General features: G+C 43.4%; 4 protein-coding genes across 6 annotated transcripts; all 4 read right to left on the minus strand.

Annotated features, from left to right (window-relative positions):
• Positions 1-1815: 1815 nt before the first annotated feature.
• On the minus strand, positions 1816-33226 carry LOC132866465 (CMRF35-like molecule 3). Of its 2 annotated transcripts, XM_060899252.1 has the most exons (7): positions 33097-33226; positions 16173-16496; positions 13299-13412; positions 13166-13219; positions 8302-8406; positions 3107-3138; positions 1816-2621 (listed from the first exon to the last, which is right to left on the minus strand). In XM_060899252.1, exons 1-7 carry the CDS (start codon positions 33128-33130, stop codon positions 2217-2219), a joined length of 1068 nt encoding a protein of 355 aa, XP_060755235.1. In that variant the 5' UTR covers positions 33131-33226; the 3' UTR covers positions 1816-2216. The 2 variants fall into 2 exon arrangements, with proteins under 2 accessions (XP_060755235.1, XP_060755236.1); XM_060899253.1 differs by lacking the exon at positions 13299-13412.
• A 1263-nt stretch (positions 33227-34489) lies between these two features.
• Positions 34490-66363, minus strand: LOC132866463 (CMRF35-like molecule 5). Of its 2 annotated transcripts, XM_060899247.1 has the most exons (7): positions 66195-66363; positions 62624-62947; positions 62306-62401; positions 62176-62226; positions 50862-50984; positions 41472-41518; positions 34490-36483 (listed from the first exon to the last, which is right to left on the minus strand). In XM_060899247.1, the coding sequence occupies exons 1-7, from the start codon at positions 66232-66234 to the stop codon at positions 36082-36084; spliced, it is 1083 nt and encodes a 360-aa protein (XP_060755230.1). In that variant the 5' UTR covers positions 66235-66363; the 3' UTR covers positions 34490-36081. The 2 variants fall into 2 exon arrangements, with proteins under 2 accessions (XP_060755230.1, XP_060755231.1); XM_060899248.1 differs by lacking the exon at positions 62176-62226.
• Positions 66364-73005: 6642 nt separating this feature from the next.
• On the minus strand, positions 73006-83764 carry LOC132866473 (CMRF35-like molecule 3). Its single transcript, XM_060899263.1, has 4 exons — positions 83626-83764; positions 79992-80318; positions 73959-74009; positions 73006-73185 (listed from the first exon to the last, which is right to left on the minus strand). The coding sequence occupies exons 1-4, from the start codon at positions 83663-83665 to the stop codon at positions 73052-73054; spliced, it is 552 nt and encodes a 183-aa protein (XP_060755246.1). The 5' UTR covers positions 83666-83764; the 3' UTR covers positions 73006-73051.
• A 4287-nt stretch (positions 83765-88051) lies between these two features.
• Positions 88052-106292, minus strand: LOC132866471 (uncharacterized). The gene is made up of 3 exons (XM_060899261.1): positions 105914-106292; positions 90453-90508; positions 88052-89199 (listed from the first exon to the last, which is right to left on the minus strand). Exons 1-3 carry the CDS (start codon positions 106044-106046, stop codon positions 88645-88647), a joined length of 744 nt encoding a protein of 247 aa, XP_060755244.1. The 5' UTR covers positions 106047-106292; the 3' UTR covers positions 88052-88644.
• Between the last annotated feature and the right edge of the window lie 12253 nt (positions 106293-118545).

A 118545-nucleotide genomic window follows, 5' to 3' on the forward strand; every position in this document is an offset into this window, starting at 1 on the left:
TCACCCCGTGGGGTCAAAATGATCACAAGAACGGTGAGAAAAAATCCCAGAACCACACGGGGGGACCTAGTGAATGACCTGCAGAGAGCTGGGACCAAAGTAACAAAGGCTACCATCAGTAACACACTACGCCACCAGGGACTCAAATCCTGCAGTTCCAGACGTGTCCCCCTGCTTAAGCCAGTACATGTCCAGGCCCGTCTGAAGTTTGCTAGAGAGCATTTGGATGATCCAGAAGAGGATTCGGAGAATGTCATATGGTCAGATGAAACCAAAATAGAACTTTTTGGTAAAAACTCAACTTGTCCTGTTTGGAGGAGAAAGAATGCTGAGTTGCATCCAAAGAACACCATACCTACTGTGAAGCATGGGGGTGGAAACATCATGCTTTGGGGCTGTTTTTCTGCAAAGGGACCAGGATGACTGATCCGTGTAAAGGAAAGAATGAATGGGGCCATGTATCGTGAGATTTTGAGTGAAAACCTCCTTCCATCAGCAAGGGCATTGAAGATGAAACGTGGCTGGGTCTTTCAGCATGACAATGATCCCAAACACACCGCCCGGGCAACGAAGGAGTGGCTTCGTAAGAAGCATTTCAAGGTCCTGGAGTGGCCTAGCCAGTCTCCAGATCTCAGCCCCATAGAAAATCTTTGGAGGGAGTTGAAAGTCCGTGTTGCCCAGCGACAGCCCCAAAACATCACTGCTCGAGAGGAGATCTGCATGGAGGAATGGGCCAAAATACCAGCAACAGTGTGTGAAAACCTTGTGAAGACTTACAGAAAACGTTTGACCTCTGTCATTGCCAACAAAGGGTATATAACAAAGTATTGAGATGAACTTTTGTTATTGACCAAATACTTATTTTCCACCATAATTTGCAAATAAATTCTTTAAAAATCAGACAATGTGATTTTCTGTTTTTTTTTTTTTCATTTTGTCTCTCATAGTTGAAGTGTACCTCTGATGAAAATTACAGGCCTCTCTCATATTTTTAAGTGGGAGAACTTGCACAATTGGTGACTGACTAAATACTTTTTTGCCCCACTGTATCTACAGGGACATGGCCCCCAGAAGGTTACTGCTTTAAGGCCCCTGGAATGTTAGGCTTCTACCTTATGAGAGGAAGGACTGATTTTTATTATTTTGTCCATTAGGCTATTTACTTATTTGTTCAAAGTTCAGGTTTCACTGTTCAATGTTAAATCTTTAACAATAAAAAAGCCTAATTATGCACCAGGGTTTTATTGCTTTGCATGTCTTCCAAGCCTATGATAATGTGAGTGACAATTTTGCTGACACAAAAGAAATGGCAATTGCATATCACTTTCACCAACACAGGACACATAGCTAAGTACTTACCTTCCTATTAGTACATTAATTTTAATTCTACATTTCCATATTTTGGAAAGGACCGGGGGAAAAAAAATCATGCACTTGCTGCCCTTTTTCTGACTTTGAGCCCCTGCCCCTCTATAATCCTGTGCACGTCCCTGTGTCCATGCCACACCGCATTGATACAGTAATTCATGGTAAAGGAGCCCCAACCAAGTATTGAGTGTATAAATGAATATACTTTTCAGAAGTTGTACATTTCTGTATTGTAAATCCTTTTTTTGATTGATCTTAGGGAATATTCTAATAATTTGAGATACTGGATTTCTGATTTTCATGAGCTATAAGCCATAATCATCAAAATAAAAACAAAAAAGGCTTTAAATATTTCACTTTACATGCAATGAATATAGAATATATGAAAGTTTACCTTTTTGAATTAAATTATGAAAAAAGGAACTTTTTCATGGTATTCTAATTTTTTGAGATGCAATAGTATTTTATAAATATGTTGAAATTAGGAATATAATGCTGCATCTTAAATACAGTAGAAAAACAGGAGGTTTGTATAACCAGGAAGAAATAATCACTCTGTGTGTGTGTGTGTTCAGGGTGGTGTGAAGTGACGTTCCTGTTACCACCCCAACGTTGATTATTTATACGTAACAGAATGTTCCAAATGTTGTATTGTTCTCATCCCACAGCCATTTTCCAACATTTATAATATTGTATGTATTGAAATGGAAGATGACATACTATTTATCAGTTGCACTACTGTCAGTGCAGCTGTTATAAATATTATGAAGAAGAAGGTTCTGACCAATCCAAATTTGTGCTGCAAATTTAAAACAAGAGAAAATTATTAGTAATCTGATGTCAGCGAATTAGCCACAGAGAGTAATATTAACATTCGCGTAATCACACGAGTGGTTTTCATTTCTGGAGATCACCGCTGGAGCTGCACCAGCAGAACTGGTGTCAAATCTCAGAGTTGTGTACGTTGGACTTTCAGCAGGTTTCACAGCCGATGGTGGAGCAGCGCTGACTGATGAGTCAGAGAGAGTTGTGGGTAAGTTAGCTGTGGAGTAGTCGCCCTGATCAGCAGAATCGGATGGGTGTTGGACTGTAGAATAAAGGGGCTGTGGATATTCAGAGGGAGCTGTGGGTAATCCCGTGTTGGAGTAAATAGTTTGAGAGGAGGTGAGGGGGCTTGTGGGTAATCGAGGAGTGGAATAAACTGGGTGAGAAAGGCGTCTGATGTCTTCAGTCTCATCATTACTGACAGGAGCCTGAGAGCAAGAAAAAGGAAGAAAAAAACTGTGATCAAGGTGGCACATTAAAACAAGTATAAATGTGTTAAGTCTAAAGTCTTAAAAAAAAGTCCTAAGCAAATTAAAAAGTTGAATAAATACTTGTATTTACAATTCGTATGTACTTTCATTTGGTTCATGTAGCAGTCATGTGTGTGTACTGTATGCAATAACTATATACATGCACTTGAGCTCCAGAACAGACCACAGTAAGTGTGTGTGTGTGTGTGTGTGTGTGTGTCACATGAAAGAAAATGACATTATGTTATTATGGATATTAACAGGATTTGTTGTCATATGCTTATCTGAGTCTAGTGATTTATGTAGGTTTACAGTGATGTAAAATAGCAGATGTGACCAGCTGTGCTGTGGTTTTTGGTCAGCATCAGTTCCAGTGATGACCTGATTTTGAAGAAAAACAAACAAACAAACAAACAAACAAACAAACGAACAACACAACTCACCACATCGTTTGAGGACGCTTGTGGAGGTTTGGCTACAGACGAGAAGAAAATACATTTGAGAAAATTTAAAAAAAGATACACACTATTATGAAAGTTATTTATTTTAAATTCATATAAGCAGAGTACTGAATGGACAGTAGTTTGTACATGTTCTTTGACTGTACACTTTATGCAGCTCTATTTTTGTCCACTAGGGGGCAATGTTGCCCCGTCACTGTTATTCTCATTGGAGACTCAGGATTTAAAGAAAAAGAAAGAAAGCACGACTTTATTCATCACACACTTGTGAAACTTCCTCTCTGCATTTAACACACACACATGAGCAATGAGCACACACACCCAGAGCAGTGGGCAGCCATGCTAACAGCGCCCGGGGAGCAGTTAGGAGTTTGGTGCCTCGCTCAAGGGCACCTCAGCCCAAGGTCGTCCCATATTAACCTAACCTGCATGTCTTTGGACTGTGGGGGAAACCGGAGCACCCGGAGGAAACCCACGCAGACACAGGGAGAACATGCAAACTCCGCACAGAAAGGCTCTCGCCAGCCGCTGGGTTCGAACCCAGAACCTTCTTGCCGTGAGGCAACCGTGCTAACCACTACACCACCGTGCCACCCCACGGTGATTTAAACTCATATAGAATATAAAATTTGTAAAAATAAATAAATAAAAAATTATGAATTAAAAACAATTTACTATATGTGCTTTTAAGTAACAAAAATGCCGTAATTTATTACAAATGATTTTTAAATTAATAATTAATCCATAGCAAAGTTCTATTATTATTAAAGTAAATAAGCAAACTACCTTTAAAATAAAGTTCACTGACGCCAAAATGACGTCACTGCTCTCCTCACTCAGTATCCAATGAACACGCTCCATTTCAAATCGATGGCGGTTAAGAAGGCGAGCGCGCGCAGTTTCACTCCCTCACTCTGATGAGAAAGTCAGGAGCCTGAATTCACGTTTAATTCAACTTTTACTGACTGAATATCAACTTTTTAAACGAAAATTATCAATAATATGTTCACTGAGGGGCGGCATGGTGGTGTAGTGGTTAGCACTGTCACCTCACAGCAAGAAGGTCCGGGTTCGAGCCCCGTGGCCGGCGAGGGCCTTTCTGTGTGGAGTTTGCATGTTCTCCCCGTGTCCGCGTGGGTTTCCTCCGGGTGCTCCGGTTTCCCCCACAGTCCAAAGACATGCAGGTTAGGTTAACTGGTGGCTCTAAATTGAGCGTAGGTGTGAATGTGAGTGTGAATGGTTGTCTGTGTCTATGTGTCAGCCCTGTGATGACCTGGCGACTTGTCCAGGGTGTACCCCGCCTTTCGCCCGTAGTCAGCTGGGATAGGATCCAGCTTGCCTGCAACCCTGTAGAACAGGATAAAGCTGCTAGAGATAATGGATGGATGGATGGATGTTCACTGAGCAGATACCTGAGTTTATATAACCGCTGAATAGCTTTTAGAACCTTGTTTATTTCCTGAGTTAATTAGATTAAAATGGCTTTAAAATGTGAGAATTGAGTAAACAACAGGCTGTGAGTAAATTTCAGAGGTGAACAAAGAACCCAACTTCATTAGTTAAGTCAAAGTACAGATCCCGCTGGTCATATATTACTCTGATACGAGTGAAAGTTGGCCAGTCAAATTTTTACTGAACTTAAAGTACTAAAGTACTTACTTTTAAAAATACTTAAGTCTTAAAAGTACTTTTTCTGTCAACATGTTGTATTATTGCCACAACGCTTACAAAACCTAACGCCGTTCCCAAAGACAGAAATGTGAATTCACAAAACGAACACATGCTGTGCATCATGGCGGTTTAACGTTAAGCTAGCTAGTCAGTGAAGCTCCACCTGACATGCTAGCAAACTCTTTTCAAACTCGAAATCATATTGGGTAGCTAACGCTACTAGAAAAGAAAGATTTCTACATTCTGGTTATTTGGCAAGATTATGCTAAAACATATTTCTGAAAAGACTTCAGATACTGTAAGTTAACATTACTGATGTTAGCATAACTCTGTTTTTACATGCTAACTAACAGTGTCCAAGTTAACTAGCTGTGTGTTAACGTCAGCCGTGGACAAGGCTATGGGAACTTGGTGGGCAAATCCATAGAAAGTCATTTGATTAACCAGACCGCATAGCTATTGCAATGTTATCACGATCTCTAAAAGAACAGACAACTTCATTGCAAGCTTTCTCTTGGAATAAAACCTTTATATAACTCAATATGCTTCCGCAGTGATGCGGTTCATTTTTGGCAAACAAAGTAAACAAAACAAAACGAATCTTTAATCCATTCAGAAAACTGAAACATGGGTTCGAGGTAAAGCCATGAGTGCGTGTGTTCCCCAGAAGAACCGCCTCCTTCCATCGGCCATCAACTGATTGTGTTAAATAACGCTGCTGAGAAATCACTGAACTTGATTTTATCCAGTCTATGGACGTGACGTGAGCCTAGTGATTACTGATCGGCTCTCAGTGTCACCTGCGGAAAAACCAATCACGTTTTAGAAAAGAAAAAACATCCACTTTCAAAACCGCTTCATGGTAACGAGTAACAAGGACCTTGATAGAAATGTAGTGGAGTAAAAAGTACGATATTTGCTTTTCAAATGGAGTGAAGTTAAAGTCATACGGTACATTTCCAAAAAAATAATACTCAAGTAAAGTACAGATACTCAAAAAGTGTACTTAAGGACAGAACTCAAGTAAATGTACTTCGTTACTGTCCACCTCTGTTAAATTTGTTGGTACTCAGTTGAATATCAGTGGAGTTAGGACTTCTTCCTTTATCTAATATTCTAAAGAAGAAATTTCCTAAGAAATGGTTAAAAAGTCCCCATGCCATTATTTTCACTATAAACCTTATACTGAATTCCTATTTCAGTTAGTTTACGACAGTAATTCACCAGAAGTATGTCACATGGTAATTTATTCTCTTTCATTTATGACAAAATAGGAACATTCATGGGCAGTGGTTAGCACTGTCGCCTCACAGCAAGAAACTTCCGGTTCAAACCTCACAGCTGACGGGGGGCTCTCTGTGTGGAGTTGGTCTGTTCTCCTTGTGTCTGTGTGGGTTTCCTCTGGGTGCTCTGGTTTCCTCCAACAGTCCAAGCACATGCGGTTAGGTTAGGTGAACTGCCTACACTAAATTGCCCATGCAGAATGGTTGAGACGAGAAAACCTCGATAATAAGAGTAACATCCATTGACTCAGTCCATCCATCCATCCATCATCTCTAGCCGCTTTATCCTGTTCTACAGGGTCGCAGGTGAGCTGGATCCTATCCCAGCTGACTACGGGCGAAAGGCGGGGTACACCCTGGACAAGTCGCCAGGTCATCACAGGGCTGACACATAGACACAGACAACCATTCACACTCACATTCACACCTACGCTCAATTTAGAGTCACCAGTTAACCTAACCTGCACGTCTTTGGACTGTGGGGGAAACCGGAGCACCCGGAGGAAACCCACGCGGACACGGGGAGAACATGCAAACTCCGCACAGAAAGGCCCTCGCCGGCCACGGGGCTCAAACCCGGACCTTCTTGCTGTGAGGCGACAGCGCTAACCACTACACCACCGTGCCACCTGGAGAGACAATTATTTAAAAAAAAAAGTTAGCTTTGGAAAGACATTACTGATGCTGTGACCTTTTACCTGACCAAGGTTATAATACCCATCAAAATGGCCAAAAAATAAATGAAGATTAAAATTGACTTCTGCAAGTCCTGTTATAGCCGTTCCTCATCTGTACACAGGATGCTGAGAAAAGTGTAATAAACACCAAAAACAATGAAACACTTATTGTTACGTTCATCAACTTATCACTAAAAGTAGTCTAATTAGCAAACCAACTCAGCTAAGGTATTCAGTATTGAAATATATTTTAACACTCACTCACCTGTCAATCACCTCTCCATTCATTATACTTTTCAGTACTGTAGACATTAGTTGAGGTGACGTACGTTTTATCTGACATTTTTAAAAAATATGCTATCCATGCTTGATTATTTTCAATTTGAAAATAATTCTTTACATTTTGGGGCGGCACGGTGGTGTAGTGGTTAGTGCTGTCGCCTCACAGCAAGAAGGTCCGGGTTCGAGCCCCGTGGCCGGCGAGGGCCTTTCTGTGCGGAGTTTGCATGTTCTCCCCGTGTCCGCGTGGGTTTCCTCCGGGTGCTCCGGTTTCCCCCACAGTCCAAAGACATGCAGGTTAGGTTAACTGGTGACTCTAAATTGACCGTAGGTGTGAATGTGAGTGTGAATGGTTGTCTGTGTCTATGTGTCAGCCCTGTGATGACCTGGCGACTTGTCCAGGGTGAACCCCGCCTTTCGCCCGTAGTCAGCTGGGATAGGCTCCAGCTTGCCTGCGACCCTGTAGAACAGGATAAAGCGGCTAGAGATGATGAGATGAGATGAGATGTTTCCTTGTAGAGCTACCGTCATCATGATCAAACCATGGGCCGTGATTCAGTCTGAAAAATCATGATATGACACTGTGGCAGCAGGGGTGTGGCCAAGCGTGAGTTTGTGAATGGAGGGTGGGGCCAGGGAAGGTGATTAGCAAAGTCAGTACACCTGTTGTCGATTAATGTGGTGTGTGTGTTTTGCAGGGGATCTCTCCCAACCAGAGCACGTGTGTGTGTATGTGTTTGTGAACAAACGAGAATAGTAAGCTGAAAAGCAAGTACGATATTCGGAAATAAAGTCACTGTTAACATTAGTCCCCGCCTGCCGTGCTTCAGTATTCCACCCACATCAGGAACATATTACAGATACTTTTTCCAGATCACATGACCTGAGAAAATGACATCACTGAAGCTCGACAGGAGCAGTTGCCACAGGAATGCGCATCAAGCTGTTGCCAGGCTGAGGGCTGGGGACTTGGAGGTGGTGTGATAGTCTCAAATCCCCAAATTTTGTCAGAATGGGACTGAAATAATGCAGTCTACATTCAGCTTTAAAGATCACACATTATGCATAATGCCTCACTGATGCTAAACTTGTCCAGGCAGCGATGTAATTTTGTATATTACACCAATTCCCCCATGCTATTACTTAAAGTGCCTGCCGCCACCTTGATTTTAATATTTTCAGATGTTCTGCATTTCAACAGTTTTATAATAGATTAGGGTTTTGTTTTTTTTAAATTTGTGTGTTTGGGTTTTGTGTATTGCACTACCTTGGGTCTTCTTTTTCCTCTGTCGAGCTACCACGAATAAAAGAGCAATGAGAAGCAGCACGAGAACCACAGACACAGCAACGATGAGAGAGGAAGTTGGAAATTCTGGGAAGGAAATCAGAGTCATAATGTGAAAGTCAAATTTAAACCACATTCTAATCAATCAGACGTTCTGACTTTGTCTGAACAATTAAACACAGTGTGGATTAAATTGCAATATGTGTGTTGTGTGTAATTAAAGTAAAACTGAAAACGTACAGGATGTGGTTGATGTTCAGAACATGGAGCCAGTGGTAATAAATAACTGGATTTAAACATCTCATGTCTACTTTTCATTTCTCTTTCTGTTCATCAGAATAAATCTCCAGAGCAGGTGGCATTTTTACAACAGCAAAGCTTTGAACTTTAGCTCAGTTTGTACCTCATGGTTTAGTTTCGCATCTTGCGTGTACAAAAATGGTGTAGCCCAAAACGTCCGGCATGTTTTGGCTCCTGCACTTGAGTCAGTTCTAGGCATGTAATGATATATCATGTGATGATCAATCGCAAAAAAAAAAATTATGATGATTCAAATCAATTAAATAAAAAATGAAAAGTGATTATTATTATCATCATCAGGTACAATCGCAGGAATGCATGTGACGTCACCATAGACAGAAGTAACACAGGTCTAAAGCAGTAAACACACACACACGCAGATCTAAAATATGAAAGCGTTGTCACGTGATTAACTGTACAAATAGATTCAACAAGAAATTGGACCTCTCTTTCTTTTTACAGACTGTGGAAAGATAAAGAAAAGAGAAGCAAATGGAGGCAGAACAAATGTACATAAAGGTTTATTAAGAAAAGGAATATTTGTTATTAACTTTTTTCATTTTTAATAAAAGGAATATTTTAGTTAATAAACTATTATTGGGCGGCACGGTGGTGTAGTGGTTAGCACGGTCGCCTCACAGAAAGAAGGTTCGGGTTCGAGCCCCGTGGCTGGTGAGAGCCTTTCTGTGCGGAGTTTGCATGTTCTCCCCATGTCTGCGTGGGTTTCCTCCGGGTGCTCCGGTTTCCCCCACAGTCCAAAGACATGCAGTTAGGTTGACGTGGGGCGGCCTTGGGCTGAGGTGCCCTTGAGCGAGGTACTGAACCCCTGAGTGCTCCCCGGGCGCTCTGGTGTAGCTGCCCACTGCTCTGAGTGTGTGCGTGTGTTCACTGCTTCAGATGGGTTAAATGCAGAGGATGAATTTCACTGTGCTTGAAATGTGCATGTGACAAATAAAGTTTTTTTTTTCTTCTTCTATTATGTTTTACTCCAAGCTTTACAAATGTGGGTAAATAATTATTGTTGGTAATTCAGAAAATGAAAAAAAAAATATATTTATTTATTTTTTATTTAACAAAAAGAATATTTAAGTCAATAAAGTACAGGAAAATAAATGTTGCTTTTTTGTCAGTAAAATTTCTTCATTTAATTTTTTTTCAAAAATATCACAGGAAAATCAAATCGTGACAGTTCTGGAACAGCCTTCCAAGTAGTGTTCAGGACTCAGACACAGTCTCAGTGTTTAAGTCTCGGCTGAAAACAGATCTGTGTAGCCAAGCCTTTTGTTAATGGTGTTTATGAGGTAAAGGAGTAGATCTGGAGGATCCTCAGACAGAGTGTTTTGGTAAACTGGGATGTATGGATGCGGTCAGTCCCCACTCGCTTGCTCACTCGAGTTTGTTGACGGTGTAGTGGCTGCTGCTTTATGTCCCGGGGCTCCCTCATGCCTGTGCTACCTTCTGGCTCTCCCCTTTCAGTTATGCTGTCATAGTTAGTCCCTGCTTGCACTCAGTGCACAATGTATCCTGTTCTTACTCATTAGGGGACATTGGGCATACCTAACAACCTGTGTTGCCCCCTCCCCTGTCTCTTCCCTCTCTCTCTCTGTTGAGTTACATGTTGATCCTGATATCGAGATGCTGAAACTCTTCTGCTCCTCGGACCTGCCTGATCCATCCTGATGCCCTACATCTGGCTGGAGTCTCATCACATCGCTCCTGTGGAGGACGGCCCCATATGGACAGTTGAAAGTCACACTTGGAAGACGCTCTGGACTCTTACAGTAATGCTTTTATGGCTGAGGACTACAGTTGACATGATAACCTTTGGACTGCGGTTGTCATAAACAGTTTTGCAGTCAAGTCTCCATCAATGCACAGTTAATAATTTCAACAAAACAGACTTCCTGTTAAACTACAACCCCGATTCCAAAAAAGTTGGGACAAAGTACAAATTGTAAATAAAAATGGAATGCAATAATTTACAAATCTCAAAAACTGATATTGTATTCACAATAGAACATAGACAACATATCAAATGTCGAAAGTGAGACATTTTGAAATTTCATGCCAAATATTGGCTCATTTGAAATTTCATGACAGCAACACATCTCAAAAAAGTTGGGACAGGGGCAATAAGAGGCTGGAAAAGTTAAAGGTACAAAAAAGGAACAGCTGGAGGACCAAATTGCAACTCATTAGGTCAATTGGCAATAGGTCATTAACATGACTGGGTATAAAAAGAGCATCTTGGAGTGGCAGCGGCTCTCAGAAGTAAAGATGGGAAGAGGATCACCAATCCCCCTAATTCTGCGCCGACAAATAGTGGAGCAATATCAGAAAGGAGTTCGACAGTGTAAAATTGCAAAGAGTTTGAACATATCATCATCTACAGTGCATAATATCATCAAAAGATTCAGAGAATCTGGAAGAATCTCTGTGCGTAAGGGTCAAGGCCGGAAAACCATACTGGGTGCCCGTGATCTTCGGGCCCTTAGACGGCACTGCATCACATACAGGCATGCTTCTGTATTGGAAATCACAAAATGGGCTCAGGAATATTTCCAGAAAACATTATCTGTGAACACAATTCACCGTGCCATCCGCCGTTGCCAGCTAAAACTCTATAGTTCAAAGAAGAAGCCGTATCTAAACATGATCCAGAAGTGCAGACGTCTTCTGTGGGCCAAGGCTCATTTAAAATGGACTGTGGCAAAGTGGAAAACTGTTCTGTGGTCAGACGAATCAAAATTTGAAGTTCTTTATGGAAATCAGGGACGCCGTGTCATTCAGACTAAAGAGGAGAAGGACGACCCAAGTTGTTATCAGCGCTCAGTTCAGAAGCCTGCATCTCTGATGGTATGGGGTTGCATTAGTGCATGTGGCATGGGCAGCTTACACATCTGGAAAGACACCATCAATGCTGAAAGGTATATCCAGGTTCTAGAGCAACATATGCTCCCATCCAGACGACGTCTCTTTCAGGGAAGACCTTGCATTTTCCAACATGACAATGCCAAACCACATACTGCATCAATTACAGCATCATGGCTGCGTAGAAGAAGGGTCCGGGTACTGAACTGGCCAGCCTGCAGTCCAGATCTTTCACCCATAGAAAACATTTGGCACATCATAAAACGGAAGATACGACAAAAAAGACCTAAGAGAGTTGAGCAACTAGAATCCTACATTAGACAAGAATGGGTTAACATTCCTATCCCTAAACTTGAGCAACTTGTCTCCTCAGTCCCCAGACGTTTACAGACTGCTGTAAAGAGAAAAGGGGATGTCTCACAGTGGGAAACATGGCCTTGTCCCAACTTTTTTGAGATGTGGTGTTGTCATGAAATTTAAAATCACCTAATTTTTCTCTTTAAATGATACATTTTCTCAGTTTAAACATTTGATATGTCATCTATGTTCTATTCTGAATAAAATATGGAATTTTGAAACTTCCACATCATTGCATTCCGTTTTTATTTACAATTTGTACTTTGTCCCAACTTTTTTGGAATCGGGGTTGTATAATGAATCATGTTGTCTGTTATCACCCAAATGAGGATGGGTTGCCTTTTGAATCTGGTTCCTCTCGAGGTTTCTTCTTCATGTTGTCTGAGGGAATTTTTCCTCACCACCGTCGCCACAGGCTTCATCATCAGGGATAAATTAGGGATAAAATTATATCAGGTTTAAAGTCTTTAATTTTCTGTAAACCTGCTTTGCGACAATGTCTGTTGTTAAAAGCACTATATAATAAACTTGACTTGACCCCGACATTGTCAATCGAATTGAATCATGAATTGGGTGAATAGTGACATGCCTAGTCGATTTAGAATCACACCGAGGCACAGAACAACAAGGTTCCAATCGAACAGACTAAACACTGCATGTGTAAAAGCACCGTGAGTTTACGGTGCGTGTTTTCAGGCCCCAGTTTGCAACTGGAAATGTAAAAGTCACACCTGCTTAAAAAAAAACACGCAGAGGAGGAAATGCACCAGACATTAACTTAAACAGAATAAAAAGCACATGTGGAAGCACACTAATAGGAAGGAGTGCCAATGTGGCTGCAGCTTTAAGTTTCACAAGCAGTCTGGCATTGCTGAAGTGGTTTCAACTTCCTTCAACAGACTGAGCACCAGGACAGAGATCCTGAGCATGTACAGGCACAGTACAGTTGTAGAAAATGATATTCTGCATCTTTATCATTTTGCAAAATGTCTGGTTTTGGCATAAATTAAGCGGCAACAGTTTGCTCGCAGTAATACAGGTATTTTATAACTAATACATGTTATGGCACACTATGAGACGGCGCTGTGGTACAATGGATAAAAAAAGGGGAAAAAACATTCAATAGGCAGTTGTTATTTGTTTGCATGGTTCAAGAAACTTCCTGTTACTCAGTGAACCAGAGAGCAGAGAAATGTGATCAAAACCTTCTCATAACCACAGCTGGTTTGATCTGTCCTGCAGTGATTTGATCTGTGTTCTCTTTCTCATCGAGAAGAAACTCAATAAAACCTCAAATGACACATAATATTATTCTTACCCTGAGGTGAAGAAGGAGGACTAACTGGGTGGGCCGCATTATTTAGTGCAGTACCTAAAGGGGAAAAAAAAGGATTCACGATGAATTCTATGATGAAACAAAAAGAATAAGAGTTCAGGCGTAGAGTTCATACCTGCTGTTGACTCTGTGGTCTCAGCATGCACTGATGAACTGGAGTGTGTTGAAGCAGCGTGTGTGGTGTGTGTAGTGTGTGTGGTGTGTGAGACTGTATTGACGGCAGGATCATCTGAGAGAATAGAAACAGGATCAAGCTAAAATCCTTTTTAAATGTTCTAAAGGTTCACATTTTCTATATTCAAGACCCATACACTGAGCCTCATTTCGCAACACGGAAATACAAATTTCTGCCCGATAAGGGTTTTGCTGATTTTTTTCATACCTGAGTGTGTATCTTGATAAATGGCCAAGTTTATTCACAGCACAACTGATTTACATTTAAGAATGATGCTGAAATTACCTAAAACAGTCACAGAGAGCTAAAAAAAAAAAATCACAAAATGACTCCTAAATGGTAAAAGAGCGCCTTCGAAGCACAGCACACATCGAACCTTCCAATAACGCAGCTCGGCCACTGCAGCATTTCAGCTACTATAGATGCAAACTATTTATATCCATTAGGGTGCATCAGTTGCCCTCACTTTCATAAACTCTGATGCATTTTTGTTTGGGTGTTCCTTTTCACCAATAAAGACATCCTGTAAAATTTTTTGACCATATTCAGAAGTCTAATGGTGGCACCATGAGGTTCATTTTTTGCCAAAAAATGCTTATTTTATGTTTTCGCGTAAGGTTTGAATCACAATGTTGGACTCTATTTATTGATTTCTTGTGAGCCAGAGATCATGTTAAGAACCTTTGCAAGGGATTGAGAAGCATTAATGAGATTCATAATACATTTGTATTGTTTAAAAGTAGTTGAACAATGATTCAATGAACAGCTAAAACTCAAACTGTGCTTGATAATATATTTAGAATATGGACTAAAAATGTGTATCTAAGATATTTGGTATACTCTATAAGGTGCCATAATGTTTCATGAAAAGTGATCGAAATTTTGTCATAAAAGTCATAAAATAGCAGCTTTTTCCATAACTTTGAGCTCCTGGAGCCACCATTAAACTTTTGAATTTTGTCAAAATATTTCACCCAGTGTGTTTTCTTACCAAAAGGAACATAAAAACAAAAATGCATCATGATCGGAGGAACTTTTCATTTGTAGGGGGCGACTGATGCACCCTAATATCCATCCATTATCTGTAGCCGCTTTATCCTGTTCTACAGGGTCGCAGGCAAGCTGGAGCCTATCCCAGCTGACTACGGGCGAGAGGTGGGGTACACCCTGGACAAGTCGCCAGGTCATCACAGGGCTGACACATAGACACACAAACGTTCAGCAAACTATTTATAGATCACTGTAATTTTGCTCTAATTCAACCATTAATCTTATTTATCTTAATATTCAGTGTTCTAACTAGACCAAAATATCAGCGTAGTGGCACCAGTTATAACGGCTGGGGGTTCGGGGCCGCCTTAGACCCCCAAAAGCTCACGGGTTCTACATGCTCGGAGATGCATTCTAGTGCATTTCCTGGCACTTGCAGGCCTCCCTGAAAGTCACTCTTTTTTGCTAATATTAATGAGATTTTGTTTGTGATTCTGTAATATCTCACAAAATATCAGGCCATTGTGTGGCTGGGAAGTTATTTAATTTGAGGGGATTAAAGCAAATAATGTGCATGAAATCGCTCGCTTGGCGCAGTCAAGCAGACAGAGGAAGTCCGTGTGCGCATGCGCAGGTTTACCTTCTTCTTCTTCTTTTGGGTTTTACGGCAGCTGGCATCCACAGTGTTGCATTACTGCCATCTACAGGTTTCCCTTTGAGCGTGCACTGACAGTTCCATCATTCTGTCGCTAAACGAACAGCTGATCACACCGAGGTGCTCGCTGAGCGCCCATATTTATTAGTTTGGTCCTGCGTTTCCTTTCCTTCGTATAGAACATAACGTCTTTTCTTCTCGCTTTCTTTCCGTTACTGTAGTCGCTCTTTCACGTTTCATTCGCACACTCACGTCCTCCATTTTTCTCTCCTGTTTCAAATTTGTATCCCACAATGCCTTGCGTGAACAGGGAAAGCCCACCACGTGATGCATGACGTAGTATCTTGAATTGGGTCATGGTGAAGCAGGAAAAAATAGTGGAGAATTTAGGGCCATGTGGAGATAAATTAATCAATTGTTCTATGAGAAAAAAAACTAATAATATTGGAAGTCTGTGATTCGAATTCAGTAGCTTTCAGTCACTAAACAAAAATAACTGGGTGTTGGGAAAATTCTTTTTATGACCTGAACTTGAAAAATCTGAAAGGCAGTACAGCTTTGAACAAAAGACCACATTTTCAAGATTGGCAAGTCTTTTTATTAGTGTAACGGCAACTTTTACAGGCATGTCGGCAATATTGTGGATGTAACGGTCAGGAAACATTGTGTATCGGCCTGATACGCTGAAAAGGCCTAGTTAGAACCTTAATATATGGATTTGTTTTGCAATAATTAACATGAAGCAGTTGATTTTCACAAAGTATTTATTGAATAGGACTGTAATTAAAATAAATAAGTGATTTAAACATGACCGTCGTGTAATCTGTATATAAAATTGCAACAACTCATCATCTGTTATACTATTTGAAGCCATTTAGTCGAGGTTTACATTCATGAGTTTCCTTATGCATAAATTTACACGCCCTCAAGAGTGAAATGTAGTATACAAATGTTTTTACAACTAACTGGATCTTAATGAATGCCATGAATGAATTTCCTGTATAAGTTGTGCTGTGAAAAATTTACATATGAAGTTGTTCTTATCCAATTTGCTCAGTGATGTGCACTCAACACTGGACATGGTGCTTTAATCATCTGCTTCACTCAATGTGTTTGTAATCAGTGAATTAATGTGTGAGGGTTTTTAGTCTCCTCTGTGTCACACTCACCTGTTTTAACCAGCAGTAGAAGCTCTGTATAAATATTTGTCCCTGGCTGCTCTATTGCACACCAGTAAGTGCCTTTATCCTCTGGTCTCAGATCAGTGATGGTGACGGTGAAGATTTTGGCTGTTGTGTTGTCATACAGAGAGAATCTGGGGTCTTTAGCAGGAGATCCAGACTCAACAGGAATGTCATTATACCCCACATAGGGACATTTACCTCTGCAGAGATACTTTTTGTACTTTTCATATCCAGGTTCATAGGGGCATTGAATCTGAACTGATCTTCCTCTGTATCCAGTTATTGTAGTTACAGCATCAGTATCATCAGCTGGAGAGAAAATAATTGTATGTAATAAAGCACAACAAAAGGCTTACTTGTTTATACCACATGTGATTTACTAGTATACCTGGGTGTTTAAAATTCAGGTAACAAGCAATTTGGTTTTCTTTGGTATTACGGTACACCTGGCCCTGACTTGGTTTCTTGTCATCGTTTCTTGTATTCGCCCCTTTCACATATCCCGCAATCCACTGTGTGGTTGGGAACTTCCAGTGGCCACACCCTGGCTGCTGGTAATGGTACAAAAACCAATACTGGGCTATATAATCAGTTTTAGAAAATTGATCAAGTATATGGGACCGAAAACACTTAATACCTTACCTGGAGAAGCAAAGTTAGAAAGATCATTAACTGGCTTCAAAAGGAGAATTAAGAACATTTTATAGTAAAATTTTTTAATACTTTTTTGAGTAAAAATTATTTGATTGGTTTAATTTTTTTATTTTAGCTGTTATTCTTAGTTGTTGTAATTTGCTTTTTAATTTGTAAGCTATTTTTATTGTAATAATTCAATGCAGGACCCCCAGTGATAGCAGACACTGTCTGAAGGGGTTTATCCTGTTGAAATATTGGTTAATAAATAAATAAATAAATAAATTCAATGTTCAGATATCAGATGTTCAGATATTATTACAGGTTTACATGGTCTTGCAGATTGTTTTCAAGATTAATACTGCTCAAAATGATTGCACATTTACAATTAGTCATCAGTGTAAATTTGTCATCAGTTTCTATGTTCAAATATCGGGTACAAGCTGAAATGTGATGTTGTTATTAGACTGCTTTTATATGTCTAGTTACTGGTTCCATGGTATTTTCTGTCAGCACAGAAGTTTTTAATCGGTCATCCTTATATTATCGCCCATCCAGCCGTTTCACTTTCATTCTCTGCATTGTTTACATGAAATACATGTTCCAACTCCTCAGCACTATAACTCTGGCCAACAACATTTACAGTGTACATTTACACTGATGACAAACTGTAAATGTGCAATCATTTCGAGCAGTATTAATCTTCGAAAAATCTATGAGACCATGTAAACCTGGAACAAGAGTGCTCTGAGAGCACAATATCCCCCGCTGGCAACTCTGCCATAACTCTGGTAAAATGCAACTGAATTGAACAAAATTGCAATATGTTTATTACCCTATCTGGGATGGATGGATGAACATCACCACGACATAATCCCCCTTCGAGCCTTTTGGCCAGCAGGGCATAATATTTGAACACCTAACATTTGAACATAATAATTTTATTTATGGTGGCACGGTGGTGTAGTGGTTAGCGCTGTCGCCTCACAGCAAGAAGGTCTGGGTTCGAGCCCCGTGGCCGGCGAGGGCCTTTCTGTGCGGAGTTTGCATGTTCTCCCCGTGTCCGCGTGGGTTTCCTCCGGGTGCTCCGGTTTCCCCCACAGTCCAAAGACATGCAGGTTAGGTTAACTGGTGACTCTAAATTGAGCGTAGGTGTGAATGTGAGTGTGAATGGTTGTCTGTGTCTATGTGTCAGCCCTGTGATGACCTGGTGACTTGTCCAGGGTGAACCCTGCCTTTCGCCCGTAGTCAGCTGGGATAGGCTCCAGCTCGCCTGCAACCCTGTAGAACAGGATAAAGCGGCTACAGATAATGAGATGAGATAATGAGAATGAGAATTTTATTTATTTTTTATTTATTTTGCCTTTATTTTTCCAGGAAGGTCCCATTGACAGGGAGTCCTGGCCACGATAGGCGGCAAATAAAAGTTACAGTAAATACAAAGACCATAACAAAAGACGCACACTACAATAAAACATTCAGTTAAAAGAAAACAAAGAATAAAAAAAAGATGTAGAGGAGGGTACAGTTAAGATGTGTTAAGAAACCAGAGAAGCTCGGTTAGAAACAACGACATTGTTCTGTAATAGTTGTTTTTAAAAGGTTTTTAAATACATTGAGAGACGGTAATAACTCAAGATTTAGTTTGTTCTGAAGTTCATTCCAGGCAGATGGTGCAAATGAGCTATAGGCAGTTTTGCCCAACACTGTTCGTGTTGTTGGGATGTTCAAGATTATTTTATTTAATGACCAGAGTCTATTTTGTTTAATGAACTGCACACATTGAGATGGACAAATTGTAATGTGTTGCTGTTTTTGACATCAACTGGAGTTTCGAGCTGTGTCAGTTCAGGGCCTGGGTTGGGGTGGATATTAAGCCTCACTCACAACCCGCCGTAAGTGTTTTGGACACACATGGGTCACAGGGTTTGTTAGCTCGCAGCCGTGCCGCAGGGTCACGGTGAACCTGGGGGAAAGTTTGGGGGAGGAGTCCGGGCAAAGTACTTGTCAAGTACAGGTTGCACACCTGACTTCCTCGAGGCGTGGGAAAAATTGCGCCGTTAGCCTGTGGAAAGCGTATATCTGACGCACGTGATCAGTGCGTGTTCAGTGAGTGTGGAGTGTGTGAGACTTGCATTTTACCAGTTTCTTGTGCTACAAGTTCGGGCCGCACTTGTGAAGTGTGTGTGACGCATGTGATTAGCACGTGACAATCACTCATAACTTGTGTGTGACACAAGCCAGGAGTGGGTATAAAACCAGCGTGTCTGCAGCATTCTGCATCTGTCTTTCGACTGAAGAACATTGGATACTTTTTGGGAAAAAGAAAAAAAATTTCAGTGTAAAGTTTAGAAAATGGGACCCAAGAAGATGCGAGCAAAAGTGAAGTGACCCAGCCTGAAACAGCAGAGGGGGAGGAGGAGGAAGAGTTTGATGATGATGGTAGCAGCACCGGCGAGCCCTGCACGGACAGGGAGAAGTTTGCCTTCAAGCCGGCAGAAGACACAGCCGCCCGCCAGAGGTATTTTCACAGGTAAATACACATGCTTTAAACATTCATTGCAGTATCTATATGCTTATGTGATGAATATTATATATGCTGATTTTCATGTACAGTATGTTTCAGCTAACGACGCCCAGAAGTGAGGACACTGCAATCCCATCATTGCTGTCAGGCCATTGTGCCATGCTCAGTGATGAGGACAAGGACATCCCGACACCCCGTCCCACCACTTAGCAGGAGCAGGACATCAGCTCGGAGTCAGAGTGTCTTTCAGTTCTCAAACTGTTGGGCTATTTAGTTGTTTTTTTTTTTACAATGTAATAAAATGCATTATTCCCTGATACTCGTGTTTTATTATTTGACGTTTGCATGGTAAATTAAACATATACTCAAATAAAAACAGCAAATGAGGTGGTCTTCTTCCTTTCTACAATGCTACACACTATATGATCGGTTCCTTGGCTCCTCCCCAATACAGTGGGGCAAAAAAGTATTTAGTCAGTCACCAATTGTGCAAGTTCTCCCACTTAAAAAGATGAGAGAGGCCTGTAATTTTCATCATAGGTATACCTCAACTATGAGAGACATGAGAAAAAAAATCCAGAAAATCACATTGTCTGATTTTTAAAGAATTTATTTGCAAATTATGGTGGAAAATAAGTATTTGGTCAATAACAAAAGTTCATCTCAATACTTTGTTATATACCCTTTGTTGGCAATGACAGAGGTCAAACGTTTTCTGTAAGTCTTCACAAGGTTTTCACACACTGTTGCTGGTATTTTGGCCCATTCCTCCATCCAGATCTCCTCTAGAGCAGTGATGTTTTGGGGCTGTCGCTGGGCAACACGGACTTTCAACTCCCTCCAAAGATTTTCTATGGGGTTGAGATCTGGAGACTGGCTAGGCCACTCCAGGACCTTCAAATGCTTCTTACGAAGCCACTCCTTCATTGCCCGGGCGGTGTGTTTGGGATCATTGTCATGCTGAAAGACCCAGCCACGTTTCATCTTCAATGCCCTTGCTGATGGAAGGAGGTTTTCACTCAAAATCTCACGATACATGGCCCCATTCATTCCTTCCTTTACACGTCCTGGTCCCTTTGCAGAAGAACAGCCCCAAAGCATGATGTTTCCACCCCCATGCTTCACAGTAGGTATGGTGTTATTTGGATGCAACTCAGCATTCTTTCTCCTCCAAACACGACAAGTTGAGTTTTTACCAAAAAGTTTTATTTTAGTTTCATCTGACCATATGACATTCCCCCAATCCTCTTCTGGATCATCCAAATGCTCTCTCGCAAACTTCAGATGGGCCTGGACATGTACTGGCTTAAGCAGGGGGACACGTCTGGCACTGCAGGATTTGAGTCCCTGGCGGCGTAGTGTGTTACTGATGGTAGCCTTTGTTACTTTGGTCCAAGCTCTCTGCAGGTCATTCACTAGGTCCCCCTGTGTGGTTCTGGGATTTTTGCTCATCGTTCTTGTGATCATTTTGACCCCACACGGTGAGATCTTGCATGGAGCTCCAGATTGAGGGAGATTATCAGTGGTCTTGTATGTCTTCCATTTTCTAATAATTGCTCCCACAGTTGATTTCTTCACACCAAGCTGCTTACCTATTGCAGATTCAGTCTTCCCAGCCTGGTACAGGTCTACAATTTTGTTTCTGGTGTCCTTTGACAGCTCTTTGGTCTTGGTCATAGTGGAGTTTGGAGTGTGACTGTTTCAGGTTGTGGACAGGTGTCTTTTATACTGATAACGAGTTCAAACAGGTGCCATTAATACAGGTAATGAGTGGAGGACAGAGGAGCCTCTTAAAGAAGAAGTTACAGGTCTGTGAGAGCCGGAAATCTTGCTTGTTTGTAGGCGACCAAATACTTATTTTACTGAGGAATTTACCAATTAATTCATTAAAAATCCTACAATGTGATTTCCTGGATTCTTTCCCCCCATTCTGTGTCTCATAGTTGAAGTGTACCTATGATGAAAATTACAGGCCTCTCTCATCTTTTTAAGTGGGAGAACTTGCACAATTGGTGGCTGACTAAATACTTTTTTGCCCCATATACACACCCAGAGTGTTGCCCCTCGTGTCATGTGTGGATCGCGTGCATACTGCGTGCAGGTTGCTTGTGCTGCGTGCATGCCACACATAGGGGTAGAAAGTGAGATGTATTTCTGTCTTGCGGGCTGCACAAATAGCAAGTGTGGAATACTTGTGTGGTACTTCTGAGGCACGTCACTCATACAATGACCGTACGTCACTCATGTGTCTTACTGTCAAAAGCCCCTACTAGCCACGCTGCTGACTTGGTTCAGGTGTACAAAAGGAGTACGGGTCCCGTATGTAGTGTATGCGTTCTTGATTTGTCGCAAGACCCGTAGAATTTGCATGAGCAGGACCAAAAGTCTCCACGGGCAGTCTGCGACCTATGGCGCTGAACACACGCAAGTGTTGGGCAAGTCTCAAGCATGGTTTTGCCAATTTTTTTTTTACCATAGACCGCCCATAGCAGCACGTACAGCGGGTTGTGAGTGAGGCTTTACCTGATAGCAGTAGCAGGAGAACCATCCAGACAGTTCTAGTTGTTCTCCGCTAGTGTCCGCAAACAGCTGAGCCAGAACAAGTTGTACACAACCCCGAAAACCGCTGCTGTGCCTGTGGTAAATACAGGCCCTCACAATCACACAACCCAGCGGCGCACTCTGCCATAATCCATTGGGAAAATGGTGTTATGTCCGGATACAACATAGTTACAGTGCAGGGGCAAATAATCCAAAGGGAAGTATCCAAACCATCACCATGTCCTGATCTCTCCATGACAGGGACTGACAGTGCCAGGCTGCCCAGCAGATATAGCCATCCGACTGGCCACATACTGTTGTCCTTTTGTTGCTGTAACGTAATTTGGCTATGTCAGTTGTTTCTTGTTAATAGTGCAAGTTATTAACCCCGCCGACAGTAGTCGGAGGGGTTATTATTTTCACCTGCGTCAGTCTGTGTGTGTGTGTATCTGTCTGTCTGTCTGTCTGTCTGTCTGTCTGTCTGTCTGTGTGTCTGCAAGATATCTCAAGAACCAATGGATCGATTTGGACCAAATTTTGTACATGTGTTGCCAATCACCCAGGAAGGAAACCATTAAATTTTGGAGGTCAAAGGTCAAAGGTCAAGGTCATGGCAGAACTTCGAAATTTTCGCCCAATGTATTTTAATAGGGAAAAGGCGGGGTTTGCACTCGTTAGAGTGTCCCTGTCTAGTGTTGTAATTAGAGTTAGAAAACTTTTAAAACAAGGATGCAGATGTGTAAAAAAAACAAACACAGGTAGGACAGATACAAGCTAAAACACCTGTGCCACCATCTTGGAATGTAATAATATTTGAATATCCAATATTTGAACATTTAAATCTGATTATATAGCCCAATGTTGTTTTTTGTACTGTTATCAGCAGCCTGGGCATGGCCGCCAGAAGTTCCCAACTATGCAGTGGATTGTGGGATATGTGAAAGGGGTGAATGCATCCATTCATCCATCCATCCATTATCTGTAACTACTTATCCTGTGCAAGGTTGCAGGCAAGCTGGAGCCTATCCCAGCTGACTATGGGTGAAAGGCAGGGTACACCCTGGACAAGTCGCCAGGTCATCACAGGGCTGACACATAGACACAGACAACCATTCACACTCACATTTACACCTACGCTCAATTTAGAGTCACCAGTTAACCTAACCTGCATGTCTTTGGACTGTGGGGGAAACCGGAGCACCCGGAGGAAACCCACGCGGACACGGGGAGAACATGCAAACTCCACACAGAATGGCCCTCGCCGGCCACGGGGCTCGAACCCAGAACCTTCTTACTGTGAGGCAACAGTGCAAAACACTACACCACCGTGCCAGGGTGAACGCAATAATAATCTTATTTCTGCATATTATAATAAACTCGCAAGGTAACTAGCAGTTCACATAGCAGGAGTATGTTTGTCAGATACTAATTTTTTGCACATATCATCCATTTCCTTCACTAAGATCTTGTTTTTTATTTAGTGAATGACCTCCAATGCTAATGCACATAAGGAACATGATAATAATATTTGGTGAGAATATAATGTAGGATAATATCTTTAATTACTCCTAAAACAGTAAATACTATACTAGGAGAGCTAAAAGAAATATATATATATATATATATATATATATATATATATATATATATATATATAAACACACACCTACACACACACACACACATATATACAACCCCAATTCCAAAAAAGTTGGGACAAAGTACAAATTGTAAATAAAAATGGAATGCAATGATGTGGAAGTTTCAAAATTCCATATTTTATTCAGAATAGAACATAGATGACATATCAAATGTTTAAACTGAGAAAATGTATCATTTAAAGAGAAAAATTAGGTGATTTTAAATTTCATGACAACAACACATCTCAAAAAAGTTGGGACAAGGCCATGTTTACCACTGTGAGACATCCCCTTTTCTCTTTACAACAGTCTGTAAACGTCTGGGGACTGAGGAGACAAGTTGCTCAAGTTTAGGGATAGGAATGTTAACCCATTCTTGTCTAATGTAGGATTCTAGTTGCTCAACTGTCTTAGGTCTTTTTTGTCGTATCTTCCGTTTTATGATGCGCCAAATGTTTTCTATGGGTGAAAGATCTGGACTGCAGGCTGGCCAGTTCAGTACCCGGACCCTTCTTCTACGCAGCCATGATGCTGTAATTGATACAGTATGTGGTTTGGCATTGTCATGTTGGAAAATGCAAGGTCTTCCCTGAAAGAGACGTCGTCTGGATGGGAGCATATGTTGCTCTAGAACCTGGATATACCTTTCAGCATTGATGGTGTCTTTCCAGATGTGTAAGCTGCCCATGCCACACGCACTAATGCAACCCCATACCATCAGAGATGCAGGCTTCTGAACTGAGCGCTGATAACTCGGGTCGTCCTTCTCCTCTTTAGTCCGAATGACACGGCGTCCCTGATTTCCATAAAGAACTTCACATTTTGATTCGTCTGACCACAGAACAGTTTTCCACTTTGCCACAGTCCATTTTAAATGAGCCTTGGCCCAGAGAAGACGTCTGCACTTCTGGATCATGTTTAGATACGGCTTCTTCTTTGAACTATAGAGTTTTAGCTGGCGACGGCGGATGGCACGGTGAATTGTGTTCACAGATAATGTTCTCTGGTAATATTCCTGAGCCCATTTTGTGATTTCCAATACAGAAGCATGCCTGTATGTGATGCAGTGCCGTCTAAGGGCCCGAAGATCACGGGCACCCAGTATGGTTTTCCGGCCTTGACCCTTACGCACAGAGATTCTTCCAGATTCTCTGAATCTTTTGATGATATTATGCACTGTAGATGATGATATGTTCAAACTCTTTGCAATTTTACACTGTCGAACTCCTTTCTGATATTGCTCCACTATTTGTCGGCGCAGAATTAGGGGGATTGGTGATCCTCTTCCCATCTTTACTTCTGAGAGCCGCTGCCACTCCAAGATGCTCTTTTTATACCCAGTCATGTTAATGGCCTATTGCCAATTGACCTAATGAGTTGCAATTTGGTCCTCCAGCTGTTCCTTTTTTGTACCTTTAACTTTTCCAGCCTCTTATTGCCCCTGTCCCAACTTTTTTGAGATGTGTTGCTGTCATGAAATTTCAAATGAGCCAATATTTGGCATGAAATTTCAAAATGTCTCACTTTCAACATTTCCTATGTTGTCTATGTTCTATTGTGAATACAATACCAGTTTTTGGGATTTGTAAATTATTGCATTCTGTTTTTATTTACAATTTGTACTTTGCCCCAACTTTTTTGGAATCAGGGTTGTATATAAATACAAAATAAATACAATATAAACACTCATTTCAATTAATTCAGCAATCTGCAAGCCCGAAGGGCGAGGACAAAGGGGCCATGGATAGCAAGGGACCCTTAACAAGGGACCCATGCATCCATGATCCCCCCCGACCCACCCCAACGGTCCACGGATGACTAACCCCACCGAAACGAGTGCATTCAATAAATAGTAAACATATAAATACATGGATAAAAATACAAAAAATATAATTATATATGAAAATAAATAATACATTTGTGAATGAAATACATGCATGCAAAACCAACCTAGGAATAAAAATGAAATTTAGAACTATAAGATCTAAAAATATAAAAAATGTATAATAGTGGTAGAGACTAATCCATATCAAGTATATAAGGGGCTCAAAAGCAGCAGCAGCTCATGACCACAGATTTTGGTGTGGCAGAACATGAACAATGGCATAGCCTTGAATACAATTAAGTCTTGAGTCTATCATACCCATGTGAAAGACTACTATCTAGAAATCCAGTAATAGGCAACTGGGAATCGACAACATGCAGTCATCCAGCATATAGAGTAGCAGCCTGCTGAGTGATTTTTATTTTTTTAGATGTACGTTTTTTAACTGTGTTTGAGGAAATTCATTCACCAATGTTAACAGTTTTAAGCAACATTTCCATCTAAAAAAAATAGCCTCAGTGAGGTTGGAGCTCATATCGGCCAAGATGCCCATAAAATCGTAAATATGACATGTGGCGCCACCATCTTAACAACTTTTATGCATACCCACCTGGGGAACACTGTATGTGAGTTTGATCGAAATCTGATCGATCCTGTAGGAGGAGTCGCGATTTTTGTAAATTGTGGACAGACAGACAACAGATGACACGTGATCACATAAACTAATCTGGCCTCACCTGCAGCCAAATGAGCTAAAAACCACAGAAAAGACCTGAAGCTAGCCAAAAGAGATGCTGGCACTGAAATGTTCAGGCAGCTTTTTTTCTTTTACTCAGCCTTTGCACAGGGAAACAAGTGTTTCATAATCACAGTATTTCTGATGGCAGCACGGTGGTGTAGTGGTTAGCGCTGTCGCCTCACAGCAAGATGGTCTGGGTTCGAGCCCTGTGGCTGCCGAGGGCCTTTCTGTGTGGAGTTTGCATGTTCTCCCCGTGTCCGCGTGGGTTTCCTCCGGGTGCTCCGGTTTCCCCCACAGTCCAAAGACATGCAGGTTAGGTTAACTGGTGACTCTAAATTGAGCGTAGGTGTGAATGTGAGTGTGAATGGTTGTCTGTGTCTATGTGTCAGCCCTGTGATGACCTGGCGACTTGTCCAGGGTGTACCCCGCCTTTCGCCCGTAGTCAGCTGGGATAGGCTCCGGCTTGCCCGCGACCCTGTAGAACAGGATAATGCGGCTAGAGATAATGAGATGCCAGAGTGCAAATCATTAGCTGTTTATTATGTAAATGAATTATTTTAAATCCAACTGTTAATATGTATGTTACTAAAGGAAGGCTGTCTGTCTCTCTGTCTGTTCACCTGTACAAATTGGCATGGCTGGACACAGAGACTCCATAACCTACTTTGCACATGGATTGGTGTAACCCGAGAGGGGCCCAAGACAACATTTCCGATTTTCCAAAACCTGAGATTAGTGCTAATCCAACACACTATTCATTTCCCATAGGCTACATGCTCATGCTAACACACTGCGCTCAGCCTTGGTGGGGAATCCCCTCCCCCACTGGCCTGAGAGTTTCGATTGTATGGGACCTTGCAATCAGCGCTCCTCACCGGAGACTTCCGCTGGGGCCGAGTCTATGTCTCCTCAGTGATGGGCAATAACTGCTAGCTGTGACTATGTGAGCTAGTATGTTGCCAAATATTTGCCAGAAACAACTAATTAATTGGTGATATTATATTCGTTCATAGGGCCAAAAATGTCTCATGGCTCCCTGTAGCATGGTCCTGTAGCTCATACAAATCAATGCGACCCAAATGCAAATAAGTTCAATGCACAGCATTTTATTCAAGCTGCAATGCTAAAACAACGCGGTGTTATTCTGTTTCCGCCGTGTACATTTAAAAAAAATAAACTAATCCCTTTGACCCATTACAGTAACAGGACGGATGTTGATTCACAACTGATTAAAAGGGGAAGCCATGGCCTAAGCAGCTTTAGGACCAAAAGGTTGCCAGTTTGGTTCCCTGCTGGTCAAGGGATGGGTGAAGTGCCCTTGAGCAAGGCACCTAACCCCAAACTGCTCTCCGGGCTACTCTGGGTATGTTGTATGCCGCTCTGGATAACAGCATCTGCTAAATGATTTGTAATATGAAAGAAAAGGGAACAGAAGTGCACTGACTTTGCATCACTGAATATTAGCTGGAGTAAAGCTGCCTACTATCAGAACTGTTTAACACACTGTTCCACCAAGAACTATAAATAAAGTAAAATAATAATCAACAATCATAACATAGAACTAAGAATAAAATGTAAAATTATTGGTCACAAAAGGTTTAGAACACTCCCACTGTGTCTTTTTATGTCTCTCATTCTGTCATAAGCACATACACGTCATCACTCAAATACATGTAACCACACACACACACACGCTAAGCAACGGAAACACAGAGGAAACAAGGTGCATCCTGCTGCACAGGCTGCTTGAGTGACGGAGACGTCTATACACACACACACTCAAATATGAAGTTAAAACATGGTAGCCGGGTGGCACGGTGGTGTAGTGGTTAGCGCTGTCGCCTCACAGCAAGAAGGTCTGGGTTCGAGCCCCGTGGCCGGCGAGGGCCTTTCTGTGTGGAGTTCGCATGTTCTCCCCGTGTCCGCGTGGGTTTCCTCCGGGTGCTCCGGTTTCCCCCACAGTCCAAAGACATGCAGGTTAGGTTAACTGGTGACTCTAAATTGACCCTAGGTGTGAATGTGAGTGTGAATGGTTGTCTGTGTCTATGTGTCAGCCCTGTGATGACCTGGCGACTTGTCCAGGGTGTACCCTGCCTTTCGCCCGTAGTCAGCTGGGATAGGCTCCAGCTTGCCTGCGACCCTGTAGAACAGGATAAAGCGGCTACAGATAATGAGATGAGATGAGATGAGATGAACATGGTAGCAAGACAGATATCAGGTTGAGAAGTCCTGTGTGAGTGCCACACACAAATAAGTAAGGCCAACTATGTTCTCACACACATCTGTTCAAACACATACACACCCACACACAACAGACAAATGCACTGTCATGCAGATACACAAACCCACACGCACACGATATTTGCCATCGTTCACACTTGGGGGCCGCCCCACAACACCGGCTAAACTTGCCAGCTCTCCAAAAATGTACCATTACCCATTTTTACATGTATACTGTTGCAATGTGCATTTGGGCTGATTTTTTTTTTTAGTTCTGCAGAGGTACGTTGTAGCTCAGCATGCTAATGTCAGACAGTTCACTGATGGAAGATGCCACAGAAATCACCTCAGACATATCACGTGCATGTCACGCCTTGCTTCAATTCAACAACATCAAACTCTCACTGATTTGAATATCTCATCTCATCTCATCTCATTATCTCTAGCCGCTTTATCCTGTTCTACAGGGTCGCAGGCGAGCTGGAGCCTATCCCAGCTGACTACGGGCGAAAGGCGGGGTACACCCTGGACAAGTCGCCAGGTCATCACAGGGCTGACACATAGACACAGACAACCATTCACACTCACATTCACACCTACGCTCAATTTAGAGTCACCAGTTAACCTAACCTGCATGTCTTTGGACTGTGGGGGAAACCGGAGCACCCGGAGGAAACCCACGCGGACACGGGGAGAACATGCAAACTCCACACAGAAAGACCCTCGCCGGCCCTGGGGCTCGAACCCAGGACCTTCTTGCTGTGAGGCGACAGCGCTAACCACTACACCACCGTGCCGCCTGATTTGAATATTTTGCCTTAATTTTATATTTTAGAAAAGAGAGTAGGGACAATAGTCTGGAAATGGAAATAATTTTCCATAATGTATTTTCCTTTTTGCATACTTATCCAGAGCACCGCGAGCTGGCCTGGTGATTAGCATGTCTGCTTCTTGATCGGGAGATAGTGAGTTCTAGTTGTGGTCCGGTCATACCAAAGACCATCATAAAAATGGTACCTACTGCTGCCTGATGAGGCACTGCAATACAGATCTGAGTGGTGAGTCAAAGTCTAGTGGTTACCAGAGGACCCGCCCTCCACTGTAACCATAGGTGAGAGGCTGAGGGCTATAGAAGCGGAGGTCGGCGCCACCCTATGCACCTTAAAGGCCTGGTTAGTAGTGGGATGGGAGGCTGCCTGAGAAGACCAGATCCTGGCACAGGAGTGACTTTGACTTTGATACCGGTACTTATCCAGACTTGGAAATTACTAAAATCAAATTCCATACTGTGTAGGAACCAGGCTTGTAGTACTCGAGTCGGACTCGTGATTTGACCTGGAATTGAGCACTGATGACTCAGACTCATGCATTAACTGCATTCGGACATGTAAATTGGAGATGAGGACTCGGATTTTTTCTTTATTTTTTGTAACATGCCATAATAATTTGACATAAGATATTTATCTCATCTCATCATCTCTAGCCACTTTATCCTGTTCTACAGGGTCGCAGGCAAGCTGGAGCCTATCCCAGCTGACTCCGGGTGAAAGGCGGGGTACACCCTGGACAAGTCACCAGGTCATCACAGGGCTGACACATAGACACAGACAACCATTCACACTCACATTCACACCTACGCTCAATTTAGAGTCACCAGTTAACCTAACCTGCATGTCTTTGGACTGTGGGGGAAACCGGAGCACCCGGAGTAAACCCACACGGACACGGGGAGAACATGCAAACTCCACACAGAAAGGCCCTCGCCGGCCACGGGGCTCGAACCCAGACCTTCTTGCTGTGAGGCGACAGTGCTAACCACTACACCACCGTGCCACCCTATTTATATTTATATCTACATTAATTTTATGCTAATTTTGTGCAAAAGAATGCACATTCACCTGTTCATATGTCATGTTCAGGAAAGTTAATGGCGCTAAAATGCCTGGAGACATGCCCCTAGGATTGTTCGCTTTGCTTATACAGACTTCTCATGCAGTGGGAAAAAAAGGCACTGCTGTGTGTTCCATATGTAGAAGAACTATCGAGGAGACGATGGGGACAACCTTGAACTTTCACCGTCATTTGGTAAGACTCCACCCAGAGAAGGAAGTGACATGCTATGTTCATTGCTCTGGTGATAGTGAGGTTTGCTGAGCGATAAACAAGCTTTTTATCTGTAGCCAATTAACTAAAATGTGGCAGTGGAGCAGGAACGTTAGTCCAACACAGTAGCAGAGACGCTTTCACATAAAGGCAGCAACAGCCACCATCAAATGGTTCAGTTGGAGTCTTGTTCTCAGACTCGACTTGGATCAACAGTGGACTCGACTCAACTTGAAATTTTCTTTAATGACTTGGACTTGACTCAGACTTGAACACTAGGGACTCGGACTTGAGGTTCAGTGACTAGACTACAACACTGTTAGGAACCCTGATTAGTGCTTGTTGTTGTAGTTCCCATTTTTGACCACTAGGTCCAAAAATAATTCTATGGAGATCAACGGAGCGGTGAGTAGAATAGAATAGAATCGAATAGAATACCTTTATTGTCACTATACACATGTACAATGAGATTAAAGCATCTCCAATAACAGTGCAAACAGCGGACACGGGGAGAGAGAGAGAGAGAGAGAGAGAGGAAAAAAGTGTACTGCTCCTTGATTGTGCAACATCTAGAAAAGTGAAAGATGAGTCAGATCTTTCAAATAGTGACTTTTTTACATCATTGGTCACTCAAAAGAGGTCATTTGTATTTAAATGAATTTCAAAAGTTAACAGCAAGACATGCTGGAAATTCCCACTTCAGCTGTCATGTGTCATTCAAATGTCAACCTCTCTTAGCACATACTAAGCCTCTATCTGCAAGTTTCCATGTTTCCTGTTTTCTGGTCTTGACTCTTGCTCTTGTTTTCAGTTTTCTGTTACAGATTATCCCTGCTTATTTTTGCCTGCAGACTGTATGTTCTGACTCATGCTACAGACTTTAATTATGATTTTTGGATTTCCTCAATAAAAGTCACAATGAGTTTTGTTTATGTATACGTGTACACTCAGGAACATCTGTACACCTGCTCGTTTATACAATTATCTTATCAGCCAGTCATGTGGCAGCAGTGCAGTGCATAAAATCATGCAGATACAGAATATGGGAATATGCAGATAATGTTCACATCAACCACCAGAATGGGGGAAAATGCGATATCAGTGATTTTGACCATGAGCGGTCAATAGAGAATGGCCAGAGATGACAGAAAGGCTACAGGAACTCAGATAACCTTATCTCATCTCATTATCTCTAGTCGCTTTATCCTGTTCTACAGGGTCGCAGGCGAGCTGGAGCCTATCCCAGCTGACTACGGGCGAAAGGCGGGGTTCACCCTGGACAAGTCGCCAGGTCATCACAGGGCTGACACATAGACACAGACAACCATTCACACTCACATTCACACCTACGCTCAATTTAGAGTCACCAGTTAACCTAACCTGCATGTCTTTGGACTGTGGGGGAAACCGGAGCACCCGGAGGAAACCCACGCGGCCACGGGGAGAACATGCAAACTCCGCACAGAAAGGCCCTCGCCGGCCACGGGGCTCGAACCCAGGACCTTCTTGCTGTGAGGCGACAGCGCTAACCACTACACCACCGTGCCGCCACTCAGATAACTATTCTGTACAATTGTGGTGAGCAGAAAAGCATCACAATGTGCACAACTTGTTAATCGTTGAGGCGGATGAGCTACAACAGCAGAAGACAACATTGGGTTCCACTTCTCTCAGCCAAGAACAGAAAGCTGAGTCCACAATGGGCTCAGACTCACCAAAACTGGACAGTAGAAGATTGAAAAAAAAAAAAGTAATCTGGGCTGAAGCATCTCAATTTCTGCCGAGAAGCACAGATAGTAGTGTCAGAATTTGGCACTGAGAGCATGAACTCATGGATCCAACCTGCCTTGAGTCAACATTCCAGGCTGTTGGAGGTGGCGTAATGGTATTGGAATGTTTTCTTGGAACACTTTGGGCCATTAATACCAATTAATGATCGCTTGAATGCCACAAACTATTTGAGTATTTTCTGTGAATATTCTCATTAATCCAGGTTATAGTTATCTCAAGGAAATTAAATCGAATGCAACTGGACTTGGTTTTAAGTCTTTGAAGACGTTTCACCTCTCATCCAACAGGCTTCATCAGTTCACATCATCAGCTTGTCTGACTAAACTGGGCTAGTCTGACCAGCTAGTGTGAGTACCCAGGTGTTTAACCTCTTCAGGCCAAGACTCTGCTGTCTATTTACACCTAAAGGAGAAGGCACATTCCTTTGAGGACAGCAATGTACACATTTTAGACAGGGAGGACAGATGGTTTGAAAGAGGAGTGAACATGAAACTGGGAAAAAAAAACATCCATCAATAGAGGAGGTCTGTGACAACACCTATCTCTGTGGGTGGTAAAAGAGAGCAACTGGACTTGCTTGGAAATTCCTGAAGACGTTTCACCTCTCATCCGAAAGGCTTCTTCAGTTCTGTCTGACTAATAGGGAGTATCAGGTATTTATCCTCTCATGGATGAAAAGCAATCCTAAGGTGTCTTCACTAAGGTGTAGTGTCTAATGCAGTACAGGAAGTGCTACCTGAACTCCGAGCATCCCTAAGAACCTACACTACTTTGAAAACTGGGCTTGATCTATAAAGGTTCTGTGCTTAATTTAAATCAATGCAAAGCTTTAATATGAAACTGACACCGAATGCTGATACTGATGATTATTTTGAAGACCATGTCCTTACCTAAAACCAGGCAGAAGATAAGTAGGATCTTCATTTTCCAATCTCAGAAACTCCACTTCAGAAAATAGTAATAAAAATGTTCCGTCAGTTATCTTACAGTCCCTCACCGTCTCCGTCTCTGTGCCGTGTCTTCATGTGTGGTGTAAATAGAGCGACATCGTCATGTCCACTTCCACTTTTGAGCTGGCTTGAGAAACAAACTGTGAACTCAGGAAGTGAAGATGTGAAATGTGCTTGGAGGGACTGAAAAATGTGAACTCCTTGAAAAAATGCTTGCATATTTCTGACATTAAAGTGACGTGTCCTGCAATGTAATCAATGCAAAGCTTTGTTTTTGCAACGCTTGGCGAGTTAGAGAGCGTATCAAATATTTTCCTGCTTAGCAAGTGGACTAGGTTTTAATATTAGTGTTCTGCATTGAAAATATAGTTTTATATGGACTACATACTGTCTACTCCAGGATTACCTGGAATATTAGTGAGAAGTTGTGTTATCATGTGATAATTTTGATTAACAACTTCTTGTCAGGGGCGGCACGGTGGTGTAGTGGTTAGCGCTGTCGCCTCACAGCAAGAAGGTCCTGGGTTCGAGCCCCGTGGCCGGCGAGGGCCTTTCTGTGTGGAGTTTGCATGTTCTCCCCGTGTCTGCGTGGGTTTCCTCCGGGTGCTCCGGGTGCTCCGGTTTCCCCCACAGTCCAAAGACATGCAGGTTAGGTTAACTGGTGACTCTAAATTGACCGTTGGTGTGAATGTGAGTGTGAATGGTTGTCTGTGTCTATGTGTCAGCCCTGTGATGACCTGGCGACTTGTCCAGGGTGTACCCCGCCTTTCGCCCGTAGTCAGCTGGGATAGGATCCAGCTTGCCTGTGACCCTGTAGAACAGGGTAAGGTGGCTAGAGATAATGAGATGAGATGAGATTCACACCGACTGGCAACTTAGACCAAATCCACATGTGTTTGGACTGTGGGAGGAAACTGGAGCACCCGGAGAACATGCAAACTCCACACAGAAAGGCATCGGTCAGCTGTAAGGTTTGAACCCAGACCCTTCTTGCAGTGAGGAGACAGTGTTAACCACTGCACACATGTTGCGTGAATTTAGCCATTAAATCAGGTTGTGCTTTTGATTACTTTCCACTGGTCTCTGAGTGAAGACAGCCTGTCAGCAAAGTGACATGAACCACAGCAAGTTCATTTTTAGAAACTCCCCAAAGCTGGACCGTTTTCTTCATAATTGTTCAAAATGTTGTATTTTTTTTTTCATGATTGCACCCACAGCTTCATAATATAATAAAAGGAATCACACCCTTTATCAAAGCTGATATTATATTAAAATAGTAAATCTTACTTTATTGTTTGTGATACAAAGCAAAATAAAATGCTTAGAAGCGTTTGGACATTTCCTAAATTATATCTAATACAGCACAGATTTATTGGTGGTTCAGTTGCAACAAATGTAGATAACAAATCTCATAAATTGCATTTTTCCACTTCCAAAATATCCTGATTTATAATATTTGACCTACCGTTCACACAAAATTTTGCTCAATGAACTAAAAGAAGCCATACACACCAGTGTTGTAGTCGAGTCACTAAACCTTGAGTCCGAGTCCAGTCTTGAGTCCCCAGTGTTCAAGTCCAAGTCAGTAAAGAAAATTTCAAGTCCGAGTCGAGAACAAAACTCCAACCGCACCATGTGACGGTGTCTGTCGCTGCCTTTATGTGAAAGCGTCTCTGCTACTGTGTTGGACTAACGTTCCTGCTCCACTGTCCCATTTTAGTTAACAGGCTACAGATAAAAAGCTTGTTCATCGGTTAGCAAGCCCCGCTCACTATCGCTAGGGCAAATAACATTAGAGAGGGTTAACACTAGCTAGTTCATCGCTCAGCAAGCCCCGCCCACTATCAACAGAGCAATGAACATAGCGTGTCACTTCCTTCTCTGGATGGAGTCTCAGCAAATGACGATTGAGGTTCGAGGTTGTTCCCGTCGTCTCCTCGATAGTTCTTCTACATATGGAAAACATAGCAGTGTATTTTTTCCCACTACACGAGAAGTCTGTATAAGCAAAGCGGACAATCCTAGCGGCGTCTCTCCAGGCATTTTAGCGCCGTTAACGTTAGTTTGTTCCTTAACATCATGTATGAACAGGTGAATGTGCATTCTCTTGCATGAAATTAGTATAAAGTTAAAGTAGATATAAATATAAACATCTTATGCCAAATGATTATGGCATGTTACAAAAAATAAAGAGAAAATCTGAGTCCTCGTCTCTAATTTACAAGTCTGAATGCAGTTAATGAACGAGTCTGAGTCTGAGTCCTTAAAATTAGGGCACGAGTCTGACTCGAGTACTACAGGCCTTATACACACAGATATACATGAAGTTCAAGAGGAAGAGAAAACATGCCACATATTTTACAATGAAAAACTACAGAAACTTTAAGGAGAAATAAATTAATTAACATTTTAAACCCAGATTTTATAAACAGTTTAAAACTAGTGAAATTACGGATATAATGCTCCACCTTAAATACAGTACTTAAATAGGAAGATTTTCTAACAGATCCAAATAAAAAGTGTGTGTGTGTGTGTGTGTGGTGCTGTTATACTAAACTACTGAGTTGAGTATCATGGTGGTGTGATGAAGTAAAGTTACTGTTACCATCCTAACATTGATTATTTTTACGTCACAGAATGTCCCGGGGATTATATTGTTGTTGCTAACATCCCACAACAATTTGCCAATAATTTAAAAATTTTAAATATATTTAAATACCAAACAACATACTTTTAATCTGTTACACTATTGTCAGGACTGCTGTTCTAGAAAAAAAAAAAAAATAATAATAATAATAATAATAATCAACACCTTGTGAATAATCAGATTTGAGAACTAAACAGCACTGTGGTGTAAAGTGATCTAATGGAGACTAAAAATTGTAAATAGTATCTCAGAATGATTAGCATTCCGATGTAGGCTAACTAGTCACCTTTATTCTTGTCAACAGTGGAATATATACATGAGCTGTTCTCGTTTTTGTAGATCACCGCTGGAGCTGCACCAACAGAACTGGTGTCAAATCTCATAGTTGTGTACGTTGGACTTTCAGGAGGTTTCGCAGCCGATGGTGGAGCAGCGCTGACTGATGAGTCAGAGAGAGTTGTGGGTAAGTTAGCTGTGGAGTAGTCGCCCTGATCAGCAGAATCGGATGGGTGTTGGACTGTAGAATAAAGGGTTTGTGTATAATCAGAGGAAGCTGTGGGTAATCCCGTGTTGGAGTAAATCTCAGTGGGGTTCGAGGGGAGCTGAGCCGTGGAGTAAAGATCGTTAGAAAGACACCAGCTGTCTTTAATCTCCTCATAATCATAGACAGGACATGGAACCTGAGCACAAGAAGGAAAAGAAAAAAAAAAGTGTTCAGGTTGTGTACTAAAAACTAAAAAAAAGAAAGAAAATTAAGCTCTTAAATAGTTTTTATTAAAACAGATCAAATAAAGGCTTAAATACAGTCTAAAGTCTTGTGTGTGTTATATTTAATTAATTTAAGCCAGCTGTTTTGAATGTGCATCTCTTTAATATTGAATAATTAGTTTTGTCATCACTCTCAGGTGGATAATTCAGCCAGGCAGAAACAATGACATAAGATGACACAGTCTCAGCGTTTAAGTCTCGGCTGAAAACATGTCTGTTTAGTCAAGCCTTGTGTTAATGGTGTTTATGAGGTAAAGGAGTAGATCTGGAGGATCCTCAGACAGAGTGTTTTGGTAAACTGAGATGTATGGATGCTGTCAGTCCCCACTCGCTTGTTCACTCGAGTTTGTTGACGGTGTAGTGGCTGCTGCTTTATGTCCTGGGGCCCCTCATGACTGTGTTACCTTCTGGCTCTCCCCTTTTAGTTATGCTGTCATCAGGGCCGTCGACAGGGGGGGACAACTGGGTATTTTGTCCCGGGCCCAGGCATGAGGGGGGGCCCAGAACTGGTCCCTCATGAAGATGCCATTAATCATTCTGTTTCATTTCAAAATGTGTTGATTTGGGGAAGAAAAATGTGCTATATTTGCATTCAATGAATGATTTCTGGTTCTTTTGCCTTTATTGTCTTCGAAAATAGATTCAAAAACCCACCTACCACCCCTAATGCAGAAATGGTTTGGTCTTTGATTAAGGCGCCAAATAACACGGCACTATTCCATCATAACGCTTCGACAATAAGCGTGCGAGCCCGTTTGCCAACATGCACAAGTCAGGAGCAAAGAAAAGAAAAGAGAAAAAGAGATGAAGAAGCCAAGAGCCTCAGGGGCTCACTGCATAGATATTTTAGAAAAGATTCAGATGATGCAGTGGGGCAGCTGAGCCAGGTAAGACACAGATAACTTTTTTCCAGCCCCGTAATGTAACCCCAGCACGTGCGACGCGCCATTCATAATTATAAAGTAGGGGATAGCAGGGTACACTGAGTGAACACTGAAATGCACAGGGCATTGAATTATTTCATAAACATATTGGTTTAATAACACTGTGTTGCATATATCTCAATGAAGCAAAGAATAGCACATTGGCCCGCAATCATATCCAAATGTTTTAGGCACGCTTGCTGAGCTGCGCTGAGCTGGACTCCGGTTAGCTGAAAGCCCGTGGAACGCTGCCTCTTGTTAATTAAACCTTATTTTGTTGGAAATCATCCCGTGTAGATACGACGGCATGTGAAATTGCCAGCTAGATAGAGTTTAATGTAACAAATGGGCTATAAATGGGGTGTTTTGAGGTTAGTCTGTTGCAAAACATTAAACTTTTGCTTAGACTGGATACTCTTCAAACAATTCCCTTGCTCAAGTGAAAAATGATAGGCCTGTATGAAAAGCGCAATTAATGAAAGTAGCCTAATAAGCCCTAAATGAATAAAACAACCTCTGTTTTATTGTTGTTGCTTACACGTTAAGATTTTGAAATCTTCTCGGTCCAGTTCTATATCCAGGGAACGTTGTAATCCTTTTGGTTTATTCGTAATAAACATGTCAGCCCCCAGGTCAGATAGGCTAATGTTACGTGGTTGGGAGGGTGTCAATTTTTTTTTGTAACATTCTAAATCGAGTACGGAAAGGACGTTTATGAAAAACAAGACAAAAAAATACACTGAAAAACTCACTGTACACATCACTAGAGGTGATGCTTCTATGTTCAGATTTGGGGAAAGCCATAACTCCGTTCTCATTGAGGCCCAGTTCCATCCCGTAAACAGTCATTTTGGTTTATCAACTACCTGCGCTCAAACATGTCACAGGAGAGGCTCAATGGGCTGGCTATGCTCCCTATAGAGCGTGAACTTGCAAAGAAGCTGGACTTCAATGACCTTATTGACGACTTTGCCACAGCAAAAGTCCGGCGCATTGCATTTCGCACCTGAATAGTTGCAGACTAAGGAAATGTTCAAACTGTAAATATGTTGAAATAAAATGGTTGACTGTTATAATGGGCTTGGAATACCTGTTATTTAAGGGTTGGAGTGAATGGAGACTGTGAAAAGAGGGGTTGGGTGTGAGTGGTTGCTGTGTGGCGATGTGCGTGCGCGCGTATGTGTGTGTGTGGGGGGGGCACTCAGATTATTTGGGGGGGCACTCAGATTATTTTGTCCTGGGCCCAGCCAAAGCTGTCATAGTTAGTTGCCGGAGTCCCTGCTTGCACTCAGTGCAATATGTATACTGTTCATACTTATTCAGGTGACATTGGGCATACCTAACAACCTGTGTTTTCTCCCTCCCCCCCCCAAATCTGTCCCTCTGAGTTACATGTCAATCCTGAGATTGAGATGCTGAACCTCTTCTGCTCCTCGGACCTGCCTGATCCATCCTGGTGCCCTGTGTCTGGTTGGAGTCTCATCACATCGCTCCTGTGGAGGACGGCCCCATGTGGACAGTTGAAAGTCACACCTGGAGGACGCTCTGGACTCTTACAGTAATGCTTTTATGGCTGACGACTACGGTTGACTTGCTAACTTTAGGACTGCAGTTGTCATGAACAGTTTTGCACTCAAGTTTCCATCAATGAAGAGTGATAACATCAACGAAAGTGACTTCATGTTAAAACTGTTAATGTTATAGTCATGCTGTCCGTTGTCACCCAGGTGCGGATGGGTTCCCTTTTGAGTCTGGTTCCTCTCGAGGTTTCTTCCTCATGTTGTCTGAGGGAGTTTTTCCTTGCCACCGTCGCCACAGGCTTCATCATTGGGGATAGATTAGGGATAAAATTAGCTCATGTTTTAAGTTGTTCAAATTCTGTAAAGCTGCTTTGCAACAATGTTTATTGTTAAAAGTGCTATACAAATAAACTTGACTTGACATGTGACTTGAGAGTAAATCTACTCATTTATAGATTTGTGCTGAAGGAAACTGATTTACATTTACAGTTATGGCATTTGGCAGATTTAATGGATGATTTAATGGATAGTTTTATGTGTATTATGTGTATGTTTATTTCTTTTTGCATCAATGCTTTCCTAATGAACAGTTTCTGGGCGTGTCTGAGGAAAAGCTGAATTTAATAACTTTAGTTTCGTAACAGGCGGCATGGTGGTGTAGTGGTTAGCGCTGTCGCCTCACAGCAAGAAGGTCTGGGTTCGAGCCCTGTGGCCGGCGAGGGCCTTTCTGTGTGGAGTTTGCATGTTCTCCCCGTGTCCGCGTGGGTTTCCTCCGGGTGCTCCGGTTTCCCCCACAGTCCAAAGACATGCAGGTTAGGTTAACTGGTGACTCTAAATTGAGCGTAGGTGTGAATGTGAGTGTGAATGGTTGTCTGTGTCTATGTGTCAGCCCTGTGATGACCTGGCGACTTGTCCAGGGTGTACCCCGCCTTTCGCCCGTAGTCAGCTGGGATAGGCTCCAGCTTGCCTGCGACCCTGTAGAACAGGATAAAGCGGCTACAGATAATGAGATGAGATGAGTTTCGTAACAGCATAATATTTGTACTGTATACTACACCCCGTTTCCAAACCAAGAGAAAAACAGGCTGAGAGACCGAGTTCATGACTATTTTCAAGACACTCACACATTCTTGTCCTTCTATCTATGTGGGGACTCATTAACATAATACATTCTCCAGCTCCTTACCCTAACCTTAACCATCACAACTAAATCCCTAACCCCACCCCTTACCCTAACCCCACCCATTACCTGAACCCTAACCTAATCCTCATTCTAACCTGAACCCTCAAACAGCCCTTTGAAAAAATGAGAACCAGATAAAATGTCCTCACTTCACAAAAATGTCCTCACTCTTTTGGCTAAAAGCATGTTTCAGTCATCAGTATGCAGCAAGTACACACACACACACACACACACACACACACACACACACACACACAACCAGACACTTGTCTTTGACCACTAGTTTTTTTGTACATGTTATGTGGTCTCCTGTATGTCATGAACTCTCCAAAGAAGCAAATACAGCCTGTATGTTTAACTATTCTTGTATCTGTTTTGTTTTTAATGTATATTATGAGTCTGCTTAATCAGATCTTCTTCTTCTTTTGGCTGCTTCCATTACGGGTCACCACAGTGGATCTTTTTCCGCATATTTGATTTGGTGTAGGTTTTACACCAGATGCCCTTCCTGACGCAACCCTCCCCAATCTATCCAGGCTTGGGACTGGCACTAAGTATGCACTGTCTTGTACAACCCCAGTGGCTGAGTATTTTACCCAACCTGTATGTCTTTGGACTGTGGGGGAAAATGGAGCACCCGGAGGAACCACAGGGAGACACGGGGAGAACATGCAAACTCCACACAGAAAGGCTCTCATCAGCCATGAGGTTTGAACATGGAACCTTCTTGCTGTGAGGTGACAGTGACAACTACTACATCACCATGACACCCAGTATGTTTAATCAGATGACATGAATATATTGCCTTTGATAACACTCGTGCTAAAATAGATCAAGAAGTTCATGTAGCAAGTGGAACCATTGTTACTGTCAACTTTATGTGATAATTGTTGTCTTTGTAGCATTGCAGATTAACTTTTGTTGTAATATTGAATATCCAGGAGCTACATAACTGCTTTTCTCTTCTCCATGAGGTCCCAAAGCAAAGGGGATGCGAAGATAGAACAGAGTATGGCCTCAGGGTGGGCATGTAGACAACATGTGGGCTGACCTCGGTCCACTCTCGACATGCCCCTGTATAAGCTTGAGGTGGAATATGTGGGCAAGTATGAACTACTGACCTAGAACTGAGTCAGTTTTCTTTACAATTACTATTCTCCATGAAAGTCAGCTCATGTAAATGTTTGGCTTCGTGCAATACACCAGATGTGACTGCGACATTGTTTCTGAGGTTCTGCTGAAACCAAAGAAGAGTGAGTGCAAACACAACTCACCACATGGAGGTCTGAGGAGCTTTGTGGAGATCGGACTGGAGATGAGGCTGAGAGTGGGGGAAGAGATACATTTAACCATTTTAAGAATGACACATTAGAACATGAAATAAATAAAAACAAATGAATGAATACAGTTTGTAAAGTGTTCTTGTCTTTCTGTAACTCATGCATTTATATGTCTGTCCACTAGGAGGAGCTATTGCACTGTCACTGGGGACTCGTGAAACTTATGGCCCTTTTCCACTACCCTTTTTCAGCTCACTTCAGCTCGCTTCAGCTCACTTCAGCCCGACACGGCTCGCGTTTCGACTACCAAAAACCAGCACGACTCAGCTCGTTTCAGCCCTGCTTAGCCCCTAAAACTCGCACCGTTTTGGAGTGGGGCTGAAGCGAGCCAAACCGTGCCGACTGAGGCTGGGGGCGTGAGCAGACACTCCCCTGTGCACTGATTGGTGAGGAGGCGTGTCCTCACATGCCCACACACGCCCCGCGAGCGCGCTGGGATCTGTAAACACCGCAAACCCGGAAGAAGAAGAATTACGAATTACGAGAATTTCTGAAGCCTTATGCGCCTCGCCTCATCTATACGCTCTTGCCAGTATCTGTCCGCGTTGTCGGTGACAACAAGCCACAGCACCAAGACCAGCAACACTAACGACACCATGTCCTCCATGTTTATTGTTTACTACCGCTTAAAAGCTCACTGAATCAGTGACATACAGAGCATCGTGGACGAGTTCGCGGAGCGCAAGGCTCGTCGTATGCCCTTCAAATAATGCGCGCAGTAGGCTATTGATGTTTTATTATGAGCCATGTACAGTATGTCGCCTAATGTTTTTTTGTTTCTGAGTTACATGTTCGTCTGAAGGACTTGATGTACAAAATAACATAGTTGCACCCCGTAGTGATGAAATTGGTAAACACAGTGCATTCAGTGAGGTTTGCACCGCCCTCCTTTTATTTCTGACTCTTCCTGTCACCACTCTGAGCGCTCATTCGTATGCCCTTCAAATAATGTGCGCAGTATAGGCTATTGATGTTTTATTATGAGCCATGTACAGTATCCTAATGTTTTTTGTTTCTGAGTTACATGTTCGTTTGAAGGACTTGATGTACTAAATAACATAGTTGCACCCGGTAGTGTTGAAATTGGTAAACACCGCAGTTGCGGACATTTTGTAGCCTAAAATGATGTTATGATAAGCTTTAATAAAGGGCCCGGTCATTTGCCCCGCCCCCGGCCCGGCTCTGACTTGTTCCGCCACTGTCACTGATGTCACTGTTTGCGCTGCTTAACGACATCACGTGACGTCCACCCACTTTCGCTAACTCCACCCAATGTGCCCACCCACTTCCAGCCAGCACGGTTCAGCGCGGTTGTAGTCGAAATGCAACTCCAACAGCCCTGCTCAGCTCGACTCGGCACGGCACGGCTCAGCCGCGTTTGTAGTGGAAAAGCGGCATTACTCTGGTTAAATTGTTGTTAAAGTCCAACACAAACTGCACTCAAATATATTTACACTAGTTTGAGGATGAATAAATGATTAATGGTCTGAAGCCAATTACAGATATTAAATTATTGAAAAATACAACAAAAGTACAACACAGATAAATGTATACAGTGTGGTAAATAAAGAATTTTAAGCAGACTGTCACAGGACAGACGAGTCTGAAATGTTGTCTGTCTGCCCAAATTTCAGCCTGTCTGAAAGACAGGCCAAAGGCCCGGAACAATGAAGGGCTTTAGATGCCTGGAGATGATTCTCAGCTATTTCCAGGCACTTTTTTGTGATCTTCAAAGGCCAAATTACACTTGACATTAGTTGCTAATTACACTATAAATTGAATATAATTTACTAGAAAATGTCAGAAGATTCAAGAAAAACCTGCTTAAAGTTCTACACAAGAAAACAGTCGCACACACAGGTCAGTTCCATGTCTAGAAAAAAGTCTGGGGGGCCCAAGGATGTTCCAGTTGGTTACAACTTACTGGGACTCATATATCGGTACTATAATAACACTCATGAAACATTCTGTCAAAAATTACTATTTTTTTATACTATGTTTATAATAAGTCTATAAAAATTTAGTAATTAATAATACAATTATTCTGACATAATAGAGTTAAAATTTTGAGGACAAGATTCCAAGTAACTTTGTAATAAATCTTCTTCTGGCTGCTCCCGATTAGAGGTCACCACAGCGGCTCTTTCGTCTCCATTGCTCCCTGTCTTCCACATCCTTCTCTACCACACCTGCTACTTTCATGTCCTCTCTCACCACATCCATGTATCTCCTCTTTGGCCTTCCTCATTTCCGTGTGCCTGGCAGCTCCATCCTCAACATTCTCCTTCCCACATGCTCTGCATCTCTTCTCAGGATGTGCCCAGACCATCTCAGTCTCATCTCTCTTAGCTTAATTCCCAAGCTCTCCACATGTGCTGTCCCTCTGATGTGCTCGTTCCTTATCCTGTCCAACCTCATCACTCCCATCGCAAACCTTAACATCCTCAACTCCGCCACCTCCAACTTTGCCTCCTGTCTCTTCATTAAGGGGACGGTCTCCAATCCATACATCACAGCTGGTCTCACTACTGTCTTATACCGTACATCTTACCTTTCACTTTTGCTGGGACTTTCCAATCACAAATGACTCCCAAAATCCTTCTCCACCTGCTCCACCCTGCCTGCACTCTCTTTCTCACCTCACTATCGCAGCCCCCATTTTCCTGCACAGTTGACCCCAGGTACTTGAATTCACCAACTTTCTTTACGTCTGCTCCTTGCATCTTCACTACACTCTCATCCCCATTCTCATTGATGCACATGTATTCTGTTTTGCTCCTGCTCACCTTCATTCCTCTTCGTTCCAATGCATCCCTCCATCTCTCCAAACCCAACTCAACCTCCTTTCTACTTTCACCACATATCACTATCATCCGCAAACATCATGTTCCATGGTGAGTCAATCATTTCGTCCGTCAAGCTGTCCATCACTATGGCAAACAAGAAAGGACTCAAAGCAGATCCTTGATGGAGTCCCACCTTCACCTTCAACCATTCAGTCATTCCAACTGCACACCTCACTGCTGTTTCACTGTTCTCATACATGTCTTGCACCACTCTAATATACTTCTCATTCACTCCACTCTTTCTCATACAATATCATAACTAATCTCTCGGCACTCTATCATATGCCTTCTCCAGGTCTACAAACACACAATGTAGCTTTCTCTGGCCTTCTCTGTACTTCTCCATTCACATGCTTAAAGCAAAAATTGCATCCGACGTGCTCTTCCTTGGCATAAACCCATACTACTGTTCACAGATTGCTACCTCTCTTCTCCATCTCACCTCCAATACCCTTTCCCATAACTTCATGGTGTGGCGCATCAATTTTATTCCTCTGTAATTACTGCAGCTCTGTACATCTCCCTTATTCTTGTATATTGGGACTAGCACACTCTTTCTCCATTCATTTGGCATTTTCTCATTCTCTAGGATCTTATAAAACAATCTCGTTAGGAACTCCACAGCTGTCTCACCCAAACATCTCCAAGCCTCAATCGGGACACCATCTGGTCCGACTGCCTTCCCGGTCTTCATTCTTTTCATGGCTGCCCTCACCTCATCCTTACTAACCAATTCTGCTTCCTGATTTGCCGTCTCCAGCGAATCTGACCTTTTCTCTCTTGGATTCTCCTCATTTAATAAATCCTCAAAGTACTGTACTCTTTCCACCTTCTTAATACACTCTCTTTGTTTGTCAGCACATTTCCATTTACATCTTTCATCACTCTTACCTGCTGTACATCCCTCACTTCCCTGTTTCTCTGCCTAGCTAGTCTGTACAGGTCTTTCTCTCCTTCTTTGGTCTCCAGTCGTTCGTACAACTCCTGGTGTGCATCTGCTTTCACCTTTGCTACCGCTGTTTTTGCCTTCTGTCTCATCTCTCTGTATAACCGCCTGCTTTCCTCATCTCTCTGATCGCCCCAATTCTTCTTAGCTAGCCTCTTCTCTTTTATAATTTCCTGCACTTCTTTGTTCCACCACCATGTATCCTTGTCTTCCTTCCTCCTTCCCGATGACCACCCTAGCACCTATCTTGTTGCCCCTCTTACTAGTATAGCAGTAGTATCCCAATCTTCTGGCAGACTTCCATGACCACTCAATGCTCGTCTCATTTCTAAGAAAGAATGTTGAAGATCAGAAGGAGTTTAGGGAAGAAATTATTTCTTCCCTAAACTCCTTCTGATCTTCAACCTCTTTTAGTTTCCACCACTTAATCTTCAGCTCCATTATTTCACGCTTCCTCTTTTTCACTTTCAAGCTCATCCTGCACACAACCACTCGATGTTGTCTAGCTACACTCTCCCCTGCCATCACTTTACAGTCTCCAATCTCCTTCAGGTTACCCCTTCTGCAGAGTATGTAGTCCACCTGTGCAGATCCTCCTGGACTCTTAAACGTCACCCTGTGCTGCTCTTTCTTCTCGAAGTATGTACTGACTATTGCCAAATTCATCATCTTTGAAAAATCAACCAACATTTGCTCTTCCACATTTCTCTCTCTTACACCATATCTGCCCATCACGTCCTCATCTCCTCTGTTTCTCTCGCCAACATGTCAGTTGAAATCTGCTCCTATCAGCACGTGCTCCTCCCTCGGTATACTTTCTACCACTTCATCCATCTTTTCCCAGAAAAACTCTTTCTCTTCATTCTCACATCCAACCTGTGGGCCGTACGCACACACAACATTGATTACCACTCCTTGAATCTCCAACTTCATGCCTATCACTCTATCTGACCCCCTCTTCACATCAATCACACTGTTGGCCAACTCTCCCCTCAGAACAATACCAACACCATTTCTCTTTCCATCCACTCCACAATAAAACAACTTGCATCCATCTCCAATGTTCTTGGCCTTGCTTCCTTTCCACCTCGTCTCCTGCACACACAAAATGTCCAACTTCCTTCTTTCCATCATACCTGCTAACTCTCTCGCTCTGCCAGTCAGTGTTCCCACATTCAGTGTTCCTACCCTCAATTCTAAGCTCCTTCCCTTCCATCTTTCATGCTTTCTCCTAACACGCCTCCCCCCTGTCTTTTTCCTTCTCTGTTTTGATGTAACAGTAGCACACTTTCCACCGGCACCCTGTTGACCAACAGTACCAGAGGTGGCCGTTGTTAACCCGAGCCCCGACTGATCCGGTATGGTATTTCTCTTTTCAATCCGCATGTTAGATTTGGCACAGTTTTATGCCGGATGCCCTTCCTGACACAACCTTCTCCATTTATCCAGGCTTGGGACCGGCACCAAGAGTACGCTTTGCACCCCCAGTGGCTGATTAACTTTGCAATAAAATGACTTTTAAAATGACTCAAAACTAGACATGGTCATATCATTTGGCATTCAGACTAAAATCTGATGGACTAGAACATAGAAAATAGAAGAAAATAAAAACTATTTAAAATCTAATGCATATGACTACGACTAATATTCTTATTATAAATAAAAAAATGAACATAATAATAACAACAACATAACCACTGATTGGCAGTTTGGCACTTAACCTAACACTGTACTGCTTCATGTAAACTGAACTCTTAATCAACTGACTGGATCAATCAAATCCTGTCAACCCTAAAACACTACTTCAACTGCATCATGCAATAAAAACACCAGAGGATACTGAGTGGATTATTATTGTCTTATTTAGTGTGACACTCGGGGAGAAGGAGGTGCCTGTAAATTTTGGTGGGGCTAGGACCTTTGGTGGCCGAGTTATGAATTTTTAAATCCCCGCACGTGCAAGCAGCCGGAGCCAGGGCTCATGCTAAAGCTTTCCTCAATATGCGTTTGCTCCTGACGTTGGATCGGGTCTAGCCTGGGTAGTTCGAAAGGGCCCAGGGAGAGGGACATGCCTGTAAATTTTGGCAGGGCTAGGACCATCAGTGGCCAAGTTATAAATTTTTTAAAACTGGCTTGAATCAGGGCTCATATTAAAGTTTTTGTTGAGCAGCACTCGCACGGGGGTTTTGGGGGCAAATAAGGGGCTGAGGCAGGTTCGTAGTGGGCCATACCTGTGCTGGTTTGAAAGGGCTCGGGGAGAGGGAGGTGCCTGTAAATTTTGCAGGAGGTAGAACCTTCAGTGGCCGAGTTATGAATTTTTAAATTCGGGCCCACGGGGGCTCCTGTTTCACAGGCCGTGTTACCACATCATGTATTCACCCAGTGTGACATCTGGAAGAAAATTAGATGTAGATTATATCCATATCTTTACAGTTTTTCATGGGCCATCCTGTTTGATGCTTTTGAAATACAGACGGACAAATGCAAAAATTACCGGTCAATGTCCATCGGTCCGGCCTTATTTCCACACTGTATATTCTAAAAATTAAAATGTTACTTTAGAGAAAATTAAAACATTACATCCAAGACTAAGTAATAAAAACATGTGAAATGTTTTATTAATATTATTTTTAATGATTAATCCATGACCACTATAATTGTGTAATGTCCTGTCTTTAATAATAATAATAATAATAATAATAATAATAATAAACACAACACCTATAAAGGAAGTAAACCAATACAGTATTTTTAAAAAAATCTACACGGACACAATTAATGGACACGAAATGATGTCACTGCTCTCCTCACTCAGTATCCAATGAACGCGCTCCATTTCAAATAGTCGTTTAGCTTCTGTTTAATATAATTAATAATATCAGGAGTGATTTAATCTGACAGAGGTGGCTCCAGGTTAGCTGAGCAGCTAGCTGTGTTTAGTAAAACAAGCTAAAAATTTTAGCTTGCTTGTTTATTTCCCTCGTTAGCGAGACTTGTGAGTAATCAGGTTATGCTAATAATTTTGGTACGCAAGTTGATAAGTTTGGTAGATAAGTTGAAAACATTGGATTTAGGAATTCCTTTAAGCTAATTTCTTTAAAATGTTCTAAGCACGGCGGCACGGTGGTGTAGTGGTTAGCGCTGTCGCCTCACAGCAAGAAGGTCCTGGGTTCGAGCCCCGGGGCCGGCGAGGGCCTTTCTGTGCGGAGTTTGCATGTTCTCCCCGTGTCCGCGTGGGTTTCCTCCGGGTGCTCCGGTTTCCCCCACAGTCCAAAGACATGCAGGTTAGGTTAACTGGTGACTCTAAATTGAGCGTAGGTGTGAATGTGAGTGTGAATGGTTGTCTGTGTCTATGTGTCAGCCCTGTGATGACCTGGCGACTTGTCCAGGGTGTACCCCACCTTTCACCCGTAGTCAGCTGGGATAGGCTCCAGCTTGCCTGTGACCCTGTAGAAGGATAAAGCGGCTAGAGATAATGAGATGAGATGAGATGTTCTAAGCACAATGGGAGGGTTTACTTTCAAATAGTCGCTTACTGCTAAGTTTTAGATTATTCTTACATTCTCTTTTAATTAGTTTATTACAGTAACCTCCAGAATTCTAGATTTTCTTAGTAATGTGTACTAAAACCACAAATACACTGAACACAGTGGACATTACTGATAAAAACACTGTCCATGCTTCATATCCATAGTGTCCACAGCTGATGTAAAGTATAATTTATTACATTACAGGCATTTAGCAGATGCTCCATTTATCCAGAGTGACGTGCACCATACCCAGAGCACCCTGGGGAACAGTTGGGGGTTAGTTGTCTTGCTCAAGGGCACTTCAGCCATTCCTGCTGGTCCAGAGAATCGAACCGGTGTGGTCCTAAAGCTGCTTCTCTAACCATTAGGCCATGGCTTAAAGTACAGCAAGCCGGTCATTATGACAAAATAAACCCTGACATGAAGCAGAGGGACACTGAGTCACCTTGAAGAAATTTATTTTGCAATAATGACGGGCTCACGGTATACAGGATTAGTCAAAATTATGTTAACACTTAAATGGTAGAAACCAATCAGATCTGTAGTGGAAGTTCATCAATGGCATACTGCTGCACCATCTGTACGGTAAGTAGATGTCTGACGTCACTGTTGGGGTGTCAAAAAAGTAGGGCCCAATTATCCCAGCAGCAGTGACGGTGCACCACACATTCAGGAGAAAAATAATCCATTAGTGTTAACATAATTTTGACTAACCCTGTATTATCCTGCTTATTAAATGGATATCAATCCATCCATTATCCATAACTGCTTATCCTGTGCAGGGTCGCAGGCAAGCTGGAGCCTATTAAATGGATCTTTATTAAAGAAATCCATAATTTGACACAAAATATTGATTTTAAAATGATTTTATTGTTATAAATATGATTATATTGCTTGAGCTAAAAAACAGTTCCTTAGATTATGTGGTTGTAACTACGTCCATAGCAACGTAAAATCTGTCACCTTCTTAAGATGAGCGTAAACTAAACATTCAAATTTATATTAGAAAATTATTCCATGGTGTTTTCTGATGGAGTCACATGATGTTGGTTTGTTTTGTTTTTTGCCACAAGGTGTCGCAAATAAGCTGACATTGTTAATTTGATTATTAAAACAACAAAATTAACTTCAGATGATTGGGTGTGGCAGCACGGTGGTGTAGTGGTTAGCGCTGTCACCTCACAGCAAGAAGGTCCTGGGTTCGAGCCCCGTGGCCGGCGAAGGCCTTTCTGTGCGGAGTTTGCATGTTCTCCCCGTGTCCGCGTGGGTTTCCTCCGGGTGCTCCGGTTTCCCCCACAGTCCAAAGACATGCAGGTTAGGTTAACTGGTGACTCTAAATTGAGCGTAGGTGTGAATGTGAGTGTGAATGGTTGTCTGTGTCTATGTGTCAGCCCTGTGATGACCTGGCAACTTGTCCAGGGTGTACCCCGCCTTTCGCCCGTAGTCAGCTGGGATAGGCTCCAGCTCGCCTGCGACCCTGTAGAGCAGGATAAAGCGGCTTGAGATAATGAGATGAGATGAGATGATTGGGTGTGATCCACCAGAGCCTGTGATGGGACAGGTTTCCAGTCTATCACAGGGCTCACACAGGGAGAAACAACCATCCACACCTCTGGGCAATTTAGAGGAGCCAGTTGACCTAATCTGCATGTCTTTGGACTGTGGGAGGAAACCAGTGCAGGCACGAGGAGAACATGCAAACTCCACACAGGAAGGCCCCAGTGGGCCATGAAGTTTGAACCCAGAACCTTCTTGCTGTGAGGTAACAGTGCTACCCCTTACATCACCACACTTCCATGTTTTGTATATTACACCAATAATTTTGTAGTTATTCTACACTCTAATTTTGTGCTCCTGTTCCTACCTCATTTTTTTTGTTAATCAAGTGTTCTGCATTTTATTCTTCATGCTCTCTACCTTTTAATAGTTAACTCTTAATGTAGTAACACATTAAATATTTGTGTGAATGAAAATAAAAACGTGTTTGTCTGTGTTGCTGTACCTTGGATCTTCTTTTTCTTCTGTAGGATGACAGCGAATAGAAGGGCAATGAGAAGCAGCACAAAAACCACAGACACAGCAATGATGACGGTAGAAACTGGTAAATCTGGTAAATCTGGTAAATCTGGAACGGAAACACAATCATGATGTGAAAGTCAAATTTAAACCAAAACCTGATTAAACTTAATCATTTAGATGATGTGATTTTACCTGAACAATTAAACAACGTGTGCGTGTGTGCGCAGATGTAAGACATGAACTGAAACTGAACTTGCGGATGATGTGAGAGGTGGTGTAGCCATCAATCTGTTTATGACTACCTTGTGGCCGAAACTGAAATATTTGTTAATTCATAGAGGAATTCAAGTTTGTATTCTTTCATGCCAATAAAACACTGGCTGAAAAACTGAAAATTTCCTCGTAAAAAAAGGTATTGTGTGCTGACTCTAAAACCTGTATTGCGTCCAGCATTTTTCTCTTTTTGTTCATTAGGTAGAATTTCTGTAGCTTGACATCTCTGTTCTCTGGAATAGTTTGTGCCTCGTGACTTGGTTTAGCAGCTCACATCTACAAAAAATGCTGCAACCCAACATGGCGTGTTTGATTCACATCCTACTGGAGTCCATTCAGAGTTTTCTCACTCCATTAAAACTGCTTGAAAGTGGACTGAACACCTCAAGACTGTTAACATTCTATAACTGACTAGGATGAGTTTCTTAATATGAAAGAGGTGGGCATGAATTAGCTGAAAACAGTCAACCAGCTCCTGCTCTTTCACCATTCGACCACCTGTGCCCTTGACCCTATCCCCTCATCTGTCCTCCGGACTACCACTCCTGACATCCTCCCATTTATCACCTCCTTTGTCAACTCTTCCTTGTCCTCAGAATACTTTCCCTCCAGCTTCAAATGGGCCCACATCACTCCTCTGCTAAAAAAAAAGAAAAACCCACCCTAGACCCCTCTGTCATCCAGAACTACCGTCCCGTTTCTCTTCTCCCCTTCCTGTCAAAGATGCTTGAGCATGTTGTTGCTAACCAACTCTCCTCTTTTCTCTCACGGAAAAATTTCCTGGATCCTCACCAGTCCGGCTTCTGAGCCAGACACTCAACCGAGACTGCACTCCTCTCAGTCAGTGAGGCACTTTATGCAGCACGTGCTGCTTCCCTCTCCACGGTCCTGATTCTCCTTGATCTTTCTGCTGCAATTGATACTGTTGATCACCCCATTCTTCTGTCATCCTTATCAGCTCTAGGGATCTATGAGACAGCCCTAGACTGGTTCAAGTTCTACCTTTCTGGTCACTCCTTCCAGATTACCTGGTCTGGTACTGTATCAGCACCATGCCCACTTACCACGGGTGTCCCTCAAGGTTCAGTCCTTGGTCTGCTTCTTTTCTCCCTCTACACCCAGTCTTTCAGCCTGATTACATCTGCTCATGGTCTATCCTACCACTGCTATGCTGATGACACCCAACTGTTTCTCTCTTTTCTTCCTTCTGACACACAAATCTCCATTCGCATCTCTGCTAGCCTGTGTGACATCCAGAACTGGATGGACAACCATCACTTGAAGCTCAACCCAGGCAAGATGGAGGTAATCTACATTCCTGCTCCATCCTCTCCACCTCTGGACATTGTCATCTCCCTGGGAACATCTCTAGGTTACATTTACCTAGTGCAAAGAATGTAGGGATCATGTTTGATGACAAACTCTCCTCCCCAGTGAACATCGCTGCAGTGACCTGGACATGTAGAATCCTCCTCTACAACATCTGAAGCATCCACCCTTTTCTTACCATCTACTCTACTCAGCTCCTGGTCCAAGTGCTGATCCTCTCCTGCTTGGACTACTGCAACTCTCTCCTTGCTGGTCTTCCAGCTTCTGCCATCAGACCCCTGCAGTTCACCCAGAACGCTGCAGCTCACCTCGTCTGCAAGCTCCCTCATTCTTCCCATGTCACCCTTCTGCTTGCCAACCAGCACTCACTACCTATCACAGCTCGCATCAAATTTAAGATATTGATGCCAGGATATTAAGGGGTTAGGGCAGTCCTTCTCAAATAGGGGGCGCGGTACGATGCCGGGGGGGGGCACGTGTGACCCCGGGGAACATGCTTTTGCCATACTAGAATAAAGTGTAATTGCACATCCACTACAGTAGGTGGCAGTGGCACTCTCATTATCAGGGTGTGCGCAGGGAGTATTCGCGCTATGGGGTAGACACCATGGAAAAATATTTAACAGGGATGAAAAGAAAGGCGGAGAGAGACGGAGATAATGAGACAAACGACAGTCTCCCGAAAGCTAAGGCGAGGAAATATGACGAAGCGTATGTAGCGCTTGGCTTCACTGTGACTACGGTGGGAAACAAGGAAAGACCGGTGTGTTTACTGTGTCTAAAAATGTTGGCAGCAGACAGTATGAAGCCAAATAAATTAAGGCGTCACTTAAAGACATTCCACCCCAATCATGCTGATAAGCCGCTTGAGTTTTTTCAGCGAAAACATGCCGAATATTGCCAACAATCACCCTGCTTTGTGAATGCTATTTCAATAAACCAGCGAGCACTGTTAGCATCATATAAGGTGGCGTACCAAATTGCTCAATGCAAAAAACCCCACACCATAGCAGAGGAGCTGATACTGCCTGCAGCATTAGACATGGTTTCTGTCATGCTGGATGACGCAAGTGCTGCCAAAATAAAAACTATCCCTCTGTCCAATGACATTGTCGCCAAACGTATAAATGACATTGCTAACGATCTTCAAGAACAGCTGGTAGATAAACTCAAAGACAAACGTTTTGCCTTACAATTCGATGAAGCAACTGACAGCAACAAAGACTGTTTTTTTATTGCTTATGTACGTTTTGACATGACAAACTCCCTGTGTGAGGATCTACTTTTTTGTAAATGTGTCAGAGACCGAGCCACAGCTGAAGAGCTATTCAAAATGCTGGACTGCTTCCTGACTGAGAATGGGCTAAAGTGGGATAACTGCATTGGTGTTTGCAGTGATGGTGCACAGACCATGGCAGGGATGAGAAAAGGACTTCGGGCACTCATCAAGAAGGCCTCACCTAATGCTAAGTGGACACACTGTGTCATACACAGGGAAGCACTGGCATCAAGGCACCTTTCCTCTGAATTAAGTGAGGTTATGACTGACATTTTAGGTGTAGTCAATTTTATAAAGACCAGACCACTAAAGACAAGAGTCTTCTCTGCTATCTGTGAGGAGATGGGAGCTGAACATCAAGCCAGGGGCACTGGGGGGGACTGAGCTGTCAGCAAATGATTCCATTTTATGTGTGTGTGTGTGTATATATATATATATATATATATATATATATATATATATATATATATATATATATATATATATCATCTCATTATCTCTAGCCGCTTTATCCTGTTCTACAGGGTCGCAGGCAAGCTGGAGCCTATCCCAGCTGACTACGGGTGAAAGGCGGGGTACACCCTGGACAAGTCGCCAGGTCATCACAGGGCTTATATATATATATATATATATATATATATATATATACACACACTACCGTTCAAAAGTTTGGGGTCACTCTGAAATGTCCTTATTTTTGAAAGAAAAGCACTGTTCTTTTCAATGAAGATCACTTTAAACTAATCAGAAATCCACTCTATACATTGCTAATGTGGTAAATGACTATTCTAGCTGCAAATGTCTGGTTTTTGGTGCAATATCTCCATAGGTGTATAGAGGCCCATTTCCAGCAACTCTCACTCCAGTGTTCTAATGGTACAATGTGTTTGCTCATTGCCTCAGAAGGCTAATGGATGATTAGAAAACCCTTGTACAATCATGTTAGCACAGCTGAAAACAGTTGAGCTCTTTAGAGAAGCTATAAAACTGACCTTCCTTTGAGCAGATTGAGTTTCTGGAGCATCACATTTGTGGGGTCGATTAAATGCTCAAAATGGCCAGAAAAATGTCTTGACTATATTTTCTATTCATTTTACAACTTATGGTGGGAAATAAAAGTGTGACTTTTCATGGAAAACACAAAATTGTCTGGGTGACCCCGAACTTTTGAACGGTAGTGTGTATACATGTTATTTCACCTCCCTCACTGCCATCACCAGGAACTACCTGCAGGCCAGGACAATGATAACATTTTAACATAGCCTATGGAAATCCAAAGTTTACACATTATCATCACGCACAGAAATTGCAAAACTGCAAAACTAGTTTTAAAACCGCTAAGTTCCAACTGTTAAACATAGCGAGAGGCTGGGCTACGTGTGTGTGTAAAGTGTAAACCAGTGCATCCTGACTTTCTAACTATGCCTGTGTGTTGCGTGAGTGGCAGTCAGTCAACAACTCTTCGCAAAGTTTCCTTATGAAACAATATGCTCACTGAAATTATGGCAGGGAACGCCAGATTAAACATTAAAACTGCCTTCTGAGCGCTGTATCTACAGGCTACCACCGAAAGAAGGAGGCTACCAGAAAGGCATCTCTACTCCGTACGATTTTACTTTCACTACGACATTACTTTGAACAGACTATCAAAAAATTGCAAGGTGATATGATAAAGTAAGGCACAGTTTACTTACAGTCGTTGTTTTTTTTTGAAAAAAAAAACAATGCAATCGTTTTCTGCCTTTTGGCACCCTTCATCATGCCGTGTTGGGGTCTTGAACTAGGAGGAGCTGTCCCCGATATGCCTGTCAAACTTGTTGTGGGTAACCATAGCAACCAAGCTCGAGCTCGCAACCTGTGCAGTCTGCGCAGTTGCAACTATGTATGTACTGCTGTGCACCTCAATAAACCGAATGGTAATTAGTCTTTTGATTTTTCCGTGAGGTTTGCCTTATGCAAAGAAAGACAGCATAGACGTTTTTTCCTCCCTATAAGTGGGGGGGACCGAACGAGGTGAATTTAAATCTGGGTGGGACGAATCCCCCCCGTCCCCCCCTCTATCTGCGCCCATGCATCAAGCTGTGCTGTTTCACAGTTAAGCAAGGTGGCTGTCACAAGGGAAAGTCTTGTCAAATCAAATCAAATCAAGTTTATTTGTACAGCGCTTTTAACAATAAACATTGTCGCAAAGCAGCTTTACAGAATTTGAATGACTTAAAACATGAGCTAATTTCATCCCTAATCTATCCCCAATGAGCAAGCCTGTGGCGACGGTGGCAAGGAAAAACTCCCTCAGACGACATGAGGAAGAAACCTCGAGAGGAACCAGACTCAAAAGGGAACCCATCCTCATTTGGGCAACAACAGACAGCCTGACTATAATATTAACAGTTTTAACAGGTATAACCCTCAACTGTCCTCATGGGGCCGTCCTTCACAGGAGTGGGGCGATAAAACTCTGACCAGACACAGGGCACCAGGATGGATCAAGCAGGTCCGAGGGGCAGAAGAGGCCAGCATCTCAATCCCAGGATCAACATGTAACTCAGAGGGACAGATGGGGGGGGAGAGAAAGAAAACACGTTGTTAGGTATGCCCTAAAAATGACAAGTATTAAATCTGTGTGGTAGGCTCGCAGAGACGAGAGTCTTTACATTAGGCATGACGCACAATGGCATGTTAATATGGTAAAAAATATATCATGACCTGCTCTGGCTGGATGCTTGATTGGGTGATGGGAGCACACTCCTCAGCAATGATGAGATGCAGATGGGACCCTTAGGCCTGGCCAAGACAATTCAGTTACATTTCACCGGGTCTGGGACATGCGACAGAACGTCTGACGGCCGATTCCCTGCAGGCTACGATAGCCAGTCGAGGTCCCCACCGTCTCCACCAAAAGATTTCCTGTTGACTCCATGTAACTCAGAGGGACAGATTTGGGGTGGGGGGGGGGGAAGAGAAAGAAAACACAGGTGGTTAGGTATGCCCAATGTCACCTGAATAAGTAGGAACAGTATACATATTGCACCGAGTACAAGCAGGGACTCCGGCAACTAACTATGACAGCATAACTAAAAGGAGAGAGCCAGAAGGTAACACAGGCATGAGGGAGCCCCGGGACATAAAGCAGCCAGCCACTGCACCGTCAACAAACTCGAGTGAGCAAGCGAGTGGGGACTGACAGCATCCATACATCCCAGTTTACCAAAACACTCTATGTCTGAGGACCCTCCAGATCTACTCCTTTACCTCATAAACACCATTAACAAAAGGCTTGACTAAACAGATATGTTTTCAGCCTAGACTTAAATGCTGAGACTGTGTCTGATTCCCGAACATTACTTGGAAGGCTGTTCCATAACAGTGGGGCTTTGTAAGAAAAGGCTCTGCCCCCTGATGTAGCCTTCACTATACGAGGTACCAGCAGATAGCCTGCACCTTTTGATCTAAGTAGGCGTGGCGGGTCATAGAGGAGCAGAAGTTCACTCAGGTACTGTGGTGCGAGACCATTTAGTGCTTTAAAGGTCAATAGTAGTATTTTATAATCAATACGAAATTTGATTGGGAGCCAATGCAGTGTGGATAAGACAGGCGTGATGTGGTCATATTTTCTAGTTCTAGTAAGGACTCTTGCTGCGGCATTTTGAACTAACTGGAGCTTGTTTATGCACTTATTGGAACATCCAGACAGTAAGGCATTACAATAATCCAACCTGGAGGTAACGAAAGCATGGACTAGTTTTTCTGCATCATGCAATGACATTAAATTTCTTATCTTTGCAATATTTCTGAGATGAAAGAAAGCTATCCGGGTGATGTTATCAATGTGAGTTTCGAATGAAAGACTGGGGTCAATAATCACTCTGAGGTCTTTTACTGCTGCACGTGAAGAAACAGAAAGGCCATCCAGAGTTACTGTGTAATCAGAAAACTTACTTCTAGCTTTATGTGGTCCTAGCACAAGTACTTCAGTCTTGTCAGAGTTAAGCAGAAGGAAATTTATAAGCATCCAGTGTCTAATGTCCTTAACACATTCCTCAATTTTATTAAGCTGGTGTCTCTCATCAGGTTTTGCAGAGACATACAACTGTGTGTCATCAGCATAACAGTGGAAACTAATACAATGTTTATGAATAATATCGCCCAAAGGTAACATATATAGAGAAAAAAGCAGTGGACCCAAGACAGAACCTTGTGGAACACCAAACTTTACCTCGGTACGTCTAGAAATATCACCATTTATATCGACATACTGATAACGATCAGTTAGATAAGACCTGAGCCAGGAGAGGGCCATTCCCTTAACTCCCACAACATTTTCTAGTCTATCCAGAAGAATGGAATGATCAATGGTATCAAATGCTGCACTAAGGTCAAGCAACACAAGTAGCGAGACACAGCCCTGATCAGACGCCAACAGTAGGTCGTTTACTACTTTAACCAGTGCTGTCTCTGTGCTATGATGAGGTCTAAATCCTGACTGATACATTTCATGGATGTTATTCCTATGTAAATATGAGCATAACTGCTGTGCCACAGCTTTTTCAAGGATCTTGGAGATAAAGGGGAGGTTTGATATTGGCCGATAATTGGACAGCTGACAGGGATCAAGGTCAGGTTTTTTAATCAGGGGTTTGATAACTGCTAGTTTAAAGGATTTGGGTACATAGCCAATCATAAGAGAAGAATTTATTATTTTTAGAAGCGGTTCAATTACTTCAGGTATTATCTGTTTGAATAGATGTGTCGGTAAGGGATCTAGTACGCAAGTTGAGGCTTTTGATGTAGAGATTAATGAGAGTAATTCAGTTTCTTTTAGGGGAGTAAAACATTCTAACTGATGATCTGATACAGTTATATTGTTAACTACAAGGTCGCTTTCATTGTCTAACCTTAAATTAGTAGTTTGAATTTTTTGTCGGATATTCTCAATTTTGTCATTAAAAAAATTCATGAAGTCGTTGCTACTACATACTGCAGGTGTGCATGTGTTGATAGTGGACTTATTCCTGGTTAATTTTGCTACAGTATTAAATAGGAATCTAGGATTATTTTTGTTATCTTCTATTAGGGAGGAGAGATATGTTGATCTCGCAGCACTAAGAGCTTTTTTATACTTCAGGAAGCTCTCCTTCCACGCCAATTTGAACACTACCAATTTTGTTTGACGCCATTTACGTTCCAATTTTCGAGTGGTCTGTTTTAATGTGCGAGTGTCATCATTATACCAGGGTGCTAATTTTTTGTCTCTGACCATTTTCCTTTTTAGAGGAGCTACATTATCTAAAGTATGGCGGAATGTTGACTCTAAGCATTCAGTTGCCTGATCGAGTTCTGCAGGGGCTGACAATGCAGGGGCTGACTCGGGTCTTGTCCCGAGTTTTTGAGCTCAGAGGGCAGATAAGAATGTTTTTGGAGCAGGAACACAAGTATGAAGTCGCAGAAAAATTTAGTGATGAGAACTTCCTGGTGAGACTGGCCTACCTGAGTGACATATTTGGAAAGCTAAATGAACTAAATCTACAGCTTCAAGGGAAAAATAAACACCTCCCTCAGGTCACAGACAAGATCAGCTCTTTCACTCGAAAGCTTGCAATGTGGGGCAGGCGACTTGATGAAGGAAATATTGATTCATTCGAGAACCTGCATGAATTTCTTGACACTACTGACTATGATGCCACCTCAGTGATTCCATGTATGAAGCAGCATATCTCATCACTGATGGGATTCTTTAAAAAGTACTTCCCTGAAAACAGTTCCCACTATGACTGGGTGAGAGATCCTTTCAATGCACCAGCTCCAACTGGTTTCAGCTCTCCAGAGGAGGACCAGTTCATTGACATGACATCTGACTCCACATTGAGACTGAGGTTCACATCACAGACACTGAGTGAATTCTGGCTGAGTGTAGAGAGGCAGTATCCACTCTTAGGGCAGAGGGCTATGGGCATTCTTCTTCCCTTTGCAACATCTTATCTTTGTGAGACTGGCTTCTCTGCTGTTGCTGCACTGAAGACCAAGTCCAGGTCCCAGCTAAACACTGAGCAGGAGCTGAGAGTTGCAGTATCCATGCTTCAAACCCCGCTTCGAAAAGCTGTGCACTGCAAAACGTGCTCATTGTAGCCATTAATCCTGACTTCCTCATTTTGATAAAAAAAAAATATCAGCACAAATAGTTTTATTAATTTTTGTTTTGTAGGTTAAAGTGTTTTATATATCGTGCTCCTGAGTTAATGTTGCTGATCAATTTTAATTTATTATTATTTATTGATTTTATTTAACCCTTTGGTGACTGACCCCTTGAAAATGGTTCCTCCAGGAACGATGACATTTCAGTTGTCAAGACAACGGAAAAACTAAAATACAAAAACAGAAAGATACGTCACAATGCTCTTGTGCACAAAACAAAATGCTCTTGTATTTTAGTTTTTCCGTTGTCTTGACAACTGAAACGTCATCATTCCTGGAGGAACCATTTTCAAGGGGTCAGTAACCAAAGGGTTAATTTTATTTTTCAGTATCAAATGGGGCGCGCCCCACTATTTGAAAAGGACCGAATTAGTCTGTTAAAAAATGTTTATAGTTTAAATAAGTTTTTTTTGTTTATTTTGCAAATTGCAAGCACTTTGATGGACTTTAAATATTTTCTGTTACAGACTAAAAAACAATGTTAATAAAGTTATTCTTTGTTGTAAGTTGATCTATATTTCTTTCTTTTTTATTTTTTTGTTTTCTTTAATGTTAATAAGGATACAATGTTTTGCAGAGGTGTACTTATATTATAAGTACACCTAACACCATTGTTATAAGTCTTATAACAATTTTATAGACAAATTATACTATTTATAGTTGCGGCGGAGAGTGGAGGGGCGTGAAATGTTTTCTTCTTCCTGGGGGGGGGGGGCGTAACAGAAAATAATTGAGAAGCACTGGGTTAGGGTCAGCATACCTCCAGAGTCTGTTCCGCCCTTACATGCCAGCCAGTAATTTAATGTCATGCAAACACAGGGGATATACATGTATCATGAACTTTACTTTTAAAAAAGCCAAATCAGCAAGTTCTGTCTGATACAGGCTGGATCGCAAACATTTTAAACACAGTCCAGAATATTTAAACTCACATGTTGGGCTTTTTCTGACTGATGTACTGAAGAAAGTTGAATTGATAAACTGAGTGATCTAGAAATATAAGTCCTTTGCCACCACAGAGATTCTACCTCACAGATCTGGGAGCGACAATCGCTAACACGCAGCAGTGCAGAGATGTTTCTGAGTTTACTGAAGGATAAACATGAGAATATATCCACATTCAAGAGTGCAGCAACATGATTGGAAAATGTAATATCAGGAAGCAGAGTTGGCTGAGTGTGACAGGGTAGCTTCAATGGGTGATGGAAAAGTACTGAGGGGGTAGCCCAATGGAGGACAGGGACACATACGAGCAAAGATAAGTTTCAAAGATTTGCATTGCATTACATTAATGGCATTTAGCAGATGCTCTTATCCACAGCGACATACAACATACCCAGTGGACATACCGAGGGAGCAGTTGAGGGTTGGGCGCCTTGCTCAAGGGCATTTCAGCCATTCCTGCTGGTCTAGGGAATCGAATCACTGACCTTTTGGTCCCAAAGCTGCTTCTCTAACCATTAGGCCATGGCTTCCAATTTCACTGAATTATTTAACTGAACTGCATTTAACTGAAACTAGCCAAAAAAAGTTTCAAATATCTCTGTCAGTTACCAAATTTACCCAGTGATGAAAGAAATAACCGAACTAAAGTGCACAGTGCTGGGTTACATTCACAAGTCAGTGATTTTTTTGTTTGTTTGTTTGTTTGGATGCTACTGAGGCGGAGAACAATGGGGTTCCGTTCAAACAGATTAAACACAGCATATGTAAACGCACCCTGAGTTCATGGTGAATGTTTTCAAACTGGAAACACAGAAGCCACACCTGCCCAGACAAACCACACTGAGGGAAGTGTAAGTGTACCAGCCACTGATTTAAACAGAATTATGTGGAAGCACATGAATCGGTAGGAATGCCTGTGTGACCACAGCTTTAAGTTTCACAAGCAGCTGAAGTGGTTTCAACTTCCTTCAACAGACTGAGCACCAGGACAGAGTTCCTGAGCATGTACAGGCATCGTGCAGTTGTGGAAATTATATTCTCTATTTTATTTTTGTTGCTGCTATGCAATGGTTCAAAGAAAATCCCAAAATGATAGTGGATAAAAGGTTAAAAGTAACTTCCTGTTGACTGCTAAACCAAAAAGCATTGTAATATGCTTAAAACATTTACACTTCCATAGCTGATGTCATCTGTCCTGTGGTGGTTTGATCTGTGTTCTCTCTCTCATGTAGAAGATTTTAAATAAAAGCTCAAATAAAATATTTGATGTTCTACATACCCTGATCTGAGGGAGCGCTCACTGGAGAGTTAGTGTCATTTAATGGATTAGCTGGAATTAAAAAAAAAAAAAAGTGATGAATGGCATGACAGAAATGTAATAAAGAAGAGTTCAGGCAAAAAGTTCATACCTGTTGAATGTGGGATCTCAGCATGGACTGATGGACTCATGGCATGTGTTGAAGTGGAGTGTGTGGACTGGGAGACAGTACTGATGGCAGGATCAGCTGAGAGAATAGAAACAGTCCACTTTTAAATTCCACACAGTTCACATTTTCGAGCTTAAAAATCAATGCATTGAGTCTCAATTATAATCTTTGAGTTTACAAACCTGATAAATGAGACCCGTTCTACACTGTACATGGTGCTTTAATCATCTGCTGCAGTCAATGTTCATCATCAGTGAATTAATGTGTGAGGGTTTTTAGTCTCCTCTGTGTCACACTCACCTGTTTTAACCAGCAGTCGACTCTCTGTGTAAATATCAGCCACTGTCCGCTCTATTGCACACCAGTAAGTGCCTTTATCCTCTGGTCTCAGATCAGTGATGGTGACGGTGAAGATTTTGGCTGTTGTGTTGTCATACAGAGAGAATCTGGGGTCTTTAGCAGGAGATCCAGACTCAACAGGAATGTCTTTATCCCCCAAAATGGGACATTTACCTCTGCAGAGATACTTTTTGTACTCTTCATATCCAGGTTGATAGGGGCATTGAATCTGAACTGATCTTCCTCTGTATCCAGTTATTGTAGTTACAGCATCAGTATCATCAGCTGGAGAATAATATACAGTGGAATGAAATCAGATTCAGGACCACGGTGCAACATACAAAACCAAAATTAAGCTCAGTATCCCAGAATATTAACCCTTTATACCAGTACATTATTAACCCTTTATACCAGTACATTATTAACCCTTTGTACCAGTACACTGGTGTTCCATTCCACCGGCAGAATGGAAATTCATTTCATAAACATTTTTAATCATTATAAGCAAATTAAACAGTTCATCACTACAAGTCTGTTCTAAGATTAGTCAGGAGACTCGTACAGTAGCTTTAATTGTGTAGATTTTCATGTCTGTGTGTGAAGTTGCTGCTGTACAGGGCGATGGGAAATGGGAGGGGTGTGAGCTCACTGCTGGGCAAACAGTTCACATCTCTCCAAAATACACTGGTGTAGAAATTAAATGGAGAGAAGAATTAAAGCTTTTTGAAAGTAAAATACCATAAACAACTTCCACAATCAGTTTATAACATTTAAATCCAAATAACAGATGTTTAGAAATGTTAAAGGCAACCTGTACAGCATTTAAACATGATCGATATCGATAGTACAAGCCTGAATTATGATAATGCATACAAGCACGGCCACCTGATTAGCTATCGTCAGTAGCTTTAAGTTCTCAAAAGTCATTAATCACATCAAGCTTTTTGCACATCGGCAACCAATATGTGACATAAATATGTTGATTAGCCAGGTTATTATTATGTTATAGCCGGGTTCTCGCCTGAACTGATAATCACATCATCAACTTTTCTTTGACTAATCAGACACAAGGTATACCACCACACTTGCTGGAGCATTTGAGGGTTAGGCACCTTACTCAAGGGCACTTGAGCCAGTCCTGCTGGTTCAGGGACTCAAACCAGCAACCTTTTGGTCCGAAATCTGTTTCTCTAACCATTTGGCTATGACTTCCCCTGGCTTAGCCAGGTAGCAGAAGTTAAGTGTAGCTGATGTAAACATTCTTGTTAGCCTGGATTTAGTCAGAAGAAAAAGAGGCATCTTGAAGTCAGTATGGACAGCGGAGAAACTGGATATCTGTACAAAATATAAGGGCATTTTGTACACCATGATTGTGATGACCACTATTTTCATATGAAGATGTGACTTTGTTCAGACCAAGGCTGTGTGCGTGCCCTGCCTCATAGATCTGGAGAAGCTATGGTCTAATAGTTAGAGAAGCAGCTTTGGGATCAAAAGGTTGCTGGTTTGATTCCCTTGACCAGCAGGAATGGCTGAAGTGCCCTTGAACAAAACACCTAACTCCCAACTGCTCCCCAGGATATTCAAGATGTTTATTTGTCACAGACACAGCGGTTTATTATTGGGTAATGAAATTCTTATTTTGCAACTACCCGACTAAAACTATGCTTACTAATATAAAAAGAAATATATATAAAATACGAAATATAAACTATAAAGTGCATATGCAATGCAAAATATAAAAGTAGAATGAAAATAAACGAAAATAAACAATAAAAAAAAATCAAATAATATGCAAACATGGAGGTAGATATAATGTGCAATGTCTGTGCAAAATTGCAAATATAGAGGTAGATGGTGATTATAATTCGTGGTTCAAAAGCCTGATGTCCTGAGGGTAAAAACTGTTTGTCAGTCTACTCGTCCTTGCTTTCACACTCCTGTAGCGTCTGCCAGATGGTAGGAGTGTGAATAATCTGTGTTGTGGGTGTGTTTGGTCCCTGATGATGCTCTGTGCCCTTTTTGTGACCCGGGTGTTGTAAATGTCCTGTAGTGGGTGGAGGAGATTCTGGGTACACTGTACGTTGCTTTGGATAAGAGCATCTGCTAAATGCCACTGAGCAGCTAAGCGAGCTGCTGGATTCCCCCATCTATTTTTAGGAGCATCAAATAAGGAAGGAACCATACTGTAATGCGTTTTGCTGAGGGATACCTTCTGATTGCTGATGGTGCTGGTTTCACTAAAGTATAAATGAGATGAGCAAGTTTGAGAGTTTTTATTTGTGAAATTGCACAATGCTGGATATTTCTAGAAATTGCTATTTTTGAGGTTTTGTGCCATTTCTAGTGGCAGAATGCCAAGGAGAGCAATTTGGTGCCATTTGGAAAGATTTTCTAATATTTCTTGGTGGTTTTTGCTCTTTGGACATGCTCTTTTGTGTCATTTTTAGCAATGCTTGCTCTTTCTAGAAGTTCTCCGCTATTTATTGAGGCTTTGTGTCATTTCTAAAGGCATTGTGTCAATGAGAGAGGTGTGGTGCCATGTGGTGTCATTTGGAGATGTTTTTATCTCTGTTTGGAGATCATCACACATAATTTTAGTGGTTGAAGGTTACTTCTTCAAAGGCTGGATGCTCATGGAGCACTTGGGGCACCTCAGGAGTGGGATTGATACCACCGTTTACTCTGAAGACATAAATGCTTGGATGGGGAAAAGAAAAACAACCTCTTCTGAAACTTTTCTCTGAATATATTGTCCCTAGTAAGCTCGGTAACAACATAAATTCTTATCAAAAACTGCAGATTCTTAAAGCCCTGAGAGAGTGTGTGTGTGTGTGTGTGTGTGTGTGTGTGTGTCATGTGAGCTGTTAACCACAACTGTGGATTGTGAAATGACAAATAAATTCAGTGCTGAACATGGGCGCCCCCTCTGGCAAAAAGGGTTAAATTGTCAACATTGTGATGAGTAAGTGTGTGTGTCTGTGTGTGTGTGTGTACACTGTGGTATAATCTGCAATAACCAATACATGTATTATAAATAACAAACACCGAGAAACTAATAACGGAAATCACACATCATACATCAGAGCTATCTGCTCTCAGCTGTACTCGGAATAAAATACAGAACTCACATTTTGTGCTCAAGAACAGGAACAAGAGAGACGACCTGACAGGCGTCTGCACTGATAAAGCAGTAGCCCTGATCTTTAAACAGATAAAGTGAAGATACTGACTGTTGTTCAGCTAATATACAGATACAAAAACTCTTCAAAGTCAGTTCTGCAGTGAATATAAGTAGAGATAATGTTCCCATGTGCAGGTCACTTGAACACAGACGTTTCCTCATGCAGTCAGTGAACCCGAACCTCCTCTGTGTGCTTTTGAAGATAACCAGGAAGTCCAGCAGCCCTGAGAACTTCACTACTTTAAACCACTGGAAGCGATCGATAAAAGTTCTGAACTAAATGTCCATCAGTGCAAAGCTTTAATGTGACCCTGATACTGCTGATTATTTCAAAGTGCTTTTACTCACCGATCATCAGGCAGAAGGTGAAGATGAGGAGGATCTTCATTCTCAGTCCAGACTCACAAACTCCTGCTCAGAAAATAAAAATAAAAATGTTCTCTCACGCTCCCTCACTGTCTCTGTCTCGGGGACTGTACAGTGTCTTTTTGTGTGGCGCGAGTAGAAAGCAGCATCATGTCCACTTCCACTTTTGAGCTGGTGACGGAAAACCACTCAGGAAGTGCCTGCGTGAAATGTTCAGTACAGTTGCCATAGTAACAGCATGTTGCTCATACTAAGCTAATAAACAGTGGACTTATGTACTGCAATGTAAACTGTAACGCCATCCCTTTATTTCACTCAGTCTGTGGTGAGTTACAGTACATTACAGGGATTTAGCAGACGCTGTTATACAGAGTGACATACAACAAGGGGTTACATGACACAGTGCTCCTGGAGCAGAGAGGGTTAAGGGCCTCGCTCAAGGGCCCAATAGTGGCAGGTTGTCAGTGCTGGGGCTGGAACCAATGACCTTCAAATCAGTTACCCAGATCCTTATCTGTTGAGCCACCTAAGTGACTACCCACAGTACTCTGTTGCATGGGTGTGTTTTGGCTTTTCTCATCTCATTATGTCTCATCTCATCTCATTATCTGTAGCCGCTTTATCCTGTTCTACAGGGTCGCAGGCAAGCTGGAGCCTATCCCAGCTGACTACGGGCGAAAGGCAGGGTACACCCTGGACAAGTCGCCAGGTCATCACAGGGCTGACACAGACACAGACAACCATTCACACCTACGGTCAATTTAGAGTCACCAGTTAACCTAACCTGCATGTCTTTGGACTGTGGGGGAAACCGGAGCACCCGGAGGAAACCCACGCGGACACGGGGAGAACATGCAAACTCCACACAGAAAGGCCCTCGCCGGCCACTGGGCTCAAACCCAGAACCTTCTTGCTGTGAGGCGACAGTGCTAACCACTACACCACCGTGCCACCCATGTTTTGGCTTAAAATGTAATAACATTTAATATTAGTGTTCTGCATATGAGATTTGTTTTAATTTGAGAGAACTCGATGTTCTCCAGGAATAACTGGAGTGTTCGTGAGGCAAAGTGTCTCACCATATAACTTACGTGACTGGCTTCCTTTCACTGTTTAATAATCTTTGACAGAAGCCCCCTACTGCCCTCTAGAGGACAAGTTGTGAAACAGGGACAGATCATGGGTAAACTCTGCAGTGTGCAGTGCAAGAAACAATACAAACATAGTTCATGAGGGGCAGAAAGAGGAAGATTTTGACAGGATTGTAGATGCTTCTGATGATACTCTGAGAAAAACAAAACCCTCCACGTACCCATATGTTCTAAAGTTCTGAGTTCAGCAGCCGATGTGCTTTATATATAACTGTTGTAAATGCAGGAGATTTGTGCTTGAAAGAGTCAACCTGAATTGTCCAGTTTGGCTTTGCAACCCACCACTCAATTTCAGTTTCAGTGTGAATTGTAACACCCAGGTCAGGAACAGCCGGGGACGGACTAATGAATTTCATGAAAATGGGGCGTACATCGGTTTCAGTGCTTTGCTCTTCCAGGCACTTACAAAACCACAAACACACGTTTGTACTTCTATCTTTGTGGGGACTCACTGATATAATACACTCCCTCACCCCTTACTCTAGCCATCCATAATCTGTAACCGCTTATCCTGTGCAGGGTTGCAGGCGAGATGGAGCCTATCCCAGCTGATTATGGGTGAGAGGCAGGGTTCACCCTGGACAAGATTATAGTAGGGCTGACACACAGAGACAAACAACCTGACAAATCAGCTCTATTGTACATGCTCCACAACATCTATTGCCATTTAGACAGGCCCAAACGATATGCTCGGGTTCTCTTTATAGATTTTTCATCTGCATTCAACACAATCAGGCCCCACCTTATGATGGAGAGGCTGTTGCACTTGGGTGTAAATGCGAACATAATAAGATGGGTTGAGTCCTTTCTTACTGAGAGGATACAGTGTGTTAGGGTAAATAAGGTGGTGTCTTCCCCAATCTTAACAAACACTGGGGCTCCACAAGGGAGCGTAATTTCCCCTGTATTGTTCACGCTGTACACAAATGAGTGCCAAAGTAATACAGCCGATCATGTCACAATTAAGTTTGCAGATGATACAGCTATAGTGGGGTTAATACAGAATAACAATGAGACCCAATATAGGGACTGGGTGGACCAGTTTGTAGACTGGTGTAAGTCCAGCTGTCTTCTTCTTAACACAAAAAAAAACAAAGGAACTGATTATTGATTTTAGAACGGGGAACCATACCCACCAGAATACGGTAATAAACGGGGAAGGTATTGAGGTTGTGATGAACTATAAATACTTGGGAACAATAACAGATGATAAATTAACATGGACATGTAATACTGATGCCATCTACAAGAAGGGGATGCAGAGGCTATACTTTATGCGAAAGCTAAGGCAATTTAGAGTTGATGGGGATATGATGCGGCTCTTTTACCATTCTTTTGTTGAGAGCATTTTATGATTCTGTTCTGTGGCCTGGTATTCTTCTCTATCTGTAGCAAACAAAAATAAGCTGCACAGGATAATCAACATGGCCAGCAAGATTGCTTGCCAGCCATTAAGTAGTATGGCCATGACTGTAGAAACAAGGGTGGCAAAAAGGCACATATTATTTGTGATGATGTGTCACACCCCTTACATCGGGCATACGAGTTGTTGCCTTCAGGCAGGAGGTTCAGGCTGCCTTTATTCCAGACAAATAGAGCCCGCAGATCATTTATACCCACTAGTACAGCCCTGTTAAATAAGGACCCAACTGTAAGATTGTACCAGAATAACCCATTGCACTTGGTCTCTGAGTAACTGCACTTTACCATTATATTGTATGTAAGACATGAGGGGGTTTTGTCCTATGTTGTCTTGTATTTTGTCCGGGGGGGGGGGGGGGGGGGGGGGGGGGGTTTTGTATATTGTGTTTCTTTGTGTTTTCGTAACAGTTTGTATCAGACATACTGTAAATGGCACAGAACAATTTTCTGAAAGGACAAATATCCTATCCTATCCTAACAACCATTCACACTCACATTCACACCTACGGTCAATTTAAAGTCACCAGTTAACCTAACCTGCATGTCTTTGGACTGTGGGGGAAACCGGAGCACCCGGAGGAAACCCACGCGGACACGGGGAGAACATGCAAACTCCACACAGAAAGGCCCTCGCCGGCCACTGGGCTCAAACCCAGAACCTTCTTTCTGTGAGGCAACTGTGCTAACCACTACACCACCGTGCCACCACAATTTTTAATCATATTTATTTTTATTTAAAATGACATTAGATTTAAATATAACAAATGTACATCTCACATTTTTTGGGGGGGTACATTTGTCTATTTGTGTTTTTGGTTTTATTTTTGTTGTTGTTTGTATTTCAATTGTGTAAAATACCCTGATGATGTACAAAGTGCTTTTTATTCACAAGCTAACTGTTAAAGTAAATGTCATGAGAAAAGAAAATATAAATTAAAATGTTTTTTTAACAAACCACAAATGATAAGGTTTAAAATAAAAAATGATTTTTTGTACAGCATCCTTACTTGCAGATTTGGCATCAGATGTTGGTAGATTTATCAGAAATGATTTCCAGTTGAAGAAACAGACAGCTGAAGTAACAGAGTTTCATTCAGAAACACACACACAAAAAAACAGTAAACAAGTAATCCACAGGCCAGATAAATGTCTGGTGAGGAAACTATAAACATTTTGACAGTTTTCTTTGGATCAAATTCAGTCCATTTGAATGGTGAACAGTCGTATCAGAACATAACCTGGTAGGCTGAGTCTGATTGCTTATGAGTGAAGGTCAGATCCTGGTAGGCTGAGTCTGATTGCTTATGAGTGAAGGTCAGATCCTGGTAGGCTGAGTCTGATTGCTTATGAGTGAAGGTCAGATCCTGGTAGGCTGAGTCTGATTGCTTATGAGTGAAGGTCAGATCCTGGTAGGCTGAGTCTGATTGCTTATGAGTGAAGGTCAGATCCTGGTAGGCTGAGTCTGATTGCTTATGAGTGAAGGTCAGATCCTGGTAGGCTGAGTCTGATTGCTTATGAGTGAAGGTCAGATCCTGGTAGGCTGAGTCTGATTGCTTATGAGTGAAGGTCAGATCCTGGTAGGCTGAGTCTGATTGCTTATGAGTGAAGGTCAGATCCTGGTAGGCTGAGTCTGATTGCTTATGAGTGAAGGTCAGATCCTGGTAGGCTGAGTCTGATTGCTTATGAGTGAAGGTCAGATCCTGGTAGGCTGAGTCTGATTGCTTATGAGTGAAGGTCAGATCCTGGTAGGCTGAGTCTGATTGCTTATGAGTGAAGGTCAGATCCTGGTAGACTGAGTCTGATTACTTTTGAGTGAAGGTCAGATCCTGGTAGACTGAGTCTGATTACTTATGAGTGAAGGTCAGATCCTGGTAGACTGAATCTGATTGCATATGAGTGAAGGTCAGATCTTGGTAGACTGAGTCTGATTGCCTGGTAGTTGGATCGAGACTCTGATAGACAGATTCAGGTTTGGCATTTTCTCTTGCTTGGAGAGGAAGTACATTTTGGTCATTTTCATGATCTCCATTTGTCTGAAAATGAAAATCAAATCATTAAACTGTTTGTAAGTAAAGTGTTTGTGAAAGTAATACCTGAATCAGATCATTGGCCTGTACCTCTCTGGGAGTTTGTCTCACTGTTTCAGAGCCTGAAGAGAGATGAGAAGGTCATCAATGTTTGATTTAATATAAAGTAAATATACAATGCAAATGGAGTTTTGGGACAGTGATGAGTTTCATACGTTTGATTGTGTACTTCAGCATATTGGGTTTGAAATGAAGCCCTGACATTATCAGAAAGACCATCATCTTTAATTTACAGGTGTGTACAGCTGTACTGGGTGAACCTTTAAATGGTGAATACTTCTAATAATAAGTATAATAAGAAGTAATACTTCTTCATTTGGCCCAGTGATAACCTGGTGACTTGTCCAGGGTGTACCCCGCATTTCGCCCGTAGTCAGCTGGGATAGGCTCCAGCTTGCCTGCGACCCTGTAGAAGGATAAAGCAGCTAGAGATAATGAGATGAGATGAGACTTCTTCATTTGGCCCAGTGATAACCTGGCGACTTGTCCAGGGTGTACCCCGCCTTTCGCCCGTAGTCAGCTGGGATAGGCTCCAGCTTGCCTGCGACCCTGTAGAACAGGATAAAATGGCTAGAGATAATGAGATATGATGAGGCTTCTTCATTTGATGGAAAATCAGTAGCCAATGTGTGTCATTGTCTCAGTTTATAAAGGTATAATCTGTATTAGGGCAGTGGGCATGTGCTGTCCTTGACTGCCATGCAATTGAGTAGTAAAGTGTCTCCTTCCCTCTACTCATTTGGGCTGGTGCCTTGAGCAAGCACAAGCAACCCCTCATTCCCCCGGTCAAGGTTATGACCAAAGATGAGACTTGGCAGACTGCGTGGAGGAGACCACCACCTGGTGGTTCAATGGGTGGGAAGATGGACCCAGCAAAGCGTTTGTGGAGAGCGATCAGGGCACAGTACAACACATACAACACATTTGGCCGTCCACTGCATCCTAACCTCACTGCTGCCGCGCAGATTCTGTCTTGCCCCTGGACTCAGTTAGGTTGGGATGAGAGAGTGAGGCTGATAGCTGTGCAACTCTCCCTCACTTGAATCTAAGTGATGCACAAGTCATGATTTCAAATTCAAATTCAAGTCCAGTGGTGATGAGCATGTGGCAAAGCAGCAGGTGTGGACACACTGGAAGCTGTGGTCATGAACCTGCACACAGGCAGCCCAGGGCATAGGGTCACTCTCTGCTGGAACAAAGCTCAGCTCAATGGCAGAAGGGGCTACAAAAGTGCCCCAAAACATAGCCTGCTTCACCTCACCCTGGCCAGCACACCATGGCTGGCGGGGATCCCACTCAGCAATCAAAATACAACAAGTCAGAGAATGGAAAGGATGATGAAGGTACTCAACATTAGCACGTGGAACATGTGGACTCTACTGGATAACATCAAAGCAGACAGACTGGAGAGAAGAAGTGCACTAATCACCAGGGAACTAGCTTGCTACAATGTAGACATAGCGGCCCTCAGGGAAACATGTCTAGCGGACAAGGGCCAGCTCATCGAATGTGGTGGTGGTTCTATCACCACCCCCACTACAGCATCTACCCATGCATGCCCAACATGTGGACGTACATTTAAAGCCTGGACTGGCCTCATCAGTCATTTCTGAACCCACAACCACCACCCACCAATTTGAAGTTATGGTCATCTTCAACCCCAACGGACAAGCATCATCATCATCATCAGTAAATATAAAAGCAATGGAGGCTGTTATTTGTAAATGTTTGAGCAGAGCTAAGCCCAGCCCATGGTTCTCAAAATGTAATAAAAGGTTTTATTTTTGGCATCCAGATCAAATTATTTGCTGATAACAAATCTCTCTTTTAAAGCAGAAGATTTTGGATGATTGTGGAACGGCATGAACAGCACCACACAATCATAAGAAAAATACATTGAATTGTATGATGGAGTGAAGCTCGGGCTGATTTCTTTCTTGCCTGAGCTGGACTAGAAAGAAATCAGCTGGAGCTTCATTCCATCGTATAATTCCTTCTATTTTTCTTCTGATTGTATATAGTTTCATGCAGTTTCATGCAGTGACTCCAGTATCACCTCCAGGCTTCACTGTGTATAAAATCGCTTACCAAAGATCCACAGGTGAATAACTGGTGTCTTTAACACTGGGTACAAGGACATGTCAATGACAGTAAAGCAGCCCATCATGAGATTAAAACATCACCATAAATTAACCAGAGACAGACATTGAAAGTGGGTTTTACCTTGATGCTTTCTTTTGCAGTAGATTGCTATAATCACACCAACAGCGAACAACACTGCGCCTGTACTGATCATGACGTACTTTGCTATACCTGGATTCCCCGTACAGGGCATAAATGTGTGACACAGAAACATCAACGTTTAAACCACATAAAAGTGATAATGGTCATGTCACAGGAAACATGTGGAGTATGTAGTGGAGGAGTGTAGAAGAAGAAGGGACATGTGGGACTGGACAACCTGCCACTCGATTTATACAAATTTCTATAAGTTTAACCATAAAGAATGTTTTTATATTATGAATAAGCCATTAATAATGAGAGAAGTAAAGTATGAGAGCAACTTGAACCCTGTGGTTAGAGAAGTATGAAGTGCTTTGTGAAATCTGTATTTCCTGTTAAAATGAACATGCAAACTGCAGCCTTCATGTTCAACTGAGTGGGTTAATAAGCACCATGGACACACGGCATTTATCTTCTACTCTTAACATCAAAGAAATGTAATTATTACATCGAGGAGAAAAGAATATTTTATAAAGCTGAAGTGCTGAGCAGGACAGAGATTTTATCCGATCTTAGCCTCCTTTCCAGTGTGGATGGAGGGTGTATGTTGAGTATGTGCTCTGACTGCCATACCAATGAACCTGGCTCTTTGGTGTTGTGGTCAGGTTGCAGGTTTGGCATCCTGTAGACCTGGGTTCAAAGCAGGATAAGCTGACTGTTCTCCTGCTTTGTTCCAGTGAGTAACATGATTAAATGGATTAGCTGAAAAAAGTTATCTGTCCTGTGGTGGTTTGATCTGTGTTCTCTCTCATGTAGAAGATTTTAAATAAAAGCTCAAATAAAATATTTGATGTTCTACATACCCTGATCTGAGGGAGTGCTCACTGGAGAGTTAGCGTCATTTAATGGATTAGCTGGAATTAAAAAAAAGTGAGACATAATGAATGACATGACAGAAATGTAATAAAGAAGAGTTCAGGCAAAAAGTCCATACAGTGGAGCAAAAAAGTATTTAGTCAGCCACCAATTGTGCAAGTTCTCCCACTTAAAAAGATGAGAGAAGCCTGTAATTTTTATCATAGGCACACTTCAACTATGAGAGACAGAATGGGGGGAAAGAATCCAGGAACTCACATTGTGGGATTTTTAATGAATTAATTGGTAAATTCCTCAGTAAACTAAATATTTGGTCACCTACAAACAAGCAAGATTTCTGGCTCTCACAGACCTGTAACTTCTTCTTTAAGAGGCTCCTCTGTCCTCCACTCGTTACCTGTATTAATGGCACCTGTTTGAACTCGTTATCAGTATAAAAGACACCTGTCCACAACCTCAAACAGTCACACTCCAAACTCCACTATGGCCAAGACCAAAGAGCTGTCAAAGGACACCAGAATCAAAATTGTAGACCTGCACCAGGCTGGGAAGGCTGAATCTGCAATAGGTAAGAAGCTTGGTGTGAAGAAATCAACTGTGGGAGCAATTATTATAAAATGGAAGACATACAAGACCACTGATAATCTCCCTCGATCTGGAGCTCCATGCAAGATCTCACCCTGTGGGGTCAAAATGATCACAAGAACAGTGAGCAAAAATCCCAGAACCACACGGCGGGACCTAGTGAATGACCTACAGAGAGCTGGGACCAAAGTAACAAAGGCTACCATCAGTAACACACTACGCCGCCAGGGACTCAAATCCTGCAGTGCCAGACGTGTCCCCCTGCTTAAGCCAGGACATGTCCAGGCCCGTCTGAAGTTTGAATAGAAGAATAGAATAGAATGCCTTTATTGTCACTATACACATGTACAATGAGATTTAAAGCATCTCCATTAACAGTGAAAACAGTGTGTATAGAGAGAGGGGGGGGAGAAAAAAAACGGGGGTAAGGTAAGGTGCACAGTCTGAGGTGTATGTGTTGTGTTACACATTATGGAGTGAGGTATTGCACAGAGACAGTAACATTATAAATTATTGCACGAGAGAGTCACATTATAAGATAAAATATTACACATTATGAAGTATTTCAGCCCTGTGATGACCTGGCGACTTGTCCAGGGTGTACCCCGCTGTCAAGGCCTAGGGGACACCTTGGCATTAAAGGAGGACGGAGACGTACGCACAATTAATTATATTTATTTAAACAGCGAAAATAGATACAACCAAAACTAGACTAAATGATTTATGAAAGATCATCAATGGTCAACAGCGTAATATAAACGAGTATTGAATGCTAGTAGTACGGGAAGTACATGTTGTCTGTTACAATCAATAATAAAGAGAAAAGAAAAAAAGCAGCTGCCTGGAAGTTAGAAACCGAACCAAAAAGGAAAGAGAAGAAAAAAAAAGGAGCCTCCTTCTGGGAAGGTCAGCGGGGCGCTACTTATAGGAAGGCAACACTGCGCTCCGGTGCTGCCAATTAGATGTCAAGAAGACACGCCCACAGATGCGATAACTGTAGTAGAAACTGAGAACAATTACAGGTAGCCCGCTAGGGCCGTCACACCCGCCTTTCACCCGTAGTCAGCTGGGATAGGCTCCAGCTTGCCTGCGACCCTGTAGAACAGGATAAAGCTGCTAGAGATAATGAGATGAGATGAGATGAGATGAAGTATTGCAAGGTAAGGTAAGGTGTACAGTCCTGAGGTGAAATGTGTTGCGTTTCACATTATGGAGTAAGGTAAAGTATTGCATAGAGAGTCACCTTATAAAGTACTGCACATTATAAATTAGTAAAATAGTAAAATAAATTATAGACTATAAAGTCAGAGCATATCCGAGTTCAGTGCGGTTATGGCTTTTGGAAAGAAGCTGTTTTTTAATCGATTTGTCTTTGACCTGATGCACCTGTAGCACCTCCCTGAGGGCAACAGGTCAAACAGATAAAAGCCAGGGTGGGAGCTGTCCTTGATAATATTCTTAACTCTGCTAAGGCAGCGGGAGGTGTAAATGTCCATCAGGGAGGGGAGAGGGCAGCCAATGATCTTCTGTGCTGTCTTAACTACCCTCTGGAGCCTCTCCCTGTCTACAGCAGTGCAGCTGCCATACCATACTGTAATAGAGTATGTCAGCAGCCTCTCGATGGATGAGCGGTAGAAGGTCAGCAGCAGGTTGGAGCTTAAGTTGTACTTCCTGCGGACTCTCAGGAAGTGTAGCCGCTGCTGAGCTTTCTTAATGACTGCTGTAATGTTTGCTGACCAGGAGATGTCGGCGGAGATGAGGATGCCGAGAAACTGGAAGGTGTGGACCCTCTCCACATACACGTTGTTGATGTAGAGGGGGGCTAGGTCGGTGCTGTGCTTCCTGAAGTCAACAATGAGCTCTTTGGTTTTCTTGGTGTTCAGAGCGAGGTTATTTTCTGAACACCAGGCTGCCAACTTCAGGACCTCCTCTCTGTAGGCTGCCTCGTCTCCCTTTGAGATGAGTCCGACCACTGTGGTGTCGTCAGCAAACTTGACGATAAGGTTGTTGTTGTTGTGGGTCGGACTACAGTTGTGGGTGTAGAGGCAGTACAGGAAGGGGCTCAGCACACAGCCCTGTGGAGAGCCGGTGCTCAAAGTGCGGGTGGAGGAGAAGTGGGGGCCAAGTCTCACAGTCTGGGGCTGGTTAGTAAGAAAGTCTTTTAACCAGGCACATGTGAGAGGGGGGAGGCCGAGAGTGTCCAGTTTTCTAATAAGGATGTCCGGGATTATTGTATTAAAAGCTGAACTGTAATCCACAAAGAGTATGCGGACGTAGCTCTGCTGCTGCTCCAGGTGATTTAGCACAGAGTGGAGAGCTACAGCAATGGCATCCTCTGTGGATCTGTTTGTGTGATATGCGAACTGGTAGGGGTCGAAGTCTGGGGGGAGGTGGTCCTTGATGTGCTGAAGAACTAGTCTCTCGAAGCACTTCATGATTACCGGGGTGAGGGCCACAGGACGGTAATCATTCAGGCTGGTGACGGGAGACTTCTTCGGCACTGGGACTATTGTTGCAGATTTTAGGCAGGGCGGGATGACTGCCTGAGCCAGGGAGAGGTTAAAGATCCTGGTGAAGGTAGGGGCGAGCTGGTGGGCACACGCTCTGAGCACCTTACCAGGTACACCATCTGGGCCGGCAGCTTTCTTGGGGTTCACTGCCAGGAGCACCCATCTGACATCGTGCTCCTGTACAGTGAAAGGAGTGGTGTAGGAACTGTGTGGTGGTGGGGGCAGGGCAGGAGCAGATGGGTGCTGCTGAGATGTTTCAAAGCGAGCAAAGAAGTAATTTAGCTCCTCTACTAGCGGCGCACTCCAGTCTCCTGTTGGCACATCACAGTCTCTGAAGTTTGTGTTGTCTTGAATGCCTTGCCACACCCCCCGTGTGTTGTTGCTGGACAGGTGGGACTCTATGCGCAGCCTGTGGTCCGCCTTGGCTTTATTTATTCCTCTTTTCAGATCAGCTCGAGCAGCTCTGTACAGAGCTCTATCACCTGACCTGAAGGCAGCATCGTGAGCCCTGAGGAGTGAGCAGACCTGGCTGGTCATCCAGGGTTTCTGGTTTGGGAAGACCCGGATGTTTTTATCCACCGTCACATTCCCGATGCAGAACTTGATATAGTCCAGCACCGTTCCTGTGAATGTCTCCAGCTCCTGGTGTTCAAATAAGTCCCAATCTGTCTGTTTAAAGCAGTCCTGTAGTTTGGAGAATGCGTTGTCAGGCCAGGTTTTGATAGTCCTTGTGGTGGGCCTGGCTCTGCGTCTGAGGGGGGTGTAGGCTGGGGAGAGCAGGAGGGAAAGATGGTCTGACTGGCCGAGGTGGGGGAGGGGTATGGCTCTGTACGCATGCTTGATGTTAGAATAAACATGATCCAGAGTGTTCTCCCCTCTAGTAGAACACTTAACATGTTGGTAAAACTTCGGCAGTACAGTCTTCAAGTTGGCCTTATTAAAGTCTCCTGCGATTATGTGAACACCGTCAGGGTGAGCCCGCTGCTGTTTGTTAATGGTGTTCAGCAGGAGAGAGAGTGCTGTGTTCACACTGGCGTCAGGTGGAATATACACAGCTGTGACAATCACTTCAGTTAGCTCTCTCAGTAGAAAAAAAGGCCAGCATCTTACAGACATATACTCAAGGTCTGGGGAACAGTGTTTATCTATAATTGTTCCGTTGTTACACCAATTATTATGCACGTAAATACAGAGCCCTCCCCCTCTGCTCTTACCGGAGTTCCCATTTCTATCCCAGTGGAGCAGAGTGCGGCCTGCTAGCTGCAAGCTAGCATCGAGTATTTCCGGATGAAGCTAGGTTTCTGTGATAATTAAAACACAGCAGTCCTGAACAAAGCAATTTCCAGCGAGTTGTAATTCCAGATCATCCGTTTTATGCACCAGGGATCTGGCATTGGAGAGATATAGGCTCGGTAGAGGTGGCTTGTGTGGTTGTTTTCTTAGCCTTAGCATAGCACCGGACCTGCAGCCCCACTTCTGCTTCCTCTCCCTCCTCCGTCTGTGCCGCCTCCTAGACCCGACAACAATCCACGGAGAGCCCGGCGGTCTTGCTATGTCATCTGGGATGCTATGCGTGAAGAGAAGGTCACTTGAAAAAGATGCCTGATGATGGTCACCGATGGCTAAAAGTGTCTGGCGGGTGTACTGGATGTTTGCAGAACTGATGTTGCACAAACAAGCAAGAAAGAAATACAAAAACAAACAAAAAAAAGAGCACTGAAAAGGAGAGCTGTAAGCCACTGCAACCACGTGCGCCACCATCTTTAGTATTGCTAGAGAGCATTTGGATGATCCAGAAGAGGATTGGGAGAATGTCATATGGTCAGATGAAACCAAAATAGAACTTTTTGGTAAAAACTCAACTTGTCGTGTTTGGAGGAGAAAGAATGCTGAGTTGCATCCAAAGAACACCAGACCTACTGTGAAGCATGGGGGCGGAAACATCATGCTTTGGGACTGTTTTTCTGCAAAGGGACCAGGACGACTGATCCGTGTAAAGGAAAGAATGAATGGGGCCATGTATCGTGAGATTTTGAGTGAAAACCTTCCATCAGCAAGGGCACTGAAGATGAAACATTGCTGGGTCTTTCAGCATGACAATGATCCCAAACACACCGCCTGGGCAACGAAGGAATGGCTTCGTAAGAAGCATTTCAAAGTCCTGGAGTGGCCTAGCCAGTCTCCAGATCTCAACCCCATAGAAAATCTTTGGAGGGAGTTGAACGTCCGTGTTGCCCAGCGACAGCCCCAAAACATCACTGCTCTAGAGGAGATCTGCATGGAGGAATGGGCCAAAATACCAGCAACAGTGTGTGAAAACCTTGTGAAGACTTACAGAAAACGTTTGACCTCTGTCACTGCCAACAAAGGGTATATAACAAAGTATTGAGATGAACTTTTGTTATTGACCAAATACTTATTTTCCACCATAATTTGCAAATAAATTATTTAAAAATCAGACAATGCGATTTTCTGGATTTTTTTTTCTCATTCTGTCTCTCATAGTTGAAGTGTACCCATGATGAAAATTACAGGCCTCTCTCATCTTTTTAAGTGGGAGAACTTGCACAATTGGTGACTGACTAAATATTTTTTGCCCCACTGTACCTGTTGAATGTGTGAACTCAGCATGGGCTGATGGACTCATGGCATGTGTTGAAGTGGAGTGTGTGGACTGGGAGACAGTACTGATGGCAGGATCAGCTGAAAGAATAGAAACTGTCCACTTTTAAATTCCACACAGTTCACATTTTCGAGCTTAAAAATCAATGCATTGAGTCTCATTTATAATCTTTGAGTTTACAAACCTGATAAATGAGACCCGTTCTACACTGTACATGGTGCTTTAATCATCTGCTTCAGTCAATGTTCATCATCAGTGAATTAATGTGAGAGGGTTTTTAGTCTCCTCTGTGTCACACTCACCTGTTTTAACCAGCAGTCGAAGCGCTGTGTAAATATCAAGCAGTGATAGCTGCTCTATTGCACACCAGTAAGTGCCTTCATCCTCTGGTCTCAGATCAGTGATGGTGACGGTGAAGATTTTGGCTGTTGTGTCGTCATACAGAGAGAATCTGGGTTCTTTAGCAGGAGATCCAGACTCAACAAGAATGTCTTTATCCCCCAAAATGCGACATTCACCTCTGCAGAGATACTTTTTGTACTCTTCATATCCAGGTTTATAGGGGCATTGAATCTGAACTGATCTTCCTCTGTATCCAGTTATTGTAGTTACAGCATCAGTATCATCAGCTGGAGAATAATATACAGTGGAATGAAATCAGATTCAGGAAGACGGTGCAACACATAAGATCAAAGACTAAACAAAGCTGTGTGTGTGTGTGAGATAGAGTGTGTGTCTGTCTACTGTGGTATAATCTGCAATAACTATCCATCCATCCATCCATCCATCCATCCATTATCTGTAGCCGCTTATCCTGTTCTCCAGGGTCGCAGGCGGGTGGGATCCTATCCCAGCTGACTATGAATGAGAAGCGGGGTTCACCCTGGACAAGTCGCCAGGTCATCACAGCACCGACACACAGAGACAGACAACCATTCACACTCACATCTACCGTCAATTTAGAGCCACCAATTATCCTAACCTGCATGTCTTTGGACTGTGGGGGAAACCGGAGCACCCAGAGGAAACCCACACAGACACAGGGAGAACATGCAAACTCCACACAGAAAGGCCCCCATTGGCCACTGGGCTTGAACCCAGAACCTTCTTGCTGTGAGGCGACAGTGCTAACCACCACACCACCGTGCCGCCCCGCAATAATTAATAGGTACCGTAATTCCTCAAATAGTAGCCGGGGCTACTATTAACAAAAAATTAGTTTGGACCAGGCTATTAATAGGGGCAGGCTACTATTTGAAGGAGGCTCCTAATTTTCTTTTTAAAATCCCAGCGATACTGTCATTTGAAAAAAAAAAAAACGAAACTCATAGTTTTTATACATTTATTAATTCATACTTATTTAATTCATACAGTTTCATTTGTTTTTAATTCATACATGTCTTTTAAAGTGTTTGTTTTTTGTGGTTTACAACAGAATCCACCAGTATTAGCCCATTTTACATTCAATAGTTATTGCATTACAACAGAACACATTGCAATATAATTAATATAAAAAAAACGTATTTGCTAAACATTGACAAGAGAAACAAACTCAGTCCCATCCTCTGAACACGAAGATTCAAAGACAAAGAAGAAAATACCATGAGAGACAGACAGGCCACACACACACACACACACACACAGACACACACACACACACACACACACACACAGAGACAATGCCTGTATCAATGCCTTAATGAACCAGCAAACGAACTCTTAACGAAAAAACATGTCTTTCATGCCTCAATGTGATGCTACTCTTCAACGTTTTCATTTCTCTCCACCTCATCATCACTTCCATCCTCCTCTATCAAGTTTTCATTCTCAAAAGTCTCTCCCTCATCTTTCTCCTCCTCCATAGCCACCACTGCCTCAGTCACTCTGGCCTGCTGTAGCACGTCTTTCCCAGCTGCACACGGTTGCCCTGCCTTCAAACAGTGGACCATATCATCCTCAGTCCCATCTGCAGCCACAGTGATGCCACATACCTTATAAGAGAACACAAGAAACAAGTTTTTAAACTAGGTTGCATTCATAATTAACGGTATGCTTCCGCAGATGATTATCAATGAAGGGCACACACTGCACACACACTACACTCACCTTGAACGACCGCTTGATGAGGTCCGCATCCAGCGACGCCCACGCTGCTCGGACCCAGCTCACGATGGTCCGTTTGTCTGCTGCCCTCATATTCCCTCCCTTGGTAAAAGTTTTATTTCCCTCCTCTGCCAACCATGCGTCATACGACTGCTTCAGATGAGCTTTAAAACCCGCGTTCCAGCTGACGTCTGCAGGCTGCACATATTTTGTACAGCCGCCAGGCACCACAGTCATCTGCATACGGAATCCGTTTTTCAGCTCGGCCTTGGTGGCCTGAGAGATATGGCACCTGTAGCTGTCCCAAACCAGGAGACGCTCACCACCGAAGAGCCGCCTGCCAACCACTTTTTTCAGCCATTCACTGGTCAGGCTGTCGTCCATCCAACCATTGTTAGATGTTGCCAACACCACGTCATTGCAATCCGCCGTTATTGCCTTCACCTCCCGTATGCCTCCCTTAAAAACAATGTATGGCTTAAGCTTTGTCCCATCTCCTTTGGCTGCCAGCACAACGGTAACATGACATTCTCATGCCCGGTCGTCTTTAGCGTCACGCTTCTCACACCCACGGTGTCCAATGTGGTTTGACCGGGCATGTCAAACCAGCAAGCAGTTTCGTCCATGGCGATGACATCCGAATCCTTGATCTTTTTCTCCGCTATTTTCTGATTGACGAAGGTGATGAAGTTCACAATCTTCGAAACGGAGTGCCTCGTGTCATTTTGAGCCAGTGTTGTTCGCTTCCGGAGGGTGAAGTTGTTCCTCTTCATGAAACGGTCAAGCCATCCCCGACTAGCATTGAATGTCTCCTCATGGCAGTCAGACATTTCGTGAAAAATTGCAGCTGCTTTTGCCTGGATCATCCTCCTGCTCACCCTCAGGTATCTCCGTCTTCGTTCATGTACCCAGCACCTCAGAGTAGCCTCCATCTCCTCACTGACAGGTCGCCTCCCCCCGCCTTGTAGTCTGACTCTCTTCGGAGAAATTAGTCTCGCTGCATTGGTGAGTGCTTCCTTCTGCTTTTTCCATGCCCTCACCTGCCTGGCATCGATGTTAAAATGCCTAGCTGTCTGTTCTCCTGAATTTTCTTCAGCGTATTTCAGTACTTCCAGTTTAAATGCCACAGTGAACTTGCGTTTCGGCACCATGTTTGCAGTTCTGTGTTTGCCGTACGCCCGTTCACGTCTGTCTGTAAAACGCACCGGCTACTAAAAGGGGCCGGCTACTAAACGGGGCCGGTGTCTATTTTTGTTATTTTTCATAAGACCCGGTTACAAAACGAGGCCAGCTGCTATTAGGGGCCCGGCTATAAATTGAGGAATTACGGTATTTTAAATAACAAACACTCAGACTAATAATCTAAATCATACGTTTCATATATCAGGACTATCTGCTCTCATCTGTACTCGAAATAAAATACAGAACTCACATTTTGTGCTCAAGAACAGGAACAAGAGAGACGACGTGACAGGCACCTGCACTGATAAAGCAGTAGCCCTGATCTTTAAACAGATAAAGTGAAGATACTGACTGTTGTTCAGCTAATATACAGATACAAAAACTCTTCAAAGTCAGTTCTACAGTGAATATAAGTAGTGATAATGTTCCCATGTGCAGGTCACTTGAACACAGACGTTTCCTCATGCAGTCAGTGAACCCGAACCTCCTCTGTGTGCTTTTGAAGATAACCAGGAAGTCCAGCAGCCCTGAGAACTTCACTACTTTAAAACACTGGAAGCGATCGATAACAGTTCTGAACTAAATGTCCATCAGTGCAAAGCTTTAATGTGACCCTGATACTGCTGATTATTTCAAAGTGCTTTTACTCACCGATCATCAGGCAGAAGGTGAAGATGAGGAGGATCTTCATTCTCAGTCCAGACTCTCAAACTCCTGCTCAGAAAATAAAAATAAAAATAAAAATGTTCTCTCACACTCCCTCACTGTCTCTGTCTCGGGGACTGTACAGTGTCTTTTTGTGTGGCGCGAGTAGAAAGCAGCATCATGTCCACTTCTACGTTTCCGCTGGTGACGGAAAACCACTCAGGAAGTGCCTGTGTGAAATGTTCAGTACAGTTGCCATAGTAACAGCATGTCACTCATACTAAGCTAATAATCAGTGGACTTATGTACTGCAATGTAAACTGTAACACCATCTCTTTATGTCACTCAGTCTGTGGTGAGTTACAGTACATTACAGGGATTTAGCAGACGCTGTTATACAGAGTGACATACAACAAGGGGTTACATGACACAGTGCTCCTGGAGCAGAGAGGGTAAAGGGCCTCGCTCATGGGCCCAACAGTGGCAGGTTGTCGGTGCTGGAACCAATGACCTTCAGATCAGTTACCCAGTTCCTTATCTGTTGACCCACCTAAGTAACTACCCAGAGTACGCTGTTGTGTGGGTGTTTTTTTTTTTTTTTTTTTGGGGGGGGCTTCTGTAAAATAGACCAATATTTAATATTAGTGTTCTGCATATGAGATTTGTTTTTATTTGAGAGACCTCTATGTTCTACAGGACTAACTGGAATGTTAGTGAGGCAAAGTGTATCACCATACATGAACTGCTTCCTCATCTCATTATCTCCAGCCGCTTTATCCTGTTCTACAGGGTCGCGGGAGCCTATCCCAGCTGACTACGGCCGAAAGGCGGGGTTCACCCTGGACAAGTCGCCAGGTCATCACAGGGCTGACACATAGACACAGACCATGTGTCACTCCATTGAACCATTCACACTCACATTCACACCTACGGTCAATTTAGAGTCACCAGTTAACCTAACCTGCATGTCTTTGGACTGTGGGGGAAACCGGAGCACCTGGAGGAAACCCACGTGGACACGGGGAGAACATGCAAACTCCACACAGAAAGGCCCTCGCCGGCCCTGGGGCTCGAACCCAGGACCTTCTTGCTGTGAGGCAACAGCGCTAACCACTACACCACTGTGCCGCCCTGAATGGCTTCCTTTCACTGTTTAATAATGTTTGACAGAAGGCCCCTACTGCCTTCTAGAGGACAAGTTGTGAAACAGGGACAGATCATGGGTGAACTCTGCAGTGTGCAGTGCAAGAAACAATACAAACATAGTTCATGAGGGGCAGAAAGAGGAAGATTTTGATAGGATTGTTGATGTTATTGATGATACTCTGAGAAAAACAAAACCCTCCACGTACCCATATGTTCTAATGTTCTGAGTTCAGCAGCCAATGTCCTTTATATATAACTGTTGTAAATGCAGGAGATTTGTGCTTGAAAGAGTCAAACCAAATTGTCCAATTTGGCTTTGCAACCCACCACTCAATTTCAGTTTCAGTGTGAATTGTAACACCCAGGTCAGGAACAGCCGGGGACGGACTAATGAATTTCATGAAAATGGGGCGTACATCGGTTTCAGTGCTTTGCTCTTCCAGGCACTTACAAAACCACAAACACACATTTGTACTGCTATCTTTGTGGGGACTCACTGATATAATACACTCCCTCACCCCTTACTCTAGCCATACATTATCTGTAACTGCTTATCCTGTGCAGGGTTGCAGGCAAGATGGAGCCTATCCCAGCTGACTATGGGTGAGAGGCAGGGTTCACCATGGACAAGATTATCATAGGGCCGAGACACAGAGACAAACAACCATTCACACTCACATTCACACCTACGGGTACGGTCAATTTAGAGCCACCAAATAACCTAACCTGCATGTCTTTGGACTGTGGGGGAAACCGGAGCACCCGGAGGAAACCCATGCGGACACGGGGAGAACATGCAAACTCCACACAGAAAGGCCCTCACCGGCCACGGGGCTCGAACCCAGAACCTTGTTGCTGTGAGGCAACAGTGATAGCCACTACACCAGCATGGCATCCCTAACCTTAATCATCACAACTAAATCCCTAACCCTGCCCCTTACCCTCAGTCTAACCTAATCCTCATTCTAACCTGAACCCAAAAAACAAGTCTTGACCCTCAAACAGCCCTTTGGAGAAATGAGGACCAGACAAAATGTCCTAATTTCCTAAAAATATCCTCAATTTGTTGCTTAAAAACATGTTCAAGCCCTCAGTATGTAACAAGTACAGTACAAGTACAAAGACGCATGTCAATTCAAGTCAAGTCAAGTTTATTTATATAGCACTTTTAACAATAAACATTGTCGCAAAGCAGCTTTACAGAATTAGAACAACTTAAAACATGAGCTAATTTTATCCCTAATCTATCCCCAATGAGCAAGCCTGTGACGATGGTGGCAAGGAAAATTCCCTCAAATGACATGAGGAAGAAACCTCGAGAGGAACCAGACTCTAAAGGGAACCCATCCTCATTTGGGCAACAACAGAAAGCATTACTATAACATTAACAGTTTTAACATGAAGTCAGTTTCGTTGATGTTATAAACTCTTCATTGATGGAAACTTGAGTGCAAAACTGTTCATGATAGCTGCAGTCCAAGTCAACTGTAGTCCTCAGCCATAAAATCATTACTGTAAGAGTCCAGAGCGTCCTCCAGGTGTGACTTTCAACTGTCCACATGGGGCTGTCCTCCACAGGAGCGATGTGATGAGACTCCAACCAGACACAGGGCACCAGGATGGATCAGGCAGGTCTGAGAAGCAGAAGAGGTTCAGCATCTCGATCCCAGGAATGACATGTAACTCAGAGGGACAGATTTGGGGGGGGGGGGGGGGGAGAAAGGTATGCCCAATGTCACCTGAATAAATAGGAACAGTATACATATTGCACTGAGTACAAGCAGGGACTCCGGCAAAACTAACTATGACAGCATAACTAAAAGGGGAGAGCCAGAAGGTAACACAAGCATGAGGGAGCCCCGGGACATAAAGCAGCAGCCACTACATCGTCAACAAACTCGAGTGAGCAAGCAAGTGGGGGACTGACAGCATCCATACATCCCAGTTTACCAAAACACTCTGTCTGAGGATCCTCCAGATCTACACCTTTACCTCATAAACACCATTAACACAAGGCTTGGCTAAACAGATATGTTTTCAGCTGAGACTTAAACGCTGAGACTGTGTCTGATTCCCGAACATTACTTGGAAGGCTGTTCCATAACTGTGGGGCTTTGTAAGAAAAGGCTCTTACAATGCATGTGAATGTGTTCTGGGTGAAAACACTGCAGCTGAAATAAAGCACACGCCTGTTCTCACGCATCTGAATGACCATGACCAGGGATTAACCTGTGTTGACTCACTTGGTTTGAATTGACAAAAGAAGGGTTGAACATTGGTCAAATAACTTGTGCAATTTAAACCCGAAAGTGCACGAGGAACCCGATTGGTTTGAGCCCCTGTAATTTGCTTGTGCTCCCTGTTGATCAGGCTGAGAGAACATTGACAGTGACAGCTCCGGTCAAGGAGGCCTTAAAGCTGAACACCTCCCACAACTGTGGATGCAATAATTTCATTGTTAAGTTTTTCATAAAGATTTCAATTCTTTCATGATAAAATTCACTCTTCAAATATGTAATGAATGCACAATGAATTTATAATCATCCATCCATTATCTGTAGCCATTTATCCTGTTCTACAGGGTTGCAAGCGAGCTGGAGCCTATCCCAGCTGACTATGGGTGAGAGGCGGGGTTCACCCTGGACAAGTCACCAGGTCATCACAGGACTGACGCACAACCATTCACACCTATGGTCAATTTAGAGTCACCAATTATCCTAACCTGTATGTCTTTGGACTGTGGAGGAAACCGGAGCACCCAGAGGAAACCCACGCGGACATGGGGAGAACATGCAAACTCCACACAGAAAGGCCCTCACCGTCCACTGGGCTCAAACCCGGACCTTCTTGCTGTGAGGCGACAGTGTGAACCACTACACCACCATGCCAGCACAATTTATAATCATATTTCTTTTTATTTAAAATGACATTAGAGTTAAATATAACAAATTTAGGTCTCACTTTTTTTTTGGGGGGGGGGGTTTACAATTGTGTATTTGTGTTTTTTTGGTTTTGTTTTTGTTGTTGTTGTTTGTATGTTTGTATTTCAGTTGTGTAAAATACCCTGATGATGTTCAAAGTACTTTTTATTCAAAAGCTAACTCTAAAAATAAATGTCATGATAAAAGAAAAAAAAAAAATATATATATATATATATATATATATATATATATATATATATATATATATATTTTTTTTTTTTTTTTTTTTACCAAAACACAAATGATAAGGTTTCAAATAAAAAAATGATTTTATGTACAGCATCCTTACTTGCAGACTTGGCATCAGATGCTGGTAGATTTATCAGAAATGATATCCAGTTGAAGAAACAGACAGTTAAAGTAACAAAATTTCATTCAGAAACAGAAAAAAAAAAAAACAGTAAATGAGTATTCCACAGGCCAGACAAATATCTCATCTCATTCTCATTATCTCTAGCCGCTTTATCCTGTTCTACAGGGTCGCAGGCAAGCTGGAGCCTATCCCAGCTGACTATGGGCGAAAGACAGGGTACACCCTGGACAAGTCGCCAGGTCATCACAGGGCTGACACATAGACACAGACAACCATTCACACTCACATTCACACCTACGGTCAATTTAGAGTCACTAGTTAACCTAACCTGCATGTCTTTGGACTGTGGGGGAAACCGGAGCACCCAGAGAAAACCCACGTGGACACAGGGAGAACATGAAAACTCTGCACAGAAAGGCCCTTGACGGCCACGGGGCTCAAACCCGGACCTTCTTGCTGTGAGGCGACAGCACTAACCACTACACCACCATGCCGCCCCAGACAAATATCTGTTGGGGAAAATATAAACATTATGACAGTTTTCTTTGGATCAAGTTCCTTTCACTTGGATGGTGAACAGTCGTATCAGAACATAACCTGGTAGGCTGAGTCTGATTGCTTACGAGTGAAGGTCAGATCCTGGTAGACTGAGTCTGATTGCTTACGAGTGAAGGTCAGATCCTGGTAGACTGAGTCTGATTGCTTACGAGTGAAGGTCAGATCCTGGTAGACTGAGTCTGATTGCTTACGAGTGAAGGTCAGATCCTGGTAGACTGAGTCTGATTGCTTATGAGTGAAGGTCAGATCCTGGTCGACTGAGTCTGATTGCTTATGAGTGAAGGTCAGATCCTGGTCGACTGAGTCTGATTGCTTACGAGTGAAGGTCAGATCCTGGTAGACTGAGTCTGATTGCTTATGAGTGAAGGTCAGATCCTGGTCAACTGAGTCTGATTGCTTATGAGTGAAGGTCAGATCCTGGTCGACTGAGTCTGATTGCTTATGAGTGAAGGTCAGATCTTGGTCGACTGAGTCTGATTGCCTGGTAGTTGGATCGAGCCTCTGATAGACAGATTCAGGTTTGGCATTTTCTCTTGCTTGGAGAGGAAGTACATTTTGGTCATTTTCATGATCTCCATTTGTCTGAAAAGGAAAATCAAATCATTACACTGTTTGTAAGCAGGGCCGGAGTGGGCCCTGTTTTCAGTCCGGGAGTTTAATTCACATTCAGGCCACTTTGAAATGGAGGAGGAATTTGAGTACATTAAAAAAGATAAAACAAATAACTGTTCTTTCACAATGCTTTTTATTTGGTTTAAATTCAGGTAAACTTCACTTCACTTCACTTTAACAATATAGGTTCTCGCGTGCATTTGAACCAATGCTTGTGCATTACATGCCACATACGCCTCGAAAATAATGGCAAATCAACAATGCTGGGTACTCAGCAACCAGCAGATAAAGCGTGAGGGCGCATTAGGCAACTCAAAAATGGTTAAATGAAATGTAGGCTAAAGCAAGTGTTCGATTCTGTTTAGAATATTGGCATACGCATACACCTCTTCTAAGTTATATATTTAACAACAATTATTTAACATCAAATATGACTTCTAGGCCTATGTGTTCATAACCACAATGTGCGCACGCCTGTGGAAATGCACAGTGTGACAGCGAGATGAAATAGGCTGGATGAGGAAATAACGCGCAACAGCACATTTGGGACCTGTTCATCTAAAATTGTTAATAACTGGGATGTAAAGCAATGTCCGGTTCTTCTTAGAATTAAGACATACACCACATCTATACCGTGTAAATTGCGAGATTTCACATGACATCAAAAAGCTGAATTGACATTGCAAACTATCGACACATTATAGGCCTAGCATAGACTGATAAAATTGACAAACAGGGTTATCATACTCCATATCTTTCGTAACCTACCAGCTGGTCTTGAGAACATATCTGTCAATTTGGCACATTTTGCTGCCACCTCCTTCCTTTTTTTAAGCTTCGCCCTTTCGGTTCCACCTGGCCTCTTTCTGCCCTCCATCAATGACGCGCGCTGTTTCGCGCCAATGTTGTTTAAGTGCCCCGCAATACAGAGGAGGAGTCTTGGACCAAACCAACTGCAATAGAGGGGAGGGGAGAATTTCCTTATTTGGTAGCGCCTATTTAATCTGCTGCGATGCTGTCGGCGTCTGGGCTGCCATGTGAAAATGCAGAGTGCAGTTGAATTGATGATTAATGCAAGAATAAGATCAGTGACCAAAATTAGTGAAAATTATTTTCCCCATGCTCCAAGCAGGCCACCATTGATGGTTTGGGCCGGGGATGGTCCCGGCTAAATAGGGCCACCCCGGCATTGTTTGTAAGTAAAGTGTTTGTGAAAGTAATACCTGAATCAGATCATTGGCCTGTACCTCTCTGGGAGATTGTGTCACTGTTTCAGAGCCTGAAGAGAGATGAGAAGGTCATCAATGTTTGATTTAATGTAAAGTAAATATACAATGCAAATGGAGTTTTGGGACAGTGATGAGTTTCATATGTTTGATTGCGTACTTCAGCATATTGGGTTTGAAATGAAGCCCTGACATTATCAGAAAGACCATCAGCTTTAATTTACAGGTGTGTACAGCTGTACTGGGTGAACCTTTAAATGTTGAAATTACAGTAATACTTCTTCATTTGATGGAAGTCAGTTCTGTGCCCAGTGTGTGTGTGTCATTGTTTCATTAGTTTATAAAAGGTATAATCTGTATTAGGGCAGTGGGCATGTGCTGTCCTTGACTGCCATGCAATGGAGTAGTAAGGTGTCTCCTTCCCTCTGCGAGTTTGGGCTGGTGCCTTGAGCAAGCACGAGCAACCCCTCATTCCCCTGGTCAAGGTTATGACCAAAGACTGGACTCAGCAGACTGCGTGGAGGAGACCACCACCTGGTGGTTCAATGGGCGGGAAGACAGACCCAGCAAAGCATCTGTGGAGAGTGATCAGGGAACAGTATAACACATACAACACTGTTGGCCATCCACTGCATCCTGACCTTGCAGATTCTGTCTTGCCCCTGGACCCAGTTAGGTTGGGATGAGAGAGTGAGGCTGACAGTTGCGCAAATCTCCCTCACTCGAATCTAATTGACACGCAAGTCATGACTTCAAATTCAAACTCAGGTCCTGTGGCGATGAGCAAGTGGTGAAGCAGCGGGTGTGGACACACTGGAAGCTGTAGTCAGGAAAGTGCAGGTGTTCACAGGTGGCCCAGGGCATAGGGTCTCTCTCTGCTGGAACAAAGCTCACCTCCATGGCAGAACGGGCTAGAAAAGAGCCCCAAAACATAGCCTGCTTCACCTCACCCTGGCCAGCACACCGTGGCTGGTGGGGATCCCACTCAGCAGTCAAAATACAAGAAGTCAGAAAATTGATAAGCTGGTGAAGGTACTCATCATTAGCATGTGGAACATGTGGACTCTACTGGATAACATCAAAGCAGACAGGCTGGAGAGAAGAACTGCACTAGTCACCAGGGAGCTAGCTTGCTACAATGTAGAAATAGTGGCCCTCAGGGAAACATGTCTAGCGGACAAGGGCCAGCTCATGGAACGTGGTGGTGGTTCTATCACCACCCCCACTACAGCATCTACCCATGCATGCCCAACATGTGGATGTACCTTCAAAGCCTGGACTGGCCTCTCACTCATTTCTGGACCCACAACCACCACCCACCAATTTGAAGTCATTGTCATCTTCAACCCCAAAGGATGAACATCATCATCAGTTTATATAAAAGCAATGGAGGCTGTTATTTGTAAATGTTTGAGCAGAGCTAAGCCCAGCCCATGGTTCTCAAAATATAGTAAAAGGTTTTATTTTTGGCATCCAGATTAGATTATTTGCTGTTAACAATTCTCTCTTTTAAAGCAGAAGATTGTGGATGATTGTGGAACGGCATGAACAGCACCACACTTTAGTAGACTGTTGATCTGACAATGTCAATGTGCAGTGGGCCTCCTTTCGTGGGCACGGGTGTGGCTGAAGAGACCAATTCTGGAAGCACACACTCGTGGGCAGTAAGGGCATTGGAACGTGGCTGCTGCAGGAAGGAAGGATGTTGAGGCCTTTCTTCTTTCTCTTGCTTGGGTGATGTGGTCATGGCGACTGCTTTCAAAGTTGTCCTGGGCCTGCCGGATTTGACTACGCCATGCTGGTCTGTCTAGTGCACAAGCCTCAAGGTCTTTTGCAGGAATGCCGACATGTTTCAGGCTGTCTTTGATGCAGTCTTTGTACCGTTTTCTTGGTCGGCCCCTGGGTCTGTGGCCCTGCCTCAGCTCTCCATAGAGTAGGTGGCGAGGCAGTCTGTAAGGCTCCATGCGGATGACGTGACCAGTCCAGCGGAGTTGAGCCTTCAAGACCATAGCTTCTATGCTAACTAGGTCTGCTGTGTCCAGGACTTCGAGGTTCATCACTCAGTCTTGCCACTTGATGCCCATGATCGACTGTAGGGATCTCATGTGAAAATGTTCAAGCTGTTTGATTTGTTTCCTGTACAGCGTCCAGGTCTCACAGCCGTAGAGGAGACTTGTGAGCACAACAGCTTTGTACACTTTGATTTTTGTCTCGAGCCTGATGCTTTTGTGACTCATCACATGAGATCGAAGGTGACCAAGAGCCTGACTGGCTTTGCTGATCCTGGCAGAGATTTCCTTGTCGAGGGAGCCATCGCTGGATATGATGCTCCCGAGGTATTTGAAGTTTTCAACGTTCTTCAGTGCAGTGCCTCCAATAGAGATGGTGGGGGGAGGGTGCACAGCAGGGCCTGGGGATGGTTGGAAAAGGACTTCTGTTTTTCCTAGGCTGATTGTCAGGCCGAAGAGTTGGGAGGCTTCCGCAAATTTGCTGACGATGAACTGGAGGTCCGCTTCTGTGTGTGCCATCAGTGCACAGTCATTGGCAAACAATGCATCTGTCATAAGTCTCACCATTGTTCGGGTCTTAGCGTTCAGCTGGTGCAGGTCAAACAGAGAGCCGTCTAAACTGTACTTGATGTAGATGCCTCTGTCAAGATCTCTGAGGGCATGGTTCAGCACGCATGTGAAGAACAGGTTAAACAGGACCGGGGTCAGGACACAGCCCTGTTTGACACCATTTGAAATCTCAAAGGGAGCAGAAGTGTCACCCCCAGCAAATACAGTGCCAACCATGTCGTTGTGGAAGAGGCGGATAATGGTAGTGAATTTCCTCGGGCAGCCAAGCTTGGCGAGGATGACCCACAGCGCTTCTCTGTTCACCATATCAAACACCTTCGTAAGGTCTATGAAGACTGCATAAAGGTCCATCCGCTGCTCGATGCACTTTTCCTGGACGTGTCTCACCGAGAAGATCATGTCGATGGTGCTGCGGCCTCGTCTGAAGCCACACTGGGACTCTGGCAGTGATAGTTCTGAGACGGCGCTGACAAGGCGGTTCAGGATGACCCTGGCGAGTATCGTCCCAGCGATAGAGAGGAGGGAGATGCCACGGTAATTGCCACAGTCAGATTTGCTGCCCTTGTTCTTGAATAGAGAGACAACAATGGCATCTCAAAAGTCCTGTGGCATGGATTCTTCTTCCCAAATGCTGCAAAGTATCTTGTGGAGTGTGTCCAGGGCCAATGGGCCGGCTGCCTTGTATATCTCGACTGGGATGCCGTCCATGCCTGGCGCCTTACCCGAGTTCATCTGCTTCACTGCGGCGGTGACTTCTTCGAGGGTGGGTGGCAGGTCAAGTTCCTCAAGCGCTGGCTTCTCTGGGATTATGTTCAAAGCTGTAGGGTCAACTGTGGACGGTCTGTTGAGGAGGGTGGAGAAATGTTCCCTCCAGCGTTGTGTGAGGCTGTCCTTATCTTTCAGCAGGGTCTGACCATCTGCCGACAGTAGTGGGGTTGTGCTGGGTCTCTGTGGTCCATACACAGCCTTGAGCTCACTGTAAAACTCCTTGGAGTAATTCAGGTCGGCGTAGAGTTGAACCTTTTCAGCTTTTCTGTCCCACCAGCTGTCTTGCATTGCACGCAGTTCTCTCTGGGCTTTGCTTTGAAGATGCTTGAAGCTTTCTTTCTTGGAGATGGAAGATGGGTCATTCTGCCAGATGATGTAGGCATTGTGCTTCTCCTCTAAGAGTTTGTTGATTTCAGCATTGTTCTCATCAAACCAGTCCTGATGGACACACCTCTGCAGGCCTAGAGTGGCTTTGGCTGACTCTGTCACCGTGTGCTTGAACTGGTTCCATTGTTCTGTTGGGTCGCCAGTCAATGGTCCTTGAGCAGTCAGAGCATCGTCTAGGTGGGATTGAAATTTCTCTCTTGTGGAAGGGTTCAATAGCTTTGTGAGGTTGAATTTTGGGTGAGCAGTTTTGGGCTTCTTGCGATGAACCGTGGCTATGTGAAGGTTGAGGATCACCCTCACCAGCCTATGGTCAGTCCAACACTCCGCTCCTCGCATGGCTCTTGTGATCATCACGTCCCATGTATCCTGCCACCGGACAATGACATAGTCTATGAGATGCCATTGTTTGGACCTTGGATGCATCCATGTGGTCTTATACTTGTTGGCCAGTCTAAAGAGGGTGTTGGTGATGGTGAGACCATTCTCAGCACACATAGTCAGAAGCAGCAGCCCGTTGCTGTTCATCTTGCTGTTCATCTTGCCGACTCCCTGGGGGCCTAAAACTCCTTCCCAGCTCTGGTGATCTGTCCCAACTCTTGCATTGAAGTCCCCTAGGACTACAACCCTGATTCCAAAAAAGTTGGGACAAAGTACAAATTGTAAATAAAAACGGAATGCAATAATTTACAAATCTCAAAAACTGATATTGTATTCACAATAGAACATAGACAACATATCAAATGTCGAAAGTGAGACATTTTGAAATTTCATGCCAAATATTGGCTCATTTGAAATTTCATGATAGCAACACATCTCAAAAAAGTTGGGACAGGGGCAATAAGAGGCTGGAAAAGTTAAAGGTACAAAAAAGGAACAGCTGGAGGACCAAATTGCAACTCATTAGGTCAATTGGCAATAGGTCATTAACATGACTGGGTATAAAAAGAGCATCTTGGAGTGGCTGTGAGGGAATTTTTAATGGATGAACATTATTATTCTCTGTGTTTCTGTGTGTTGAGCTCAAGTGGCCTAGACTGAGAAAGATGTTTTTTTCCTATGTTGTAATCGCTTTTCTGTGGCCTTGGTGGTAATGAGCAGGGTGCTTGAGTTCATCCTAGCTTGCATCTTCTCATGATGTAACCACCATTCCTGGCCTTGGTGGTGATAAGCAGGGTGCCTGAGTTCTCATAACTACGCATCTGCCCGCACGCCAGGTGCACGCTCTAACAAAGCTTCATAGAAAATCTTGAGCCAATCACGTGAAGACACAAGCAGTGAGCGAATGCTTTCAGAGTATAATAGATAACATTCCTAAAACACAACTCAGAGTGCGCGTCCTCTCGGCATCATCAGAAGTGGTGTCTTCTTCTATTCTTCTCTTTCCTTTCCTATTTTATATATCTTTTATATGATCTACTATAATAAATGACTGAAAAGACAACTGTTAAGCGTTCTGAAGTGTTTATTAGAAATTTCCATTACAATTTGTCGTCCCTGGGTGGGCCCTATGCATCTGATCCTCGGACGACGGAACACTCCCAAGGCTACGGTGCAGAGCTGAGAACTCAGACGAGAGACCAGGCCATCAGGGCTCACCGAACCAGTAAGTGATAACTTTGCATTCTTGTGTAAAGAAATTAGTGGAAACAGTATTTAAAGAATGATACAAGAAATGGACAGAGATTTGTCCTAGTATTTAAAAATGATATAAGAGACGGACAGAAGTTTGTCCGAGCCCAGGAGGACTGCTAAGCTGTGGTATCATCAATATGTTTGCAGAAAACGGATAAAACACAATTTTGAGACAATAAACTGCGAGTAGTTTATTGGGTTGTGTAAGAGAATTATCCGCCCAAGTGACGACTGGGTAACGGCTCACCTACTTGAGCGAAGGAAGTACGGGTGCGTGTCTCGATGGACTCACGTTCAGCAATTCGTAACTGGGAAAGAATTTAATCTTGCTCCCTTTGTTCTGTGTGAACAACTGGCCCATCGGAGGCACGGGATAGAGAGGTTCGATCACGAAGTCGCAAAGACACACCGGTGTGCACGCAAAATATTGATGAATTAACAGAGTACTGTCCTCCTCCAAATTCTGAAACAGAGAAACAGCTTTTGTACACATGCGCGAGTTGTCTTTGAGGTTGTTGTGTTAAATGATACCTACTGTACTTTGGTTTAAGGCAAATGTCAGATAAATTGTTTACTAATAAGAACACACCTAAAAGATTATTGTGTCGCATTTTTAGACATAGTCCAACCTGTTCTTTTTGTGATCCTGATTAAAAAACTCAGCCATTGTTGTCATAACCTATTGATATAACAGTGTACAATGAGGAACAGAAACAGTAAGTTAGGGAAAGAAAAGAAAAAGCAAGTAAGCCTGAAGCTACATGTGCTATAGTAAGAAGTGGGTGTTCCTATGACAGCCCAAACATCCAGTTTATGAAAACCTCGTATGGCGAGGATTGCTTGGCACAGTTTGACATATGGGTAAAGGACTTAGGATTCCCTGAGAAGGGCAGTTTTTTTTTAGTCCCAGGCAGATAGGACAGTTAGAAGAAAAGTTGAAACAGAAGGAAAAAGAAGAGTCTGCAGATAATGTTCAGTTCTTAGGGGACTGGAGGGCATTTTCTGCATGGAAAGAAGAAACACTTAAGAGAGAGTACAAAAGAGAGAAACAACAGGCAGGGCTCTCACCCTCTTCTTAGTGTTTGAAATTTCAGATGGACCCTGACCTGGAGTCTGCCCCACCACCCCGACACACACTGCCTCCTCAGCAAGGCGGAGCATCATTCCCACAAGCGCCTCACCCACAGAGAAGGGGAGAAGTTGAGACGAAGGAAAAAACCTGAGCCTCTGGAATCTCTCCCAGCCTACCAGCTGCCTCCAGCATCAGCACCTCTCAGCGCTTCTCCATCACACACGAGATCCGGTCTTACATATGGTGATGGAAAAGACACCCTCCTGGACCTGACCACATGCTCACCAGTGGGTCTACAAGGCCATAATCTAAAGTCTGAAGTCCTTCATCTTCCAATGATGGAAGTGGCTGGAGCTGACGGCGTGCTTTTAGTCCACAGACCCTGGACGACAGCGGACATGAAGGAAAGCATGGCTTCTCTTCCCAATGTGAGAGAGGTAGGAGGAAAGACATTTGGTAATGAGCTGTTGATATTTTGCAGAGAATTCCGACCGACCACCCATGAACTTCGCCGCCTACTCATGATCAAGATGGGTAAAGGATTGGAGCAAAGTTTCCAAAGATTGGCTGGAAGCTGACCAGCGAATGACTACACCAGACTGGAGCGCGGTTGGCAATAGTGAGTATAGAGATACCATCACTGCTCTCTGTGCTCGTCTGGATAGTGCTTTTCCTTTGAACATAGACATGACTAAGATCAGTATGTGTAAGCAAGAAGATGGAGAAGGGGTGTCAGCATTTCTCACCCGTCTCACTGCTGTGCATGAGAAACACAGTGGCCTGACCAGACCCGCGACCCTGGCTGGGGTGGAAGGCACTCCTGAGGTCTGGGAAGCGCACCTGCGGAACAGTTTCATGAGCGGTATGGATCCAGCAGTGGCCAAGTTAGTAAAGCAGCTCTATCTCCTGTGGGAAACCACCAGTCTCACCAAGATCGAGCAGTACACTGTGCATGCAGAAAAGCTGCTGAAAGAGAAGGAGAAGACAAAGTAGACACAAAGAGACCAAGATCTACACGCCGCCACTCTCACTCTTTTCCAGACTGTTCAGCCTGGAGAAAAAGGAACAAGAGGAGGAAGAGGTCGAGGTAGGGGCAGAGACAGGACAACCTGGAGTGACTCGTCCTGGATAAAAGGTGCAACCTGCTACAACTGCAATCAAAAGGGACACATTGCTCGAAATTGTCTCCACAGTAACAGGCAGAAGCCCCGTGAGGAGTACAGCAAAGCAGACTGATGGGCGGACTCCGGGAACGGGCCCCACACAGAGAACAGGGGAGGTAACACACACACACACCTGATGATACACATACACATAGACAGGAGCATTCACATAATGTTAAACACATTAGTAGCAGCACCTGCATGCAACAGCAAGATTACACAGAAATGCCTGATACACCAGTCCAAATAAATACACCTGAAGTTGCATTAAGTTTGTTAAAATACACAACTACTCCCTTTTCTAAACTCCCTTGTATGCCCCTCACTGTGTGTGGGCATGTGTTAGCCTTTTTAGTAGATTCTGGAGCAGCACACTCAGTGATACAACATGGGGTACTTCCAGTAGACCCACCGCTCAGCTCAAATTCTATTCAGACGATGGGCATCTCAGGACGACCTGTAACCGAAACTTTCTCAGTCAACCTCCCGTGTAAAAGCAAGGGAGGAATAGTTACGTCCCACTCATTCCTCATCTCACATACATGTCCAGTAAATTTGTTAGCACATGATTTAATGTGCAAATTAGAAGTAAATCTCACATCCACTCCAGATGGACTAACTATTGAAGTAAGTGAAATGTGCGGTATGCAGTATGGGTTTGGAAGCCCCCTGTATGTGTATGTCTGGCAGCTCTGCTCAGATCAGTTCACACAAACTCCAAAACACCTTGTACAGCTCGCATACTTGAACACCTCATCAGTTGACACAGATTATATGAAAGAGGAAGATTTGCATTGTACAGCACATGTTCACCAAGGTCAAGATGTAGAGTTTGAAGAGACTTGGTTTGCAGACCCCCATGCACGTGAAAGATTGACCCTCAAACTATGTATTGGTCTAAACATTATTGCGCTGTGCAGGTCCATTTTACTCGTTGTCCAAACAGCTGCATCAATGCTCATCGCAGTGTTCTCAAACATGTTATAAGCAGCCTCAGAACAGACGACTTTGAGGTTGACTGCTGCCAACATGATTTCTTAGACATCATTAATTCTATTCCCCATGTCTCATTAGCAAGGCCACGAGCCACCTATTGGAAAGACGTGGGGAAGTGGGTCAAGAAGTGCACAGTCGATGGCAATGAATGGTCCCAAACAGAGGACCCTAGTGTGTTGTTTTGTCAAAGGCTTGGGGTCTACAAACAAAGTCATGCTATGTTTGTGTATGTTAAGCGCAGCGTAATATTAGCCTGGGGGTCCTGGGGACCCCGGCCATAGTGGCCTGTTTGTCTCTGTTTCCACAGGCATAACTCCAGCAGAGGTGCACCCCACATTGGCGGGAGTTCCAAATTCCATTTGGGCGAAGGGTAAACATGATGTAGGCCTAATAAAGAATGCTGAACCAGTGGTGATCACCCCCAAATCGGATTTCAGTCCTAAACAGACCCAGTACCCACTCAAACCAGAAGCAATCACAGGTATAAGACCAGTCTTTGATTCGTTGCTGAAGGCAGATGTAATTGTCCCTTGCCAGGACTCTCCAGTGCGCACTCCTATTTTTCCAGTTAAGAAGGCAAGAAAACCGTCCCAGCCCGATGAGTGGAGGTTTGTCCAAGATCTGCAAGCAGTCAATGCTGCGGCTGTCCCGCACACGCCTGACGTCCCTAAAGAGTGCTCTGCAGACCACACCCACTCTGGGACTGCCTGACCCCAATAAACCATTTGTTCAAACTGTAGATGAAAAGAAGGGTTTTATGACCTCTGTTCTTTTGCAGAAACACGGGGATAGATTGAGACCTGTAGCTTACTTCTCCAGCAGGCTGGATCCAGTGGCGGCTGGACTTCCTGTTTGCCTGCGTGCAGTTGCTGCAGCTGAAAAGGCGGTAACTGCCTCCAGAAATATTGTGGGGTATTCTAACCTCACCCTTTTGGTCCCACATGCTGTCTCCCTGCTTCTGTTGGAGAAAAAGATGTCACATTTGTCAGCACAGAGATGGTTGAAGTATAACACAGTCATACTTGATATGCCTAACATCATTGTGAAACGTTGTACTGTTCTGAATCCTGCCTCTCTTCTCCCTACAGAGGACGATGGAGAGCCACATGACTGTGTTGCTCTCACTAACGATTTTTGTTCCCCCAGGGCAGACTTAAAGAGCGACCCTTTGGAAAATCCAGACATGATCCTCTATGTGGATGGTTCCGCCTCCAGAGACCCAGAGACGGGAAAGAACAAAGTAGGTTTTGCCATAGTCTCAGATCACGAGGTCCTCAAGGCGTTGTGTCTGCCCTCAAACCTGTCAGCACAGGCCGCAGAGCTCTGTGCCCTTATTGAGGCATGCAAATTGGCGGCAGGGCAATCCGTCAATATTTTTACGGACAGTAGGTATGCATTTGGCGTTGTGCACGATTTTGGCACCATTTGGAAACATAGAAATTTTCTCACTAGCACAGGATCTCCCATTGCACATCATAAACTGGTCTCTGAGTTGTTGGATGCTGTTCTACTCCCTAGAGCTATTGCTGTGTGTAAGTGTGCTGCCCATACTACCAATACTGATCTTGTGTCTCAAGAGAATGCCAGGGCGGACGCGGCAGCTAAGTGTGCAGCCTCGGCTTCCAGTTCACCCTCTAACCTTGCCTTTCCTCAGGTTTCTACCCCTTGTTTACAGCTAGCGGACCTTCAGAGCACTGCCACCCAGGACGACAGACGAGTCTGGAAACAGGCAGGCTGTATCCTTGCAAACTCGGTCTGGGTTTGTCCCTCGGGCCGTCCCTGTCTACCAAAATACATGTTCCCTTTCTATGCAAAGTTGGCACATGGGCTCACCCATGTGTCAAAAGGGGGGATGGTAGCAGAAGTAACAAAGAGATGGTTCACAGAGGGGTTTTCAAATTATGCTGCGAAATTTTGCAAGCAATGCTTGATATGTGCACAACATAATGCAGGTCAAGGTATCAGACTAACTCAAGCAGCACACCCAATACCAGACAAACCATTTGATCACCTCCAAATGGACTTCATTGAACTGACACTTAGAGAGGGAAAATGGGTCACTTAAAAATAAACTAAGCAAAGCTTGTGCAGAAACAGGGCTAGGATGGACAAAGGTCCTCCCTGTAGCACTCACACAAATGAGGATGCAAACTAGGCCTAAACATGGGTTAAGCCCATTCGAAATTCTGTTTGGACGAGTACCCAACACGGGGATAGGGCTAGCTCAAGGAACACTGCCGGACACCACACTGTGTGATGATGCAATGTTGAATTACTGTGCAACGTTGTCCTCTGCTTTGAAATCTATCCACAAACAGGTAAAAGAAGCACTTCCCAAACCCACTGAGGGACCTCTGCACGATCTACAACCAGGGGATTGGATCGTGGTAAAGGACTTCCAACAAACCAAGTGGAACAAGCCACAGTGGAATAGCCCATTCCAGGTCCTGCTCACGACCCCAACGGCAGTGAAAGTCACAGGCAGAATGACGTGGATCCACGCTAGCCGCTGCAGGAGGGTTCCTGAACCGGCTGAGCAGGAGGAAAAGGAAGGCCTAAGTGACCAGACGCTGACTAAAGCTCGTGAGGAAGAAAGGCATCACTGCATGGAACAGTGCGAGTATCACATCAATCACGCACGCACCCTCAATAGGGAAGAGTATTTCAGTGTCTAGCTGATAGATAAGTCTTAGGGTTTTGAGTTTCCTCCAAGTCCCGGTGAGGTGGGACGAGGGCTGATAGGGCGTGCCCGCCCTCTGAGCACCAATACACGTCAAGAAGGGCAAGGGTTAACTCGGTAACATCACTGAGGCACTGAACAAGATGCGCAAGGTTGCTGAACAATTATGAGCAGACGAACATGGAGGAGACAAAGACAGCTGGTGGCATTGGTTCAGTGGATGGAAGACTCTGATTCTTTCCACCATACCGGTCCTGGTCTTAGTGATTGTGATGCTTTGTTTGCTCCCTGTTCTCGGTCAATGTTGTATGTCTGTGTTTCAGAGGCAGCTGACAAATATTGGTTACCAGATGGTGAAAACAGACTCAGACGACTTACCTGACTGGCCTCCAAACCCACACGAAGACTATAACCCACCATTCCATGACATCAGCACAGTTGACATGAAATTAGTCCTGACTTAAAACACTTTCATTATGATTGTTTCCTGTTCTATTATTCCTGATCTATGTATATGGCTTGCTAGCATTCATTTAAGATGTCTATGTCTTATAAAAACAGCCTTAGCATTATCCCTGTACATTCAATGGCGTGTTAAGTCGAATCTCTCTGAGAACTCTTATCACTGAAACTGTGTATAGTTCTTTTCTTTCCTTTTAGTAATTTATCCTATAGGATAAAAAGGGGGGAATGTGAGGGAATTTTTAATGGATGAACATTATTATTCTCTGTGTTTCTGTGTGTTGAGCTCAAGTGGCCTAGACTGAGAAAGATGTTTTTTCCTATGTTGTAATCGCTTTTCTGTGGCCTTGGTGGTAATGAGCAGGGTGCTTGAGTTCATCCTAGCTTGCATCTTCTCATGATGTAACCACCATTCCTGGCCTTGGTGGTGATAAGCAGGGTGCCTGAGTTCTCATAACTACGCATCCGCCCGCACGCCAGGTGCACGCTCTAACAAAGCTTCATAGAAAATCTTGAGCCAATCACGTGAAGACACAAGCAGTGAGCGAATGCTTTCAGAGTATAATAGATAACATTCCTAAAACACAACTCAGAGTGCGCGTACTCTCGGCATCATCAGAAGTGGTGTCTTCTTCTATTCTTCTCTTTCCTTTCCTATTTTATATATCTTTTATATGATCTACTATAATAAATGACTGAAAAGACAACTGTTAAGCGTTCTGAAGTGTTTATTAGAAATTTCCATTACAGGGCAGTGGCTCTCAGAAGTAAAGATGGGAAGAGGATCACCAAGCCCCCTAATTCTGCGCCGACAAATAGTGGAGCAATACCAGAAAGGAGTTCGACAGTGTAAAATTGCAAAGAGTTTGAACATATCATCTATAGTGCATAAAATCATCAAAAGATTCAGAGAATCTGGAAGAATCTCTGTGTGTAAGGGTCAAGGCCGGAAAACCATACTGGGTGCCCATGATCTTCGGGCCCTTAGATGGCACTGCATCACATACAGGCATGCTTCTGTTTTGGAAATCACAAAATGGGCTCAGGAATATTTCCAGAGAACATTATCTGTGAACACAATTCACCGTGCCATCCGCCGTTGCCAGCTAAAACTCTATAGTTCAAAGAAGAAGCCATATCTAAACATGATCCAGAAGCGCAGACGTCTTCTCTGGGCCAAGGCTCATTTAAAATGGACTGTGGCAAAGTGGAAAACTGTTCTGTGGTCAGACGAATCAAAATTTGAAGTTCTTTGTGGAAATCAGGGACGCCGTGTCATTGGGACTAAAGAGGAGAAGGACGACCCAAGTTGTTATCAGCGATCAGTTCAGAAGCCTGCATCTCTGATGGTATGGGGTTGCATTAGTGCATGTGGCATGGGCAGCTTACACATCTGGAAAGACACCATCAGTGCTGAAAGGTATATCCAGGTTCTAGAGCAACATATGCTCCCATGCAGATGACGTCTCTTTCGGGGAAGACCTTGCATTTTCCAACATGACAATGCCAAACCACATACTGCATCAATTACAGCATCATGACTGCGTAGAAGAAGGGTCCAGGTACTGAACTGGCCAGCCTGCAGTCCAGATCTTTCACCCATAGAAAACATTTGGCGCATCATAAAATGGAAGATACGACAAAAAAGACCTAAGACAGTTGAGCGACTAGAATCCTACATTAGACAAGAATGGGTTAACATTCCTATCCCTGAACTTGAGCAACTTGTCTCCTCAGTCCCCAGACATTTACAGACTGTTGTAAAGAGAAAAGGGGATGTCTCACAGTGGTAAACATGGCCTTGTCCCAACTTTGAGATGTGCTGTTGTCATGAAATTTAAAATCACCTAATTTTTCTCTTTAAATGATACATTTTCTCAGTTTAAACATTTGATATGTCATCTATCTTCTATTCTAAATAAAATATGGAATTTTGAAACTTCCACATCATTGCATTCCATTTTTATTTACAATTTGTACTTTGTCCCAACTTTTTTGGAATCGGGGTTGTACTAGCTTGTCGCTTGCAGGAGTTGACTTCAAGAGGGAGTCCAAGGCTTCGTAGAAATGTTCCTTGTCCTCGTCACTGCATGTGAGCGTGGGGGCATAGGCACTAATGATGGTAATGTGCCTTGAGCGACTGACAGGGAAGTGGATTTTCATCAGCTGTTCATTGATGCCAGTGGGGCGATCAGGGAGTTGGCGTAGCAAGGTGTTGCGGATAGTGAATCCAACTCCATGTTGTCTGTCTTCAGCTTCTGCCTTTCCTTTCCAGAAGAAGGTGTAGCCCCCATCTGGTTCGCAGATTGCTCCTTATTCAGCAAAGCGGGTTTCACTGAGCGCGGTGATGTCGATCCTGTATTGTGCCAATTCTCTAGCTACCAGGGCAGTTCTTCTGTGAGGCCTTGCTGTGTTCTCTCTGTCTAGCATCTGTCTTGGCACGTTCCAAGTGCCAAAGATAATTTTCTTTGTTTTTTCTTTTTGACCGCTAAGAGGGTTAACTGCCAGCTGCGGCATGCTGGCCAGTTAGTGAAATAGGGCAGGCAATGTTTGGGCCCCCTTTTCTAGGCCCCTCCCTTGCTAGGGTGAGCAGTGCTGTCCTAAAAAGGGCTGCTCAGTCACCAGGGATGCTGCCGAACTCCACTGCTGCCCCAGGTACAATGAAGGACGACCATCTGTCCCAGGCTGCCTACGTGCAGGTTTGAGGCTACGACTGCCAGTAGTAACCACTACCTGTCGCTTCACCCCGCTCCCATTGCCGCAGGACTTTCTGAGACAGGAAGGAATTGGGGAAAGGAAGGGGGATCTGCACATAACCTGTGCGTGAGTTGGATTTTGGTGGGGAAGCTGTTGCACAGGAACAACCCCACCCTCTCGGCTGCAGAAGCCAGGGTCCAGTGGCACAAGGGAATGTTACAACTGGGGGCCTCCTTAACTACAGTAGATGACCAGGACTTCTTTGGGTGCCACGTCCATGCTCTAGGTGTTCCACAACGCTTGCTGCCACCGCCTTCACAACCGTTGGATCTACAGGAGATCTCTTCCGTTCATTCCACCGGGAGTCAGTCTCCACATGCAGTGGGGCTGACACCGCCCATTTTCTAATTCACCGAGGGTTTGGAACCCATCGGCTACCCTCACCTGGTTTAGCAAGCCCGCCAAGGCCAGTGCCCAGGGTGTGGCCGCTGTTGCATGCGACAGCTACGTGGAGCCACAAGTGAGAGCTGAGTGTCAGGTGAGGACCAGTAACAGACAAGCTGTCCTGACAAGAACATGGCGATCCCTCCTGCTAAAGGTACTACCTCTTCCTGGACACCCCATACACCCAAGATTTTGGATGATTGTGGAACGGCATGAACAGCACCACACAATCATAAGAAAAATACATTGAATTGTATGATGGCGTGAAGCTCGGGCTGATTTCTTTCTCGCCTGAGCTGGACTAGAAAGAAATCAGCAATCAGCTGGAACTTCACTCCATCGTACAATTCCTTGCAATTTTTCTTCTGATTGTATATAGTTTCATGCAGTTTCATGCAGTGACTCCAGTATCACCTCCAGGCTTCACTATGTATAAAATTGCTAACCAAAGATCCACAGGTGAATAACTGGTGTCTTTAACACTGGGTACAAGGACATGTCAATGACAGTAAAGCAGCCCATCATGAGATTAAAACATCATAAATTAACCAGAGACAGACATTGAAAGTGGGTTTTACCTTGATGCTTTCTTTTGCAGTAGATTGCTATAATCACACCAACAGCGAACAACACTGCGCCTGTACTGATCATCACGTACTTCGCTATACCTGGATTCTCCATACAGGACATAAATGTGTGATACAGAAACATCAATGTTTAAACCACATAAAAGTGATAATGGTCATGTCACAGGAAACATGTGGAGTGTGTAGTGGAGGAGTGCAGAAGAAGAAGGGACATGTGGGACTGGACAACCTGCCACTCGAGTTATACAAATTTCTATAAATTTTACCATAAAGAATGTTTCTATATTATGAATAAGCCATTAATAATGAGAGAAGTATGAGAGCAACTTGAACCCTGTGGTTAGAGAAGTATGAAGTGCTTTGTGAAATCTGTCCATCTTTATGCAGATGATATTCTGCTCTTTCTCTCTGATATAGAAAGTTCAGTCTCTCATGTACTATCCTTGTTTGAGGAATTCAAGGAATTAGCTGGCTATAAAATAAATTGGTCAAAGTCAGTTCTACTCCCTATCAATTTTGAAGCCAAAAATATTCCACTTCCCCCTGGTATTCCCTTTAATTCTACCATGCGCTACCTTGGTGCAAGCTCCTCGGTGGCAAGGCACCGGGGGTGGATGAGATCCGCCCTGAGTATCTCAAGTCTCTGGATGTTGTGGGGCTGTCTTGGTTGACACGCCTCTGCAACATCGCGTGGCGGTCGGGGACAGTGCCTCTGGAGTGGCAGACTGGGGTGGTGGTCCCTCTTTTTAAGAAAGGGGACCGGAGAGTGTGCTCCAATTATAGGGGAATCACACTTCTCAGCCTCCCAGGGAAAGTTTACTCCAGGGTACTGGAGAGGAGAATTCGACCAATAGTCGAACCTCGGATCCAGGAGGAACAATGCGGTTTTCGTCCTGGTCGCGGAACACTGGACCAGCTCTATACCCTTCATAGGGTGCTCGAGGGTTCATGGGAGTTTGCCCAACCAGTCCACATGTGCTTTGTGGATCTGGAGAAGGCATTCGACCGTGTCCCCCATGGTATTCTGTGGGGGGTGCTTCGGGAGTATGGGGTTCGGGGCTCTTTGCTAAGGGCTGTCCGGTCCCTGTACGAACGGAGCAGGAGTCTGGTTCGCATTGCCGGCAGTAAGTCAGACCTGTTCCCAGTGCATGTTGGACTCCGTCAGGGCTGCCCTTTGTCACTGGTTCTGTTCATAATTTTTATGGACAGAATTTCTAGGCGCAGCCAGGGGCCGGAAGGAATCCTGTTTGGGAACCACAGGATTTCATCTCTGCTTTTTGCGGATGATGTTGTCCTGTTGGCTTCTTCAAACCAGGACCTTCAGCATGCACTGGGGCGGTTTGCAGTCGAGTGTGAAGCGGCTGGGATGAGAATCAGCACCTCCAAGTCCGAGGCCATGGTTCTCGACCGGAAAAGGGTGGCTTGCCCTCTCCAGGTTGGTGGAGAAGTCCTGCCTCAAGTGGAGGAGTTTAAGTATCTCGGGATCTTGTTCACGAGTGAGGGAAGGATGGAGCGTGAGATCGACAGGCGGATCGGTGCAGCCTCCGCAGTGATGCGGTCGCTTTACCGGTCCGTCGTGGTGAAGAAGGAGCTGAGCCAAAAGGCGAAGCTCTCAATTTACCGGTCGATCTACGTTCCGACTCTCACCTATGGTCATGAGCTTTGGGTAATGACAGAAAGAACAAGATCGCGGATACAAGCGGCTGAAATGAGTTTCCTTCGCAGGGTGGCTGGGCGCTCCCTTAGAGATAGGGTGAGAAGCACAGTCACTCGGGAGGAGCTCGGAGTAGAGCCGCTGCTCCTCCACATCGAGAGGAACCAGCTGAGGTGGCTCGGGCATCTTTTTCGGATGCCTCCTGGACGCCTCCCTGGGGAGGTGTTCCAGGCATGTCCCCCCGGGAGGAGGCCCCGGGGAAGACCCAGGACACGCTGGAGGGACTATGTCTCTCGGCTGGCCTGGGAACGCCTCGGTGCTCTTCCCGAGGAGCTGGCCGAGGTGTCTGGGGAAAGGGAAGTTTGGGCTTCCATGCTTAGACTGCTGCCTCCGCGACCCGGTCCTGGATAAGCGGAAGAAGACGAGACGAGACGAGGCTACCTTGGTGTGGATATATACACAACTTTATCTAAAACAGTTAATGATAAATTATACAAAAATGCTCCAGAAGATCAAAGGTGATATGCAAAGATGGAGTATTCTACCTTTGTCTTTACAAGGGAGGATCTCCATAATTAAGATGAACATATTGCCCCAGTTAAATTTTTTATTTTTTATGTCACCAGCCCCGCCCTCCTGCAAAATTTCTTGATCAAGTTCAATCTATGACTTCCAAATTTTTGTGGAACGGCAAAAGGGTGAAAATTAGATCAACTACCTTTCAACGTCCTAAGTTAGAGGGAGGGCTAGCCCTCCCAAATTTTAAATTTTATCACTGGGCTTACTTACTCCAGTGAGTAACATCATTCAGTGGATTAGCTGAAAAAAGTCATCTGTCCTGTGGTGGTTTGATCTGTGTTCTCTCTCTCATGTAGAAGAATTTAAATAAAAGCTCAAATTAAATATTTGATTTTCTATATACTCTGATCTGAGGGAGCGCTCACTGGACAGTTAGTGTCATTAAATGGATTAGCTGGAATTAAAAAAAAAAGTGAGACATGAATGACATGACAGAAGTATAATAAAGAAGAGTTCAGGCAAAAAGTTCATACCTGTTGAATGTGGGATCTCAGCATGGACTGATGGACTCATGGCATGTGTTGAAGTGGAGTGTGTGGACTGGGAGACAGTACTGATGGCAGGATCAGCTGAGAGAATAGAAACAGTCCACTTTTAAATTCCACACAGTTCACATTTTCTAGCTTAAAAATGTCTGTGAAGATTCTCAGCCATCCAGGTCATGGTAAACTGTGGGTGGTAAAAGAGAGCAACTGGACTTGCTTGAAGATTCTTGAAGACGTTTCACCTCTCATCCGAAAGGCTTCTTCAGTTCAATCTGACTGGTAGGGAGCATCAGGTATTTATCCTCTCATGGATGAAAAGCTCATTGAAGGTGTCATCCTGTTGGTGTGGGTCACTGGGGGCTGGTTGTGAACTGCCTCGAGAGTCGTTAGGATGATCAATGGATTGCCCGTTAGGGTGATCAGTGGAATACTGATTCTCTCTGTCCTCCTGTGAGTCACTGAAAACAGCTGGGTTTTGGTGTGCATTCAGTTGTCTGGGAAGTGTGCGAAGGTGAATAACTATCATACAATGAATAGAATTATATTTTTATTGATAGGTGCAGCGCTCTGTGATGACCTGGCGACTTGTCCAGGGTGTGCCCCGCCTTTCGCCTGTAGTCAGCTGAGATAGGCTCCAGCTTGCCTGCGACCCTGTAGAACAGGATAAAGCAGCTAGAGATAATGAGATGAGATGAGATGAGATGAGATGAGATGAGGTGCAGCGCTCTCAAACCGGCTATTGAATATTCAGTCATTTCAATGGAATAACTCGATACGCTTTAGTCCAAAAGGTTGCTTAAGAGGTGGCATGGTGGTGTAGTGGTTAGCACTGTCACCTCACAGTAAGAAGGTTCTGGGTTTGAGCCCAATGGCTAATGGGGGCCTTTCTGTGTGGAGTTTGTATGTTCTCCCCATGTCTGTGTGAGTTTCCTCTGGGTGCTCCGGTTTCCTCTACAGTCCAAAGACATGTAGGTTAGGATAATTGGTGGCTCTAAATTGAGTGAGTTTGAATGGTTGTTTATCTCTATGTGTCAGCCCTGCAGTGACCTGGTGACTTGTCCAGGGTGTACCCTGCCTCTCGCCCATAGTCACCTGGAATAGGCTCCAGCTCGCCTGCGACCCTGTAGAACAGGCTAAGCGGCTACAGATAATGGATATATGGCCAAAAAAAAATAGTTGCACCCTCTAATATTTCCTTGGACCACCTTTAGCTTTGATTCTGGTGCACATTCACCATGGCATTGTTTCAGCAAAGTTATACAACATCACTACATTTATTTCCATCCAGAGTTGCATTACTTTTTGTTAAGATCTTGTTTTGATGAAAGGAGAGTCAAACCACTCTGTAAAATCTTGTCCAGGACCCCAAATACTTTCAGTGGGGTTAAGGTCGGGACTCTGTGGGGGTTAATTCATGTGTAAAATGATCTCTCATTCTCCGTGAAGTACTCTTTCACTATCCGAGTCCGAATTTTATTCCCGTACTGTCAGGGAAGAAAAAACCCACTCATGTGAATCTGGTCATTCAGTACATTCAAGTCATCAGCTGACTTCATTTTATTGCTCCATAATGTTTCTGAGCTTCAACCTGACCAACTGAACCAACCCCAGATCATCACACTGCCTCCAGAGGCTTGTACAGTGGACACTATGCCTGATGGGGCATCGCTTCATGAGCTTCCCTTCTTACCTTGACACGCCCATCACTCAAGAATAGGGTCAATCTGGACTCATCAGACCACATGATCTTCTCCATCGCTCCAGAGTCCAATCTTTATGCTCCTGAGCAAACTGAAGCCTTTTCTCCTCATTAATCTCACTAACGAGTGAGTTTCTGATGGACACACAGCTGTTCAGCCCCAATTCTGTGAGTTCTTATCACATTGTGCCTGTGGAAATGATCTTAATTTCATGACTAAACATAGTCATGAGTTCTAATATCCATTTTTTACAATTTAAGTGATCTCTGATCACAGTCAATCAAGTTTGTTTGTTTTTTTCCCAACCACATTTCTTCCATGAAGTTGATGATTCATCACTATCCTTTCAGGTTTGAATCTTTATTTATTTATTTTATTTCAGTAATCTCTGAGTTGTTTTCTTGCTGCAGGCCGATAACCTGACCTTCTGACCCATTTTTTCCATGACCACAGCATACATCTTCTAACATGGTTGAAACAGACTGAAACATTAAACACTGCAGTAATTATCCAATCAAAGGCTCTTTGTTAAGTATTTGCTTATTTACTCCAAATGGCAACTTTTTTGGCCTGGGGGTGTTACTGTACTTCATGAAAGGCAGAAAGTAAACGTTACTTGATAATAAGTGTTTATGATGCTACTCTGAGAAAACACCTCCACATATTCATATAAACCTCTGAGCTCAGTGACATCTTTCCTTTAACAAAAAAATGTTCTTTATTCATATGCATTCATACGCATGTGCATTCTGTGCTACGCAATTCCTGGTTCCTGAGTTGTTTGCGAAGAGTTCTTTTTTCCTGGGAGTGCTGGCGTTAATTACTAATCTTTTTACATTTTTTTCTACAAATAATTTTCCAGTGTCATCTTCATTTTTATTGTACTGTCGCTTTCCTTTTTGTACTTTCCACTTTCACTTTCCTTGTTCCATTTTTTTTTAATTTTTTTGGAAGAACTCTGAGACCGGAAGCTTTCTTTCTTCTTTTTTTTCCTCCTGCATAAAGACCACAAGTGGAGGCCATCCACATCGGATCTGCTTTAATATCAACAGATCTTTGATTAAGGGTACGTGAATTTTTTCATCATGGCACACCTTCAGCCTGTTCAGTGTGCTGAGTGCAGGATGTTTAGTCATTCTTCCTCCATCGCTAGTGATAGTTTTATTTGTGATAAGTGCAGATAAGTTAGCTCTCTGACAGAGAAGATTATAGTGCTAGAAGCATGTGTCCAGGCTTTAGAGAAGGCCAGTGAGCATGAGAACAGTGTAGTTTCTGTAGAGGAAAGTCTGGATGCCCTTGGTGGAGTTAGCAATCCCAAACTCCAGCATTAGAGCCCTTACAGCGGGGTGAATGGGTGACAACTTGGCGGCATAGGCGTAGAGCCAAAACTACCACTGAGGCTCGCCCACGGGGGCCCTACTCCTCTCCGCATCACGTGTCAAACAGGTTTGCTCTCCTTAGTGAAATGAGGATGGGTTCCCTTTTGAGTCTGGTTCCTCTCGAGGTTTCTTCCTCATGTTGTCTGAGGGAGTTTTTCCTTGCCACCATTGCCACAGGCTTGCTCATTGGGGATAGATTAGGGATAAAATTAGCTCATGTTTTAAGTCGTTCAAATTCTGTAAAGCTGCTTTGTGACAATGTTTATTGTTAAAAGTGCTGTACAAATAAACTTGACATGATATGCTAACTGTTCCAGTACCGATAGTTTGATGGCATTCATTATGAGTTGGTCTGATTTGTTGCTGCCATTGAGAAGATAATGTCAGTGGCACCGAGGGGGAAACAATGTGAAATGTCTTTTAGGTCCAGACCTTTGTTCAAATGTAGAAAACCACCACTATAAGGGATGAGAATTTTCCGCCAATTGGCGGATTTCCGAGTTTTTCAGACCAAAATGATCATTTTTGAGATTGATGTAAATCCGTTGAGAAATTTTCAGGGGGTGTATGGTTAACGATCTGTGGTCACCTTATAACGCAGACATCCCAAGTCTCCCGGAAGTTCCGGGAGTCTCCCACATATTGATAGTGGCTCCCTGATGCCCACAAATTGAAGAATATCTCCCGGAATCTAAAGCAAGTGAGCAAGAGCGTGCACACGAAACATTAATGTCTGCATCGCGCATCTTAGAATGTGCGCATATGACGGAGCGCAAGAGAGAGACTGCATGTGTGCCTGTTCATGTAGCGCATGCTCAACAAAGAGCATCCTGATTGGCTTATTTTGCTGAGTAACCCAATCAGCTTTCAGTGTGGGTGGGCTTTTATCTCTTTTCTCGAGGACCGAAGTTTTCAGTTGAGTCAGTGCGGCTTACAGGATCGTCATGGCAGAGAGAGCGCACGCCCCAAAAAACCAAAGTACAAAACCCACTTCACCTCAGATTACACAGAAGAATCTCCCTGTCTAATAAGGGTCAACTATAATGACAGTTTCGCGTGATGTACTGTTTGCAGCAGTGGTTTCAGCATTGCCCATGGTGGCTTAAATGATTGTAAAGGACATGTTGAGGTGACGAGTGTCAGTTCATGTGCATTATATTTAGGTCAACAACAGGCTGTCATGAAAAGACCAAACTTATTGAAGATTTCCGTAAAGTAGCAATGTATGAATATACATCATATATATATCACATCATATATGTGTGTGTATATATATATATCACGTCATATATGTGTGTATCTTTTATAAATGGGGTTAGCTTATCTAATGTAGCATGTTGGGGAGATTCATAGTATTATATTGTGAAGGTTCCCACAGCTGGAACGGCTTCTCGAGACCAATGCCCTCGTGCCACCTGCAGAATTCTGGGGCGAAAAAAAAACACCGCGAAAAAAACAGACCAGAAAGAGATTGGCCGTTTATTCACAGCTTTTTCACCAAAGATACAGCATTAAAAAAAGCCTTTTATAACAAATTATAATCATAACAAATGTCTGTTTATCTCTCTAAAAGGCAGCTGTGTTTGTCTGTTGTGTCTGTCGTGTATGTGTGTGCGTGCGTGTATGTGTGCGTGTGTGCATGAATGTGTGTGTGTGTGTGTGTGTGTGTGTGTGTGTGTGTGTAGGGGGTGGGGGTAGGATGTGTGTGTGTTATGTGTGTGCGTATGTGAATGTGTTGATATCTTGTGCTAAGTCAGCAAATCACATCTTAATTCCATCAATATAAGTGAAACCTTGGATCAATCATAAGCAATCCTGTATATATATTTCATATCAACGGATATTTTTTTAACAATTCAGCAACTCAACATTTACGCACGTCAAAGCGCGAGATGTTTTTACGACAATTCTACTATGTTTAGTCTTAGCAAAGAAGTGTCTTCTCCACTGGAAGAAGGTCACAGTAACTTTTACAGGAAGCCACACAGGAACAGTCAACAAAGGATCTAAGAAGCTAAATATTAAAATCATAAAGTCTTAACAATCCTAAATTACATTCTGCATTCTAAAACTACAAAACTAACTTGAATCACTTCATCCAGTTTAAATCTAACATTAAATCTAGCATTCAATCATTTCAATTTCAAATTCAACACTGGAGAGACTGGTTAAATCTAACAATCCTAAATCATGTTCTGCAGCTATAAAACTAACTTAAATCATGGCTTTAAATCCTAACACATATCTATATTTCTGATAAAATATTATAACTCTCCATGTATAACTCTCCTACTTATTGCTCATTTCATAGGGGGACGGGGGGAATTGTTGGAGTGTGCCGCGCGGGAGCGTCTGCCCAAATTTTTTAGGCCGAGATGAACTTAGTTTTTGATTTAAAAAAAATTTCCAAGACGTAATGCCAATTGTACATGCCTGTTCTTTAATTCAAAATCACCATTTTGATCTTCAAATTAACCATATGGTATCTGTATTACATTACACAACATCCTGTCCAGATAAAACCTCGTTAGTACACACAACAGTTGAAAGGGAAGTGATAAGTGATGTTGAATGTTGCCTGCTTAATATGCAAGACCTCCTGCTACCATGATCACATCAGAAGAAAGCTTAAGAGAATTATATGATTGAACTTTTTTTCTGGTTTGCACTTCATTTTAAAGGATTAGAGTATTCAAAGACATGAATAGCAAAAATGCAGAAATATAATACTGTAGAGCTCTTGTTTATATTAAAAGGTGCATTGATTTTTTGAAATCATCAAATGTGAATTGATTAAAGACAAGTCTCTTGGACCATATTAATCATTTTCACCTGGTAGTCCACCAAGAAGGGCGGCACGGTGGTGTAGTGGTTAGCGCTGTCGCCTCACAGCAAGAAGGTCCTGGGTTCGAGCCCCGGGGCCGGCAAGGGCCTTTCTGTGCGGAGTTTGCATGTTCTCCCCGTGTCCGCGTGGGTTTCCTCCGGGTGCTCCGGTTTCCCCCACAGTCCAAAGACATGCAGGTTAGGTTAACTGGTGACTCTAAATTGAGTGTGAATGTCTGTGTCAGCCCTGTGATGACCTGGTGACTTGTCCAGGGTGTACCCCGCCTTTCGCCCGTAGTCAGCTGGGATAGGCTCCAGCTTGCCTGCGACCCTGTAGAAGGATAAAGCGGCTAGAGATAATGAGATGAGCCCACCAAGAAGGGGAATTTATTTCCAAATACATTGCAACTTTTTGCTGATAAAATTAATGGTTTTGGGGTAAAAAAAAAAAAATTGCCAAAAATCATTAGCTCCTGCCCCCTGGGCCCCGCTGTGTGCCTGCGGCCCCCAAACCCCCATCTTTTTTCAGACTTCTTTAATACTTTTCATTCTCATCCCTGCACTATGTATTTACTATGTATTTACTAAGCATTATCGTACACTACATGGATGCCGTGTTATATGCTGTAGTGCCATTCAAGGACAGATGTGGGAAAGAACACCTGCACACATTAATAACCAAACTGTGAACATTAACCACAGGTCATTGTTGTGTCTGCAGACCATATGAAACTGATCCAAACACTTCCTGAAATCTTCCCTATCGGGACAGTGTTTGTTTCTCTGAGTGGCATCTGTAGTGAAATATCTGCACATCTCTATAATCAGTCTCTTGTGGATGAACTGATGAAGGATGACTGAGTAGCTTGCATGAATACATTATTAAAGCATGGATGTATTTAACACTGCAATCATGCCAAGTATGTGAATTGTTTGTTTTATCTGTAACTGCTTATCCCATGTGGGGTCGTGGGGGGCAAGCTGGAGCCTATCCCAGCTGACCATGGGCGAGAGGCAGGGTGCACCCTGGACAAGTCACCAGCTCATCACAGGACTGACACACAAAGAGACACAAGCAACCATTCACACAGCTACCAATTAACCTCACCTGCATATCTTTGGACTGTGTGAGGAAACCCACACAGACACGGGGAGAACATGCAAACTCCACACAGAAAGGCCTTTGTCAGCTGCTGGGTTCGAACCCAGAACCTTCTTGCTACTGTATGAGGAGACAGTGCTAGCCACTACACCACCGAGTATGTGAATGTGTACATTTAATTATTGTGTTCTTCACTTTACTTTCGAGGTAGACTCCAAGTGAAGATGAAGACAGCCTATCGGCAAACTGATGTGAACCACAGCAAGTGCATTAAAAAAAAAAGCAACCTTTCCCAAAGCATCCATCATGCCACGTGTTTCTTTCTAACAAAACATACAGAGCTGGTGTGAATTTTTAGACTAAATTGAAAATATTATGGGATTATATTGCTAGGAGTTAAAATTAAATTGGTTGCATAGGCGGAGTTTGACTTTTGCGTCGGGGGGCAAAAATTGTCACGCGCTCTCACACGAACAGGCGCGTGCACACGCACACACATAAAGCAAACCCACAAAGCGCATTACACATGATGGCACACAAGTGACACTCACTGCGGGCAACCATAAAGTTAAACTTTTATCACGATTAGATGATGTTCAAAACCAGTTGTTACAATAGTGTATACAGTACACAGTAGCTGCTAGGCCTATATCTATTTATTTAAAGAAAGTGTCTTACCTAGTGCAGAAGTAAACGTCTTTTTTTGCGGGCTGCGTAAATATCCACAATCGTCTCAGGTGACAATTTGGCAGTTATGTCGCCCTCGATGTGAAGAACAGCAAGAGCTGAAAACCTTGCAGCTCCCATTGTTAACCGTAGCCAGTTCCGAATCCTTCTCATTGCAGAAAAACTTCTCTCGGATGTGGCAGATCCAACAGGTAGAGTTAGTGCCAACTGCAGCATCTTGTATAGATTTGGGTAGATGGCTTTTGTCACAGTTTTTTGAAGATGTTCACGTGACACATCTCCGACAGTAGAGGCTTTAACAAGGTCCATCTCTGCTAGTCTGGCTAACGCGACTTCAAAGCTCTGCGAGCATTTGGTCTGGCAAAGATATTAAGCCCAACCGTTTCCCAAAGGCGTGGTTGACCCGCCTCCCTGAAATGCCTCAGTTTGCTACTGGTCGAAGCCAGAAAAGGCTGTGACGAAGCTTAAACCAATCACATCACTCTTTCCTCTGACGTATGTGACGCGACGGAAACTGCTTGAGTAACAGCACTGTAAAAAAAAACTTAAGTGACTTTAACTTAAAAAATTATTCAACATTATGCGTACAGATTTTTGAGTAAACAGAACTTTTCGTCAGCAACTCAGATTATTGAGTTCAAACTTAAGTGGACCAAACACACTAAACTCAGTAACTACAACAGAGACTGTTATGTTTCCTGTACTCAATACTTGAAGTTAATGGAACACTTTCTGAAACTCAGATTATTGAGTTTCAAACTTCAACTTAAAAAAATGATTCAACATTATGCATACAGATTTTTGAGTAAACAGAACTTTTTGTCTGTTACTCAGATTGAGTTCAAACATAAGTGGACCAAACACATAAAACCCAGTAACTACAAAGATGCTAATGTTGCCTGAACTCAATAATTGAACTTACTGTAACACTAAAAATGTGTTTTCCTGTAACACTAAAATCGTTAAATGTTTGACTTCTTTTGCAGGTTTTGTTACTTGCTGAAGTAATTTAGACTAGGGATGGGCATGATTAAGCGATTAATCGATAATTGATCATTAAGGATTTAATTGATCACATACAATCACTCATCTCATCTCATCTCATTATCTCTAGCCGCTTTATCCTTCTACAGGGTCGCAGGCAAGCTGGATCCTATCCCAGCTGACTATGGGCGAAAGGCAGGGTACACCCTGGACAAGTCGCCAGGTCATCACAGGGCTGACACATAGACACAGACAACCATTCACACTCACACTCACACCTACGCTCAATTTAGAGTCACCAGTTAACCTAACCTGCATGTCTTTGGACTGTGGGGGAAACCGGAGCACCCGGAGGAAACCCACGCGGACACGGGGAGAACATGCAAACTCCGCACAGAAAGGCCCTCACCGGCCACGGGGCTCGAACCCAGGACCTTCTTGCTGTGAGGCGACAGCGCTAACCACTACACCACCGTGCCGCCACATACAATCACTTAATTTGTGAATTCCTATTTTCTCAACTGGTGTACTTACAAATGATGGTACATTTTTTTAGTCAGAGAGAACTTTATTCGAAGAGCTGAGCTTCGGCACCTTCAAGTAATGCACAGTGAGGCAAAAAGATTACAAAAGACAAATGGGTACATCTCTGGTTACTGATACACAAATAGCCACGGTCACATGACAGACGTGACCCCTGTTTCAACATCAAAGATTGCCATTTGAAAACAGTTAACTAGGCAAAAATAATGCAAAGCACAAACAAAAAAATAAACCCTGTAAATTTAAAGGAACAGTGCGCTTTTTTACACTTAAAGCCCCGTTTTCAGTCATCTCGTCATCAAGTACAACAAGCAAATGTGATTTTTGTTCAAATACACCTGTTTGAAGACTTTGTGCTACTTGGTAGCAGCCAGACCATATTGACAATCACTCCAAAAACTGATTAAACTTCCATTTACAAAGACGTGAAACTCACCGAGTGGCCAGGGGTGCTCACTGATACTCTTACAAAAAATTGCGGCGAAATAGCAGCTTTCCAAAAGGTTTAATCCAAGTTCTTGTGCAGCAACCATAAGAACAGCAACTTGCAGGAAAACCAAAGACTCTTGAGCAAAACAAGCTACAGTACAGCCAGAACTTGTAAAAAATGGCACCCGTGGAACAGTACTTCCATTCTTCCTCATTGTCGGTTTGTTTTCACGGAAGCGACTCTTCTCTTTCTGCTGA

This window comes from Neoarius graeffei, chromosome 18 (assembly GCF_027579695.1).
Source record: "Neoarius graeffei isolate fNeoGra1 chromosome 18, fNeoGra1.pri, whole genome shotgun sequence".
NCBI classification, from domain to species: Eukaryota; Metazoa; Chordata; class Actinopteri; order Siluriformes; family Ariidae; genus Neoarius; species Neoarius graeffei.

Coding starts and splice junctions, on each gene's coding strand:
- LOC132866471 (XM_060899261.1), bottom strand. CDS start 106,046: ATGTTTCTGTATCACACATTTATGTCCTGTATGGAGAATCCAGGTATA. Junction 90,509..105,913: donor CTGCAAAAGAAAGCATCAAG/GTAAAACCCACT, acceptor ATCTCTCTTCAG/GCTCTGAAACAGTGACACAA. Junction 89,200..90,452: donor AGGCCAATGATCTGATTCAG/GTATTACTTTCA, acceptor TTTCCTTTTCAG/ACAAATGGAGATCATGAAAA.
- LOC132866465 (XM_060899252.1), bottom strand. CDS start 33,130: ATGAAGATCCTACTTATCTTCTGCCTGGTTTTAG. Junction 16,497..33,096: donor TATCTTCTGCCTGGTTTTAG/GTAAGGACATGG, acceptor TTTTCTCTCCAG/CTGATGATACTGATGCTGTA. Junction 13,220..13,298: donor GACCACAGAGTCAACAGCAG/GTATGAACTCTA, acceptor TTTCCCCTTTAG/GTACTGCACTAAATAATGCG.
- LOC132866463 (XM_060899247.1), bottom strand. CDS start 66,234: ATGAAGATCCTCCTCATCTTCACCTTCTGCCTGATGATCG. Junction 62,227..62,305: donor TGAGATCCCACATTCAACAG/GTATGAACTTTT, acceptor TTTTAATTCCAG/CTAATCCATTAAATGACACT. Junction 41,519..50,861: donor GAAGAAAAAGAAGATCCAAG/GTACAGCAACAC, acceptor CCCCACTCTCAG/CCTCATCTCCAGTCCGATCT.
- LOC132866473 (XM_060899263.1), bottom strand. CDS start 83,665: ATGAAGATCCTCCTCATCTTCACCTTCTGCCTGATGATCG. Junction 80,319..83,625: donor CACCTTCTGCCTGATGATCG/GTGAGTAAAAGC, acceptor ATTATTCTCCAG/CTGATGATACTGATGCTGTA. Junction 73,186..73,958: donor GAGCACTCCCTCAGATCAGG/GTATGTAGAACA, acceptor CGGGGAATCCAG/GTATAGCAAAGTACGTCATG.